This window comes from Ictalurus punctatus, chromosome 16 (assembly GCF_001660625.3).
Source record: "Ictalurus punctatus breed USDA103 chromosome 16, Coco_2.0, whole genome shotgun sequence".
NCBI lineage: Eukaryota > Metazoa > Chordata > Actinopteri > Siluriformes > Ictaluridae > Ictalurus > Ictalurus punctatus.
Genome location: NC_030431.2, coordinates 10,732,295 through 10,876,473, shown reverse-complemented (window position 1 = coordinate 10,876,473; position 144,179 = coordinate 10,732,295). Strand labels below are relative to the sequence as shown.

At 39.9% G+C, this 144,179-nt stretch overlaps 6 protein-coding genes across 13 annotated transcripts; 3 read left to right on the top strand and 3 right to left on the bottom strand.

The window, feature by feature from the left end:
* Positions 1–33,793: 33,793 nt before the first annotated feature.
* Positions 33,794–53,469, bottom strand: LOC108277368 (solute carrier family 46 member 3). Of its 2 annotated transcripts, none has more exons than XM_053686926.1 (6): positions 53,372–53,469; positions 51,301–51,506; positions 48,491–49,358; positions 46,046–46,129; positions 44,882–45,038; positions 33,794–36,573 (listed from the first exon to the last, which is right to left on the bottom strand). In XM_053686926.1, the coding sequence occupies exons 2-6, from the start codon at positions 51,487–51,489 to the stop codon at positions 36,477–36,479; spliced, it is 1,395 nt and encodes a 464-aa protein (XP_053542901.1). In that variant the 5' UTR covers positions 51,490–51,506; positions 53,372–53,469; the 3' UTR covers positions 33,794–36,476. The 2 variants fall into 2 exon arrangements, with proteins under 2 accessions (XP_053542901.1, XP_017345535.1); XM_017490046.3 differs by lacking the exon at positions 53,372–53,469 and adding an exon at positions 51,679–51,820.
* A 1,856-nt stretch (positions 53,470–55,325) lies between these two features.
* synj1 (synaptojanin 1) lies at positions 55,326–90,228 on the top strand. Of its 5 annotated transcripts, XM_047160623.2 has the most exons (31): positions 55,326–55,433; positions 59,127–59,280; positions 59,542–59,628; positions 59,859–60,126; positions 62,218–62,443; positions 62,562–62,645; positions 70,257–70,318; positions 70,983–71,079; positions 71,480–71,655; positions 71,826–71,907; positions 72,132–72,284; positions 73,538–73,703; positions 74,393–74,416; positions 75,718–75,909; positions 76,032–76,116; positions 76,632–76,772; positions 77,097–77,289; positions 77,429–77,587; positions 78,397–78,553; positions 78,661–78,778; positions 79,224–79,436; positions 79,667–79,745; positions 80,148–80,310; positions 80,411–80,596; positions 81,019–81,150; positions 82,566–82,604; positions 83,116–83,156; positions 83,285–83,474; positions 84,127–84,434; positions 86,095–86,115; positions 86,921–87,053. In XM_047160623.2, the coding sequence occupies exons 2-30, from the start codon at positions 59,157–59,159 to the stop codon at positions 86,110–86,112; spliced, it is 3,963 nt and encodes a 1,320-aa protein (XP_047016579.1). In that variant the 5' UTR covers positions 55,326–55,433; positions 59,127–59,156; the 3' UTR covers positions 86,113–86,115; positions 86,921–87,053. The 5 variants fall into 5 exon arrangements, with proteins under 5 accessions (XP_047016579.1, XP_053542897.1, XP_047016577.1 ...); XM_053686922.1 differs by lacking the exon at positions 86,095–86,115 and having other exon boundaries at positions 86,921–90,228; XM_047160621.2 differs by lacking the exons at positions 86,095–86,115; positions 86,921–87,053 and adding an exon at positions 85,129–85,909.
* Positions 90,229–90,846: 618 nt separating this feature from the next.
* On the top strand, positions 90,847–94,370 carry cfap298 (cilia and flagella associated protein 298). 2 transcript variants are annotated; one of them, XM_017489477.3, is made up of 8 exons: positions 90,847–90,892; positions 91,205–91,369; positions 91,713–91,880; positions 92,137–92,204; positions 92,292–92,450; positions 93,552–93,683; positions 93,852–93,947; positions 94,135–94,370. In XM_017489477.3, the coding sequence occupies exons 2-8, from the start codon at positions 91,231–91,233 to the stop codon at positions 94,243–94,245; spliced, it is 873 nt and encodes a 290-aa protein (XP_017344966.1). In that variant the 5' UTR covers positions 90,847–90,892; positions 91,205–91,230; the 3' UTR covers positions 94,246–94,370. The 2 variants fall into 2 exon arrangements, with proteins under 2 accessions (XP_017344966.1, XP_017344967.1); XM_017489478.3 differs by having other exon boundaries at positions 90,854–90,896.
* A 432-nt stretch (positions 94,371–94,802) lies between these two features.
* eva1c (eva-1 homolog C (C. elegans)) lies at positions 94,803–106,833 on the bottom strand. Its single transcript, XM_017489476.3, has 9 exons — positions 106,511–106,833; positions 106,238–106,409; positions 101,358–101,515; positions 100,694–100,817; positions 96,979–97,131; positions 96,467–96,610; positions 95,691–95,768; positions 95,515–95,604; positions 94,803–95,386 (listed from the first exon to the last, which is right to left on the bottom strand). The coding sequence occupies exons 2-9, from the start codon at positions 106,368–106,370 to the stop codon at positions 95,016–95,018; spliced, it is 1,251 nt and encodes a 416-aa protein (XP_017344965.1). The 5' UTR covers positions 106,371–106,409; positions 106,511–106,833; the 3' UTR covers positions 94,803–95,015.
* A 4,824-nt stretch (positions 106,834–111,657) lies between these two features.
* Positions 111,658–118,170, top strand: mis18a (MIS18 kinetochore protein A). Of its 2 annotated transcripts, XR_001814928.3 has the most exons (6): positions 111,658–111,970; positions 113,002–113,068; positions 113,238–113,360; positions 114,066–114,168; positions 115,914–116,066; positions 116,301–118,170. XR_001814928.3 is itself a non-coding variant. In XM_017488350.3 (5 exons), exons 1-5 carry the CDS (start codon positions 111,754–111,756, stop codon positions 115,992–115,994), a joined length of 591 nt encoding a protein of 196 aa, XP_017343839.1. In that variant the 5' UTR covers positions 111,658–111,753; the 3' UTR covers positions 115,995–116,265. The 2 variants fall into 2 exon arrangements, 1 of the variants encoding a protein (XP_017343839.1); XM_017488350.3 differs by lacking the exon at positions 116,301–118,170 and having other exon boundaries at positions 115,914–116,265.
* Positions 118,171–120,050: 1,880 nt separating this feature from the next.
* hunk (hormonally up-regulated Neu-associated kinase) lies at positions 120,051–129,867 on the bottom strand. Its single transcript, XM_017488384.3, has 9 exons — positions 129,179–129,867; positions 126,480–126,772; positions 126,068–126,123; positions 125,482–125,617; positions 124,827–124,954; positions 123,488–123,614; positions 123,206–123,374; positions 122,787–122,940; positions 120,051–122,496 (listed from the first exon to the last, which is right to left on the bottom strand). Exons 1-9 carry the CDS (start codon positions 129,410–129,412, stop codon positions 121,742–121,744), a joined length of 2,052 nt encoding a protein of 683 aa, XP_017343873.1. The 5' UTR covers positions 129,413–129,867; the 3' UTR covers positions 120,051–121,741.
* Between the last annotated feature and the right edge of the window lie 14,312 nt (positions 129,868–144,179).

The window sequence follows — 144,179 nt, the reverse complement described above, 5'->3', positions numbered from 1 at the left end:
GGAACAGTGGCGAGGTAAAAACCACTGCTAACCCAGAACAACATTAAGGCTCATCTGAATTTTGCCAAAACACACATTGATGCTCCTCCTTTTGGAAGAATGTTCTGTGGATTGATGAGTCGAAACTGGAACTGTTTCGAAGACAGCACAATGTACTAAATTCTAAACTATTACAGTATAACAGAGCAGAATTCTAAATTCTAAAATATTAAAATAGAGCAACAATCAGTTCTAAATTCTAGACTATTACAATGTAACTGGGTGGAGATCTAAATTCTAAACTATTACAATAGAGCAGAATGGAGTTCTAAATTCTTAACTCTTACAATGTAACAGTGTAGAGTTTTAAATTCTAAACTTTTACAATGGAGCGGTACAGACTTCTAAATTCTATATTATTACAATGTAACAGGGGAGCATTCTAAATTCTAAACTTACAGTGTGACATTGTGAAGTTCTAAATTCTGAACTATTACAATGTGACAGTGTGAAGTTCAAATTTTAATATGGAAGTATTTTGCAGACAATATTCCAAAGCAATTGCAAACTGTCTTTGCAATTGCATTTCCTATTTGTGGATGTATCAATTGTGACATAATGCAAATGAAAATGCAAATCATGTATTACCGTTTGCTTTTTCATTTACACGAACGTACAGTGTCTGCCAAATTTCAAATGGAAACGCAAAGTCCATTTGCAACTGCATTTCCTGTGTGTTACGCTTTATGACCCTGTCATATTGAAATAGCAATAGCAATTACTCTGTTTGCTATTTCATTTCCTCAGTGTGGTGTATAGAGCCTGACAAAATTCAAACGGAATGCCAAAACCATTTGCATTTGCATTTCCCATGCATTGAACAGAAACCTGCCAATCAGTGTTGGGGGTGGGAGTATACTATGAGGTGTGTTTGTAATTGGAAGTGACGTCATTCACAGTCAAGCACATTTTAGACTGGCTGGCGATCACCAGAGATTCACTGCACATTCAAGATTCTCTCTTCTATTTGTCAAACAATAAACACACAGAAAGGACAAAATGTGTATTGTCTTACTCTGGAGTGAAATAAGAACCAAGTACAATTGAATATATTTGAAATTTTTTCTCCCATTAAATGCCCCTGAAGCTAATCTCTCAGAAATGCAGCTCACCAGCTCTTAATTGTAATGAAGTCAGTAAGGGACCGTCTAAAAAATTTTATGACCTGGGCAACTGTGTATGATTCTACCAAGATTATAGTCTTCTACTTCACTGGATATTATAATACAGTATGGAAGCATTTATTTATTATTTATTTTTATAACATATTTTATACCTTATATTTAATGATATACATATATAAATGTGATTACACATATAAACAATTATTATTATATAAACAGTATTTTGCCACATAAAAGCCAGGGTTAGTCTTAGCAACTACAGCAAAATGCTGTATGTGTAATATTCAGAGTGATGAATACTCTTGTGATTTTATGAAGCTATTTAAACAGCATAGAAGATGGAGATATGGGTAAAGGAGTAGAATGGAAAAACAGATTTTGTGTGTTGTGTCAGTGTGACTGTGTGGCCTCATGTGTAAGATTGGGGGAATTCGGTTCTGCCCAAGGAGGGGCTTGAAAGACTGAAAAAAAACCCTCTATAATGGAGCCAGAAATTTTCAGGGTAATCTCTTTGGCACTGCTAAAAAGTGTCTGTGGTTTAAATCCTTAATTTCAAAATTGTTTTGGATATACAAATAATATTGGCCTAAAAGTGCTGGATGTGGTGAGGGGGAGTGAGGGTAATCAATCCCAGGTTGCGTGTGTGTGCAGTTAGCGGTGCCACTATAGCAAAGCACAGTTGGTTCTAGTTTAGTGTCTGTATAGTTTGTTTTGCCTCCTTGCAGTCATTCCTTCCTTATCCTTCCCTCCATTCCTTCCTGCTCGATCAGTTTCTGACATTCCTTCCTCTACATTATATCACACTCTACTTTTTTTTTTTTCTAGCGCACAGCTAAAGCAACTGTTCTCAAATTAAGCTCTATGTTTAATTAGGGTTAACTGGTATTTCAGAAATGCTAAATTGCAGGCAATAAATAGTTTTTAAATAATAATAATAATAATAATAATAATGATAAGAAGAAGAAGAAGAAGAAGAAGAAGAAGAAGAAGAAGAAGAATAACATGGCTGTCAACACCAATCGTACCATCAGGGCGAACTGACCGGACATCATTCTCCATGATAGAAGCAAGAGATGTTTGCTCATCAGTATTTTTTTTTAAGCATTCAGAGGTGGACTTGGATCATTGTCTTGCTGCATAATTGAGTTGCGCTTGAGTTTCAACTTATGGACTGATGACCGGACATTCTTCTTTAAGATTTTCTGGTAGAGAGCAGAATACATTTTTCCCTCAATTATTGCAAGTTGCCCAGGCCCTGAAGCAGCAAAGCATCCCCACACCATCACACCGCCACCACCATGCTGTATGATGTTCTTTTTGTGGAATTTAGTGTTTGGTTTACACCAGATGTATTGAGACCCCTGTCTTCCAAACAGTTCCACTTTTGACTCATCAATCCCCAGAACATTCTCCCAAAAGTTTTAAGGATCATCAAGGTATGTTATGGCAAAATTCAGAGGAGCCTTAATGTTCTTCTTGGTTAGCAGTGGTTTTCACCTCGCCACACTTCCATGGGTGCTATTTTTGCCAAGTGTCTTTCTGCTAGTGGAGTCATGAATCTTTATTGATTCAGGTTGAAAAAAAAAATCAATTTGGAGATAATGGCTCTCACTTTGGTTCTTTGGAGTCCCAGAGCCTTTGAAATAGCTTTGTAACTTTTCCCAGACTGATGTATTTCGATCAACTTTTTCCTCATCATTTTTGGAATTTCTTTCAATTTTGGCATAGTGTGTTACTTGGTAAGACCTTTTAACCAACTTCATGCTGTTGAAAAACTTCTATTTAAGTGTTGATTTGATTGAAAAGGGTTTGCAGTAATCAGGCCTAGTTGTGTCTAGTCCAGCTGAACCACATTATAAATGCAGTCTCATAGATTTGAGGAATTAGTAACTACAGGGGCAAATACATTTTCACACAGGCCCAATTGTTACTGGATTTTTTTTTTTTTTTTTGCTTCAATAAGAAACATTATCATTTAAAAACTGTATTTTGTGTCTGCTCAGGTTCTCGTTGTTTTAAATATTGTTTTAATTTCTGAAACAATTTAGCATGAGATATACCCAAAAACAGAAAAAATACTTTTTCACAGCACCGTATCCTGAGCCTTATATCCACTCAAGATGCAGTCAACAAATTTAAATTTGATGAGTCATGCCACAAGGATGACTGTGTACATTTTAACCACATTATGCAAGCGTAAATGTATGTATCCCTCACAAACCAAACCCCTTCCAATGCATTAAAACAAAACACATGTAGTCCATGTAATTGGCGTCTTTAAAGAATTCAAAAATCCATATTTTTATGTGACTCTTTTATGTCTCTTTTTCACAAAACAAATTACAACCCAGGAAGTTGGGTATTAGGCTGATTTGGATTTAATGCTTAAATTATACACCAAAAAGCCAAAAATCCCAAGCAATGTATGAAGCTAAGATATTTTTTACTAGACTGTCAGCATGATCTTGCAAAAAGGCTCGCCACATATAAATTAAAGCAATGAACTGGACTGATGGTTTTACTGTGTGTCCACAGTGAAAGCATTTACAGCAAAGTTGTTAAATAATGGCAGTACAACTGACACTGAAACTGACAGGTGTCAGCTCTTTAAAAAGAAAAACAGACTCCATGAAAAATATAAACTGATACAAACCTGTGTTCCTACTATTTTCAAGGCCTTAATTTATGCAAGAGATCAGTGCAATAGCTCCTCTTGGCACATAACAATTTGTATCAAAGATTCATATACAACCTATAATCACTATGATAGTAAGAGACATATAATCTATATTTTTGGATGCTAAAAAATCATTCTGAGCACCAGAGATTTACTCAAGTAATTTTATTTGTGTGGTGCTTTTAACAGAACACATTGCCAAAAAACAGATTTACCGAAATATGGATGTGGATCCATCCATCCACACCACACTTCTTCAGGGTCGCAGGGGGACCTGGAGCCTATCCCAAGGAACATCGGGCACAGGGCAGGGTACACCCTGCCAGTCCAGCGCAGGGCACAATCACATACACACTGAGGCGTGAGGTGAACACGCTAACCACTAAGCCACTTTATGTTTTATGTTTTATTGATGGCAAAAATAAAACAAAACACCAACATGACCAGGCCTGATCTGTCTTTCTATCTGCAAGATCTATACAGTAGACGGAGGTACGATTGATGCCTGCCTATGTTTTGGCTAAGAAGTTTGGTGAACAAGTGTATAGTGTGATGTTTGAAGGGATTTGAGGATTTTTACACTGTGTACTTTAATGTTAGTGTCACGAAATGGAGGCAGAGATGGAAGCAAGTGCAGGTAGGCAGATACATAATAATTCCAAGGGTAAGACAAAATCCGTGGTCAATAAACAGGCAGAGGTCAGGCGATCAGGCAAGCAGGCAAAACTATGCAAGGCAGAGAATCGAGGTGAAGAACGTAAACAATGGTCAAATATCACTAAGCCAAAACGCGAGCATAAGGCTTGAATAACAACAGAGACAAGTCAGCTGAATGTTTACTTCGCAAAATCTGAGTGTTCACAAAGTCCTTTAAATGCTGTGTATGTGCTGTGTGTGAGATTGGGTGCAGGTGTGTGTAGTTAGTACTCCGGCGAAGGCAAGTGTGTGCGTGTGTGGGAAGTGTAGTCCTCAGCGGCAATATTTTTAGTTAATGGTGCCTCCTGGTAAATGGAATTGCTGGTTTGCTGTGATATTACAGAGCCCTACATAGCTGTGGGTCCAAGATGTCTTGCGCAGGCACGTAGTACTGTTCCTCTGGCCCATATCCCTCCCATTAGAGTATTCGAGCCTACCCCTCCTGTGCTGCGAGTTTAGGATGTTCTTTATGAGGTAGGCAGGTTGACCATCGATCTCCAGTGGGACAGGAGGGGCGTCAAGGGACACATCCGTGGCTAGAGGTCCAGGGATAACAGGCTTGAGTCGTGAAACGTGAAATGATGGTGCTATGTGGCTGTGACGAGGTAACTCCAATTTGTAGGTGACTTCATTAATTTACTTGATGATCTTGAAAGGTCCGGTGTACCTTGGGGTGAGTTTTCTGCAAGCATGTTTTTGCTTAAGGTCCCTTGTGGAAAGCCAGACTCTATCACCTGGCTGGTACTGCGGGTGCTCACTGCGACAACGATCAGCCTTACGCTTGTAGGTGCGTGAGGTCTGCACAAGACGTTGATGTGTACTTGCCAAAACCTATTTGCTCCTCTAGAACCATTGGTCAACGGCCGGTGATTCGGTGGGGTTGGTATTCCATGGGAACAGCGGAGGCTGGTAGCCTAAAACACCTGTGGCTAAGTGACATAGAGAATTCTGGGCGTATTTGGCCCAGGGGAGGAATCTTCACCAGTCCTCGGGGTTGGACGCACAGAATATCTGGAGGAACCGTCCAATCTCCTGGTTAGCTGGTTCCACTTGACCATTTGCTTGTCGGTGGTAGCCAGAGGTGAGATTGATGGTGGTCCACATCTTCTCCATGAAACTAGACCAGATCTGTGACATGAACTGTGGTCCCCGATCACTGACTATCTCTTCTGGGATTCCGAAGTACCTGAGCACGTGCTGAAAAAGCAATTTGGCTGTCGTGAAGGCTGTTGGGATAGCAAGTAGTGGAATGAGGTGCAGTGACTTGGAAAATTGGTCCACGGCCACTAAGATAGCTGTGTTGCCTTGGGATTCTGGTAGGTCAGTGATGAAGTCAATAGACACGTTGGACCAGGAATGCTTGGCGGCCAGTAGTGTCCGTAGAACCTTACATTAGGCACACGTAGAGCAGGAAGACACTATGCGGTGCACCTCCCTTAACAGGTTAGGCCACCAGTACTTCTCCCGCAACAATGGTAAGTGCGATGTGCACCTGGGTGACCTGTGGCGACCGCAGTATGGGCCCAGGAAATGAGCTTTTGTCGGTGCTGTTCTGGCATGAAGTCTCTTCCGGGGGGCATGCTGCTGGAACTTGTGATCTTGGTATGTGTGCTAGTGTTTGGTCCAAATCCCACTCCAGGGAGCTGAAGATACAAGAAGGTGGGAGAATGAATTCCTCGTGGCTCTCTCAAACCTCACTGCTGTCTAGATGGGAGAGAGCATTGGCCTTAGTATTTGAGCCTGGCCTGTAAGATGAAGTGAACTGGAAATGTGAGAAGAATAATGATCAGTGGGCATGGCAACGTGACAGACGTTTGGCAGTCCGTAGGTACTCTAGGTTCTTGTGGTCAGTGAATATGATGAAGGGGTGTGTTGCTCCCTCCAGCCAATGCCGCCATTCTTTCAGGGCTAATTTCACTGCCAAGGGTTCTCTGTTTCCCACATCATAGTTACATTCTGCTGGTGACAACTTCCAGGAAAAGAAGGCCACGGGGTGAAGCTTGGGCTTATCTATGAACTGTGGAGAGGATAGCTCCTACACTGGTCTCAGATGCATCAACCTCTTCCACGAAGGGCTTGGACAGGTCTGGGTACTTAATGATTGGAGTTGGGGTGAAGGCTTCCTTGAGTTGCTTTAGTGTTGTTTGGGCGGCTGTATACCAGGACAATCAGCAGGGACATTAAAGGGTGTGCGATGGAGCTGAAACCCCTGATGAAACATCGGTAGAAATTGGCAAAGCCCAGGAATCATTGTAACTCTTTGACTGTTCCTGGAGTGGGCCACTCCACAACTGCCTGCACCTTACCTTGGTACATGGTGACCAGCTCAGGGCTGATGATGTAGCCTAGGAACGAGATAGTGTGCTGGTGAAATTCACACTTCTCTGTTTTGACGTAGAGCTGGTACTTGAGGAGTTTTTGCAGGACTTGCGGGACATGGCAAACATGTTATTCCGGGGAACTGGAATATATCAAGATGTCATCAATGTATGTGATTACGTTGCGACCCAGCATGTCCCTTAGGATGTCATTAATCAAGCACTGAAATACTGAGGGGGTGCTAGAGAGCCCATACAGCATAACCAAGTATTCATAGTGTCCTGAGGTTGTACTGAAACCCGTCTTCCACTCATCTCCCTCTCGGATACGGACCAGGTTGTATGCACTGCGAAGGTCCAGTTTTGTGAAGATGGTGGCTGCTCGGAGTTGTTCTAGGGCTACTGGGACCAGAGGAAGAGGGTAGTGATACTTCATGCAATATTGATTGAGACCCAATGCATGGCCTGAGACCACCTCCCATTTTCTTCACAAAGAAGAAACCTGCTGACGCAGGGGATGTAGAGGGTAGGATGTAACCCTGCTGGAGTGCCTCTCGAATGTATTCCTCCATATCTCGTTGTTCTGTCTGTGATAAGGGATACACCTGCCCTTGAGGTGGCATGGATCCAGGGAGCAGCTTGATAGCACAATCATATGGTCAAAGTGGAGGTAGTCCTCTGGCCTTTTCCTTGCTGAAAACTTCCAAGCGGTCCTGATATTCCAGTGGAACGTGAACTGGAGCGGGTTGATCAAGCTTACAATGGCCGCCAGCGCAACTACTGATGTTGGTAGACAGTGTGTAAGGGTAGACCAGTGTGTGATTTGTTTGTTCGTCCATGAAATGCATGGGTTGTGCTGTTCCAACCAAGGGAGACCTAGGATAATGGGATGTCTGCTGGATACTGTGACATAGAAAACAATGGATTCTCTGTGGAGTGTGCTGATTTGAAGCGGTTCTGTGCCATGGGATATGTGCCCCTTCCCAATAGGGGCGCCATCAGTGGCTTGGATTTTATGTGGCTGTATTAGTGGACAGACGGGGATGTTGTACCGGTGAACAGGGTTCTGATCGATGAAATTCCCCGCCACTCCAGAGTCAATCAATTAATTTTGTAAATTGAGGAAATTGAGAATGAGTATTTGTAGCGACCAGCATTGACTGAGCAAGGTGATTGACCTGCTCAGTCAAGTAGGCTAGCTGCTGGTGGTGTTCGCTCATCAGCTATCCGTGGCCGTCGACGGCTTGACGCCACTCCAGGTTACCTGCTGCTTCCATAAGAAGGCGAAGTAATCTGTCATGAAATGGAGGCAGTCCAGAGCACATTATTCCAAAAGGCCTGGTCTTTGCCTATATGCTCATTGGCGAACTGTAGTTGCCAATGACCTGCATGACATACCTCCCTTGCAGGTCAAATTTGTGCAATTTCTTTCTGATTGTTGAAGCATGCATTTTGACACCAACCACTGCAAGACTTACTAGTGGATCCTGTGATTAAATTTTGGGGTCCTTGGAGACTTCTTTTTGCATCTGACGATCTGCCCTTTGGCTGAACTTGCCAGTCCTGGACAAATTGGCAGTCATGTGAAATCTGTGCCATTTGTATATGATACAGTGAGGGAAAGAAGTATTTGATCCCCTGCTGATTTCGTACGTTTGCCCACTGACAAAGAAATTATCATTCTATAATTTTAATGGTAGATTTATTGGAACAGTGAGAGACAGAATAACAACAAAAAAATCCAGAAAAATGCATGTCAAAAATGTTATAAATTGATTTGCATTTTAATGAGGGAAATAAGTATTTGACCCCTCTGCAAAACATGACTTAGTACTTTTTAGGCAAAACCCTTGTTGGCAATCACAGAGGTCAGACGTTTCTTGTAGTTGGCCACCAGGTTTGCACACATTTCAGGAGGGATTTTGTCCCACCCCTCTTTGCAGATCTTCTCCAAGTCATTAAGGTTTTGAGGCTGATGTTTGGCAACTCGAATCTTCAGCTCCCTCCACAGATTTTCTATGGGATTAAGGTCTGGAGTGGCCTATCCAGTCTCCAGGACCTTAATGTGCTTCTTCTTGAGCCACTCCTTTGTTCCCTTGGCCGTGTGTTTTGGGTCATTGTCATGCTGGAATACCCATCCACAACCCATTTTCAATGCCCTGGCTGAGGGAAGGAGGTTCTCACCCAAGATTTGACGGTACATGGCCCCGTCCATCGTCCCTTTGATGCGGTGAAGTTGTCCTGTCCCCTTAGCAGAAAAACACCCCCAAAGCATAATGTTTCCACCTCCATGTTTGACGGTGGGGATGGTGTTCTTGGGGTCATAGGCAGCATTCCTCCTCCTCCAAACACGGCGAGTTGAGTTGATTCCAAAGAGCTCCATTTTGGTCTCATCTGACCACAACACTTTCACCCAGTTGTCCTCTGAATCATTCAGATGTTCACTTCAGACGGGCATATATATGTGCTTTCTTGAGCAGGGGGACCTTGCAGGCACTGCAGGATTTCAGTCCTTCATGGCGTAGTGTGTTACCAATTGTTTTCTTGGTGACTATGGTCCCAGCTGCCTTGAGATCATTCAAAAGATCCTCCTGTGTAGTTCTGGGCTGATTCCTCACTGTTCTTATGATCATTGCAGCTCCACGAGGTGAGATCTTGCATGGAGCCCCAGGCCGAGGGTGATTGACAGTTCTTTTGTGTTTCTTCCATTTGCGAATAATCGCACCGAATGTTGTCACCTTCTCACCAAGCTGCTTGGCAATGGTCTTGTAGCCCATTCCAGACTTGTGTAGGTCTACAATCTTGTCCCTGACATCCTTGGAGAGCTCTTTGGTCTTGGCCATGGTGGAAAGTTTGGAATCTGATTGATTGATTGCTTCTGTAGACAGGTGTCTTTTATACAGGTAACAAACTGAGATTAGGAGCACTCCCTTTAAGAGTGTGCTCCTAATCTCAGCTCGTTACCTGTATAAAAGACACCTGGGAGCCAGAAATCTTTCTGACTGAGAGGGGGTCAAATACTTATTTCCCTCATTAAAATGCAAATCAATTTATAACATTTTTGACATGCGTTTTTCTGGATTTTCTTGTTGTTATTCTGTCTCTCACTGTTCAAATAAATCTACCATTAAAATTATAGACTGATCATTTCTTTGTCAGTGGGCAAACGTACAAAATCAGCAGGGGATCAAATACTTCTTTCCCTCACTGTATACCTTAAAGTGGAAATATGTATTTCAAATAATTTTGAGATCTTGTTAAATCCCTTGCCAGATTCATAGGCATCCACAAGTTTTTTCTAAAGGCCTTATAGAACTCTTTAGATCTTGGCATGATGACACCACACACCTCAGTAGCAAAGGGAACACCAGGCAATACATGTCAGAGGTTTAAATAAGACAGGTTCCACCTGCACTCCCTAAGCAGCTTCTAATCACTGGCACCCAATCTTGAACACTTGGTTCTCATTTTATGGATTTGAAAATGTAATAAATGTAGGCGTGTATTTACTTTTTATTTAAATTGTGAAAATTACTACAAAATGTCAATTTTATTTGTCATTTGATAGAATGTATCACCTTTACTAATAGTCACTGTTTCAAAGAGAATCAAAGTTTTGCTTGTCCAAAAATGTTTAAAAAATAAATAAATAAAAAAATTCCATCAGGTGTACTTATTTTTTCATGTTATCACCTACATCAACAATATTCTGATCTATTCCCCTGATTAAACCACCCACATCCAGCACATCAAGAGAGTCCTGTCATAGTTGTTCAAACACAAGTTCTATGTAAAGGGGGAAAATGTGAATTCCATGTGCATAATGTGGCTATATAATAGGACCAGAGGGGGTGCTCATGGACCAGAATAAAGTTTCAGCTGTGACCAACTGACTTTTACCCACCAACATCAAGGAACTACAACAGTTCATGGGATTCGCCAACTGCTACTGGCATTTCTTATGGGGCTTTAGCAGCATTGCAGCTCCCCTCACTGCTTTATTAAAGAAGGGGACCAGAAAGCTGCAATTGGACATCTCAGCAAACCAAGCTTTTGAGCAACTGAAGAAAGCTTTCACCACCGCACACATTCTCAGACATCCTGACCCTACCAAGCCCATCATAGTCAAGGTTGATGCTCTAGAGTTCGCAGTAGGGGCTGTTCTTTCACAGCGGTCAGGAGTAAAACTCAAGCACCACCCGACTCTTCTGTCGGAAGTTATCCCCTACCGAGAGGAATTATGACACTTTCAATTTGGAGTTCAAATAGTAATAGTCCCCATTCAGTGCCCAGCAGGAAAGAAGTTCATGCCCTTGTCACTGCAGGACAAATCACTTGGGCTCATACCTCCCCAGTCACGGGACACCCCAGCACTCATAAGATGCTCCAACCACTTCAGGGCAAATACTGGTGGCAACAGATGACACGAGACATCCACTGATTTGTCTCCTCATGCTTAGTCTGTGCTAAGGCCAAGGTATCACAAATACTACCTGCATGCAAACTCCTCCTGCTACCAACACCCCAAAGACCGTGGTCATGCATAGCATAGATTTCATAACCAACCTTCCTCAATCTCAGAACAAAACTGTCATAGTAGTCATTGTGGACCAGTTTTCCAAGCCCCTATGTCTGATTCCCCCGCTGGGCCTGTCATCAGCCATTGAATTGGCTGAAATGGTGTTTGAGCATGTGTTCCAGTACTATGGCATCCATGAAGACATAGTGAGTGACCGGATGGTTCAGTTCACGTCCTGCTTCTGGAAAGGCTTCATGGAGAAGCTGGGTGTCTTGGTGAGCTTGACTTCCAGCTAAGACCCTCGAGCTAACGGGCAAGTGGAATTTCCTATGGGCTTCCTGTGCAGGCAATAAAGAGGACTGGGCATGATTTCTCCCTTGGGCTGAGTATGCCCAAAACTCCCTAAAGCAACAAACTATGCAACAAACCTCACTCCATTCCAACCACCTATGTTTTTATGGTAACCTCTTGTGTTGAGATTCAAGTAGCTGCCTAGCTAGTTTGTGGAGATGGCAAAGTGAAATAATTCGGAGGAGCATCGAAAATTTCTAAGTGACTGGACTGAAACATTTGCTTTAATTGAAAGCTCTGGTGCTCTGCTCAGTCTGATTTGCACAGAACGTATCGCCTCATTAAAAAAAAATAAATGTTAAGGGACATTTCAAAACCCACCAGCAGCAAAGTACCTGGTGGGTGATAACCAAAGGAAGGCTTGCGCAGAAGAGCTCCAATGTAAACTGCAAGCCAGACAGCAGCACCTGCATGTGTGGACAGGGGTAACTAGAAGCCTGAATCTTGCCAGATTTGCTGGCTCATTGGAGATTGTAAGACAGGGAAAACCCTTTACTGATGGAGGATGTAAAGTCATGCATGTTGAGTATGGCAACTGAACTGTTTGCAGATTTCCAGAGCAAGGAAAAAATCATTCAGAAAATATAACATGTGCCACTGTCAACCCGAACAGCCGCATGAGATGGGATGGGAGAGGGTACAGATCAAGGATATAACTTTTTTTAATAACAGATATAACAGATCAAGAATAAATAGATATTTTTTCTGTTGCACTTGATGAGTCTACAGACACTTATTGCACAGTTAAGCATTGTTGGGCACTATGTGTCTGGTGACATAAGTGAAGAAGGTCTGGTCATTCTGCCTATGAAGCATACAACTAAAGGATAACAGGAGAGAGTTTGAAAACCTGCATGAAATTGAACTTTACCACATATGAACCAGACTACAAAGCTATTAGCAAGATCAGGAAAAGGCAGAAGTCACATTAATTCTGAGTATCCCTAATATAGGGAAGTGCAGGTTTTCATGGAAATATATGTAATGAAGTTTAATTTTAAGGAGGCATGATGTAAGCCTGTAAGTAGTTTTTAAGCAATGGAAGTAATTTTTTGGAGGCCCCAGTGTAAGCACTGTGCTTTGTTCTTCACTCACTCTCTCTCACTCACTCACTCTCTCTCTCTCTCTCTCTCTCTCTCTCTCTCTCTCTCTCTCTCTCTCTCTCTCTCTCTCTCTCTCTCTCTCTCTCTCTCTCTCACACTCACTCACTCACTCACTCACTCACTCACACACACACACACACACACACACACACACACACACACACACACACACACACACACACAGACACACACAGAGAGAGAGAGAGAGAGAGAGAGAGAGAGAGAACACAGAACACTGAAGTGGTTTTATGCTGTTCAGGTGGTAACTCAACCTCAAAGTGAAAGCCCTGCACAATTAATTCCATATTGCAACATGTAACCTATTGTTTGTTGCATATTTGTTTGGTTTTTAACTTGTCTATAAACCTAAATAAATTTATTGTTAAGTAAATGTTAACGAAAAACTTTGTGTTTATAATAATAGTAAAATATTAGTTTTTGTAATGGCTCTTTTGAATGCATTAAGCAAAAATGAAAAAATGCCTCTTTGGTGTAAAAAGTTTCATAACCTCTAACCTAGAGCATACATCCCAAACAAACAAGAAATTTGTGGATAAATGGCATGGAGAGACACTCAGCTATGAACCAGGTGACAGGGTAAGTATTAAGTACAAAATTCAGGGGGCACAGTGGCTTAGCGTTTAGCATGTTTGCCTTGCACCTCCGGGGTTGGGCAGTTGATTCCCACTTCTGCTCTGCGTGCACAAAGCTTGCATGTTCTCGCAGTGTTTTGGGGGTTTCCTCTGGGTAGTCCAGTTTCCTCCCCCAGTCTGAAGATATGCATTGTAGGCTGACTAGCATCTGAAAGTTGTCTGTACTGTCCAGGGTGTCCCCTGCCTTGTGCCCTGAGTCCCCTGGAATAGGCTCCAGTCTCCCCACGACCCTGTGTAGGATAAGTGGTAAAGAAAATGGATGGATGGATTAAGTATAAAATTACAAAAGTACAAAATAATCCAAAGCATTAAGTATAAAGTATTTTAATTTATACAATGCACAATTACTGTACTAGCTCACTGTACAAGCTCAATTTATACAATTCACAATTACTGTACTAGCTTACTGTACAAGCTCACAGCTTTTCCTTTCCTTACTGAATAACAATAATAAAACAGCACAGTATATCATCTTAAAGTCATTATTACTGGAAGAATGTATATGCTGCAGATTCTGATGTTATTTTTTATCCAGAAAAAGTCACACGGGAACAGGGCTTCATTCAGTTATTCCCAGTCCTTTAACACTGTACATCCTGTTCTGTTTAAAAGATTTCGTATAGCTCTTTATTCAAACTACTAATCTTGCATTCTGTGTTTATCACAGTGGTTTTGTCCAAGCTTCAGCATCTTGTCTTTATCATGCTATGTTTTGTTTTGTGAAATGGTGACAGGCCTAAAATTGCATGAAAGCTTACTACAAATAAGGGAAAGCAATGAACTGAGGTCATACTTTTCCCTTTATAGTATCCAAAGTGAAGGATTTTGCAGGGAAGCTATTAACTAAAAGGAGTACAACTTATGAAACTTTCAGGTCTTGTCTTTCTTTAAGTCAAGGTTCTTTCTATCTATAGGCATTTTTTATGCTTCCTCAGTTCATGTGAGCACCAGCTCTGTTTCATATCTATGCTTCTAGATTGTGAGATATTCTGTTAAATTTCAAAAGATCAATGAATATTGGGAAGTGTGTCCTAGTGGCTTGGGAATACATTAAATAGCTATTAGAAAGCAACACTAATTTTGAGCATGTACATTTAATCCACTGAGGACAAATCCCCATGTATTCCAAGGGGCAAAAAAGGGTCTGGCTGCAATTTGGTGGTCTCCTGACTTGAAGACTTTGGGATCAGGAACTGAATGTTTCATTGAAGCATGGAAATGGAATTTGTCATGAATAGAAACTTGTATGTTGATATGTTGAAATATTACATATTACTCTTTTTGATATGAGAACATTTATGAATTATACCACAGAATTATACCAGAGACGTCAGCATTTAGGTGACCACTACAAGCCATATTCAGAGTTGAGTTAAACATGCACAGTGAGGATTTAATACCAAAATTGCATAAATCGATATTCAACCCTCAGGTATAACTCTGGACTTAAGTGCTATTCAGAGAGCTGCATGCATGAGGTGAAGTTTGTTGAAAACAGACACCCATTTACACTTGATTCTGAACTTGAACTTAAGCACATGATATTTTGCAGTATATCAGCTTGGCTAATAAAAACATGAATAATAAGTAATAAATTTAAGTATTAAGTCCAGTTCAATTTTAAGTATTAAATCCAGAATCAATGTACGGCAATTTGTTGCAACCACTATATGTTGAACTGAAATTCATGTTTTTGGCTGTAAATACACTCTATGAAATGCCATTTGAGGTCAATATTAAATACATAAATGTAAAACCATTAATTAGTTTCAATAATACCAACAACAAAAAGGTTTTTTCAACACGGAGGACATTGGAGGAGACATCATATTAATTAGAGACATTGTTTATTTTGAGGAAAGAATTTTTTGCAAATAAAATTATTACTTATTTCACTAGATGTTTATTAATGTGATAATTATATATTATGACTATTCATCAGCAATTCATACTCTATATTGACAATATACTAGACACCTGTTAGATGTGTAGTTCAATCCTTCCCATTCACATAACATTCTCTTAGTCTTATTTGATTTTGATTTTTAAGTTGTCTCTTGTTTTTTATGTTACATTTTATTTCATTTAACAGTAATGACAAAAAAATCCTATTTTATTCCACAGTCCATATTTTCTATCCCTGATTTATTTCATGCATAAAAGCAGGTGGTTGTGTTTAAAGGCAGTGGTCCAGGCTCTGTTGAAAAACCCTGTCACAGACACTTCTACTCGTAGAAAAGTCTGATAACTCCAGAGGTGTGAACTGCACACTGGAAATTTGCACATAAATGTGCACACAGAAAATTGACTTAAGCGAGTGCTTAACCCATCTCTGAGTACACACAACTTTCCCCACAAATATTGAGGTAGGTTTCATTTACCAAATCTGAATAAGGCCCTATGAAAGTGTGCAAATGAAAAATAAGTATGTTGTGTTTCTAGCAAGTTACCATATTTGACAGGTTGATATCTACTGTGACAATCAAAACACATTTCTTTGAAGATATTTAGCTATTTAGAATAACTTCTCTAGAGACTTTTATACACAAAAGACACAGAGTGTTTTCACTGCTGAGCATTTAATCAAGGAAAGTGGACACGATTTAGGACTGAGTTTCGTTCTTTCTTTGCCTCAAAAACTCCTCATTACAGTTTGATGCTCTGGCATGAGCCCCTTTGTTTACATTGCATTTATTTGCTGCATGCCTTGTTAAAAGCTTCTGACATTCTCCATGTTTGCTGAGACCAGCTATCCATCAGGAAGCTATCAGTGCTCTCAGATGAAATGTCTCTACTGATAAACATCTCATCACACACTGTTCTTGTGCAGTGTTGATAGAAAAAGGGGGAGATTATGGAGGTGTAATAGCCTGCTAGAGAACAGGAGCACATCGCACCATTGTTCTGAAGGAGAGCTTGGACATATTGCAGATGGATGCAGTGAAAATCAATAAGGTAGATTAGAAACAGTCTGATTAGTGCTGCATTGTTCCAAATTCTCCCTGTCAGGAGCCAGCATGTGGATAATAAAACAGCAGGTTACATGGCTTTGCTATTGATTCAAAGGTCTTGACATGTGAATCATTTCAGAAATACTGGGGGGGGGGAGGGGGGGGGGGGTGCAGAACAAAGCAAAACAAAGAAAAACTCCTTGGAGATTAAACTTTTGTTGATGCTTGATTGTTAGTATTGCAGCAATCAGACAAACCACTTTGACTGGGTCTGTTTGTGGAACACGCTGCCTCAGGATCGGCTGGGTAAACATGGGAAGATCTGACGGAGGTGGGTGTATGATGGGGTGTGGCGGGATTTCCAGATCCATCCGAGAGCCGGCTGATGAACATGAGTAAAAGAACAATAGAGAAGTGATAACAAAGCTTCTTCATGAAATCTCTAATGGCATTTACTGCTTGATTTAGTGGTTAATGCTTGTCTACATTATAAATACACTCAAGGTCCAATAAATCTTTCAAAAACTAATTGTTCCAGTCATGAGGGATCCTGGATATGGGAATGGGGTTCAAACTTCCTGGCACTGCACTTGCTGGTAGCTGCATAGCACAGAATTAGCAACACAAGAGATCAGAGGAAGCACTGAACCGAGATCAGTTTTTTATTATTACACTACTAGAAGGAAACCACAGACCAAAAAAAGAACAGGCAGGACAGATATATTGAAACAAGATCAGAGAGAGGATTTGCAGTCTTTCAGAAGAGGAAATGTGTCAGTGCCTCATCTCTGACACCACGAAAAGAGGATGCAGGTTATTATTACTATCAGAGTGAGTGAACTGTGGTGGTTCTGGGGTGGTTTCCATGATGACTTGCTGTGCATTTGGGGTTACAGGAGGGTGTGTCGGCTGTTTTTCTACTCTGGACACAGCACAGGTCAGAGAGGGAGGAAGGCCACAACACTCTGACTTCCTATTGAACTAGGCATGTTTAGTTATACCCTCAGAGCAGCTGCAGCAGATCATGTGGGCACAGAATCGTGAATGGAAATAGCCTGGTCCGTTGCGGTGTGGGGATTTCTAAGCAGGGTGTATTGTTTGGTTTGCCTGTCAGCTGAGGTCATCATCTTTAGTGGACCAATTGTCAGGCCATGAAAAAACATCAAAGTTAATGAGAGTGCATTGGAGAAGATCAGGAGAACATACGAATCTGATGTGACTGTTTGTTAGTATGTGCACGTGTGAGTGTATGCTAACCACACTATGTTTATCTGTAATTAGATGTGTGTGTTGTTAGAGTAGGATAAGTGATTTTTCTATTGTGTTGATCTATGTTCTACAATCACTGAAAATCAAAGTAAGGTTATTATGTGACATGGTCTATCAAAGGCCTAATGTTCAATACTATAAATATGGCACACAAAAGTGCTAGAATAGGGGAATTTAAAGCATTAAGGAATTCTCAATACAAAAAAAATAATGCCTGTGATTTTTAGTTAATTTTTCAGTGAATCATCATGCTTGTATTGAATGTCTGCAGGTAATGTAGGAATTGCCTCACTTTTGTTGTAAACAAAAAGGGTTAAAATATGAAATCTAGGGTGGTACAGACAGTCTATCTCACCAATTGTTTGTGAAGGTTAAAGCTCTACAGAAGGCCTTAAGCATCCAATTAAACATAATTAAGATGTGACAGTAGAATTAACCCATCAAATTTTGATTTTTAGTAGGTGGGACTGTTTCATGTCACTCCAGACCTTTTGAATGGCCAAGTGTAACAATGTCAGCGGTAGGGCACTCAGAAACGCTGCAGACCCACAACAATATTGCATGTGAGCTCTTTATTCAGGCTCATGCCTGTGGAATGGTAGACAGTAACAGAAAACTTTTCAAAACAATTGACTTGCCAGCTTTCCTGCTCGCTCACCGTTCTCTGCTTTACTCATAGCCACACACATGCATAAGGCTCAGTGCTTTAGGAGAGAGAAAAAGGTAGATAAATGACATTAATATAAGCTGAAAACATGGCTCAGGTGCACCACATCAGTCTTTACCTCTGTAGCTCATCCCCTAAACACAACCCTTCCACTGTAGACTTCTGTTAAACCACACAGTGACCCAAGCATTACACATATTTTATGCATATCTTGATTTGAAAATTGGTAGAAAACATTTTACTGCATTATCTGAACTTGGTATGTCTGAAAACAAACATGGCACTGCTACAAACATGAGGACTGCAGGACATTAAACAGCTCACATTCTTAAAAGCAAACCACTGAAAAAAGCCTACTAGAGGGATCCAAACAACAAAACCAATAAACACATACAAAATGTCTATAACTACAGAAGCAGTGTAACAGAGGATAAATATTGGGTGTTGATGACTTTACAAAGACATATATATATATATATATATATATATATATATATATATATATATATATATATATATATATATATATATATATATATATACACACACACACACACACACACACACACACACACACCGTGCTATTTCTTCTGTTTTTGTGTACATCTAATACTAAATTTTTTACAAATTAAAAACAAAATCACAACCAGAGTAAACAAAAATACAGTTTTTAAATGATAATATTATTTATTGAAAAAGCAAAAAAGTTATCCAACACCAACTGGGCCTGTGGGAAAATGTATTTGCCCTCGTAGTTACTAATAACTTCAGCTTTACAAGACGCAACCAGGCCTGATTACTGCAAACCCTGTTCAATCAAATCAACACTTAAATAGAACTTTTTCAACAGCATGAAGTTTTTTAAAAGGTCTTACCCAGTAACACATTATGCCAAAGTTTAAAGAAATTCCAGAAATGATCAGTATATCAGAATATCAGTCTGGGAAGGGTTACAAAGCTATTTCAAATACTCTGGGACTCCAAAGAACCACAGTGAGAGCCATTATCTCCAAATGGAAAAACTCGACATAGTAGTGAACCTTCCCAGAAGTGGCCGACCTTCCAAAATTCCTCTAAGACACAGCAACGTCTCATCCAGCAAGCCACACAAGTGCCAAGGACAACATCAAAGGACCTACAGGCCTCTCTTGCAACAATAAAAGTCATTGTTCATGACTCCACTATCAGAAAGATACTAGTAACCACTGTTAACCTAGAAGAACATTAAGGCTCATCTGAATGTTGCCAAAACACACCTTGATGATCCTCAAACCTTTTGGGAGAATGTTCTGTCAATTGATGAGTCAAAAGTGGAACTATTTGGAAGACAGGGGTCCCATTACATATGGCATAACTAAACACTGAATTTCATAAAAAGAAGATTATACCTTGGAGTACAGCTTGATAACAAACTGGAGTGGTCCAACCATATGGAGGCAGTATATAAAAAGGGTCAAATCAGGCTGTATTTTTTTTAAGAAGACTGTGATCATTTAATATCTTCCAACCTCTGCTGTGCACCTTCTATAAGACTGTTGTGGCCAGTGCTCTGTTCTTTGGTGAGGTGTGCTGGGGGGTGGGTGCTCACACATCTGAGAGGAACAGACTCAATAAACTGATTAAAAAGGACTGGGTTGAGCAGGTGGCGAAGGTGAGGATGCTGAGGAAAATGAATGCTATCATGAGCAATGGCATGCACCCACTTCATGCCTTAGAGGTATTTCAGCAGAGCACTTTCAGTGGCAAGGTGATCCCACCTAAATGTAAGACTGAACAGCATCGTAACTCTTTCCTGCCTGCTGCCATCAGGCTCTTTAATGTGTAATAACTGATATTTATTTATTTATTATTTGTAACTGTTTTATTATTTGTACTGTTGTATTTTAGACATTTGTCACCCCCTATATGTGCAATTGTCCCTTGTTGTGCAATAACATTCTTTGTAGTTTTTGAGATTTTTTATTGGATATTTTAAATATCTTTTTAATACTATCATAAGGTATAGTATATTTTAGCATAATGTTTTGTTTTACTAACTTAGTTATGTAGATAGATCACTGTTTGCCTGTATGTGAGGATTGATTGTGGTTGCTGCTTGTAACAAACCTAAATTCCTGTGAAGGATCAATCAATCTATCCATCCATCCATCCATCCCTACGGTGAAGCATGATGGTGGAAGTGTGATTGTGTGGGGATTCTTTGCTGCTTCAGAGCCTGGGGCAACCTGCAATAATTGAGGGAATAATGAATTCTGCTCTCTACCAGAAAATCCTAAAGGAGAATGTCCGGTCTTCAGTCCGTAAACTGAAACTCAAGCACAATTGGATTATGCAGCAAGACAATGATCCAAAGCCTAGAAGTAAATCCAAAGAATAGCAGTAGATCCAGGTATTACTCCATAGGAGTAATAACTGTTTTATTATTTGTACTGTTGTATTTTGTACTGTTGTATTGCAGGTTTGTACTGTTGTATTGCAGGTATTACTCCATAGGAGTAATACCTGCAAATTATTGAGTTACATGTGTTGGTTGTTTAGGCTGATGTTTAATAGGCTGGCAAAGTGGAGTGTTTGTAAATCCAGGAGTAAGTCTGGACTGGGATGTGACGAGACAACAGTGTCATCACTCTCTCTGATTATATTTTTGCAATTTCTTACTTTCTATATTTCTAAAGTCCTGAATTGCTCAATCAGTTTGTACTGTATGCATTTGGATACATTTGGTCTGCCATATACAGGACAAATGATAAACCAAACAAATTATTGCAGAACATATCAATACACCAAGCAGTCCATCTCATCTGCACCCAGATAACATAATGACTGTATTGAATCATGGTAGATGCTACTTGTTTAAAAGGGCAATATGAATATCATTAGAACTGGAGGTAAACTGTCTCGCTGGACTATCAGACATTAAAGCAAGTGATTTGCATTTGCCTGCAATCTTTTTTTACTACTACTGACACATCCTTGACCCACTTCTAGAGCAGGAAGAAAATCAGACAGCTGCTTAAGATGTTGCACTGAGGTTAACTGCTCTCACACACGAAAAGGCACGAAGGCTTCTCTGAAATACTGTAACAAGTGGAAATAAGCGATTTGAAACAGAATCTGACTTCTGAAGAGCTTATGTCCATTTGGTAATGTTATCACTGCTGACACCTGCTCTCACTCTCTTGTGCTCTTATGAATTGGCCATCGTTGTTCTAAACATTACAGCTTTGTTTCATCGTAAGTTCTGGTAGGAGACAGGAAGAGGCCGTGAGACAGAAGAGTCTGGCTACATCTCAAGGCCACACAAAATGTGCACCTTATAAGCAGGTTGCTAATCTGAGATCATTTTCAGTGGGGAAGAGGGAAAACATATGCACACTCTTTAAACATAAACACATTTCTTGAAAAATAAAAATAAAAAAAGACAGGAATTTGTCCTGTTCATATTTTGGGTCAAGATCACCAAAATCATTTCAGGGCACATGTTTTAGTGACTTTGAATCTGTATTCTGATATAAATAGAAGAAATAAAGTACAAATCCAATTCTGAAAAAGTTGGGACAGTATGGAAAATGCTAATATAAACAAAAAGGAGTGATTTGTAAATGTACTTTGACTTGTATTTAAACAAAAAAAAAAATACATATAAAAACAAGGTATTTGAGGTTTTACCTAATCAACTGTATAGTTTTTTTAAAGTAAAAGTTTATTTTGTAATTGGTGCATGCAACACATTCCAAAAAAGTTGGGACAGGGGCAATTTAAGACTAATAGTGATGTGACAAGTTGAAATAAGAAGGTAATGTGAAACAGGTGAGGCAATCATCTAATCATAATGTAAGCACAATATAATTAAAGATTCAAGGAATCCGGTCAAATCTCGGTGCATAAAGGGCAAGGCCGAAAACCACTTTTGAATGCTTGTGATCTCCGATCCCTCAGACGTCAGTGTTTTAAAAACCATCATGAGTCTTTAGTGGATATCCTGACATGGGCTCGGGAATACTTTGGTAAACCTGTCAGCCAACACCATTCACCGCTGCATCCACAGATGCAGGTTAAGGCTTTACTATGCAAAGCTGAAGCCATACATCAACACTGTCCAGAAGTGCCAGTGCCACTGTCCAGAAGTGCCATTTCTCTGGGCTCTGACTCATCTGAGATGGACAGCAGCACAGTGGAATTATGTTTTGTGGTCTGATGAGTCAACATTTCAAATAGTTTTTGGACAAAACAGCCGTCATGTTCTCCAAAGAGGAAAAGGACCATCCAAGCTGTTATCAGCGTCAGATCCAAAAACCAGCATCTGTCATTGTATGGGGGTATGTCAGTGTCCATGGCATGGGTAACTTGCACATCTGTGAGGACATCATTAATGCAGAAAAATATGTACACATTTTGGAGCAACATATGCTGCCATCCAGGGCAGGACAACACCAAACCACATTCTGCCCGGATTACAAGCGCATGGTTGTGTAAGCAGAGACTGCGGGTGCTAACATGGCCTGCCTGCAGTCCTGACCTGTCTCCGACTGAGAATGTGTGATGCATTATGAAGTGCAAAATAAGGCAATGACAGCCCCGTACAGTTGCGCTGAAGAAATGCATAAAGGATGAAAAAGTGATGTTACGCAGCGGTAAACAGTCGACTTTTGGAGTGTGCTGCAGTCATCAGATTTGAAATGATTGTATATTTTCGAAAAATAAATAAAATTCACAAAGTAAAACATCAAATAATATTAATAATGTGTTTTCAATATATTACAGGGTGAATAAAATTTTGATTTTTTTTTTTTTTTTGCATTTTCCATACTGTCCCAAATTTGTCGGAATTGGGGCTGCATAAGTAATTAATACAGTATTCACTTTGCAACATTAGCAGCTTATTAGTGCTTTATTAAGTTCCCTATTATTGATAATGAATGATTAGTATAATTATGGTAACAATCTAATTGTGCTTTTAATTAATTGTCTTACACAAGATATATAAAAACATGATAAGAGAGAACCTTATAATTTCAGGGTACTCATAGGGTAAGAATATGTGAACACTAAATAAACAACTAATTAGTAAAATTATAATTACAAATGAATGGTTAATCATTGACAGCTCATAGCTCCAGGGTCCCCGGTTTGATCCTGACCTCGGGTTACTGTCACTGTGGAGTTTCATATATTCTCCTTGTGTCAACATGGATTTCCTCTAGGGTCTCTGGTTTCTTCCAACTACACAAAAACGTGACAGTAAGTGGATTGGCTATGCTAAATTGTGCCTAGGTGTGAAAGAGTGTGTGAATGTTTGTGTGAATGGTGTTTTTTGTACATTTTACATAGTGTCCCAACTTTTTTGGAATTGGGGTTGTAAAGAAACTGAGCAGAGTGAGCAGACATATGGAACTGACACAGTTCTGTTGGATCTAAGTAACACTGAAAATTGGATTATCCATGTTGGTATTAAAATAAGTCATGTACATAAAAACACAAAACAGGAAGTTAATTTCTTAGTTCTTGGAAAAGAAAGTCTATCTGCTTTCAGATAACCTGGATGTCTAGGATTTTCACTAAGCCAACAGATGAATGAGTCCACACGTACACTACATCCGCTTCCCTCTTTAGCAGGAACTGCATGACTTGAAGGAAAGCAGGAAGGATATACCCAGGGAGAGTCTGTTAAACAAATATGATTAGTAATCTTATAATTTAAGCCAGCGAGGCTTCTTAAAAGACTCATAGGAAGAGCAAGTGTGCCTCTGCTCCTGTAGTTAAAAAAAAAAAATCCATACTAGATGTGGTTTGAGTAGAGACAACCCACTGCCTAAAATATGAATAGGGCAGCACATAACGCTCAGAATGGTGGCTATGTTACGTAAGTCCCTCCATTAAGTAGAACCAGTCACCTTGTTGGTTGAAGCATTACCAGGAAACACCTAGCCTTTCTTACATTCTTACAGTGATGCATATGCAGATATAGGGGGCACTTTGCTTTGTCCACTAGAAAGAAATGTGCATGTGCAGTAGATTGGGCAACCTGATTTATTTTCCATGTTATTTGAGCTAAAGACTACACATTATGATGTCATTTGTCAGATTTGAAGAGCCATTGAAAATTTGTGTTTAAAATATCTTTGTGTTGATCTGTTTCTGGTCTCTCCATTCAAGTAGATAAGAGCCTGACTGAAAATAATTGCCTGGGCTCATTGCAAACATGGCTTCCGAGTAGACAGCCTTAACTTTGAAGATTTTGTCGATGCGCAATAAGTCAGCATGATATACAGCAAGAGTAAAATAATGTAATTTGTGGCTGATGCGAACCAAAGCTTGGGCTGATGTGAAATATTTATTGATTGACTCACTGACCTTTCTGTGACTGCTGTCTCACAAGACACAGTGTTCAATTTAAACATGACTTAGAAACCTGTAATTAGGATTGGGACAGTGTGAAGCGCTTCAAAGAGAGAGGCCAATGGTCAGAATCAAATTAGGCATGAGTAGTAAAAAGTGTTATTGTGTGTGTGAATAGAGCATGAATAGAGTTCACGTCCCTTGCTTTTTCAGTAATAATTTGAACATACTTCACAGTTATTTAAAAAATGCTCTCCTTTTGGACAAAATATCACAGTTATAGGCTAGTAACCTATTCTGATTCAGTTTTCAAAGGAAGTTAAAGTGAGTGCATATGAACCTTTCCAGATGACCATGGAAATTGAATCTAACCTCTATCCTAACAAATGCGGGCCTCTCTGATAACTAAAAAAAGCAAGATCTGCAACACGATATCACCTTGTCAGAAAGGATGACACGTCAAGAGCTGAAATCCTAGGGAGCTCCACTCGTTCCAGCCTTCCCGAGCCTTGGATATAGTGGAGTCCGACAAATCTCAATTAGACTGAGCCTGTGGTTTGAAACGCCACACACTGATCTATATTTGAGATTGAAAATAAAAAGCTTGTCAATTTGCCACAGAGATGTGGTTGAGGAGGAAGGAGGCTAAGAGAGAGAGAGAGAGAGAGAGAGAGAGAGAGAGAGAGAGAGAGAGAGAGAGAGAGAGAGAGAGAGAGAGAGAGAGAGAGAGAGAGAGAGAGAGAGAGAGAGAGAGAGAGAGAGAGAGAGAGAGAGAGAGAGAGAGAGAGAGTGTGTAGTAGTATGATATAATTACAGAGCATGCTGACCTCTAAATGGTAAATGCTAAGAGTTTTGATGGGAACATTATTAAAAAAGAGGTATAAGAATGGAGTTAGCAACACAATAAGAGAGTTTCTGAATGATGAATTACCCATTTTATCTATTCAAATGTTGAATTTTTTGTACAAATTCTGTCAAGTAGCATAACTCTTATGTACTGGGTAATTACGTGTGTTAGAAGACAACATAGAAATGTGTTTTTAAAGTGAGGCTGTTTTGTTTAGATGCCTTTCTCCATCTCTCTCTCTCTCTCTCTCTCTCTACTGTATGTACACAGGGTAATGGTGTATTCAGTAGTCCAGTATGCATTTAGAAATGTTTTCCCTCTGTATCCAGACCACGGCAACCCTATAATTATGACTGTGGCACAAAGTGCTTTCACACTGCTCCTGCATCTCCTATATACAAACACGTCTGCAAGAAGTTGGGAGGAGAAAATATACAAGGCAAAGATATAACCTCATTCACAGAAAAGGTAATGGATGAATGAGTACTATTGAGGTTGAAACTTGAGTGAATTAGAAGTAAGATCCTTTCATGTTTCCATCCTTGCATGGCTTCACTCTAGAGGTCAACACCAGCACCAATTTGCTTTTTAACTCATTCAAAAGGGCCTGTGTCAGTTGAAGAAGCGTGCTGTTGCTGGAACAGATGTAGAACATGTTTTGTTAGCTTACATTAGCAGTATGAGTGAAACTGTCATGTAATATCAGAGAAGTTCTGATATTTTCCCAGCAGCCACAGCACCTCACTGCTTCACGGTTACATGACCACCTGCACCTGAATCACATTCACTTAACAAGCACCTATGTGTATATAACCACAGTTTGCACTGCGCTCCTAGTCTTGCGTTTGTCTGTCGTTGCTGTCGGTTCTGTCTTTGTGTTCATGGTTTTTGTTAATGTTTGATTCTTGCCTTACTGTTTTGCTGCCTGTTCATAGTTCTTGTTTTGTGTTTTGTTTTAGGTATTCATTAAAACTGAAAATCTAATATCATGAGGGGCACACAGTGGCTTAGTGGTTAGCACGTTCGCCTCACACCGCCAGGGTTGGGGTTCGATTCCCACGGCTCTGTGTGTGCGGAGTTTGCATGTTCTCCCCGTGCTGCAGGGGTTTCCTCCCCCAAAGACATGCATGGTAGGCTGATTGGCGTGTCTAAAGAGTGTGAATGTGTGTGTGATTGTGTGTCCTCTGATGGACTGGCACCCTGTCCAGGGTGTACCCCGCCTTGTGCCCAATGCTCCCTGGGATAGGCTCCAGGTTTCCCTGTGACCCTGAACAGGAGTAAGCGGTTAAAGATGGATGGAATCTAATATCATGGTAAAATTTATTTGGTAAATATTTTTAAATAATACATAATCTCCAGTGTGCCTCTCCGGGAACCGTCACCTTATCGTGGTAGAGAGGTTTGTGTGTGAACTGAGGGCTGTGTTGTCTGGAGCCTTGTGCTCCTGGTAGGGTCTCCCAAAGTAAAGTGGTTGCAGGGGAGGGGCCAGACTAAGAATGGTTCAAAGAAACCCTCATGAATAAAGCAAAGAGAGGAGGAGTTACCCTGCCCGGAAGAAGCCAGGGGCCCCCATCTGGAGCCGGGCCCAGAAGGAGGGCCCAACTGTGAGCGCCTGGTGGCTGGGTTTGCCACGGAGCCCAGCCGGGCAAAGCCCGAAAAAGCGACGTGGCACCCCCCTCTCCATCCTATGGGCCCACCACTCGTGGGGTGAACCGTGGGGGTCGGGTGCGCTGCTACACGGGTGGCAGTGAAGGTCAGGGGCCTCGACGGAGCAGACTCGGGCGGCAGACGCTGGCTCTGGGGACGTGGAACGTCACCTCTCTGTGGGGGAAGGAACTGGAACTTGTGAGGGAGGTGGAGCGCTACCAGTTAGATCTGGTGGGGCTTACCTCTACGCACAGTCTCGGTTCTGGAACCATACTTCTGGATAGGGGATGGACTCTATTCTACTTTGGAGTTGACCAGGGTGTGAGGCGCCGGGCAGGTGTGGGGATACTCACAAGTCCCCGGTTGAGCGCCGTTACATTGGAGTTCACCCCGGTGGACGAGAGGGTCGCCTCCTTACGCCTACGGGTTGTAGGGGGGAAACTCTGACTGTTGTCAGTGCATATGCACCGAACACCAGGTCAGAGTATTTGGCCTTCTTGGAGACCCTGAACGGAGTCCTGTATGGGGCACCAGTAGGAGACTCCATAGTTCTGCTGGGAGACTTTAACGCACACGTGGGTAATGATGGAGATACCTGGAAAGGCGTGATTGGGAGGAACGGCCACCCTGATCGAAACCCGAGTGGGTGTTTGTTGTTGGACTTCTGTGCTAGTCATGGACTGTCTATAACGAATACCATGGTCGAACATAAGGAGGCTCATAATTGTACGTGTTACCAAGCACCCTAGGCCGAAGATCGATGATCGATTTTGTAATTGTATCATCTCAACTGAGGCCACATGTTCTGGATACTCAGGTGAAGAGAGGGGCAGAGCTGTCAACTGATCACCATCTGGTGGTAAGTTGGGTCAAGGGGTGGGGGAAGACTCTGGACAGACCTGGAAAGCCCAAACGGGTAGTGCAGGTGAACTGGGAACATCTGGAGGAGGCCCCTGTCCGTGAGATCTTCAACTCACACCTGCAGAGATTTTCTGGCAACCCTGTGGAGGTTGGGGGCACTGAGCCTGAGTGGGCAATGTTCAAAGCCTCCATTGCTGAAGCTGTGGCGGAGAGCTGTGGTCTCAAGGTCTTAGGTGCCTCAAGGGGCGGTAACCCTCGAACATCGTGGTGGTCAGGGAAGCCGTCCGACTGAAGAAGGAGGCCTTCCGGGATGTTATATCGCGGAGGACTCCAGAGGCAGTTGCAAGGTACCGACAGGCCCGAAGGGCTGCAGCCTCTGCCGTGAAAGAGGCAAAGCAGTGGGTATGGGAGAAGTTCGGAGAGGGCATGGAGAAGGACTTTCGGTCGGCACAAAGGTGTTTCTGGGAAACCATCCGCCAACTCAGGAAGGGGAAACGGGGAACCATCCAAGCTGTGTACAGTAAGGATGGGACGCTGTTGACCTCAACTGAGGAAGTAATTGCACGGTGGAAGGAACACTTTGAGGAACTCCTGAATCCGACTAACATGCCCTCTATGGTAGAGGCAGAGGTAGAGGCTGATGGGGGATCATCATCAATTTCCCTGGTGGAGGTCACTGAGGTAGTCAAACAACTACACAGTGGCAAGGCCCTGGGGATTGATGAGATCCTTCCAGAAATGCTGAAAGTTCTGGGTGTGGAGGGGATGTCTTGGATGACATGCCTCTTTAACATTGTGTGGAAGTCGGGGACAGTGCCAAAGGAGTGTCAGACCCGGGTGGTGGTTCTCCTGTTCAAAAAGGGGGACCAGAAGTGTGTGCCAAATATAGGGGTATCACACTTCTCAGCTTCCCTGATAAAGTCTACTCCAAGGTGCTGGAATGGAGGGTTCGGCCAATAGTCGAACCTCGGATTGAAGAGGAACAATGCGGATTCCGTCCTGGTCATGGAACAACTGGTCTACATGTGTTTTGTGGATCTGGAGAATGCGTATGACCGGGTCCCCAGAGGTTTACTGTGGGAGGTGCTGAGGGAGTATGGGGTGATGGGTTCCCTTCTTAGGGGTATTCAATTGCTGGACGCCTACAGCGAGAGCTGTGTCCGGATTCTCTGCAAAAAGTCGGACTTGTTCCAGGTGGGGGTTGGTCTCTGCCAGGGCTGCGCTTTGTCACCAATCCTGTTTGTGATATTCATGGACAGGATATCGAGGTGTAGTCATGGTGGGCAGGGGTTGTGGTTTGGTGGCCTGATGATCTCATCACTGCTTTTTGCAGATGATGTGGTCCTGATGACATCATCGGTCCGTGACCTTCAGCACTCACTGGATTGGTTCGCAGCTGAGCGTGAAGCGGCTGGGAACAGGATTAGCACCTCTAAATCTGAGGCCATGGTTCACAGCAGGAAACCGATGGAGTGCCTACTCCAGGTAGGGAATGAGTACTTAACCCAAGTGAAGGAGTTCAAGTACCTCACGGTCTTGTTCACGAGTGAGGGGAAGCTCGGTCATCCGAGAGGAACTCAGAGTAGAGCCGCTGCTCCTATGCATTGAAAGGAGCCAGTTGAGGTGGTTCGGGCACCTGGTAAGGATGCCCCAGGGACGCCTCCCTAGGGAGGTGTTCCAGGCACGTCCAGCTTGGAGGAGACCTCGGGGAAGACCCAGGACTAGGTGGAGAGATTATATCTCCACACTGGCCTGGGAACACCTGGGGATCCCCCAGTCAGAGCTGGTTAATGTGGCTCAGGAAAAGGAAGTTCGGGGTCCCCTGCTGGAGCTGCTGCCCTCGCAACCCGATTACAGATAAGCGGTTGAGGATGTATTGATGGAATCTCCAGTTTTTTAAACAAATGACAGGTACATTTGTCTGTTAACTATTCATAATAAACAAATGCCATTATATAAAATTAACCCAAGTGATCAAAATATTACAACCAACCTGGGTAGGGTCAGTTGCAATATTGCCATTTTCCATAACGCTTATCCTACACACGGTCATGGGGGAGCCTGTGGCCTATCCCGTGGAACTCAGGGCACAAGGCGGGGGACACGCTGGGCAGGGTGCCAGGCCATCGCAGGACACAATTCTACACACATTCACACACTATGGACAATTTGGAAAGACCAATCAGCCTATAGCGCAGTGGTTCTCAACCAGGGGGGCCCGGAGAGATGGGAAGGGGGGCCACAAATTGTTTTCAAGAATAAAAAAAACTCAGACAGGGCATCATACTCTGTGTATTTTATTGCTTTTCAAATAGAATGTGCATAAATGAAAAACCCCGCATTCCCTCTCCCCCTGTATTTTTTTTGCTGGGGAGAGGCGGAGCTTAGCCTGTCTTTTATCTAGCTGTCAGTGCAGACCAGTGTTGCCAACTTAGTGATTTTTCAGACCCCTTTAGTGGCTTTTTTGGAACAAAAAAATGCACCTAGCAAATTTTTGGACAAACCTTAGCAACTTTCCAAATATTGCTAATACTGTCCTGCATGGGCAAGGTCTTGCTTTCCCGCTGCACTCTCACCTCTCTCTGCGTCTGCTCTGTTCAGTGAGTGTCTGAGAGTCAAAGATTTAACAATGTCATGGCTAACGAGACGTGCCCTTAGTCCCAATTTACATAATTCGTATACGAATGTTTTTAGAACGCAAGACGAATGGAATGCATCATGTTTTACATGTAAAATAGTCCACGTTATTTCAGCCTAGTTCTCTTGTTCAAAGTAGTTAAAGTGTTCAGAAACATTTTTGATCATTCATGTTCCACACCTGTCCATTATATAGTTTTATAAAAGTCATAAAAGTTATTTAAAAAATCATAAAAGTTATGAAAAGTAATTTAAAAAGTACAAAAGCAGAAAATATCTATCTATCTATCTATCTATCTATCTATCTATCTATCTGTCAAAAACAGATCATAGATTAGGTTATATATAAACAGATTTTATATAGAATCATTATACCTGGTCTCCTCCAATACAGGGGTGGGGGGCGTGCCACATGATAGGGGAGGCTTTAGTTTAAAAAGTTGAGAACCTCTTTTATAGCACATGTCTTTGGACTGGGGAGGAAACTGGAGTATGTGGAAGAGACCCTCAAGGCACAGGGAGGCCATGGAAACTCCACGCACACAGAGCGATTCAATCCCGCAACCTCGGAGGTGTGAGGCAAACATGCTAATCACTAAGCATTCTTATACAGTTGTACAATGCTTGCTTCAAATAAAGCACTTTCTTTACTAACTGTATTCTTAATTAATCTCATAAATGTTGGGCACCACATGAATAACAGTAATATGCTCGTCTTTGTGCTTTAACATTTTCCAAGAAGGAAACTATTTTTCAGGTAAGTAGAATCTTTTTTGTGTTTTGTAAATATCTTAAATACTGTTGTCATTAATCCCACACTGTCAATCTTCTGAAATCTGATATGCTAGCTACCAAGCTTAGCATTGGAAACTAATCATGCTAACAAAGTCAAATATAAAAAGAACTAGCATATTTTGGTTTAATTTGCACATAAAATTAACACTTAATTCAAAATGTTCTCCAGATGAGATAAAGTACTTTTGTCAAAATATGACATTGATGATTAATTCAGAGCTGTGATTTTGAAGGCAGGCAGAGGATACTACTGAGCAAATGAGTGTCACATAATGACATATATATTACAGTATTTGTGGACATATAAATTATAAGTACAAAGTGTAAAAATAAAAAGTGAAGTCAAAATGTCTCTGAGGACCCCTAGTGCCTGGCTGTAGTAGAATTTTTAAGCCCACCCATTCCCATGTTAGTGAATGAAACAGAAGCCAAACTTACATCCATCCATCCATCCATCTTCTATACCGCTTATCCTTCATTCAGGGTCACAGGGTAACCTGGAGCCTATCCCAGGGAGCATAGAGCACAAGGCGGGGTACATCCTGGACAGGGTGCCAGTCCATCACAGGGCACACTCACATACATATTCACACACTCATTCATACACAATGGACACTTTGGACATGCCAATCAACCTACCATGCATGTCTTTGGACTGGGGGAGGAAACCCGTCAATTTCAATTACATTCTAGCTATATACAATTTTTGTTGTATACTGTAGTATATTTATTTGTATAGCTTATATACAGAAATCCAGATATAAAAAAATTATTTTAATTTATCCCTAATGAGCAAGCCAGAGACATCAGTAGGAAGAACCCTTGAGAGGACCCTGAGTCAGATAGTGTGATTATGAATAATTTACCTTCTATAACTGTATACTATAAAGTCAAACAGTGTTAAGTGTGTTAAAAAGAACTTGAGCAACATTAGAGTTTTAAGTTTCAGTTTCTGGTATTCAACAGAAGTTATGAACAGTTCAATGATGGACACTTGAGTGCAAACTGTTTTTAGCCATTCCTGAAAGAACATAAACATCAACCATCTTAAGGGTGTCTGTGTGGTACCTTCCACAGTAAACCCATGGTGATGTGTAGGCTATCCATACAGGGCTTCAGCAGGAGTGGGTGATTTTCAGGTGAGTGAGGCTCCAAGCAGAAGTGGGTTCACTAGGTCTGGAGGGCAGAAGGAGTCAGGATCACTGGTGTCTCAGGAGTAATGTGCAGAGAGAGAGGGGGGGAGAGAGAGGGAGAGAGAGAGAACACCACAACCCTGAACAACACCATAACCCTGACCAATATAAGGCAGTTACTAAAAAGGAATTAACTAATGAAACATCTTGAACTGCATAAACCCAATGTAGGCATCAAGCATGGCACAACTACCCCCTACCATACTAAACTAGTATTAATGTGTAGTGTGTGGGCACTCACTAACAGCTGTGCCCTGTTTAATGACGTGCCCCTCCACTCTGGGCCCGCCTGCTATTAATGCTGCTGGGGTAGTGTGTGTGTGGGTGTGAAACCTATATGGCAGATGAGAGAGCAAACCACAAGCAAAGAGTGTGTGTGAGCGAGCTAGTAAATGAGAATATTAGAGTTAGAGTGTACTTGAAAGAGAGAGCATGAAAGAACAAAGCAGTCCCCCACAGCGCTGTGGTGCCGAGTCAGCTGCGAGGTGGAACACAAAGAAGCCCACCATCCTCGGAGTTTAGATCCTGTATACTCCACACACTCAGATGGCTCTATGCATTCATGCATTACTGCTTCTGAACTTTCTCATCAAGCCCAGGGGAGGCTGGGAGTGACACAACAGAGGGCTTTGGTTTCATGTAGTAATCATGCATCACACCAAATCATCTTAATACAGCTGATCTTATCTCCACAGACAGAACGATCCAAGTTACTCTTAACTCCAATCTCACATTGTGCATTCTCTCTGAAGGCATAACAGCTATTATACACATTCAGAGTCTGATGCAGTACTTTGGTAAACATTAAGGGCAGTAAATCAGACATAGATCTTGTGTGTTGTTTTGTCAGGTGCAGCAGGAGTGTTTAAATGTCATCATGGTGGTGATGGTGAAGAAGCCTTTTGTTCTGATACACCAAAGATCTGGAACACATTACCAATAACATTCGTCTTACTCCATCTCTCAGTGATTTTAAACAGCTAAAGCATGTTTTTTAACTTTAGCTTGTAATTAACTTTTATTATTTGCCTTACTCTCGGTGGCGTCACTTTACTTTTATGCTATGGTAATGTGATTTGATTTTTTGTGTTTTTTTTTTTACAAATATTTTGTTGTTTTCCTCTTTCCGTCACTATTACAATTTTTTGTTCAAAAAAGTTCAAACAAGTGACTAATGATGACAGCTCTATGCAGCAAGTTGTGAACCATAAAAGCCAGTTGAATTTCAAAATCAAGTTCTGTAAGCTTCAAATATAAAAGTTCAACTTTTTAATGTGGCACACCCATAACCCACTTTTATTTTTCAGGTCACAATCTACCAGTTGAGAAATGTGTTTTTTTTTTTTTTTTTTTTTTTTTTAAAAAGACAAATCATTAATAAAAACAAGTAATTATAGATGTCTTTTAGGGAACAGTGGTGAAGATGCTTCACCAGGCCACAAGGTTCATGATGTGCTAGTTTACTCACACACTGGCATCTAGTGGCCATTAAGAAAAGAGTATATTTTGAATAAAGCACAATTGACAGTCAGTGGCAAACACCCTTTATTCATATATGGCTGGAAAAAAATCATTATCCACCTTTTCTCACAGTGAAATTCCTTACTTACAAACCAACTGTAAACACACAACACATAACAGTGGTGATACCCAGTCACACTGCAGTGTGTAAAATTAAGACTGGGCAATATGACAACATAATCATTATCATGGTAACGTATGGCAGAGTACACTTTTCTGAGATATCTAATTTATCACAATCTTTTATCTTTTACTATATTTAAAATAGCAAACACAAACTCTGATCGGAAGCAGAAGATTTGATGTTAAAACATGCTGATACTGAACCTTTGAAATGGTAAACATTTTTTGCTTTACATTTATTAGAATTCTTTTGGCCCTTTTCAATTTAAAGTAATTAACATCGTTGTGTCTCCAGTTGTTTTCCTATAAATCATGATACATATCGTGTATTGTAGAAATGTCTTCTACAGTGAGTATCATGATATGATGTTTTTGTCATATCAATTGCCCATTTGTAAAATGCAGGTAACATAAGCCCATTAGAAGAGTATCAATGCAATATGTGCTTAACAGAAGACCACTGGAAAAAAAAACATTCTCTGAGCTGGATAATGAAAGAACAGCACCTGTAAATGAGTGTTGACAATTTCAACCTTCAGACTAACAAGAATAATTTTTTTTTATTATGATAAAAATGACTGCAATTTAATGCAGGGGTGTCAAATTCATTTTAAGTAACAGACCACTTAACACTAGGGGTCCAGTGAGCCAGACCACAAAAATCAGTTCAGTGGACCAACAACACCTCAACAACTCCTCTTAAACGTGTTCACTTATCAGCATTTACCTGAAACCTATCTTTAAAATGCGCTAAAACTATTTCACCTACAAAAAAAAATAATTTTTTTTTAAATTACAAATTTTGGTTTTACCATATATACATATAGTTCCTTGTATAAGTATTTACCCTCTTTGATATCGACTTAATTTGAATCTCATGTCATGAATCTACACAAAATACAATAAAATAAAATAAAATAAAAAATATAGCTAGCAAAATTGTTTACAAATAAAAAAAACTTAAGTTGTAATTGCATAAGTATCCAGGTATTCAGAGCCATAGGTACCATGTCTAGCTTTTTAGCTAATACAGAATTACAGATCATTAGCACATTTGATCCATTGCTGTGTTTATTGTCCGGAGTATATTCCTCTTTTGCCCCCTAGTGGAATAACAGAGACTAGCACTTTTTTCTCAAATCTTTCAATTCAATTTATTAAAGAATTTAACATTGAATCTTTTATTTTAATACAGAATATTAATTCTAAATTTATTTGGTGGGCTTGAATAGCATCTTTATAGTGCTGGCCCAGGCCTGTATGTTTGACACCTCTGCTCTAATGTCTATTTTTGACCTATTGAAACACAGCCAAGCCATCTGTGGGGGAGAAAAACCAAACAAAACAAGACACACCGACAGAGCCAGATTGTAGGTAGTAAAATCGGAAACGTGCAGGTTGAAATCAAGACGAAAGATCCTGAAATGACTTGTAACAGAATGAGAAATACTTCAACTTCACGTCTTAGAAAAACAGTATTAAAACGTCCATTAGCAAAGCAGTCTTAAAAGCTTCTTCCTTTCAGACAGAAGAAAAAGTAGAAAGGTTTGACAATACCAGGACACTTAATCCCATACCTTTGCACTGTATTGGAATGGCCTACTTCTGATATCGCCTTACTGAAAATGTCAATCATATAAAGGCAGTTCATAACACGCGGAATCTAATAATCTAATGATAATCAGCTTATTTCTAATGTTTTTATTCTCTTGTAGAATGCTGCTACAATATAATATATTTAATATTAATTTAAAGAAAATCTTATTGTATTTTTGAAAAGAAAAAAAAGAACCCATACAGAAATTATTTTAAATACATGTTTCACTAATAAATCCTTCTGCAAACATAGTTTGCAAAGAACTAAAAATACATTTCCTCAGAAATGTAAAGTATAACATGACCTTGAGTACCCTTACTAAGCATATTTATATCTTCCCTTCTCAGCATTTTTTTTTTTTTTTTTGTAAATACCCTTCCTAAGCATTTTCACGTATAATCCTTAAAGCATTACTTTTGTAATATTTAAAGTGCCAAAGTAAAATTGGTTTAAAATACACTGCTCACAACTCCAAATACACACAGTTGCCCCAAGGCACACAGTTGCAGACAGAGTGGTGAGAAGCATCTTCCCTTTTTTTTTTTTTTTTTAGACTACAGGTGTGTAGTCCGTTTCTGGAGTTTCCTCTTCTGGCAAGAGACTCTCACTTTCGTTGGTATTTTCTAGTCCAAAGAATCGAAGTATGCTGAAATAAAAGGTGAAGTAAAACATTAGTGAAACTTACATATGTAAGTAATTCAACTAACATGTTGCTCATCAGGCTGGAAAAGGTTACAAAACCATCTCTAAAGAATTTGAACTCCACCAATCCACAGTCAGACAGATTGTGTACAAATGGAGGAAATTCAAGACCATTGTTATGCTCCCCAGGAGTGCTCAACCAACAAAGATGACTCCAAGACCAAGATGTGCAATAGTCCACAAGGCCACAAAGGAACCCAGGGTAACTTCTAAGCAACTAAAGGCCTCTCTCACATTGGCTAATGTTAATGTTCATGAGTCCACCATCAGGAGAACATGTGCTCGTCCAAAAGGAACATTGTTGCCCGTCTGCAGTTTGCTAAAGATCATGTGGACAAGCCAGAAGATTAATGGAAAAAATGTTTTGTGGACGGATGAGATCAAAATAAAACTTTTTTTTATTTAAATGAGAAGTGTTATATTTGGAGAAATTTAAACACTGCATTCCAGCATAAGAATCGTATCCCATCTGTAAAACATGGTGGTGGTAGTATAATGGTTTGAGTCGGTTTTGCTGTATCTAGGTCAGGATGGCTTGCTATCAATGATGGAAGAATGAATTAGAAATTATACCAGTGAATTCTAAAGGAAAATGTCAGGACATCTGTCCATGAACTGAATTTTCAAGATAAGTAAATGACCAAGAATAAAATTCGCTCATTTGTTTGATAATGTTTGATGCAGAAGTATAGAAAATTCAAAAGGGTTCACAAACTTTCAAGCAGCACTATAAATCTAAACACTGTAAATGATACACACTGTCACTAATTAGTACTTTTATTTGGGGAGGGAAGCCACCAAGGGTTTGTAAATCTCTATTGCAGAAATGTAGACTTAGTGGAGGACTTGCATTACCCAATTTTCAATTCTATTACTGGGCTGTGCACATTCATAAACTTTGCTATTGGGTTAAGTCTCCTGGATCTTCTTGGTCTAAATTGGAACTATCTTCTTGTAGGGAATCCTCTTTACCTGCTTCACTCTATTCCTCTCTACCTACAAAACTCTCCCTATATACTGATAATCTAGTTGTTCTCAACACACTTAAGACTTGGTATCAATTTAGACGGCACTTTAAATTTTTAGGTGCATCCTCTTTGGGTCCTTTAGTCAACAACCATCTATTTCCTCCATCGTGTTTTGACTCCACATTCTCAGTGTGGTATGACAAGGGTATTAAACAAGTTAGAAATCTGTATGCCGATGGTGTCTTTGATAGCTTTGCCAATCTGTCATCTACTTATGACCTCCCTGTGAAACATTTCTTTCGGCATTTTCAAATTCGGAATTTTATTTCTAGATGTTTTTCTGATTTCCCCCCTGCGCCTCCTGAACAGGCGTGGGAAAGCTCATTTCCAAACAATCCACATCAGAGAGGAATGATTTCTAGGATATATGATTTTATTCTGGCGTTAGGTAGTGAGTCGAGTACCAAAATTAGGAATGCGTGGGAAACGGAGTTAGGAGTACAGATAAGTGAGGAGTGTTGGGAACATGCAATAGGGAGGGTACAGTCTACCACTTCTTGTGCTCGTCTTGGACTTATCCAGTTCAAAGTTTTACACACAGAGTCCATCTGTCCAAATCGAGACTTTCTGCGATATATCCGGACGTAGAGGACAAGTGTGATAAATATCATGGCTCTCCCTGCCATCTTGGCAGTTTTTCTTTTGCCCTGATCTCCATGGTTTTTGGCCTGTTTTTTTTTACCCTCATGTCCACTATTCTTAGGGTAGATTTAAAGCCTTGCCCATTGATTGCTGTATTTGGGATTCCTGACGCCTCAGTTCCACTGAACTCGATAGAAAAGGATGTTTTCGCTTTCACATCCCTTATAGCAAGACGTTCCCTACTGTTGCATTGGAAGTCTGCTAAATAACCATCTATCTCCCAGTGGCTAAAGGACGTGATGTTTTTTCTAAAACTCAAGAAAATAAGGTATACGATGAGGGGTTGTACGGTCAAGTTTTTTTTATAAATGGCATCCCTTTACTGTACACTTTATGGAGTTACAGACACTTCCCACTTAAATTTTTGTGCCTGTTGTTGGGTTTTACAATATCTATATAACCAGCGACAGTTATTGGGTAGCCATGATGAGCCGGGGGCGGATTTGTTTTTGATGTTTGTACTTTTAATTTCGTTTTCCTTTGTTAGTATAAAAAGAAAAAAAAAAGAAAGAAAAAAACCTATGAACGATTTCTGCTGTGTGTTGCTTGGTTTGTTTTTTCTTCTCAATGAAATATTTGGGAAAGGGAAGGGAGAAAAAAGAAATGTTCAGCAGGAATGTTCAGCAGGAATGAAACTGGAGATTGTTTGTTTGAGCTGAAATAAAAATATAAGTGGAAAAAAAAAGATACACACTGTCTAAACATCATTTCTTGTTTCCGATTGAAAATGTATAGTTTTTCAAATAATTTATCATTATCACTGCTAAATGACCAATAACATCTTCAATGCAGTATAAATCCAATGCGAACAGACCAATTACATCAGAACCCCCCCCAACACACATAAACCATACATCTGACTGAGAACCACAAAAGGGGTGAACCTAGTGACCTTTACAATAAAACTTAATCTTACAAAACATTTCATAATACAATAGCCCTAGGCTTTAATGCCAACAAAAAAAAGGAAATCAATAATGGTCAAAATGTAATCAGTTTAAAGTTCCGCAAACCCGTATACAAATCAAGTTCAAAAGCTTTTGTACGGTGTAAACAGCATTTATTTCAACTCAGCGTGCCTGTATTCATTTCAACTGGATGCGATTCATTTAATTTCAACTTCGTCACTAAACATATATAAAGGAAACAGAATGTGTGCAGCGCCACAGCAAGCTCAAGATCCTCGTCTGGTCGGCATGTGTTTATTTGCACATGTATGAGAGTCCAATCGGTTCAAGTAAACAGGACTTGTTTTTTTCCTTGTTTTGTGAGCACTTACCAAATTATAGTGATTTAATCCAAAACAAAAAAAACCTAAAATACACTTTGGGTTTTAGCCATATATTTACATGAATTAATTTAGTAATCTTAAAGCAATTCTAATCATTTCCTTTTTTGTGTAAAAATCTGATTGGTTTGTGTTATACTTACTGAACCACTGAATATTTTTCCCCCCCAGACTAAAAAAGGAAATTGTAAATGATAGTGTTGAAAGTTTCAAAAGAATTGGCAAAATATTCCATTAATGTGCAGTGATGTATTCTTGTTCGAACATATGGTCTTGTACCCAAGAACTGCTGCTATAATCACAAAGACTGTCCTGTGCTTATTCAAAGACTCCTATTCCCAATATCCAATATACTGAATATCCTTTCAACACATTGAGTATTTTTAACTTTACAGAATACAGTTGAGAAGAGTTATCAACCAGAAGAGGATGGGTTCACTTTTGAGTATGGTACCTCTCCGCCATTCTTCCTCATGGTGTTTCAGGGAGATTTTCTTTGCCACTTGGCTTAACATCTGTATTTCTGTAAAGCTGCTTGGTGACAATGTCTATTGTTAAAAAGTGGTATATAAATAACACTGAACTGAAGGTCTTCTCCAGCTATTAGTTTCATAGTTAACCATAATAATCTGTCACACAGGGTGATTGTGTGACTAAAATGGCTGTGCTTCATGTCCCAGCAGAACTCACTGACTTATAATATAATAGCCTTGTGTAAAACTAGGTGGAAATAATCCCATTTGTCACTTTTTTTTATTATGGTGATAGAAACCTGCATCATAACAATGACATAACCATAATGTATCATGGTCATATGCAGTCATGAGTACAGGGACATATGCACGACAAGTTACCATGGAAACAGCTGTTGTAATATTATAATTGAGGTGGCAGGGGGATCTAGAATATAATAGAATGCTATTTTAGCTATGAGGAAGTAAAATATGTAGAAAGCCCCTGGGCTGTTTGCATTCTTCCCTGCACCTCAACCACTGTTTCCTTGTTTTTAGGACACTTTGTTGGCCGTTATGCTACAGATCACATACTAGAAATCACAACTTGAATGACAAGCATTTTAGGATGCTGACATAGACCTAACAATAACATGTCATGATCGAACTGCTATACAACTGTCCATGACCACACATGACAGTATATGGCATCTGTAATAACAAGACTGACACAACCGTGTCATAACTATTTTATTGTGAGTCTGATAACATAAATCATCGGTAAGTAGCTCTGGATAAGGGTGTCTACTAAACCCTGTCAATGTGAACATAAAATCAGTGTAGTACTACTACAGTACTACTGATTATGCCTCATAGAAACCAGTATTATTTTTGGACTTTGACATTTTGGATACAAGATATTACAAATATATAAATATGACGCACTAGATAGTTGCTTTTACACTCAATGTACTTCAAAAAGATCATCACTAATAATATTTTTTGATAATATTTACAGAGCGTTGTTTTAATGAGGAAGTATATTTCTAGCAAACTCATTGCAGATCAAAACAGTAGTGTTTAACTGTGACTCAGTCCATTTTTTTTACTCAGCATGTTAACAATAAATGCATGAATGAATGAATGAATGAATAAATAAATAAATAAATAAATACTACCAAGTTCTGAACAAAACAAGCCTTTTCAAAAAGAAGATAGATTATCATGCATACCACAGCGCTGTTAAATTCTCTAATTTGACTGGTCTGAAAGTGTTGATTAATTGGTCTGGCAATAGTCGGCTTTAATTTACATTACATGTTTAAATTAATACATGACATGTAATACAGTATCTCACAAAAGTGAGTACACCCCTGACATTTTTGTAAATATTTGATTATACCTTTTCATGTGACAACACTGAAGAAATGACACTTTGCTACAATGTAAAGTAGTGAGTGTACAGCTTGTGTAACAGTATAATTTGCTGTCCCCGCAAAATAACTCAATACACAGCCATTAATGTCTAAACTGCTGGCAACAAAAGTGAGTACACCCTAAATGAAAATGTTCAAACTGGGCCCAATTAGCCATTTTCCCTCCCCGGTGTCATGTGACTTGTTCGTGTTACAAGGTCTCAGGTGTGAATGGGGAGCAGGTGTGTTAAATTTGGCGTCATCGCTCTCACACTCCCTCATACTGGTCACTGGAAGTTCAACATGGCGCCTCATGGCAAAGAACTCTCTGAGGATCTGAAAAAAAAGAATTGTTGCTCTACATAAAGATGGCCTAGGCCCTGACACTGAGCTGCAGCACGGTGGCCAAGACCATACAGCGGTTTAACAGGACAGGTTCCACTCAGAACAGGCCTCGCCATGGTCGACCAAAGTAGTTGAGTGCACGTCCTCAGCCTCACATCCAGAGGTTGTCTTTGGAATATAGAAGTACGAGTGCTGCCAGAATTGCTGCAGAAGTTGAAGGGGTGGGGGGGTCAGCCTGTCAGGGTTCAGACCATATGCCGCACACTGCATCAAATTGGTCTGCATGGCTGTACCAGAAGGAAGCCTCTTCTAAAGATGATGCACAAGAAAGCCTGTGGTCTGATGAGAACAAGATAAACTTATTTGGTTCAGATGGTGTCAAGTGTATGTGGCAGCAACCAGGTGAGGAGTACAAAGACAAGTGTGTCTTGCCTGCATTCAGGCATGGTGGTGGGAGTGTCGTGGTCTGGGGCTGCATGAGTGCTGCCGGCACTGGGGAGCTACAGCTCATTGAGGGAACCATGAATGCCAACATGTACTGTGACATAGTGAGGCAGAGCAGGGCCACAGGGCAGTATTCCAGCATGATAATGACCCCAAACACACCTCCAAGATGACCACTGCTTTGCTAAAGAAGCTGAGGGTGAAGGTGATGGACTGGCCAAGCATGTCTCCAGACCTAAACCCTATTGAGCATCCGTGGGGCATCCTCAAATGGAAGGTGGAGGAGCACAAGGTCTCTAACATCCACCAGCTCCATGATGTCGTCATGGATGAGTGGAAGAGGACTCCAGTGGCAACCTGTGAAGTTCTGGTGAACTCCATGCCCAAGAGGGTTTAGGCAGTGCTGGAAAATAATGGTGGCCACACAAAATATTGACACTTTGGGCCCAATTTGGATATTTTCACTTAGGGTTGTACTCACTTTTGTTGCCAGCGGTTTAGACATTAATGGCTGTGTTGAGTTATTTTGAGGGGACAGCAAATTTACACTGTTACACAAGCTGTACACTCACTACTTTACATTGTAGCAAAGTGTCATTTCTCCAGTGTTGTCACATGAAAAGATATAATCAAATATTTACAAAAATGTGAGGGGTGTACTCACTTTTGTGAGATATTGTACATTGGAGTATGTATTATACTATTTGGACTACATGTACATTATACTATACATTTCTATAGTGACAACTCATTCACAGGGACTCTGGCAGATGATCTGCATAATCTAACGCCAATAACCAAATTTTAAAAACCTGTTTTCAAAGAAAAACATAATCTTTCATACAGTAAAGCGTTCTGTAAGGAGGTGTTTATGAAACGAGTCTTCAGTGTCAATATTCTGTAACAGTCATTCCTTTTTCTGCCATGGGAAAATCTTCAGCACAGAGGACTTTGTACTTTCTGGCTTCTTGGTAACATGACATGATACTGGAAAGTGTGAAGTCCTCTGTCCTAAAGCTACAGTAATTTTGACCTATTAATTTCAAGAGAGAGAAAAAAAGAGGGGGAACAACAGCTTATAATCTACAGTCCCTTCCAAACCTAATGGAACAGGAAAGCCAATTCAATTGTTTTTGCTGTAAACTGAAGACATTTGGGTTTGAGATCAAAAGATGAATATGAGAAGAGAGTTTAGAATTTCTAATTTTATTTCCTGGTATTTATATATTGATACACAACATTGGCATAGCACATTTTGTATCAGACCACCCAATTTGTAGGCAAGCAAAAATATTGGGACATGTGACTGACAGGTTTTCTTGTTACCCAATTGTGTCCTGTTAGATTGTTTAAACAATAATCTGCATGGCTGCTTCTGGAACAGTCACACTAATCTTTACTGATGATGTAATGAATTCAGAAGTTTACAGGAACATTTGATCTTCCAATTTACAGAGAAATGCATCCAAATTCATTGGCAGGAACTTCATCATGTAGCAAGACAATCATCCAAAACATGCTGCCAACACAACAAAGGACTTTATCAAGGGGACACATGGAAGGTTTTAGACTGCCCAAGTCAATGACCAGACCTTAACGAAACTAAGCAAACATTTCACCTCCTGAAGAGGAGACTGTAGGGAGAAACCCCCCGAAACAAACAACTGAAAGAGGCTGTGGTAAAAGACTGGAAATCACAATCACAAAAGAAGAAACCAACAATTTGGCGAGGTCAGTAAGTCACCAGCATGATGCAGTTATTGCAAGCAAGGGATATGCAATCAAATATTAAGTGTTATTTACTTCAAGACTTATCTGCTATACTTTTTCCTCAACTAAATATTGGGTGGTCTGATACAAAAGGTTCTGTGTTTTATGTTGTTTAACACATCTAGATAAATAAAAAAGTTGAAATAAAAGCTGAAATCCTAAACTCTCGTCTCATATCCATCTTTTTATCTCAAACCCAAATGAATTGGCCTTGCCATTCCAATAGTTTCAGAGGGGACTGTAAGTGAGAATTGGAACTGCTCATGGAAATTCCATATTAAAATGTATAAAACTATATCAAAATAAAATTTTAAAAAATCTTATTTATAAAAATCATGTTCATTAATAAATTTAAATTTAATCTTTCAAATTGTCATGGTGTAAGAGGAATATTTTCAGGCAGAAATGTCCCGTGAATCCAATTTTATGTACATATATGGGCTGTTTCACTTGGCTTTCATGGTCTGCAAATGAAATTTATAAATGAACAGCAGATGAGACGACAAAAGAAGCCTTGAAAAGCGACTGTTTTTGTTTCTGCTGTTTTAACCCTGGTTGCACATTAGAAGTCCAGTGGAGAGTTATCATTTCAACGCGATTTCCCAGTACTGGAATGAGCAATTGATTAGCTGGTCCTAGAGACATATTCATGTTGACACTACAAATGTGATGTGGCCATATGTGTCCCAGACCACCTCTGAATGTGGTTCGAGTGATCAGAACACAATGCATCTTCGAGTTGCATTTGACCCCATTCACACCTGTACTTAGTGCTGACCCCTTGATCTGATCACCCAGGACACATGTTAATGCCAGGTGTGAACAAGGCCTCTCTGTCCTATAGAAAATCATATGTCCACATGCTTACCCCAGCAGAATAATGGGAATGAGGCACAATCCACCAGCCAGGAGGAAGGCAAAACCAGGGAACCAGGTTACTGTGGCAGCATAGATGCTGTTGAATGCTGCATTTGCCATGGTAGTTGTTAGATTATCAATGGCAGTCACACAGGCAAAGAGTGCACCTTAAACAAGCAAAGAAAAAGAAATATCAACACTGTATTGCTCTTAATGCTCATATTATTTAAGAGATAATGCAATAATTGTGCCAATACCAGTCATGCATAATGGATCCAGTCCTGAGGATACTGACTACTAACACAAACTAACACAAATCATAAAATGTGTGACAGAGGTTTAATAAGGTGTACTAATCACAGAACATGGGCCTCCAAGACTGGGATTAGAAACCTCTGCAAAATAGTATTAATTAGCTCTTTACAAAACCACAAACAGTCCCATATTTGCTTTATCTGTCTTTTTCCCCATTCTGTCAAAATTAAGAGGCAAACTTCTTAAAATCACTAATGGATATTTTTTTGGCCTGAAGTTTAAAGTCCCCATGAAGTGCCTTGAAACATGCAATGATATTCAATGTGTTGACGTAATTGCCACTGAAACAGAAAGTCTGGGCGGAACTTATTGGTAGCTCCTCCCCCTTGTTACATAGCCAATAGCGTTTAGCTGAGCCGTACTTGACAATTTGTACCATGGATTTTTAGAATGCTGTGGGGCGGGACACTTCAGATTCCAGAGAGCATTTGATTTTAGGGAAAATCTGATGAGAAGCTGAAGTACAGAATAATTATGATTATAATGATAAATTATAAATGTTGATCTGTATTGGTGGGAGAGGGAGAGAGAGAGAGAGAGGTGGGGAGGGAGAGGGACTGTAAATTTTGAATGTACATATCTTCTAAATGTGGATTTTTGTCATTGTTTTAGAGCACACTAGTTTGTAGATAACTTTAAGGCTAACATTCATACTAAATGCCACAAAACTTTTTTGATTTTCATGGGGATTTCATGGGGACTTTAAGCAGTGAGACTGGGAGTTTAATGGCTATTTACGGCTGAGTGAATGTACATTCCTATGAAACAGCAGAAACGAAAGGAGAGCACTTATGACATAGAAACTTGGCTGAGTAAGAGCTTTTAGATTCAAAAGAGTGGTTTAGGTGTTTAAACATACCCTGCTCAGTCTTTGAGACCACCTTTGACATCATGGCACGCATGACAGGAAACGGCATGATAGCCAGGAGCATAGGAATCCTCACTAAAGAAAATCAAATTAACACACTTTAGTTTAATGTAAGCAAACATATCAAATTTGCAATCTACAAATTTGCACAGATCACTTAACCACAATTAAATCACATATAGAGATAAAAGGTAGTCATTTGGAGTTTTGTGAGAAAGTTACATAAGAAACATTTACTTTGCTAGGTTTAGGTGGGTTTTAACTGAAACACTATCAATCATTTCTCACAGTTGGTAGCGATTCAACTGATTCCAGCGTAGAATTTTTTTTGTAGTTATGCCATTATATGCTGCTTGTATGAACACGTAAACTTCCAGAATAAAAATAAAGCTTAAATAGAAATATGAGTGCATGTTCTAATTAACTACTTTTACTTCCTGTAATGCTACTAAGTGCCACATGTGCATCACTCACAGCAAAATGCAAGTGAACCTTAAGAATACTGGCCTTTTTAATATGGCGCTTTAGTTCATTTTCACTGATTTGTTTCATTAATTGTCCATTTAAGCATATTCTCAGATCTGGTTCCAGTAGTCTTTGTGAGCTGTTATTTTGTCAATCATCAAACCTACTTTGGAGGTAATGGAGGAATGTGTGTAAAGTAATGTACTCTAAGCATCGGGAGATTAAAAGGAATTGAAAAAAGGAAGCCTGCACAGTAATCGGACACTCTGGTGTTTAACTGTGGTTGCAGAGGGCTGGAAAAGTGTCACCAAAATGCACCAGAAAATAAGGACACAGTGCTGATGGAAATACAATCTATTTTTCGTTAAAATCATCAAACAACTACACTATATGTCCAAAAGTTGGTGGACACCTGACTATCACATCTATATGTGGGTCTTCCCCAAACTGTTGCCAGAAAGTTTAAAGCACACAATTGTATAGGATGTTTCTATATGCTGTAGCATTTTGATTTCCCTTCACTGGAACTACAGGGCACAAACATGTTCCAGCATGACAATGCCCCTGTGCACAAAATGAGGGCCATAAATACATGATTTGCCAAGGTTGTAATGGAAAAACCTGAGTAGTCTGCACAAAGCCCCACTGAACATCTTTTGGATAAATTGGAACACCAACAGCACCCCTCCTTGTGAGACATCAGTGCCTGACCTCACTAACTCTCTTGTAGCTGAACGGACAAATCCATTGCAGCCATGCTGCAAAATCTAGTGGAAAGCCTTCCCAGAACAGTAGAGGTTATAATAACAGCAAAGCTGGGACCAACTCCATGTTAATGCCCATGGTTTTGGAATGAGCACATGTGGGTGTGACGGTCAGGTGCCGACATAATTTTGGCCATATGGTGTACTTTGTGGCTTATACCAAGCTGAAATACAGTAAAACATGCAGGGACAGTGCCTCACTGGTATCAACTTGCAATGTCACATTTAGGAGAAAAAGTACATTTGAATCGTTGAGAGATAAGATATTGGTAAATCGATATGAGCGATTGATTGCTGATCAGCATTACACTCCTGCTGTTTTTAACAACCATCTGCATGAGTGGTGGTGAAAGTTACCAAACTGACCTGTTTTGCATCATTTATATCCAAAGAGCAGAAGTATATTATTTGAATTTTCACAAGGATAGAGGTATACTGCTTTTGAGGGATTTTAAAAAAAAAATGCAAAGAAATGCAGAGACGTCACTTTGTGTTTGAAGCAGCTCAGTATATGTTGACGTGTTGATATGTTGAACACAACACATATATATATATATATATATATATATATATATATATATATATATATATATATATATATATATATATATATATATATATATATATATATATATATATATATTACATAATACATTAAGGTATAAAAGACAACAGGGCATGCTGTTATGGGGAAAATAATCAATGATGAGGTGGTGTGATGCAGCCTGTCTCACAGCAGAGTTATTCTTACCATTATTAATGTGTTACTACTATTTACCCTTACCACCCCAAAGATATATTAATGCTTACTGTTATCACCCAAAGATTTGTTATTATTATTATTGGTAGTAGTAGTAGTATCAAAATAGCTGCATGTCTTGAAGTGTTTTATTCCTCTAATATCACAACAATTCGACAAGGATTAAAAATGACGTTGCTGTTCTTTAACATTCATGTTACCAAGAAACCACAAAGCCCTCCGTCCTGAAAACTTTCCTGTTTTGGAAAACTTAGTTACATTTTTACCTCTGATTCGTACAAAGCGCTGACACAGATTTGCATTAAATTCAGATTAGGTATTCTTACTTGTTTGGATAAATACACCTGCCAAATTAATAAATATACAGAAATGGCTTTTATAAAGTCACCCTGTTTGAATATGTGCAGTCATAAGCAGATACTGTGATGAGTTCATTGGAATGTTTACCAAGAAACATCAGAAGTGTGGTCTTGATGAAGGTCATCATCACGAAGCCTATGAAAACAGACAATATCCCAATGAAGATGATGGTCGTGTCAGAGAGGCAGCGTGACAGCACATACACGCCGACGAAGCTGACAGCAAACACAGCTGTGGAGAGAGCCGAGCCATAGCCAATGAGGATCTCGTTCCAGCACAGTGGTTCGTTCAGCTCGTAAAGCATGAACAAATTCAGGCCTCCAAAGTTCACAAAGCTGAATGAGCAGAAGATGATAATCAAGAGTACAAGCAGGTAGTTCCTCCTCCTGCTTCCCTGCACAAAGAGGCTGTAGATCCCAAGTGTAAGCTTCTTTAATGTATGAGTGTTAGTTTCACCATAAGCCACACTGTCAATCACCCTGCTTTCCTCCAGAATAAACACTGCATAAACTAGATTGAGCAGATGAAACATGGCAGCGGTGAAAAAGGGCCAGTTAAATCCCGCTGAATTTATAAAGTAGCCTGTGGAGATCAAGGCTACGCCAGAGAGAAGCCCGAGCATCATGTCCAGCCCAGCCATGCGTAGCATCTTCTGCTTTCCATCCTCGAACAAGTCGGCCACGTAGGAGAAGCAGCCACCCAGGATCGTGCCTATACCACCGAAGAGGGAGCTGAGTATGGATGCTGCAACTAGTAGGTAGAGGTTAAGCTCAAAGATGGACACTACTAGGAAGCAGGTGCAGTAGACCAGAGAGCCTATGAGAGGGAGAATGATGGTGACTTTACGTCCACGCTGGTCGCTATAAGTCACCAGGACAAGGGTCACCAGGAGACTGGGGATCATGGAGAAAAGTTCTGAGTACATGGAGAACAGCGAGGTTGCTTTTTGCACTTCCTGAGAAAATATAAAAAAAAAAGTACAGCAACTGAAAAACAAATAATCACAAAGAGGAACGGTGCAAATCAGCCTAGAGGGCAAATACATGAGGCAGAAAGCAATGCTGCTGCAAGCTGACCACAAGGGTGTCCCTCATAGTGCATGAAAAAACAGAAAGTGGAAAGAGGAAGCAGAATGCAGAAGTTAGTAGAAGAATTAATAATATTGTGGCATACGCACTGTCCCTTAGCACACAGGACTTTTTAAAGGAAAAATCTACCGTGAACGACTTTATAATTAACACATTGATTTTCTTCAGTGTTCAAGATTTACTTTGTAACAAAATTCCAAGTTAATAAATTTTCATCGAAAAATTGGTTAATTTTTTTTTTTTTTTTTTTTACTTCAGTTAATGGTTTCCTACATTACACACAGTGCTGTTTGACTGCCTGCTAGTGGCACCAGAGACCTTACTTCATCAGTACCTAAAGAGACTGATGCAGCAGCACTTTGGTATTTGAGTCTGTCTATACTCTGCTCAAACAATTAAGGTTCCAAAGCTTCAACTCTAACAATAGTACCACTGGCAATGCCATCACGTTCGTCATCTTTTAGATCACTAAACAAGTCGAGTCTCTAACATAAAGCGGCTGTCACAATAGACTTTCAAGCATGCGAAATTTCTTCAGAGTCCACTGAGAATAATGTATGGATGGCAACCAGATATGACATCACACGCCAATGTTAAAATATACTATCTGTTCCTGTATGCTGAGACACCGCAATCCAGGCAACTTCTCTCTTGAAGGTGATTTTATTATTTTAAAGCGGTGTTGTATACAACGGGATGGTGCAACCCAGCTATAATTCCTAAATCTTGGATTATTTTGATCTTCTATTGGCCACACGTCTTCACATGATACGAATTCCCAGGTCAGAGTTCATTTTGGAACTTTAGAACGCAGCTTTGGGCTTCCTGTCTCCAGCATTCACATGCGTGGAGGCATGAATGGAGGACAATGGAACGAAAAGTTTAGTGTGACCACCCCTTAACTCAGCTACTTAGTGTCCTGAGAACTCTACCTTGGATTACTCATCAACGTGACATTGAACGTGATTAGAAAAGTGAGAAAATAAGTGCTTGCAATTTTGTTTGTGGGAGTTAACAGCCAAATCTGCTCATTGACCCTTATATTTAAAAATTGTCGGAAATTTTTCTCCTATTAAACACAATTGGCGCTGCACTAGCGATGTCCCCCAGTGATGTCAGCACAGCACACAACCTAACTTCTTACGGGAATAACAAGATTACCGCCTCAACCAACACATTAACTCAAGAATCACATCACAAATATTTCAATCTAAACCTATCATGCATTTTCAAATACTACCTTTCATGTAGTGTGTTATAGAGCTGTTTGTGAACATAAAAAGTCTGTAAGTTTCAAAAATCACTGACTCCCAAAAGAAGGAACCAATTCTGAACAGCTATAAGGAGTCATCAGTAATTCCAGGTTTACTTCCTACACAAGCCTACTTAGGTTTGTAACAAAAAGACCGGGTCTTGATTGGCTGCTCACTGACAGTAGTAGACCAATCACAACAGACTGGGACATCTGACCAATCAGAGCAGAGGATGCGCTCTGAAAGGAGGAGTTTAGAATTAACCCTTTAGAACGGATTATTTAATGAGTCGTTTGTGACACTGAGGGGGAAAAAAAGTAATGCTGAAATTTAAGTTATGAGCACATTAAAGTGTTTTTTGACCTTGGACGCATGTAAATCTATTGTATGAGACCTCTAAAACAAAATGAGGCATGTTTCAAAACCATAATAGGTGCGCATTAAAGTGTTTCAGGGAGGACTTTTTAAGTTCAATGAGTTAACCAATACAAAAATTGACAATCACACACCCTGCGTTATGACAATGAATTTATTCAGTGTATGACTAAAGACTCACTTCATGTTGGCTGGAATGGTTGCTGCTGTTCGTGTCGCACTGGGATGAAGTTCCGAGTTCAGGGTAAGAGGTGTTGGTGATCTGCTGCCACAGACGGCGGTAAACATACTGCTGCACCAGAGGATACACCATAAAACTGGCAAACGCGTACACAGCGACCACCGGCTCTACCAAATACAAACCCTTCATTCCGCCAGACAACGTGGCTGGAACATAAAAACAACAAGAAGTCACTTGCACATAACATTACGCTTCATCCGAAACCACAGAAGTATAGTCAATCCCGTGCTGGTGTATTATTAACAAACTAAACTTAATCACATAACTCCCTATTTGTACCATAAACCCCCCTTTCAAGCACACTAGGACAAAGTTTACCTCAGACGTACGATGAAGCAAACACAGTCAGTATAGCGCATGTGTGATAAAGACCGACGGCAGATGAAATTATATTCGTGTGTGCATGTCGATATGAACTGTTCCTGTTTCCAGCGCGTCCTGGTATCTGATTGGTCAATTCTCCAGAACACGATTGGTTATATTAATGGGCGGAGCGAAGGGCTCCTCTGCTCCTGCTTTGCACGAGTCTGTTCAAAATCTGTCGGTTCCCAATCACCAAATTACAACTATCTAACCCAGTCTTATCTGGGCTGCATGAGGTATGGAAGCATAGTGGAGCCAAAATTAAAAGTGAAATTGTAGTTTAATTAATTGATTAAGTAATTAATTAAACTGTTTAATGTAATTAAATTTCTACCTGATATATAAATAATAATTTAGCATAACAATAATAATGATGATATCTATGTATGTATGTCTCTGTGTGTGTATTTGAGTGTGTGTATGTGTGTATATATAGAGAGAGAGAGAGCGAGCGAGAGAGAGAGATTTTATCTATCTATCTATCTATCTATCTATCTATCTATCGAGCTTTATTATGTGGTTGTGTAATCAGCCCATCTGGGCGGGGCCATCTGTCAGTTAGACCATGGGGCGGGGTTATCTGTCAGTCATTTTTTCTGTGTTTTTTTTTTTTCAAACATTTTTAGTGATCTATCATATAGACATGACCAAGGATCAGGTTTTCCCATCTTTTGTAACAAAAAAACAAAACAAAAACACAGGCAGTGGATCCACAAAACCTTTTAAATATTGATTAAACATAGGGCTCTGATCAGCTTCTCTGCTGCTTATACCATTTTTATATGCTGTTTCTAATTTTCTATTGTTCTGGTTCATAATAATAATATTAATAGTAATAATTACTATTAAATAAAAAAAATACAAAAAAATTAATAAGTCAGTGACATAAAAAAAAAGATACATAAATGTTTTTGTCAAATCACAAGAATATGTATACATTGTTTGTTGTGGCCCCGCGACCCTGAATGATAAACAGTATAGAAAATGGATGGATGGATATGTCTTGTGGTGTATGTCTGTATTAACTTCTTTTCGTTTTCCTTATTTCTTTGTGTGACGTGCATATTATGATGAATGGTCGTGTCGATTTCAGAGACACCTGTCGAGAGAAACATGAGCTAAAGCGGGTGCTGCCCCCTAGTGTACCGTGATGGTACTGCAGGAGGCTCTTGACAGCTCAAGCATTCAGGTTTGTGTTTACATTTTGTAATGAAATCAGTTATTCGTCATTTATATCTAGTCGCAGTTACAGTAAACAAACAAATTCTGTTAGAACGTTTACACTAAAGATAGTATTTTCAACATCTGACTGTACAATGTTGTCTATTTGTAGCCTTCAGTATCTCTGCATTCAAAACAACCGGAGACGGAGGAAGATATGTCCTACAGTCTGATACCACTAATAGGAATAAGAAGATAATGGTACGATAAAGAAATAAATAAACAGGCTAATATGAAAATAAACAACTAGTAGCCTACAAGTTGTGATTAGTGAAGAATATGCACGCATCTCTGCTTGCCTGTTGGACATCTCGGTCTGGATGAGGGAACACCATCTTAAGCTTAACCTGGCAAAATCTGAGCTTCTCGTCATCCCAGCCTGTCCCTCAATCAACCACAACCTCACTGTACAGCTCAGCTCACTCACATTCATGCCAACCATGATGGCCAGGAACCTTGGGGTGATTCTTGATGACAGCTTGACCTTTACAGACCACATCTCAACAACTGCAAGGTCCTGTAGGTTCATCCTGTACAACATAAAGAAAATTAGACCCTACCTCACCAAACAGGCTACACAGATACTGGTCTAGGCTCTTGCTATCTCTAAACTGGACTACTGCAACTCACTGCTTTCAGGCCTCCCAGCCAGCTCTATGAAACCCCTTCAGATGATTCAGAATGCTGCAGCACGCCTCGTCTTCAACCAGCCCAAGAGAACCCATGGCACACACCTCTTCATCTCCCTCCACTGGCTTCCTGTAGCTGCCCGCATCAAATTCAAGGCCTTGATGCTCACCTACAAGACCTTGTCAGGAACAGCACCCTAATACCTCAATTCTCTCCTGAAGGCCTACGTTCCGTCACGGAATCTGCGATCGATTAGCGACTGACGCTTAGTAGGTCCCACACAGCGTGGTGCAAGGTCCCTTTCCAGAACCTTCACAATAACTGTTCCTCAGTGGTGGAATGAACTTCCAATCTCAATCCGGACTGCAGAATCTCTCACCATCTTCAAAAAACAGCTAAAGACCCACCTCTTCCGTGAACACCTAACCAACTCATAATAAATAAATAAATTAAATAAATTAAAATAAAATAAAATAAACCCTTAAATATATTTGCACTTTCCACCTCTACTCTGTGCACTTTGCTTCTTCTAGAACTCAATTAATGGATTTTGTATGGTAGCACTACTTGTATTGTTCTCTGCTGGATATATCGCTTTGCTTGTACTTTTCTCACTTTGGATAAAAGTGTCTGCTAAGTGAATACATGTAAATGAAATGTAATATCAGTAAAGAATCTCAGGGCTGAGTCTGCAATGTCTCCCTGCTGTCACTATGCCACCTAGAAAGAGTAGCCAGAAAAAAACAAACAAAATATACAATAAAGTTTGATAACTCGATAAATACAGGCAAATAAGTATAAAATCACATTTGCATGTATTTACCAATTTATTGATCTGTGAATTATTGTATATTGAAGACTGTGTGTTTGTTTTAGCCTATGTCAATTTTTGAACAGCAAATGTCCCTTCACACAGCAACAGTGAAGTTAATGTTAAGAAAACAGAAAAAACAGAGAAAAAAGGAAAGAACGCATATAACAACAACAATAATAATAATAATAATACAGATTTTGCATGTTGAAATAATATTTTCCCACGATTATTTGCATTTCAATCTAGAGTTATGTACATTATGTACAGTATGTCTTGAGGATTTCTCCTGTCGTTTTTTCACGCTGCTGTTTGGAAATACTTGGTAGCCCTACTACACAATAAAAACAGGATAAATGGTTCTGTTATTATTATTATTATTATTATTATTATTATTATTATTATTGTTGTTGTTGTTGTTGTTGTTGTTATAAGACTCGACAGCTAACCTTCTGTGGGCGGAAATGACGCAATTTTACGGTCTTTTTTTTTTTAAAAAGGGGGGAAGTGGGAGGAGTTTATTTAGTTAGATACCCCTCCCAGACCATGGTGTTGGGAATTCGGGCTCTTGTGGTTTAGTTCATGAACGAGTCTATAGGCTGAAACCGGACACACTCTTGACTAATTCCTGCCTAGGATGTTTCATGAAATCTTACTCTACCTTCCAAATAACAAACTGACTTTTCAAGAAGAAGATTAATTTCCATTTATGTTGATAATCACCTCCTCTAATACACTTAAATGCGTACAGTACATACATACACCAATAAGCAGCAGATCTTCTGTGTCACGCTGCCTCATACACACAGTTCAGATGTTGAAAAGGGGTTTCCGCGGAAGTAATTCGATCAAATTACACTTCTAGAGTAACAGCATTGTCTACGTCTATTAAAAAAACTAAACACCAAGCAGCTCATATATGCGATTCGGTTCTCAAGGTATACCTAAAAGAATCGATTCATAGAACCGACTCGTTCATGAACGACACCTCGTTAGTTGTCACTAACCGGACACGATTTTGCACCGGCTGGTGACACAACATTGACAGGTAGAAGATGATCATTATATATATATTTTTAAATATATGTTTTAAATGCAATAACTATGAATGTTGTGAATCGCGAATGTGTTATGAAATGTGTCAGTGAGGATAATCGGGGCTGACATTTTGAGAAAAAAAGCGTGATCTGATGGTGAAAACCTTGGGTAATCGTTCGAGCTGATGGCTTCAGGACAGATTGGCCTTATTCTCAGCTAGTTAACGCTGCTGAGCCATTTCTCTATAACGTCAGCTAGTTTTGTAGCAGCTGACTTCTCTAGCTAACCTGATTCCTTTGGTCAACAGTGGTCTAACCGGAAGATAATATTAGCTAGCAAACTAAGCTCAGCTTTTTATTTTATTTTATTTTGCTCCATTTCAATGGCTGAGATAAATAATGACAATAGAAAGCTAGCTACAGTTGGTGTGCAGTGTCACTCAATTAAAATGAACATGCAAAACCTCACCGTTTATATGCCTCAAAGTGGCTATGCTAAACTAATCTCACTTCCTAGCCCGCTGCTTTTTGTAATGCTAGCCAATAGGTTATTCCGCTAGCTGTGTACGGGACTTGCTAGCTTGCTACTGTACTACTAGCACAGACTTCATTTATGCTTAATCAGGGTTCACTGGTTTGATTCGAACTGTCTTTCTCGTCCCCTGCTGTAAAATGTGAACGTTTAGCAGATTAGCTTGCTAGCAAAAGCAGCACTCGTTCTGGACCGTATAAATATTTAATTCAAGCTGTAATCAGTAATGCTGTGGATCACAGCACAGGAATGTTAATGGCGATGTTTATTTGGTTGACTTGATCAAATAAACGCGCTAAAGTTCAGTGTTTCTGTTCTGTCACCTGTCGGTTTTTAGTAATCTGATGATAGATTGATTTAAGGACATGTCCTTTATATCTGGATGTTTAAAATGAAAGCTGTCTGATTGTGTTTGTGCACCTGCTGAGTCTCTGGGTGTAGAGCTGCAGTGGACATTAGGCCCGGTATATAAGGGATACTGGGTTAGATTCAGCTTTACTGTGATTGCACAGAGTACCAGTACAGCAAAATATAGTTTAGCATCTAAGTGCAAAAGAAGTGAAGTGTAAGTAGATTAATAGAATGGCAAGGTATGTTTAGTACACTTAGTCCCTTTCCCTGTTGCTGAGATGCTAGCCTCAAGTACACATTTGTACCTTTAGTGTGTATCGTTTGCGTAGAAAAGTGCCTGTGTGGTAAATGTACATTTAAAGCTTTGAACTAATTATATACAATACTGTGCAAAAGTTTTAGGTACTCTATTTTTTTTTAGTACAAACCTTGTTATAGATTTTTAATTGTACTTTATGACTTGTACATTATCAAGTCAGTACAAAAAAACATTTTACATTCCCAAACATTAGTTTTCTAGCACAGAATTGAATGTTACAGAAAAATGTAATTAAAGAAAGCAGCATATTAAGTAAGAGACACTTTTCAGACAAAATAACACAATGAAAGCTGCTGCAAAAATAAGAAGCAAGTGTGACAGTCCAAGTCTTCAGAATAACCGTATCTGGTTCTGCAAAATGCTCAATAAAACTTACAGCTCTTTTTTTTTTTTTTTTTTATATAAAACTGTTGTACTAATTGTACCAGAGGCTACTATTTTTATTTTTTGTCACACCAAATATTGACTTTTTTTCATTTACTGCTCTTTACTGTATTTTATTAAAATGTAGAAACATTTCATTTCAATATTTTGAAGGCATCTTTTCTTTCCATGTGCTTAAAACTTTTGCATAGTACTGTACATTAAATATTTTTGTTTTTATTTGAACATGCACTATATCCACATTTCCAGGTGAAAGATGCATATTAATGTTACAAAAAATAACCTACCACTCCAGTGCCAAGGGAAGGTGCAGTTTAGTACTTGTATTTACTGAGAGGGGGCATGTACAGTGTAAACATGAACAGTATATTGATAAAATCACAAGATATATATGTACAGATCGAGTGATTAATATGTGCATTATCAGTATGGAAAATGGACAAAGAAAAATGTGCAAATAGATTGCGTGCAAAAAATGTGCAAAGATGGCTATGTGAAAGGAGTAATGTGTGGGAAAAGTATGTACATAATGATTCATTTGGTGTACTGTATGAAAAAGTATGTATATGTTGTAATATGTTCAGTCAAAGGAAAAAGAAAGTACACCCTCTTTCAATTCTGTTTTTATTCATCAGGGGCTAAATAACAATTGTATGGTCCTCGCCAACTTCTAGTCGACAAAAAAAAACTCTCACACAACAGATTTCAATATGTAGTCATTTTGTCCCAAAAAGGAAATCAACATTCAAAAATGGGATGAGGGGAAAAAGTAAGTATAATTGAGTAACATGTAGGACCTTTAGCAGCAATAGCCTGAATTAAAAATTTTCTGTGGGAGTTTATCAGTGTCTCACATTGTTTGGGGGAAATTTTGGCCCACTCTTCTTTATAGCAATCCTTTTTGGCCATTCCAGCACCTTGATGTTTTTCTTCTTTAGCCATTCAGATGTCAATCTGCGGGTGTGCTTAGGATTATTGTGCTGTTGCACGACCCAGTTTCGACCCAGCTTAAGCTTTTGGACAGATGGCCTCACATTTGTCTCAAGAATATTCTGGTATGAATTGGAGTTCATTGTTGATTCAATTACTGCAAGTTTCCCAGGTCCTGTGGCTGCAAAACAAGCCCAAATCATCACCCCTCCACCACCATGCTTGACAGTTAATATGAGGTGTTGATATGAGGTGTTGATATGCTGCGTTTAGTTTTCACCAAACAGGGTGCTGTGCGTGATGACCAAGCATCTCTACCTTCGACTCATCAATCCAAATGATATTGTTCCAGAACTTTTTTCTGTTTTGTTCAGATGCAATTTTGCATATCCTAGGTTGTGCTGCTATAATCCTTTTGGAGAGAATTGTCTTTTTCCTAGCTACCCATCCATGAAAGCCATACTTGTTCAGTCTTTTTCTGATTGTGCTCATGAACATTTAATGTGCTTACAGAGGCCTGTAATTCACACGGTGTAGCAATTGGGTTTTTCTTTATATCTCTGAGCATTAAATGGTCTAGCCTTGGACTGAATTTGCTGGGATGCCCACTCTTGGGAAGACTGACTACTGTCTTGAAGGCTTTCCATTTGTAAGCAGTTCTTCTCACTGTAGAATGGTGAGTTTCAAATTGTTTGGAGATGGCCTCCCAGATTGATGTGCAGCAACAGTCTGTGGTCATGGCTGATGTCCTTTTGTCTTGGCATAATGTAGACACACACCTGAATGCTCAAGAACACCAAACTGCCAAAGGTTCTGCTGTTATAGAGGTAGTCACCATTGATGGTTAACTAATATTGTGCATTTCATTAGGAATACCTGGCTACTAATTCCTCTTTTAATGATTCTGGTTTCTGAATGTTGGTTTACTTTTTGGGGAAAAATGACTACAAATTGAAATTTGGTGTGTGCGTTTTTTTGTTTGTTTGTTTGTTTGTTTTTTTTGGATGGGTCACCTGAGGTTATTTGTTTGTTATAGAAGTTAGTGAGGGCTATGCTATTGTCATTTAGCCCCTGATAAATGAAAACATAGAATTGAAGGAGGGTGTACTTTCTTTGAAAAGATGTCAGTCATTATTTTGATAAGATCTCATGCATTCCATCCCTAATGTCACTGTCTCTGATTAACAGGTTTGAATCCAGTTGTGTGGACCATCAGCCATGGCTTTCAGTAAAGGATATCGCGTTTATCACAAGCTGGACCCTCCACCATACAGCGTGATTGTAGAAACAAGAAATCGTGAAGAATGCTTGATGTTTGAGTCTGGAGCTGTGGCAGTTCTGTGTAAGAAAATGTTTAAGCACAGACTCTGCATGCTGCTGTGGGAGATACAGTTTGTTTTTACTATAATGCAATTCTTGCATTACAAACTGAGATGAATTGAAAAATTTTCACATCAGATATAATCCCTAGATGAGTAATATTAACACTGATATGGACATTGTTGTAGTGATGATTTGAAACATGTAGGTTTGCGTTTGTCAATGAAGATTTGCTGTGACTTGTAATTGTAAAATTGTCTGTCATATTGCTGTTTGTTTTCAGCGGCAGCAGAGAAGGAAGCTGTCAAGAACACATACACCAAGATGCTGGATGCGTATGGTATTCTTGGGGTTCTTCGTCTTAACCTTGGTGAGTGAGGAGAGTCTCCTGGATTCACTGGAGGAGGCAGCAGCTATTATCCATAAGAAAGTTTCCCCATAGTGTATTATTACTTTACTGAATTTATTACACTTTCTAATCAGTGATACTTAATGCCGGACTTGACAGGGCTTATTTTCTTGATGTTGGTTGGCAACAAATATGTTTCATTTCTGTGTTTTTTTTTTGTTTGTTTGTTTGTTTGTTTAAAATATCATTAGGAGACTCCATGCTGCACAGTTTGGTCTTAGTGACAGGGTGCAGTTCGGTGGGGAAAGTGCAGGATTCAGAAGTGTTCAGGGTCACGGCCACAGACTTCATCTCCCTGAAGAACGATCCGTCAGACGAGGACAAGATTGCAGAGGTGCGAAAGGTTCTAAACTCGGGCAACTTTTATTTCGCCTGGTCGTCCACTGGAGTGAGTATGGACTTGAGTCTAAATGCACATCGCAGGATCCGAGAAGACATTTCAGACAATCGTTTCTTCTGGTAAGTTCAGCAACTTTCAGGACTGGAAATAAAGCTTTGCGTAAAAGTTTAGCTGTGGTAAAAGTAGCCCATGTGCATTAGCTTGAATTATACAGAGAATGCTTTGACAATGTTGATATGGTGTCCTGGGTGTGGTTTGTATTTGCATGTTCTAACAGATAAAGTCCCGTGTCTCCTTTGAATGTGTCAGAGTCACTAAAAACACCCTAGAATCACTCAGAAATAGGCATTTAGAAATGCTGCATTGTTATTTTCCTGTTCATGGTCCAGCTTGCCTAAGTACTGCCTGCACACAAAGTTCTCTATAATTGTTTCCCTTTTTTACACTAACCTAAAGTGAATTTGCTGATGTTAGTGCATCACTTCCTGACTTACAGGCCATTGCATGAGAGAATTTTTTCAAAGTCAAATACACAACGCCTCTTCACTGAACACAGTGCCGTTCACTAACTTAATCTTAGTGATTCATTGAAAGCTTTCATCAAATCAGAAGATATATGCTGTTTAACATTTATTTACATTAAACTGAATCTTTATACAATCCCCCCATAAAGTATTAGAGCACCAAGGTAAATTGTATTGTTTTTGCTACACACTGAAGTCATTTGGGTTTGAAATCAAAAGATGACTATAAGACAATAGATCAGAAGTTCAGCTTTCATTTCCTGATGATTTACCTTTAGATGTTTGAAACAACTTGGAACATGGCACCTTTTATTCTTTAACCCACTCATTTTTCAAGTAATCAAAAATATTGCAACATGTGACTGACAGGTGTTCCTTGTTACCCAGGTGTATCCTGTTTGATTGATTGTTTAAACAGTTAATAGTTTTAAATGTCTACTCTCGGTTTGATCACTGTATTTCACCTGTGAAGACTGCACTTGTTGTTAAAAAAGATAATCCAACATGAAGACAGGAAAGCTGTCTATAGGAGAAAAGCAAGCAATTTTGAAGCTGAGAAAAAAGGAAAACCATTGCCCAATCATTGGGCATAGAAAATACAATAATTTTGAATGTCATGAAAAAGAAAGAAACCACTGGTGTACTAACAATCAGACACCGAACAGATTGGCCAAAGAAAACAACAGCAGTTGGTGGCCAAAACATTGTGAGAACTGTAAAGAAAAACCCCAAAACAGTCAGTGACATCACCAACAAGCTCCACAGGGCAGGGGTGAAGGTATCACAATCCACTGTTCGACAAAGTGGAGCAGAAATATTGAGGCCATACCACTTTGGGAGCAGAAATATAGAGGCCATACCACCAAGATGCAAACCGTTTATCAGCAGTAAGAATCAGAAGGTCAAATTTTCAAAGAAATACAGAGATGAGCCACAAAAGATTCGGAACCAGATTAACCAAAGTGATGGAAAGGCCAAAGTGTGGAGATGGAAAGGCCAAAGTGTGGAGATGGAAAGGATCTGTTCATAATCCAAAACATACAAGCTCATTGGTCAAGCATGGTGGAGGTAGTGTCATGGCTTGGGCTAACATGGTTGTTGGAATGGGCTCATTAATCTTAATTGATGCTGTAACTCATGATGGTAGCAACAGAATGAATTCTGACATCATCAGAAACATTCTGTCTGCCAATTTACAGAGAAATGTATCCAATCTAATTGGAGGAACTTCATCATGCAGTAAGACAAGCACCCATAACACACTGCCTACACAACAAAGGACTTGGAAAATGTGGAAGGATTTAGGTTGGCCAAGTCAATCACCAAACCTTAACCCAAAAGAATAATGTAACAGTTTGGTGATGTCATTATCTCCCCAGCTTGATGCAGTTTTTGCGAGCAAGGGATATGCAACCAAAATGCTACGTGTGTTTAATTTACTTTAAGACTTTCTGCTCCAGACCCTTTGCTCACATAAAAATTGGGTAGTCTGCCACCAAACGTGCCATGTTGTGAGTTGTTAAACACATCTAGATGGAAATATCGGGAAATGGATCTATTCAGGTCTCATGTTCATGTCTTCAGTGTATAGCAAAACAAAAGAATTAGCTTTGCTGTTCCTGTACTTTTAGAGGTTATTTGCATTTGTGTGTGTAAGTCATTACATTTTTTGTTGGGCTGAATCAGGAATCAATCCCTGCATCTGCACCTAAAGCATTATGGTGTGAACTGTGATGACTGGCTGTTGAGGCTGATGTGTGGTGGAGTGGAGATCCGCACCATCTACGCTGGTCACAAGCAGGCCAAAGCCTGTGTCATCTCTCGCCTCAGCTCTGAGAGGGCGGGCACACGCTTCAATGTGCGTGGCACCAACGATGACGGCCAAGTGGCCAATTTTGTGGAGACCGAGCAGGTGGGCTGTTTTGATTTTGTAGTAGATTTTTACATCTTAAAAATAAATAAAGCCAGTCATTAGTGTGAGTGTATATATTCATTTATAATTATATGCAAATTGTTTGTGCTGCCCACAGGTTATTTTCCTAGACGACAAAGTCTCTTCTTTTATTCAAATCCGTGGATCTATACCTTTGTTCTGGGAGCAGCCAGGTATACAGGTAAACGCATGGACAGTTTGGTGTGTCACATTCCACTAGAAATGGCATTTCAGGGTTATCATCTTCTACTGAATGGATTCTGTAAAGGTCAATGAGTCAGCACATCTACACTAGCAGCTGCTGAACACCATGTTGTTGGAATAATTCTGTCCAGGGAATTTTGTCACATCTGAATCAAAGCCGCCATTCGGGCACAAACAGGAAGGACATAAAACCTGTATTTGCATGGCTCAATTCCACATCCGATTTGGTGTATGGTCTTTTTTAAGCCGTCACTTTGTGCAATGTCAGTGGTAAAAAAAAAAATATATATATATATATATATATATATATATATATATATATATATATATATATATATATATATATATAAATTTATTTGATATAAATATATATAAATATTTTTTATAAAGCTCTATAATTAGACCAAGCATTACTGTGAGCGCATCCAGATAGGGTTAAATTTTTAAAATGTTATGCAACACAAAGCAGGTCACAAAATTCCTTCCCACTGACATTGAACAGAGGTCATGGCTTTACATCTGCCATTTCACTGGGGATTTGGGGAAGGAATCTTTTGCTTCTGCTTTTCCTTTGTTCCCTGCTGATCCTGCGCTGTACCATTCTTAATAATAGCAAACCTATAGAAGCAAGGTTCTGATGTGTTTTTCCAAGCATATGAGAGTAACCTGAGATGCTTTGGATGTGGCTGCTAAGATAGTATTAAATATTTATGGCCGAGATCTGCACAGAGAAGCTTACCAATAGGTTGGGCAGTCCTGCTAAATGACAGTGGTAAACTAACACCCAGTCCATACCAGTCACTGTATTCACCGAACACAAAGCATGCTCGGTAACAGTATTCCTGTTTGATTATCTCACTGTAATTTAACACAGCCATGTACAGAATTATTGGCACCTACAATAAAAATGATTGACATCACACACCACTTTCAATGAGTGATGTTTTGAGATTTAACATATGGGGATGTTGTACAATTTAGTTCTTTATCTTAGTACTGTATTGTTTTTTGGGTTTTGAAATGATTGGCACACCTGCAATTAATATTTGATAAAGCCTCCTCTGATGAAAATAAAAGCATTGAGTCTCTTCATGTAATGTCTAACAAGGTGGCAGACACTTGTAGAAAGGAATCTTGGACCTTTATGCTGAACATTTCACTCTTTAAATGTTTTGTGAATTTTGCTTAATGCAATTTTTAACTGCTTATTTATTTGTATCCATTACCTGGATTGTATAGACCAACAATTTGTGTATTGTGTTTTCGCCTGGAGATGGATTACTTTTTATTTGGATAGAAGGAAATTAAATCCCGAGGATTAAGAGCAATCTTTTTTCCCCCCTGGAATGACTATTTATTTGCATTTTTATGCAACTGTAGGAAGTACAGTTCCATGCCTCCTGGGTCCTGTCTCGCTGCTACTACAGCATGTTCATCACGGCCCCCCACCGGGAAGACCGCGATCACCAACACCGCCCCCCTTCACCTTCACCCCTCCACTTGATCCTAAATAAAAGAGCACCTTATTTTCCACTGCCACTGCCTCCAGTGTGTCTGTGGTCAGCCTGTCGCAGCCTAGAGTGGCCACACTGGTGGAGAATGTGGGCATGCTAGAACATACTCACCCACGCCCACCATAGATCCCATGTTCCAGCACCTGCTGGAGACAAACCTCCAGCAGCAGACGGTGACCCAGGAGCTAGCCCAAAGTGGGTGGTCAAGAGGATCATCATAGACCACTTTCTGAGGCGTCTGCTGCCAGAAGAATGCAAAGCGGTGGGGATGAGGAGTGCTCAGACACCTAGGAAGATGGTGGAAGCCCTCATGTGTGCCCCAGCCACCCTGAGCACCGGCAGGGGCAAGCAGAGAGACAACCTGCCGGGACTCCTCCAAGGCCAAGCCCCACAGCGGTTGAAGCCCGGGCTACACTGGAAGAGGAGACATCTGGAAAGCCTCCCCACCTATGAGACACCCCGGGATGAGCCCATGCCTACTGGGCCGGGCCTGGGCCCCGACCCAGTGATTCAACAAGCCCTGGTTGGCTGGCTGTGCCCTTCATTCCACTGCGCCACCCAGCGCCCCAAACCTGGACGTCAAGGTAAATGGCAAGCCAGTCACTAACTTCGTGGATTCGGGAAGTGCAGTCACCCTGGCCAGCCCGACCATCCTCGATCAGCTGCCTAAACCAGCAGGGGTCAACCCAGTCTCCTGTGTCCATGGAGATGTCCGAGAGGTACCCGCCACTGAGGTCCTGGTCTCTTCCTTGGCTGGCAAATGGCCGCTGCTCGTCTGACTAATCCCCGAGCTCCCAGTACCACTGCTGCTCAATTGGGACTGGCCTGGGTTCCTCACATCGCCAGTGCCCACCGTCGCCGGCACAAGAAGAAGAGGCCAGCCACCACCACAGCCCATTTCAGGCCGGCCTACATTGCCCAGGATGAATAGGACACCGCCGGATGAATCTCCACAGGTGAGACACCCACACCTTTTAACCTCATCTCCTCTGTGTTCCACAAGGTTGCTCGGGAAGGGAACCTCGGGCACAAGTAAAAGGAGGATGCACGACTGAGGAACTGCTGGGGTTGGATGTGGCTGATTGATGGCGTCGACCAGCATCACTGCAGCCTACTTCCTAGTGTCCAACGGCCTTCTGTATTTCAGGACCGAATACCGAGGTCAACCCTGTGATCTCCTGGTCGTGCTGAGCCCCAGAACCTAACCTCTGATCCACCTGGCCCACAGCCAACCGCAACACACTGGCGAAACCGTGTGACCGGTTCCTCAGGCCCGGCCTTCTGCCAGCAGTGTCCCCAGTGCCAGAGGACGGAGCCCTGAAAGCCACCGCCCGCACCCCTTATCCCACCCCCTATTATCAGCATCCCCTTCGAGCGGATAGGCATGGATTTGGTAGGGCTGCTCCCAAAGTCTGCCTGGGGTCATGAGTACATCTTGGTAATCCTTGATTATACCACTAGATACACCGAGGCAGTCCCGCTGCGGAATTCCACTTCCCAGAACATTATTGGAGAACTGGTGCTCCTGTTCAGCCGCGTAGAGATCCCCAAGGACCTCTTAACAGACTGAGGTACGCCTTTCATCTCTAAATTAATGGGTGATCTGTGTCAGCTGTCGCAGGTGAAACACCTTCGGACCTCCGTCTATCACCCCCAGACAGATGGCCTGGTGGAGTGTTTCAATCAATCCCTCAACAGATGCTCCAATGAGTGGTGGATGAAGAAGGCAGTAACTGTGACCTCCTCCTTCCCTACATCCTCTTCACCATCTGGATGATGCCCCAAGCTTCTATGGGTTCACCCCCTTTGAGCTCCTCTTCAGACGGCGACCTCAAGGACCATTAGACCTATCCCACGAATCTTGGGAGGAGCAACCCTCTCCATTCTGCTCCTTGGTGCAATATGTACAGGAGATACGTTCCTGATGTACAAGAACAGCCTGACCTGGTCACGCCAATCGTCCGCAAGCACATGGAGGCGACATAGTGAGAACAACAGCTGAGCTATAATTGACCAGCCCAGCCCCAGGAATCCCAGGCAGGTGACCAGGTGCTCCTGTTACTCCCGAATGCCTCCTGCAAGTTCCTGGCCTGCTGTCCCCTTATGTGGTCTGTGAGAGGGTTGACCCAGTGAACGCCTGCAGCAGCCGTGTAAAAAAGACGGGTCCAGCCTGCCCCAGCGCTGTCTGACATCTCTACTGTTCCTACAGGGTCCAACGAATGTACCTTCGTCCAGTGGGGGGAGGACCTCACCCCCATGCGGCACCAAGAGCAACGAAGCTGGTGGACCAGTTCGTGGACGTTTTCTCGTCCACCCCAGGCCTAACCCACTTAGTCCAATATGACATTAAAACCGCTCCGGGAGTTGTGATTAGACAGCGGCCCTACCGTTTCCCAGAGGTTCACCATCAGGCTCTTGAGGGGGAAGTAAGCTAGATGTTATATGACTGGATCTTTGAGGAGTCCGCCAGCCCCTGGTCTAGCCCCATGATGTTGGTACAGAAGCCCGACGGTAGCATCCACCTTTGTTATGATTTCTGGAGGCTGAACCAAGTTTCAGAGTTTGACAGTTACCCCCTTCCCTGAGTCAACGACCTGGTAGAGTGCCTGAGGAAGGCCCGGTACATCTCCACCTTGGATCTCACAAAGAGCTACTGGCAAGTCACCCTGGCCGCAGAAGCAAGACCCAAGACCGTCTTCAGTACTGCCAGCGGCCCTCCGGCCTACATGGGGTACCGGCATCATTCCACCGCCAGTTTGCAGGTGCCTACTTGGACGATGTTTTAATCCACTCCTCCACCTGGGACGACCACCTCGAACACCTCAGGGAGGTACTCAGAAGCCTCCGGAAAGCCAGGCTGATGGCCAACCCAAAGAAGTGCCATCTGGGGCTGACAAAGAGGTACCACATCCACCAGGGCCTGCTAAAAACCACAGGAGAAGTTGATAGCGGTGAAAGGGTATCCCCGACCCACGTAAAAAAAAAAAAAAAAAAAAACAGGTACGTGCCTTTTTGGGGCTGGCGGGATACTACAGGAAATTTGTCCCTATCTTCTCTCTAGCTTCTCCCCTCTCAGACCTCACCAAGAAGGGCCAACCGGACCGGGTACGATGGACCAAAGATGCAGAGCGAGCATTTCAGGCTCTCAAGCAGGCCCTCAACAGCTCGCCCATTCTCTGGAACCCCGACTTCTTCCTTCCATTCGTTATCCCATACGGATGCATCCGATACAGGTCTGGGAGCCATCCTGTCCCAAACCTTTCACGGGGAAGAGCACCTCGTCCATTACATCAGCAGAAAGCTCACCCCTGATGAGCAGTGGGCTATCGAGGAGCTCGGATATTACCTGGCCGGATGCCACTTCACTCTGGTCACTATGGCCTGGGAAAAAGACATGAATGCCAGGTTAACGCGATGGTTCCTCTCTCTACAGGACTTCTCGTTCCAGGTCCAGCACTGAGCGGGAACCTCCACACCTTCACTCCTCCACTTGATTCTAAATAAAAGAGCACCTTATTTTCCCCCACCACCGCCTTCAGTGTGTGTGTTGAGCCTGTTGCAGCCTACAGTGGCCACAGCAACTTATATTTTTTCTTATGGTATTTATTTTGCTTTTGCTGTGTCTCTTATTGTTTGAATGAAAAGTGAATCATTGTTTACAGTCATTCTCTTGAAGGCTGCCAATAATTCCAAAGCTGACTGTAAGTCAGCCTGATAGTGGACATAACCATGTTCTGTGTTATTATTTGAGTGTTAAGTCTGTTACATTATGCCAAAATATGTTTGGACTATGGCATGTCACTCAGGACTGTGTGGCAGTGTATATTGTGTGGAACAGTGCTTTATGTCAGGAAAAAAAACCCAACCCCTAAACTCAAATGGTGTTAGGAATTTTTGTCCTGGAGGTAATTTCTGTGGCCAGAGTTTAGTTGTTAGGATTGTTTAGGGAATGTGTAATGTGGTATCATTAGGTTGTTTACAGTAGCAGAGAGGAACCAGTGAGGACAGTGTGCAGCAGGATGTGAACTGTGTCGTGATCAATCTCTCCCTCTCATGCATTCACTCGTACACACACACACAGAGAAACAGTTCCTCCTCCACAGTGAGGACAAGTACAAGACTCAATTTCAGCTATTGGTTGTTGAAACCTGTGTGATGTTTACACCATATTTCACAGCTATTCATCATCTTAGAACTTGACATGGTCTCAGGACCATGTCCTAAAATAAATTCCACAGAGCCTATCACTGTTTATTTAGTAGACATTATTTAAATATTTTATCTATTGTTTTGCTTATTATCTACATTTTGTCTATTTATTAAAACTATAGTTTTTTTTGTTCCTGAACTTTCCACTGACGGAACACGTTAGATTCACATTAACATTATTTATACGCCTACTTGTTTGAGTTATTGAGGGACAAGTCAAATAGGGTAATAACTATAAGAACTCATACACTAACTTTGATTACGGTGGGTTATGATTTCCACCACTGTAACTAAATTTACAAAAATCAGATACTACTTTGAGAACCACTAGTTTTATCCACTTGTAGAGTTTAATTTCTGAGGGGAAACAAATAAACAACACACTTTTTCAACCTGCAAATTATTACTTGTCAGTCCGTACAGGATCTCACTACTTTTTTTGTGGGAAAAATACTTGAATTGGCGAAATTGCAATTGCACAAAATTGTTTTGCACGGTCACGGTTGTTTGCACGGTTTGTTGGTAAATGAGACCTTTCAGCTGTACTCATGTGCAATGCACATGACTCAAAGAGGGCTTTGGCTGAATGAGGCTTGCAATTACGTCAAATGATCTTGGCCCAAATCTGCGGAAAATTTTGTCTAGATTAAGAATTATTATTTGCAACTTTACACTGTATACAGTCCCCTCTGGAACTATTGGAATGGCAAGACTGATTTATTTATTTATTTATTGCTTCATTCGATTCATTTGGGTTTGAGATCAAAAGATGAACATGACGAGAGTTTAGAATTTCAGCTCCTGGTATTTTATATGTAGATGTGTTAAACAACATTGGCAAAAATTTTGGAACATATAACTGACAGGTGTGTCCTTGTTATATTTATTGCTTAATCAATAAATAGCTCTGAACATCTCCTTTTGGTTTTAGCCTCCAGTTTCACCTGTGAAGAGTGAATTTGTTGTTTAAAAAGGATGAGCCAACATGAAGATCAGAGAGCTATCTGTGGGAGAAAAGCATGCCTTTTTGAAGCTGAGAAAAGAGGGAAATATAAATCATTTATTCTCGCGTAGCTTTAGATAGGAAAGTATTAATCTCATAATGAGTGCTGGCCTGTTGTGATGTATTTCATGTTGTGAATGTTGATTGAGCAATGAATGATTGGGTTATTTTGATCGACATGAGACAGATTTTACATTGAACTTGGGACAAATCGTCGAGAAGAAAATTGGTCACTGAGAGGGTGTCACCAATGTTCAGCCCTCTAAATCTGATACTATATCTAAAGGCCGGGTTTACAGTGATGTATTTGTTTATTAGTTATGCTGTTATGCAGTCAATGTTAGGCTGTTCACCGGCCATAGTAACAGTAGCAGAGTTGGTGTTTCATGAAGGTTCTCAGGTAGCTTTTACCATGTGACCAAATGTCACAATGGTTTAGTTTACGAAATGCAGTAGATTTAAGACTCAAAACAGTCATTAGATGCAGGGATCTGTTTTTAAAGAAAATGTTTTGTTTTGGTTGTGGGATCATTATTTCACTGAAGCATTTTTGGGAAGAGAAGCAGTTCTGACTGTTCTAAATGGGAAATCAAATTAAGGGTTGCTGTGTGTATAGTGGTGTACATTATATGTGCTTTGTCTCTTTTGGCATTTTAAGGCTGACACACAGCAAGCTGGTGAAATGGTGAATGCGTGTCTTTTCCACAGAGGCAAATATGGCCAGCCGACACTGGCTTTGTATAATTTTGAATCAACTTTCTTTTGTTCATGTCTTTCTACTCTTCTTTTACTGTCTTTTCATCTTCCTTATTAATATGTTATATGTGATATGTCGCTGTCTTTGCTTCCTCCATATATAAAGGTTGGTTCCCACCGCGTCAAGCTGTCCCGTGGTTTTGAGGCCAACGCACCGGCTTTTGAGAGGTAATTAACACATGCTGCGGCTCCTGCTGGAACACTGCAGCAGTCATGCGATGACATCATTGTGCTATCAGTGTCAAATGAGGAAAAACGTCCTTCAGGATTTTCCACCAATAAGGGGAAACATAATTTTGGACCGTTACTTGTGTTTAGTGAATTGAGTAATGTTGAGAAATATTTTATTCAGACAGTCTAGATCTAATCTATTTAGAGAAGACCAAAATCTATATTTCTCTAATTTTAGCACACTGCATATGTATGTTTTACCTATATGCTTATAGTCTTATCTATATGCTTCATTCCTTTATAAGTTCCATAATCATGTAAGTTTTCTTATTTAATTGCTATTCTGAATCATTTTGGTTTGGAAAAGAATACTCTTCATTTTCTTTTCTTTCCTTATCCTTCCTAACTTATCTGCGATATCACTGAGTTTTATTACCTCATCTATTTTTGGAGTGTTGAACAAGATACTCATCATTCCCACTATTTCGTAATTATATAATTTCATTGAAATAAATGTTTCTTCATCATGCCCCATATAACAAAGTTTTAGAGTGTTAATTTGTCATTATATGTTCTGCTTATGCTGTTTTTATTACTAGACTGTCCCTAATTCTACATGATGTAAATGTTGAATTGTTTCTTGTCATCTCCATCGTTGCAGGCATTTTACAGCTCTGAGGAGGCTCTATGGTAAGCAGTTGATCATTAACCTGTTGGGTACGAAAGAGGGGGAGCACATGCTCAGCAAAGCATTCCAGGTTAGTTATTGCTTTTCCTGAATTACTCTCCTGATATTGTTATTAAATTCTTTTTTCACTTTATTTACATAGCACTTTTAGCAATGGACATTATCAAATGCAGCTTTATCTGGATGTAGAATCTACTGTGTGTGAAATGTGGAAATCTGGATGTAGAATCTACTAATTATATTAGAATTATTCATATTTTCTTTTATTGTTTATGTATTTACATTTAATCTAGTCCAATCTGTAAAATAAACTAGCATTCAATCATGTATGTTCTATTTGTAGTTAAGGTTCTTGATGTTGCTTTTTTGGTTTGTTTTTGTTTTTTTCTCTCTGAACTTGTTTTAGTTTGGGGTTTTGAGTCTTATTTGTGTATGTTTTGGATCACACATGTCCATTTGGTTTCATACAGAGTCACCTGAAAGCATCAGAGCATACAAACTCTGTGAAGATGGTCAACTTTGACTACCACCAAATGGTGAAGGGAGGGAAGACAGAGAAACTCTCGACTGTGCTGAAACCACAGATCAGCAAGTTCCTGGACGATTGTGGCTTCTTCTGTTACTCTGCTGAGACTGGAATTGAAAAGTAGGTTTCTATGCTTTAAAGGGTTTTCATACACTGTTTAATCAGCTTTTATACAAGAATTCTCTGATTTTTATGTTTTCTCTCAGATGCGCTTTGGAATTACAGTTTGGCAAAAAATATCTTCAGCTGTGCAAAATATTTAAAAACAAATTTGTCACTTTTCTCTCTAGATGTCAGACTGGGACTCTTCGGGTCAACTGTTTGGACTGCCTGGACAGGACAAATAGTGTCCAGGCCTTCTTTGCACTTGAGGTTTGTTAATATAGCAACGAATCTACACCACCACTCCTTGCCTTAAATTAAGAATATCCCTGGCTTATCTGTGATGTGGAAATGTCAAAGCTGTGAACTTGCTGGTTAGTCTTAATATGAACGTAACAGACTTATTATTATTTTAAAAATATATATTTATTTACATTTTTTTATTATTATTATTTTTTTTTTTACATTTAAATTTTTTCCTCTCTTTTGCTTAGATGTTGCGCAAGCAGTTGGAAGCTATGGGTCTTACAGAGAAGCCCCAGCTGGTGGCACGCTTTCAGGAGGTCTTCCGCACCATGTGGTCAGTCAATGGAGACTCAGTCAGCAAAATCTATGCTGGCACAGGTGCTCTAGATGGCAAGGCTAAGGTACACACCTTTCAGAGGAATACATTAAACTGGGACATTTGTGAAAGCAAAATACTGGGCAATATAAAATTTTCTTCGAATTAAAAGACACGGACTTTCCACTCACGTTCGTTGTACAGGCAAATTGGACGCACCAATAAGTTTTACTGAAAGGCTCTGATATAAGCTTCAAACATGTCCTCTTTTACACCACTGTGGACCTTTTGTCTGTCTCTTAACTCTTGTATGTGTGCTATTGTTCTCTGCTTCCCTCTGGAAACTTATCTACCTGCCTGGTAAGTTTACAAGCCAGCCATGCAGGCCTATGTCCTTCTACTGTGTCTTTGTGTCTGTATTTTTGAGTGTCTAGACTTGTATTTACAAAGACTCTTACCTTAATACTAAGACATTTTGTGTGTCCCTTCGGTATGTTTTATGAATGAATGTTGACAGGGATTTTCCTGAGATGGTAGCAGTGCTACTAACTGTGCTGTAAACTAAAAACCAAAAGAAAACCCTCTATTTGACATGATAATTTTTTATTATGACATTGTGCAATAGTTTTTTTTTCTTCCATTTTTGAGTTTGTGACGTTCGTGCCAATCACTGTCCACATTCAGTTATCAAAAATGCCGTCATTAGTAGCAATGATCGCATTGTTAATGGCAGTGATGAGGGCATTTATTGTTTAATGTAAAATGCATTGCATAACTGCAATTTTCAGTACATGTGGCAGGGAGTTGTCTAAACTTTGATCTCTAGCTGTACTGCATTATTTTGTAGCTGAGGTGATCACCCATACAACTCCATAATCATTAAAATACTCCTGTAATCCACACAATAACTTTTTAGAGCTTGCTGTCGTTAAATATAACAAATACGTAAACTTTTTTTTCACAGGTTTTTTGCTTTTATTGCTTAATGACTCCTAGACTGTAAAAGTCTTAATTTTAGGATTAACATGCCCGTATTTGTAATAATTTCCTTGGACGGTTAGGAGCTACTTTTTGCAGTATTACTCGTGATGGTGTGTAGAAAAGAGAAGAGGATCAAGTCAGAGACAGATAAAACACTTCTAGTCAGACTGTCTGATGACGTTTTCACCTCAGTAAAGAGTCAGTTGTTCTTGTGTATTTCACCCGTGCACTCAGTTTACTGCTTTAAATTTCTGCCTTCATAATATTTTACATGGATCTATGCTATATGTCTTTTTCACATGAGCCAATTGCTTATGAAGGGGTTTTCTGTGTGTCTGTCGTTGTGGTGGTGTGCAGGCTGGAAAGCTGAAAGATGGAGCACGCTCAGTCACCAGGACCATCCAGAACAACTTCTTTGACAGTTCAAAGCAAGAAGCTATTGATATTCTGAGGTTGGGCAGTACTCTAAACAGTGACCTGGCTGATAAAGCTAGAGCTCTCCTCACCACCAGCAGCCTGTATGGTATGTAAACGGCACTTTAACAGTGATGCAGTTGATAATTTTTTTTTTTCCTTCCATTTTAATTAACCAGTAGGGCATGGCAGTGTCATGTGTATTTTATTTTCTTTCAACAAGGTTTCCTGACAACTACTATGTGGTGTAAATATTAAAACCACACCTTTCTCAGTTCTGCTTTCTCAGTAACTTGACAATCTGAGTTTTTCTTATTGTTAATGTATTAATACTGTTTATAACTGATATAATCTAAGTGATAACAGGAACTAACTTGTCTCCTAGACTGCTGATTGCTGTGGTATAAGAGGAATAAAACATTTCAGGACGTGCTGCTATTAAAAAATAATCAACTGCAAGTTGGTATTATATCATACCTCTATGGCGTTGGTTACTTTTCATACTGCAACACGTCATGCCGTGTCCATATTGTAAATGATATGTAGCTCTAGCTTAAGTGGTTAATAACAATAACCTGTTTAGGGAAGTACTGCTTCATGATGTCTTGCTAATCTTTCTCCTTCAGCTGCCCAGGGTGTGTTTAAGATTAGAACTGAAGCACTGTGCTAATATTGTTATCTACCTTGCTGGCTAACTGCTAACTGTGCTGCTTATGTCCCTTTCTCTCTCTCTCTCTCTCTCTCTCTCTCTCTCTCTCTCTCTCTCTCTCTCTCTCTCCTTACTGCTTACATGGTTAGTCTCTGAGCCCATTTTACAATCAGGTATGGTATGCATAGCTATAACTGTCAGTGATTACTCATTTTATGAGTTTCATTGCTTTTGTGTTTGTTTTGGCATGCCAGATTAACTGCTTGCCTTATTTAAGTTAGTGGCGCTTTTATTTTGAACATCTTTTCAGTGCTGCTGTTTGGCATTGTCTCATGATACCTTATGCAGGATATGTGCAAAATGTCTGGTGAAGTGTAAAGAAGCAGTATAATTAATGAAACATAAAAATTACAGCAATTTGGGACATGCAAAAACAGTGTTAGTTAGGAGACCTTGTCTTATCCTACCCTATATCTGGGAAAATGGCTGAGAGTATTCAGGTTATTTGAATTAGGATAGCTAAAATAACCCGAATACTCTCAGCCATTTAGGATAGCTAAAATAACCCAAATATTCTCAGCCATCCTAATGCTACTGTTTATTTATATATATAAAGCAATTTCACATGAGCAAGAGTGCAGTCATACTAACTATATTTAGTATATTTATTTAGTATAACCAATATTCAGTATAACCGCATGATTGCAAATGCGATATTGCTTTTATAAAAGAGTTCTAGAAACAAGAAATTACTCAAGTAACTGACATTTCGGACACAATATAGCTAAACATTCTGTTTATTTTTGCTTGGCTAGTGGAAATACAGTGCCCTCCACTAAACTTTTGTTTAAAAAAAAAAAAAATACTCTGCTCTCATGGATTTCGAACAATTACAAAAACAACACAGGTTTATCCGTCTGTCCGTTCGTCCGTCTATCTATCTATCTATCTATCTATCTATCTATCTATCTATTTGTTAAATATAGGTGTGCACCAAACTATTGTCACCCCTATGAATTCATAAATATATTTGAATTATATTCCCAGTCATATTTTATTAAATTAAGAATTAAACCCTGATTAGACAACTCCTCCTAGACCATGACACGTGTGTTATAATAGTACAGAGACACTGATATTCTTCAGACATTTAATAGATAGCAAAACAGTTAGTTAGCAGATTAACGCAAACCTACATTATAAACAGTTGCATTTCTGTTTCCCAGACTGTTGCACATATCTGCAAATATACAAATCATATAAAAACAATGTGAAACATTATTCCATTTTTTGCAGCCATTCGAAAACTTTCTCATATCCTCCCCTTTTTTTTTCCACTTAGAAGTGTATGTTTACTAACCATATTTTACCCATTAATTTCATGTAATTTGTCTGATGTTTGAGATTCAGTGGCTGCCATAAGAGGCTTATTAGAGTTTATTTACTGACTTTGCTGATCTTTTTTGGCTTTTAGCATCTCCCAGAGTGTTGCTGGGCATGTGTCAGAACCACCACAAATACACACGGCCTAAAAAGATCCGTGTGTGTGTGGGGACGTGGAATGTCAATGGGGGAAAGCAGTTTCGTAGCATTGCGTTTCGGAATCAGACCCTCAGTGACTGGCTGCTAGACGCACCAAAAAAAGCAGGCCACCCTGAGTTTCAAGGTGAGTAGCTACTTGAAAGATGCTTATTTCTTTATTATTAACTAATAATTTATGAATACTAATCGTACATGTTGACACTGTGTACTGTGATGAATATAAAGAGTGATTGCTTTATATTTCAGACAGCAGACCCCAGCCTGCAGACATCTTTGCCATTGGCTTTGAGGAAATGGTGGAACTGAATGCTGGTAACATAGTCAGTGCAAGGTGCAAAAACCCACAATCTCTTCATTTTAAAAACTGGGCATTTTAAAAATTGTGGAAAGTACCTCAACAGCTATTACATTAAGATGAATCTGTCATGCTTAATAATTCATAATACAAAAAAAAAAAAAAAAAACTTTTAAAAACAGGCACCATTTTGCCTTTTGCCAATTATCACCTTCATCTTCCTACTCATTCCATCAACATCTTTGGCAAGACACCAATTTAAAGAGATACTCTACCTTAAAATAATTCAGTCAATAGTTAGAAAATTGTTGTTTTCTTGACTGTGCCCTGTGCATTTTAATAAAATTGTTGTACTTCATGTTTGCAATTCTGGGGTTGCTTCACATCAAATACTCCTGGAGTGCAGAGACATCAGTTTTACTAAAACGGATCTGAGAAATCACCACAGTCTTTACCATTGTATAAAGGTCTAGTAATATTTCTAAAGTAAAGGTCAAGTATGCTGACATTTTGCTACAAATATTGCTACATATGATTCTTTTTCTGTACAGCACCACCAATCAGAAGCTGTGGGCAGCAGAGCTGCAAAAGAGCATCTCACGGGATCATAAGTATGTGCTGCTGGCCTCAGAGCAACTGGTGGGAGTCTGCCTCTTCATTTTCATTCGGCCCCAGCATGCTGCGTTCATCAGGTATACTCAGTCGGGCATTACTTAGGTTCGTTATTTTATTATAGACTGCAACTTTCTGGAAGGTCATGTTGCCAGAATTTTCAAATCTATGCCAAAGGCACTGAACACTGGCTTATTTTGGCCTAAAACCATACTCCTTTAATTTGTCAGCTGCGCACTGTATATCACCATTATATAGAGATATTTAAAGGGTTGTCAGTCTTTTCTTGGTTCTAGATTCTCTCAGTGGTCGCCATCTTAGCATGAGTTGTTGATTGTTGATGGGCAGCACAGAAGAAACGATGCAATTCTCTATTAATAGGAATTCTTCTCCATTTTGAACAGAGATGTTGCTGTAGATACAGTCAAGACTGGAATGGGTGGTGCCACGGGTAACAAAGGAGGTGTGGCTATCCGCATGCTCTTCCACACCACCAGTATCTGCTTTGTGTGCTCGCATTTCGCCGCAGGCCAGTCACAGGTCAAGGAGCGAAATGACGACTACAATGAGATCACTCGCAGGCTATCATTCCCTATGGTAACTATTACTTTATTGTGCTAATAGCATAAAGGCAAGAAGATAAACCACATTTCGATGAAAAACATTGAACATTAGATTGCCACAGTTTATCCAAAACACACACATACTTTTCTTATTTTTTTGTCTTTGTGCGCAGGGCCGTCTGCTCTACTCCCACGATTATGTGTTCTGGTGTGGGGACTTCAACTATCGCATCAACCTGCCAAATGAGGAGGTAAAAGAGCTGATCAGGCAGCAGAACTGGGATGCACTCATAACTGGGGACCAGCTTGTTGAACAGAAGAATGCAGGCCAGGTAACAAAGAATGCATGTATTACAGTACATCATATGGTACATTCGCAATAAAATATACTGTTTATAAACATATATGTGTGTGTGTGTGTGTGTGTGTGTGTGTGTGTGTGTGTGTGTGTGTGTGTGTGTGTACACGTACAGTTGTGCTAATAAATTTACATACCCCTTGCAGAATCTGCAAAATGTTAATAATTTTAAAAAAAAATAAGAGATCATTAAAATTGCATTTTGTTTTTTTTATTTAGTTCTGCCCTGAATAAACTAGTTCACATAACAGATGTTTACATATAGTTTAAAAGACACAATAATAACTGAATTTACACAAATGAAACAGTTAATAAGTTTACCCTTGATTCTTAATACTGTGTTGTTACCTGGATGATCAACAACTGTTGTTATGTTGTTATGATAGTTGTTTTTGTTTGTCCTGAGCAGTTAAACTGCCCACTGTTCTTCAGAAAAATCCTCCAGGTCCTACACATTCTTTTTCTGAAGAACAGTGGGCAGTTTAACTGCTCAAGACAAACAAGGGACTCATGAACAACTATCACAAAACAAAAAAACAGTCGTGGATCATCCAGGCAATACCACACAGTATTAAGAATCAAGGGTGTGTGTGTGTGTGTGTGTGTGTGTGTGTGTGTGTGTGATATATATGTATGGGCCCTGAAGCTGCCGCAACCCTGACCAGCATAAATTGGTTTCTGTTTACTGAAGATGAATCTTTTAAAACTGTATGAACAAATGATGAATGACGAATAAATCAACTAGACAAAGATCTCTAAAGTCCATTTTCTTCTTTATTACAGGTATTCAGGGGCTTTATTGAAGGAAAGTTGGATTTTGCTCCTACCTACAAATATGACCTCTTTTCTGATGACTATGACACGAGTGAGAAATGCCGCACACCCGCATGGACCGACCGTGTGCTCTGGAAGAGGAGAAAGTGGGACTTTCAGAAAACTGGTAGGATGGGATGCCGTTTATATTTTAGCTTCTTGCCCTTGTATTTTCAGGTTGAAGCAGTCCAAACTCATATGTGTGTGTGTGTGTGTGTGTGTGTGTGTGTGTAGCTGAGGAGTTGGATCTGAATGTAGTAGGAGCTCCAGTAGTTGAGGAAGATCAGCACCCGTGGAGCCCTGGTGAGCTAAAGTACTACAGCAGAGCTGAGCTCAAGACCTCAGACCACAGGTACAGAAAACACCAAACCCCTTATATTTATGTGTAAAACTGTATGAGGCACCAAATGCCTTATGTCAAGGATTCTAAATGTTATTTAAAGCATTAACAATGTTTTGGGGGGTTTTGTGCATGTGTGTATTAAAAATATATCCATGCGTATTCTTAGCATATGCTACACTGGTGCTTTTTATTCTGTGGATATATAATGTAATTTAATATGCTTTTTTCATTCATTGTTTACTATTTACCTAAACGTCTGTTAAAACCATTTAGAAAGATTCAATCCTTACATGTTTTTGAGTGTGGAAAAGAATAAATGACAGTGGGTACATTTTGCTGAATCTGTTCTCTGATACTGTCGAAAATGGTTTCCAAGATTAAGTTTAATCTGTGTCTAGAAAAGCATTCGTAAGTGATTTTTAGTGTTGGTCTATATTGTGTCCGTCTCTTCCAGGCCGGTGGTGGCCATCATCGATGTGGATATTCTCGAAGTGGATCCAGAAGCGCGTCATCAGGTGTACAAAGACGTGATCGCCCTGCAAGGTCCACCTGACGGCACTGTCTTAGTCTCTCTGTGCACTTCAGGGCCTGATGACTACTTCGATGATGCTCTGATAGATGAACTGCTGGACAAGTTTGCTAACTTTGGCGAGGTCATTCTGATCAGGTAAAGGTTTTGTTAAGGTGTGATTCTAGCTAATAATATTATGGTACTTGTGATATGCTTCTGAGCAAGGTATTTACTGCCAGTTTTTTTGTTTTGTTTTGTTTTTTAAGAAACTTGTTAATCTATAATAAGTATTTTGGCGATTATTATAAAGTGGAATTCTTACTTAGTAAATGGAGCCATAATCCTCTTTTTCATGAAGCCTTATTTTCTTTCATTTCTAAAAACAGGTTTGTAGAGGAAAAGATGTGGGTGACATTTTTGGAAGGGTACTCTGCACTGGCTGCACTTTCACTGAGTGCCTCCACTGTAAGTAACAGGATTTTAATTGTGTAGTTGAATCTACAGTTGCTATTTGGGAAATTGTAATTGCAATGACACTCAACGTTTCTGAGTTTAATACCTTAAAAACAAAATGTGAAACTGGGGGAAGTAGAACCACAAAGCACTGAACGATATAGACAGATTATCATACAGTAAGAACCATCAACTCGCTGCAGAGCAATTAAAATGAAATGTGATTTGTTATGCTACTGTGATTGCAGTCTTCATTGAAAATAATTTTCTGATTTAAAAAAACAAAATTTTTTTTTATATTATATGCACTGCACATTTCAGCATTGTAGGTATTCGGTGCAACAGTATCACAGACTAGGAATTGTTTACCAAGACAGATTTACTTATATATAACCTTTCTCACTGTTTATTGAGGTTTTGGGGAAAACCATAGACATCCGTCTGAAGAGCAGCGGCTGGATCAAGAGTCTGGAAGAGGAGATGAGTGTGGAGAGGATCTGTGGCAGCATCCCCACTTCCGCCAGCTCCACACTGCTCGCCGAGGACAACGACATGGGAGACGAGTTTGACATGGAGGGTATGTCGGGTTATGATCACGGCTTTTTATAAAACCATAAAGCCAGAAGCAGTGGGTTTAAGTAATCCGAAATCATCTTTGACCCTGATGTGTTTTGAAGGCGATGTGGATGAGGAGGTGGAGAATATTCTTCCTCAGCACCTGCAGCCTGGGGCTGGTGTGGATGTGGGTATTTCCCCAGCACCCTCTCCCCGCTCCAGCCCGTGCCCCTCGCCAACTCACGGAGAGCCCGCAGCCCCCTGCAGGCCAAGCAGAGCTCCACCACGCACAGCCGGACCCCCACAAGGTAGAAACCCTGTGCTGAATTGCTGCTCACATTTTCCCTATACATTTACTTTGTTTATATTTTATGATGAAATATGCAGAACTAAAAGGGTAATGAATTTAAGATGTTTTTTTTTTTTAAATTGCATTTAATTATTGCATTTCCACTGACATAATTGATTTATTTTCTTCGAAATCTTGTGATCAGTGTTTTTTTATTTGATTTTTTCACTGTGGCTGAAAGGTGGTCTCAGTCTGATCACATGTAGGAGGGAACAGGCAGGTAAAGAGTGAAGCTGTTAGAGGTGCCACAGATATGTTGAATATGTGTTTATTGTGTCTATTTCGTGCTGCGTGTTACGCCAAAGCTGATGAATGTATGTATGTAATATATTAATTATGATCCCAATATTGATGGTGGTTATGATTAACTTTTTCTTTTAGTTACTCCTTTGGATTATCAGGTGCTAGGAGCTTCTGCATCACAGGGACTGGAACCAAAACGCCCACCTCCCCCACGACCCAATGCTCCCCCTGCCAGACCGGCACCTCCACAGCGCCCACCACCTCCCTCAGGTAAAGCAAGCTGACCTAACTTATTTTTTTAAGAATATAAATATTACATCTTTCATTCTCTAGCACAATCTTTGGTCTAATGTAAGTAGCTTGTGTTTGTGGAGTGTTACTACAAAGGAATTATCAGATAATATGGATTGTTTTTTGTATTAACTGGGTAAATGTGCACTTGTTGGTCTCTGTTATCAAATTCCCTTTGTATTATTACCATTTTGGAACTATTCAGTTTCTGGCTGTTTTTTTTTTCTTCTTTGTTTGTTTGAAGAGAATCTAAACCTACTTGATTTGAGTGATAACGAAGGTAATTACAAGAAAAAAAATTTAGTTATCTTTTATATAGCTCCTCTCTATTCATTGACTTTTGTGTGTTATTAACACACTAGAAATGAAGAGTTCATGCACTCTTGGCTAGAATTAGCCTAGGTTTTATACAACAAATGTTATCTTTTTGTATTTCGAGATCAGTTATGTTTGTGCATGACCTCTCAGTTCTGTTGTGAGTGCTTAGATCTTAGATGAGGTGTGATGTAGCAATAGATATCTGCTTCAGACAAAAAAAAATTCAATCAGACATACATGGATACTAACATTGTAATCCATCTGTAGCACTATCTATGTAGTGCTAAAAAGATCCATATCTGTATTTAAACCCAAAGTGGTCTAAACGGGAAGCATTTTTCCCCCACTTAATTACTAATTAATTAAGTATGAACCCTACCACTATTGTCCTGTGAACAGTGGAAGACACTTTCAGCATTGTGTGAGATCTGGCTCTGACAGTTCCTCAACATCAGCGACATCACTGGAGTTCACAACTGGTTTCAAGTAGAAATGTGCATACAGTAGGGCTTTTGTTTTTTTGTTTTTTTTTAAATCCTGCTCATGCAGTTAGTTTGCACCTGCCTGTGATATTGTCTAATTCATTTAATTGTTTCTAGTTCCTAAACGATTAACAAACTCAATTTAAACCGCTACAACCCTGACCAGGCAGTTACTAAAGATGCTGTAATTGCATCGAGCAGCACCACACTTTCATGTTCTATGTGGTCTTTGTCTAGGAGCTTCATATATGACCACTCGCTTGCACTCACATGAAAAGTATACGTTTTGACTTTTTTTCTGTGTACAGTACTATCCTCGTCTCAACCAGATACCCTGTGAACCTTAAAAAAAAAAAAAAAAAACACGAATAGTGCACCTCCTATGTCTACCTGTGTTTGTTTGTATCTGTTTATTCCAAATAATGTATTCATATATAGGGTAGTTTCTCAGGAAGAGCCATTATATAGATTTTAATTATTGTAAATATGTGCAGTTTGTATACATAGTATTATAAATGTATAACATTTAAGAATTTGATGGATACACTGAAAATGAGACTAATAGTAGATCACTTACTCCTCCATGCTGCGAAGGACAAAAAAGCCCTGCTTTACCCAGATCAGATGTTGCTGGTAAGTACGCACACAGAGATTAAATGTATAAATTTGACTACATTCAGTGAAAGCATTCAGATCTCAATGCCATGATCAATGACTAGTCCTCCAAGGCACTGGAATGGAGAGAGTTTTTGGGAAGTTAGCCAGTCTTCACCTGTTGGTCATTTAAGTTGCGTGGGAAAGGGAGTATGCTCTTGCATGTGAGAATAGTACAGGGATTTGGCCAGAGAGCTGGGCCTGGCAGCACTGTTTGACCCCCTGTTGACCAGGAAGAGGTGAGTCAGGGAGGAAAGGTGGAGGGTGGAGGAGATTGCTGTGGGATGAGAGCACTGCAGCAATTTCTGCATACAAAAAAAACTTTCAAACAGGTCAGAATTTTTTTTTTTTGAAGGAACAGGGTTAGATAGCAGGAGGGTGCTGAAGCTAAATCCGCAGATGGTATTAGCAGTGTAATGAAAAAAATGTTTTGTTTTGAGGATGACCGACGGCACTTTTAAGTGTAAGAATGATTCCTGCTGTTTTTCAGGACGAGGCCAGTCTACTGGAGCCCCAAGCGGTTCAAGACCGGTGGGTAGACATTGAAGAAGACTATATAAAAGAACTTACTGATGATCTAGAAATTGAGAAGTTTTAGCCAGACCAGATGTATCCACCTCAATAAAATCAGTCTAAAGTCATGAAAAATATTATTTCAGAACATCCCTGCTAGGGCAGGTGTTATCAGTGTGCCACCACAAGCCAGACCCCCACCTCCTGCCCACCCCGGAGCTCCAAGACCCATAGCTGAGGTTCACCCAGGAGCCCCCCGAACTACTCCAGATAACCACCCTGGAGCCCCGAGACCTGTCCCAGATGCACCAAAAAAACCAGCAGAACTCCCTCTGGGTAAGTGAACAATCGCAGCACACAAAAAAAGGCTACTAAACTGCAAAATATTGCAGATTTGAGATAAAAAATATTGCTATCTTTTTATTCAGATTAATATTCTGACCACTCTGTTGTTAAACCTGCTGCTTCTAGCTATAAACTGCTTCTAAATTAAAATATCACCTCTCGTTTAAGGATCTAGAGTTCCCTCATGCCTGTCTTGCCTATAGTTAGTTATAAATAATGCTTCTAGATTGGCACTCAAAAAAGAAAGAAAGAAAGACAATATTTCTCTTTACTTGATTCCAGTTTACTTTATATTTTCAGATTTTTATTGGCACTGCTTAATATTTATAGTGTTTTTAGTCCTCATTGCATCACTTAGCTCATTACGTTTTAGGTTCTACAACTACCTGTCCATTTTGCAGTCCAGTTAAAGTTTAAGGGTGATTGGTACGTTCTCTGTTGCTGGCAAAAGAACTTTTTAATTAGGTCTTTCCCTGTTATTGAAGCTTTGTATTCCTGTCTTAAGACCCATCTTTGTCTTTAGCCTACAAGTCTTTACTTTATAAGTGTATCACTTGTTCATGAAAATGAAGGGGGGGGGACCTTCCTTCAGGATATCCATTGTAGTGAGACTGACGGGCCTGTTTTCTTTTATGTCCTACAGCACCTCCTCCCTCATTGCCTGGCCCTATGAGGCCTCAGATGGTGTCTCCAATGCAGCCTCAGTCCACGTCCCCCATTCGGCCACCTATACAGTCCCAGCTGCCCCCGCCCATGGTACCTACGCTTCCCGCACCTATGGTGCCAACAATGGCAACCCCTCTCCAGCCTCAGTCCACTGCGACAAGCACCGGAGCAGCTATGCCACCTCAGCCTGGCCTGGCATCACCCAAACCACCGCCCCGTAGCCGCTCCTCACATGCCCTGCCACCAGAGGCTTCTCCTGCTCCTGCTCCTGCTCCTGAGGCTCAGGTCAGTCTTGTCCTTTATATAATGCAATTCACATGGCTGTCATATGTCATAATAAAAGACTAGTAGTCGCAGGGGTGCAAATCTCTATACAACATCTAAGCTGTTTGTTAGCGTAAATGGTGTGATGTGTGTTTGACTCTCAGCTGTGTGTGTGAGGTAAACAGTGAGGATCCACCGAACTGCAGTTTGTCAAGAATGTGCTATATCTATTATTAGAGGTGATTATCAGTATAAATGAAAATTCATCTTCTTAATGAAGCATGAACATGAACAAGCAATGTTATGAAAACATAACATGAACGCACAGATGCTTATATGCACATTTGTAGTGTCTTGTTGATTTTATAATGAATAAAAAATAGATTTTATAAAGTCCAATTAAATGTACTATTAATTAGTTAATTAGATGGTAGAGTAAGATTACCCGAGAGAAGTTCAGCCATAGTTAGTCAAATCTGACTCACGGAAAAGAGACGGAATTCCCACCATCACTGGTGGGAGTTTTCAAGTGTTTCCATTTGTGCATCATCAGCTGGCTGCTATGAAATAGCATGCACTGCGTTGTACAGACCTTTTACATTTCTAAATGAAACCGCCACAGTCTTTTATATTTTGCTGTTTTTGTTTTGTTTTTTGGACTCCTCTCTCTCAAAGTTCATACATTCATCTTCACTAACTACATTATCCTGGTTAGGGTTGCAGTGAATCTGGAGCCTATCCTGGGAACACACTCCAGGTGGGAATAAACCCTGGAGGGTTCTTCAGTCCATCGCAGGACAACATGCGCACAACACATTCACACACTCATTCACAACTAGCATAGTCAGTCCAGTTTATTGGACTGGGAATGGGAGGAAACTGAGAATCCTGAGGATACACAGATACACAGATACAGGTGTGCAGGCAACCAATCAGAAATCTAGATCACAGAAGAAAGATGAAAAAGCACACAGCTTTTTCTAAAAAAGAAAAGAGCATGGTTTGCTCACATTTTTAAGGGTCGCAAATTCATGTTAAATTTAACAGACATTTAAAAGACTTTTTTACTTTTCTTTTTTTTTTTTGCCTTGCTATTATCTAATCAAGGACCCTATATGTTACAAGTGAAATCAGCTGGTGTGTTTTTTTTTCCATTAAAAAGAAAAAGGACTGTATTAACAGTGTTTAAGTGAATCACTTATGTGAGAACTGCCAGAAAACAGTTTTGGGCACAGCCCTATATGTTACAAAAGAAGCAGCGATGGCTGTGTTTTAGTGCATTACTTCCTGCAAGAGGTTTATGCATTCTTTCATTAAAACGCAGTAATGTCGTCGGTTAAGTGAACATGTCATCTGTAAATTCATGTTGATCATGCTGCTCTTTGCTTATGTTGACAGTAAACTTGTAGCTTCATGTCATTTTTATATGAATGAAACTAATGCATTTTTACATGTTTAATCAAATAGAATAAAAACACAAATTATTCAACACCTTATGATACTGATAGGCCTTCAGTACTGAGGCTGTTTTGGGCACTGGGACATTTTTATCCAAATATTCTGTTGTTCCCCAGCTTTTCTTATCTCTTACCCTTACTGTTTCTGTGATTCTCTGATTTCCTGCTTTTGTTGATGGGTGTGTGTGTGTGTGTGTGTCTTTATCTTTCTCTCCCTCAAGCAGGAGCAATCCTCAGGTTGAAAGGTATTTAATACTAGTTCTGGCCTCACAGCATTGCACATTGTGCTCACAGAACCATAGTCCTCTCTCCCAGTGTATACTCATATGTTGTAGTGACCTCCATGTTGTAGTTGTTTCTCCCCATTTTTTCATGTTTCAGTTTTTGTCAATTCCATTTCTAGGTGGTTTATTATTTTTGGTAGTATGTATGTGTTTGGGGAAAAAAACTTAACTTGAACCTTTTTGCAATGTGCAACTACAAAATTGTTATTAGTATTACCAGTTCAATAGGTAAACAATGAGTTTTACAAATGGTTCTACTGTTGGTCTACTGATCAGAAGGTTGCGAGTTCAAATCCCAGCACTGCCAAGCTGCCACTGTTGGGCCCTTGAGCATGGCCCTTAACTGTGAACTGCTCAGTTGTATAAAATTAGAAATGTAAGTCGCTCGGATAAGGGCTTCTGCCAAATACCATAAATGTAAATGGTTCAAGGAAAGTTTTAGTCTTTTGTCACCAGATTTTGTCTGTCAATGGTTTCAGTTGTCATTCTGAGCATCTTCTCAGTGAAACTTATTTATCTATTACACCAACGTAATCCATAAATCATAGTGTATATGAAGCTCTACTTTTTATTAAACAAAAGGAAAGTCTCGCAGACTAATCACATTCATGTGTTTAATGTAACTGTAATATAGGTGTATTGCTTATATTTACATCAATACTTTAGTCAGGTATGTTCATTTTGAGGCTTTTGCATTAACTAAGCCTATATTTTCCTGCTGAAAGTCAGTCTTGATTGGTTCTGTTGGTGTGTGTTTTCTCTCCAGATGAATGGAACAAATGGAATCCAAAGAGAAGCACAATTTACAATCGGCCCCTTTGACCCACTCACCTCTGACGTGTTCTCCTCCACTTCCTGGTTAAACAGCCAATCCCTGTCTAGTAGTTCTTCACTTTACAGCTCCTTCCACTCATCCACCAGTTCACGGTCTCTGAATTCCACTCCAGTTCCTCGGTTTCCCCAGTCTAACCCAAAGCTGACCCTCGACCCCACGCCAGCTTTGCTGGCCCCGCCCCCTCCTTTCCGCAGCCGCTCACAGGAAACCCTCCCAGTCTCCTCAAACCCCTTTTTGACTGGTATCCTATCTAGACCCAACAGCACCAACCCATTTACTGGCACCATGCCAGCATCACAGCATCGCTCACTCACACCCGACTTTGACGCCAAGCCAAGCCTCTACAGAGCCACATCCGACCTCAGTCACAGCTCAACTCTGCCTTCCTCCTTCTCCAGACCAACTCCAGCAGCTTTAGCTCCACCTCCACCTAAAGTCCAGCAGTGGGTGACCTTTGATGATGATTCAGACTTTCAAAGGTCAGGAAAAGCTCCAGCATCAACTGCAATGACGAAACCTCCACTGCTTCCTTTGTCCGCTAGCACTACATTCCAGCAGCCGCAAAGCAGCTCCTCCACCTCTGGGTTTGACTTTAACAGTAACTGGGCCTCCCTTTCCACACCCGTTTTGCCAACACTGCCTCCTCCTGTGCCAGGCAGGACTAACGCTAACGCAACCCCAAGAAACCCCCTGATCCCAGAGTTCATGGAAAGATAATATATATTGTAATGTTCTACTGATGTTGAGGTGTGTGGGGGGGACTGGAGAAATTCTTTATTTATGTTTGTGGTTAGTATACAAGTGTGCTGTTCAAGTCATGTCTCTCTGAAACTGATAAATCAGTCACTCAACCCAGAACCGGCCTAGATTAAATATGACGGTTCTGGTGTTTCTATCTGTACACGTATTTAGAAATCCATGTACACACACAACTGTGTGATAAATTCTGTGCAATACTTAATTTTTCTTCAGTGACATGCTTATCAAATATAATTGCTTTTATGCATTTTTTTTTTTTTTTTTTTTTTTTTACCGCTGTTTGGTTGTGCAGCATTTAAAGTGATTGTAAACTGCAAACCAATGTCTCTCTTGAATGCACAGTGTGTCATGTAGATTCTTGGATGGAGAGAGCTATTAGACCTTCTAATATGGCCTCTGGAATTTTAGTTTTAAAAAAACTAGCCACAGCACATAGTGACTCTGTAACCGCTTGCTATGATTTCTTTCTCATTATGAATGTATGTTCAGTCTGTTTAATGTTTAATGTCTGTATTTTTCCCCAAAATGGTGGAAAAGTCTGGCATATCTTTCATTACTGTGTAATCATTCCTCTAATTACACAGAGTCAATTTTCCTGTATTCTTATATCTCTAGACCATCATGCTCAAGTATATAAGTTGTGGATATGTGTATTAAGTAGCCTTCAGCGTGGTTTAAACAATGTACAGTAGTCTAAAATCTGTGTATATATATTATATATTCGCTTGTAATATGTACCTGCCATACTGGTATTGCACTGAAATGCTCTTATCCTTTAGGTCTTTAAATGTACTTTGAGTTATGTGTTTTCAGGTTTGAGAAAGCATATCTGTTTCCTGGCATGAGTGCTGTTTCCCCTCCCGACTGCCCTCAACCAAGTGTGTGTACCCTTGCTTCTGTTTCACATAATCCAAAGCGTTCAACAAAACCGCTGTGCATTTAACGAATGTGCTTATTTTAGTGAGTTCTGGTGTTAGTCTATGATGCCAAGATGTGCGACCCTGACCATAACAGAAAGCTGTGTGTACTTAATCTCACAGTTTTTGGTTCACAGTGAGTTGGTACTTCACTTTAATTTCACTGGGAATGTGGTTCTTTCTGTTCTTTGTGTGAGGAAATAATTTGCTGTGTCTTGGTGAGTGCTCTCTGTCTGCATATATGCACTGTGTACGTCTGTGCTGATGGGGTGAGGTTTTTTGTTGTTACCTAGCAGTTTGACTTTGTGTGCATCCACTCTCCTGGTTCAGAATGAATCAAACAGAGCCTTTAAGCATGTTAAAACACGCACAGTAGGAAAATATCAGTTACATGTTCTTTTTCTGATTACCTTATTGATACCCAGTTTTTTCAGGTACCTCCACTGTGCAAATCGTGTCATTGCCAGTTCTGAAGTCATATTACTTTCTGTGCATTCCATACTGTATTGCTGTTTTGATCTGGTGATTTGCTCTTGATATTTTCTTGTCATTTTGGGGATTCATATCTTTTGCTTGTGCAGTGTTTTGTTACATCGCATTAGTAGTGTTAGTACTGCTCTATTGCAGTATTCACATTTGAGTCGTTCTTGAGTTACACAGCTGCATATCTGAATACTTTTAATTTGTGGTTTTTAAACACATTTAAATCCTCTTAAGAGGGCATTCTGTGGAGGAAAAAACAGTGGCAGTCTGGCAGGGGACAAAGGGTACGGAAGACAAGTGAGCCACCTCATTTTGTAGGGAGTGTCTTTTTTTTCTCTCTCTCTTCTTTTTTTTTTTTTTTTATTTTTTTATTTATTTTATTTTTTTTTTGACAGTTTCAGTTTTGTGTGAAAAAACTGAGCGTGTGTGTGAAATGTCATGACATGCCATTTCCTTTCAGTATGATCCTGTACACATGTTGTCCATTGCATATGGGCATATGGAGGGCTTGCTTATTGACCAGACATAAAGTCATGTAGGTACAGCAGGTAGGTTACAGAAACTGTACCTTTAAAGCAGATGTTGTTTGCACACTTTACTCCCTACACTATTTTTTTTTTAAAGAAAAAAAGGATGTAGCAATTGTAAAATTTGAAAATTTCCCTTGAGGCTACTTAAGAAAAAGGGGATGCCCATCCTAAATCCTAACCTGCTCTAAAATATGACTGAATGGGAAATTTTTCGTTTTGTTTTATTTCAGCTGTTGGAAATAATATAACCACTGGAAAATAATAGCATTACATGTACTGTTCAGTTGTATTCAGCTAATAATCAAATCAAATCAAGTCATGCAAATATTTAACTAACTCATTTTGTGATGTTGACGTTTGTAACTTTAGCTCAGTGGTAGAGATCCTTGTGTTGTTAACCGTAACTATAGGTATACACAAACCATGACTGCAGTTTAGTATTCTTAGTATTCAACCTGTGATTTAAGTTCATATCAAATTGCACAATTGTATGGAGTAATTGATGTTGTACGTATGCAATAATAAATGTAAATGTATTAATGTAAATGCATTAATAGTCTTTGAGATTTTATTCAGTACAAAATGGTATTGTGTGTGACGTCTGGAAGAGATTCTCACAGTTTCTAGATCTACGGTTCTCAAAGTGGGGTTCGGAGACCCCCAGGGTTGATGATGAAAGGCCAATGGGTTATTGATTTCTAAAAATTTACTCATTCATCTAAAATTACAGAGATGGAAATCACAACCCACAATTATCAAACTGGTTATATTTATGATTGATTTACTTCATAGTTTTTAGCCTGTTTGACTGGTCACTTGAATTGAATGTGAGTTTAATCCAAACCTCCAAAACTTAGAAGCAAGTAGGCCTTGATCTTAAATCTTTTTTTTTTTAATAAAATGTAAAAATCGTGTTATATAAGTGGGGAAATTCAGGAATAAAAACTCCATGACTGCAATAAATAAAATAATATTGTACACAATTCAACAATGAGACTAATATTTGAATATAAATGTTCTTTAAATAAATAAGTGAGGTCCGTGAAATAGTTTTACCCTTAAAGGTGGTAAACAGTTTGAGAACGCATGCTCTAAATGCTCTGTATATACGGTATATGATTTTCTGAGCGCGTATATACCACAACATACGGCCGTCGACGTTACTATGGCGTCGCACTAACCGAAAGCAGTGTGTGTGGAGACTAGAAGAATTTGTAAGTATGTTAGTGTGCGTGTTGTATATTTATTTATTTATTTATTTATTTTTAATGTAGCAATTTCTTAAAATACAAATAAAAGTTTATATAGGTTATATTCATACATATTTTCACATCTTCATGAATTGTGTCATGCTCTTGTTAGCAGTGCTAAACTAGCATAGTTAAAGAACTTTCTAGCACCAGGACCCAAGTGTTGTAGGTACCATGGCAACGAAATCAAACAGACGTCGCGCACTGCAATACTAGCTAGTTTTGTTCCACTTCTTGACTATTTAGAGAGTCCACAGTAAATCTGCCGATTTGCAGTCTTTTCCAGATTCAAATTAGCAGCTATGGTCCAGCTTCACGTTAAACGCGGAGATGAGAGCCAGTTTCTTTTCAACACCACGGTGGATATTTCCATTGAGACGCTCATTCAGCAGGTCACTCAGGTCTACAATGGCAGGCTGAAGGTGGACCGGATTTGCTCTGGTAAGTCTACACTGTTCCATGCAATTATATTGATTATATGTGATTACAATAAAGAATTATATGTAAATGTGTATACATTTCTCTTACTGTTGACTACTCTTGACCAGTGATTTTCAGTCCTGGTCCTATCGCCCCCGTGTATCTTGTTGTTGTCATTGCTCTAACACACACTATACTACTTCTTTGCTAGTGAACAGACCCTTCCTAGCTGACGCTAAAATGTGTAGTGCACAGGGACTCTGTGACCAGGATTGGAAATAACCGATTTCGAGCATTACAAAAATCTAGCCATATAGGGGTGAGATAAACGTGGTGAATCTATACTCCGTGTGTGTCTCTCCAGAGATTCCTGAACTTGCAGATCACGGTATCACACTTCCTCCCAACATGCAAGGCCTGACGGACGACCAGATCACAGACCTGATGTTAAGGGATGAATGGGAAGACAAGTGCATCCCCAGCGGTGGGGCAGACTTCAAAAAAGATGAAATTGGATGCAGGAACGGGCACGGTAAACACTCTGTGCTCCTTTGATAAGTCTTTTTTGCATTCAAATTTATTGCATTTGGCAGACGCCCTTATCCAGAGCAATTTACATTTATCTCATTTACACAATTGAGTGTCAAGGGCACAGCAGTGGCAGATTGGTGGGGCTGGGATTTGAACCCATGACCTTCTGATCAGAAGTCCAACATCTTAACCCCTTAAGCTACCCCTGCACCTTAAATCCAACAGCTGAAATGAATTTCTCTTTTCTCTCGCTCCAGCACCCAATGAAAAAATGAAGAATATTTTGAAGAAGACTATGGAAGAAGCCAAAGCGTTGATCTCGAAAGTAAGTTTCGGTCTAAACTTAATGCTTTCAAAGCTTGCAAAGGTTATATGCTGGGTCTGTACTATTTTGATTTTATTTTACTTCAAGAAACAAGTGCAGGCGAACGTGTGCGTTACCATGGATATGGTAAACGAAGCTCTGGACCAGTTGCGAGGAGCAGTGATGATCGTTTACCCAATGGGCCTGCCGCCTCATGAGCCCATCAGAATGGAGTTGGAAAATCAAGAAGATATTGCAGGAACACAGGTTGTTTGACACATGTTTGAATTTGGATTTTTTTTAAGCCACCCCAGTGTTTGCTTACCAATCCTGAATTGATCTTATTTTTATTTTTAATTAGGTGGCAGAAAACATGCAACATTTTTACACAAAATTTTACAGCTCTTTTGACAGGATCCATTTTCTTTGTCATGTGCAAAGTCAATATTTACAGTGCTGTGAAAAAGTATTCACCCTGATTTCTTCTGTTTTTGTGTATTTCTCATACTAATTTTTTTCAGAAATTAAAACAAAATCCAAGATAAAACAAAGGCAACCTGAGTAAACACAAAATTCATTTTACACATATACAGTTATTTATTGAAGCAAAAAAGTTATCCAATAACAACTGGACCTGTGTAAAAATATAGGTATTTGACCCTGTAGTTACTAATTCCCCAAATCTATCAAACTGCATTCATAATGGGGTTCAGCTGGACTAGATGCAACCAGGCCAGGTCTGAATTTTGCCAAAACGCACCTTGATGATCCACTGACCTTTTGGGAGAATGTTCTGTAGATTGAGGAGTCGAAAGCGGGGAATTGTTTGGATGACAGGGGTCCCGTTACATCCCATTACAAACACAGAATTCCACAAAAAGAACATCATACCTATGGACAAGCATGGTGGTGGAAGTGTGATGATGTGGGGATGCTTTGCTGCTTAAGGGCCTGGGCAACTTGAATTAATTGAGGGAAACATGAATTCTGCTCTCTACCAGAAAATCCTAAAGGAGAACGTTTTTATACTTAAAAAATAACTGTATCGTGTGTACTCAGGTTGCCTTTGTCTTTTGCTGTCTTTTGTTTGAAAATCTAAACCTATATAGGATGAGACAAAAACAGAAGAAATCAGTAGTTTTTCACCGTAACTGTAGTAATGTGTAATGTATTTCCTTCATTCATGTGTGAAACATTACATTAGTAATGTGCAGTTTGTAACTATATGCAGTTTGGAGTTTTGATTACAGTGACTGTGCTTATGAACAAAATAATTTGGTGATTGTTTGACTTGATTATATGTGGAATTTCCCTGATCTAATAAAAATGAATGAAAAACTCAACTGTAACATGATGTGTGTCCTGTAGGCTTCTCTACAGGTGATACCAGAGAAAGAAGCTCAGCTGTGGTGGGCAGTGAAAGAGTTGCATCGGGACAAAAAACTACAAGATTACATTGGAAAAAATGACAAAACAAAGATTATTGTGAAGATCCAGAAGGTGAGCACTTACCGTATGTCTGCGTAGGCCAGGTCACTCTGTATGTTAACTTCTCCTTCTGGCTGTTGATTTTATTTCATGTAGTAATTTCACATATAATTGCGTTTACTACGTGAATGTGTACATTTGACCAGAAAGCCTCATAATTAATGTTGCCCTTTACTTCAGAGAGGCCAGGGGGCGCCAGCACGGGAGCCTCTGGTCAGTGAGGAGGCGCACAAGCAGATGATGATGCACTGTTACAGGAGGCAGGAGGAACTCAAGGTAAGGCTCTTGTATCATTTTGTTCTGTTTTCTGTTGTTGTGGGAACAGTGTGCTGGAAATGGTTTATGTTCAGTCTGATTGGGATTTTTTTTTTAAATCACACCTCCATAATCCCATTCTGACATAAAGGTGTCATCTTCTTTCTTATTTGATTGAGCACTGTTCTGATTTTTTCTTTCTTTGCAGAAGCTGGATGAAGCAGATGATGATACTTATTTGCAGTCAGAGTGGTCAGACCGGCAGGCTTTAAAGAGACAACTTCAAGGACTTACAAATATCAAATGGGGCCCAAGATAAATGGATCTTACTGACTTTATCTTAGAGACGGTTTTTGCGCAAATTGATGCCTTTTCGGCCTACCTGTAGCGGATAAAATATAGAATCTTCCAAATCTTTTAAATAAATTAATGAGTTTGTAAACACAGCTTGTGATGACTAACGGTCATTAAATGTAAATTGCCAAGTACTGATACTAATTGAACATCTCTGAGCTCCTCAATCAAGAACACAGAGAAAGAGGATGCTACACCTTTCCTGTCTTTGTCTGTGATCCTTCCACTGACTTCACTGAAAGCTGGTGCTGTTTACAGGCAGGAAGTTGCATCATAGGCTTCGGGGATACAGAGGTCATCCAAGGAGTGTAAGAAAAAGATAACGACTTCAGCCCCTTTCAGCTAAAGGGTTATAATAAAGGGCTATCGTACCTTTTATTGTAACTCCCTTTTAGTTGAAATCAAATGATTATTTGTCTTTGAGTAGAAGTTTTGAAGATGATAACTATTAAATTATTTTGTTTAAAGGTGTGAAATAAAGGGTCATTAGTATTAAAGTATGGCTCTTCTGGAGACTTAATATTTATTAAAGTTATGTCTTTTATTCAGTATTAAATAACTCATTTTAATAATAAAGGCATACAATGAATTGTGGAAGATGCACAAGCCATACATCATTTATTTAATGACCACACAGTGATCAGGCAAGCCAAGGACTCCTTCAACCTTCTACATTGTGATTTCGAGATGTTCACATGTATTCATTCTTTTATCCAGCAAAACAGCCAGCGTGTATCAGTGCAGAGTACAGGAAGTGCCATTGTGGTATGCATTCATCCCGATCTCCTGGATGATCATCTCTCGTCGTTCCAGCCTCTCTATCAGTTCAGCTGCCTCAGTCGTGTATATTGCCTCTTCCCAACAATACACTTTCCTGCACACCTCTGACATCATTGAGCTGTCCACCAATGGCTCTGACTCTTCATCACTGTCTTCTTCTTCATCATCTTTGTCTTTTGGTTCCACAGTGACTGTCTTCTTGTTTAGACAGCTCAATCCTTTAAGATGCCTGGTGCAGGTTATCCTCAGAGAGATGGCCAGCAAGACAAGGATCAGTCCCAGACACACACTCGAGACAAAGAGCAGTCCAGCTTTATCAGGATGTTCTACAATGTAAAATGCAGTCAATTTTACCAGTACTCAGGACTGCTTAATGGTTTTGGATTAAACTGTCTCCTAAAAGTATAAATGTAACTGTAATAGTTTTGAACTAGGAAACCCAGACTTGCTCTACCTTTAATGTATCCATATGCCATAAGAGAGTTGCTCACCAGGATGCCTTTTTTACCTGGCAATCTGGACTCTCTGACATCTGGAAGCTTCCCTGTGAATACAAAGCAAAAATCACACAGATACGTTTACATGATCACATGAATCAGATCCACAAATGATGTAATGACATGTCCTTACTAGCTTTGGTGGTCTCCTGGGGAATTGTGGTAGTTTGGAAAAAGTTGGGGTCAGCCTCTTTGAGTAAACTCTGTGGAACTGTCAGTAATATGGGGGAAAAGGGAAATGTAAAGTGTTATTCATCAACAGATGAACCATATGGCCATACATGGTGTATTTGAACTTCTCAAACAGTTTTCTTCTTTTTTCTTTTTAAAGTAAAATGAGCTTACATTTTCTTCAGTAAAATATGCAAAACACTAAATAAGTTACTCTATTACTGTGGGGGAAAAACAAGGCAAGGTTATCACTTTTTTTTTAAACATGAAATTAAATATCCACTGTTCAAAGAGCACAGGGTGAACTTTTACCAACTCGCACAGTTCCGCCTGAGGAATCACTGGCAAGGAAATACTGTATCTCCAGAGGCCGATGAGTAATCCTATTCTCCATTTAACATTCCCAATGCCAATCAGAAACAAAAGCTTGGTATTTTAACCAATTGCCGGAAGTCCTACAGGAAGCACATTAAGTCTCCTGATGGTATGTGCTTTCTCTGCCTCTATTCCTGAACATGCATTTTTATTTTTTGTCATTGTGCTTCAGGAAGAAAATGTATATATAAGCAAAAAAAAAAAGAGAGAGAGAAAGAGACATGGGGTTCATGTAACTTCACTTTCCCACACTCGCAAACAATGCACACATAGAGGAATTCCAAAACTAAATCAAGGTATGTATAGGCTTTACATATGATTATTTCTTTTCTCTTTTTTTCTATGTATAGTTTATACCCATACCGCATGAGTAGACAACAGTGAGGTACTTCTTTGTTTCAGGTGTGCAGGGATTTCTGAATTGCTGATCATTAATTATGATAAGACACCGCTGCTTTCCATAGCACAAGTTTTTTACTGTGTCTAGGGCGCCATGATACAAGCACTCTGTTAAACACAAATCAACATGAACACAGTTAAAACGGAACATGAGAGGATAGAAAGTATTATTAGTCTTTACGTTTTGTTTAGTTTGTCAGTTTTGACCTGAAGATGAATTCAAAGTGATTTTGCAGTCACGAGGATCATCAACAATTTGTGTGTCTATTTCCATACATATTGTTCTTACTACCAATTACGATTAATATAAGTTTAGGATAATTTTAACATAAAAGTAAAATGATGTGGGTCAATCCTGACATCTACAAGGGTTATGTCTAATATCTGGTTAAATGAGCCTGTATGTTAAAAATAAATAAATAAATATAAATAAAAGCATCTTATTAAGCAGTTTGGATTTAGACTGATAAACTCACCAAAGGGAGGTGGTTGCTCTTCCTCTGTAAGACAAGCTGCTTTCTCTCCCAGTTCCCGCCCATACACGGCCGAATAGATGTTGAGCAACTTTGGGTACTTACAGTGAAGAAGCATTTGATCTCCCTCACATCTGGTTCTGTTTTTATTTTCCGCTGAAAGAAAAAGAACACAGTTCGATTAATAAGAAAAAAAATTACACTCACCAGCCACTTTACTAAGAACATCTGTACACCTGTTCATTAACGCAATTATCCAATCAGCGGCAGATTGGATAAGTAGTAGGAGCGAGGCATCGCCATCTTAGACATGATGGAGCTTTGCGGTCCATGATGGCCTGGATACCTTGCCGTACACTGCTCAACCATAACATTAAAACCACCTGCTTAATGTTGTGTAGATCCCCCTGTGCCACTAATGCAGCTCTGTCCTGTCAAGGCATGGACTCCACAAGACTTCTGAAGGTGAGGTGTGGTATTTGGGATTAAGATGTTAGCAGCAGACCCTTTAAGTCCTGTAAACTGCGAGTTGGGGATCAGATTAGTTTGTCCAGCACATCCCACAGATGTTCAATCAGATCGAGATCAGGGGAATCTGGAGGCCATATCAACACCTTGAACTGTTTGTCATGTTCCTCAAACCATTCCTGAACAATTTTTGTAGTGTGGCAGGGTACGTTATCCTGCTGAGAGAGATCTGAGATCTTAGCTGTTACCATTAACGAGTGTTCTTGGTCTGCAACAATGTTTACGTGCCAATGTAATGTTCATGCCAATGCTAGGACCCAAGGTTTCCCAGCGGAACATTGCCCAGAGCATCACACTGCCTCTTCTGGCTTGCCTTCTTCATTGTGCCATCTCTTCCCCATGTAAGCGATGCACACACACCATGATGTAAAAGAAAACATGATTCATCAGACTAGGTGACCTTCCATTGCTCTATAGTCCAATTCTGATGCTCACGTGCCCATCGTAGGTGCTTTCGGCAGTGTACAGGGGTCAGCACAGGCACTCTGATCGGTCCATGGCTACGCAGCCCCATATGCAGCAAGCTGCAATGTACTGTGTGTTCTGACACCTTTCTATCATAGTCATCATTAACTTTTTCAGTAATTTGTGCTACATTAGCTCTTCTGTGGGATCAGACCAGACTGGCTAGCCTTCGTTCCCCACTCGCACCTATGACCCTGTCACCGGATGTCCTTCCTTGGACCACTTTTGGTAGGTACTAACCACTGCATACCAGGAACACCCCACAGGACCTGCTGTTTTACAGATGCTCTGATCCAATTGTCTAGCCATCACAATTTGTCCCTTTTCTCAAAGTTGCTCAGATGTTTACACTTGCCCATTTTTCCTGCTTCCAACACATCAACTTCAAGAAGTGACTGATCCTTTGCTGCCTAATATATCCCACCCTTGACAAGTGCCACTGTAACGAGATAATCAATGTTATTCACTTCACCTTTCAGTGGTTTTAAAGTTATGGCAGATTAAAACCATACAGTGCGTCTGGAAAGTATTCACAGTAAGGATGTCTCTGTACATTGCTGCATTCATCTTTCCATCGATCCTGACTAGTCTCCCAGTTCCTGCCACTGAAAAACATCCCCACAGCATGATGATGCCACCACCATGCTTCGCTGTAGGGATGGTATTGGCCAGGTGATGAGTGGTGCCTGGTTTCCTCCAGACATGACGCTTGCCATTCAGGCCAAAGAGTTCAACCTTTGTTTCAACATGGTCTGAGAGTCCTTCTCCAGGCGGGCTGTCATGTGCCTTTTACTGAGGAGTGGCTTCCATCTGGCCACTCTACCATACAGGCCTGATTGGTGGAGTGCTGCAGAGATGGTTGTTCTTCTGGACGGTTCTCCTCTCTCCACAGAGATATGCTGGAGCTCTGTCAGAGTGACCATCAGGTTTTTGGTCACCTCCCTGACAAAGGCCCTTCTCCCCCGATCGCTCAGTTTGGCCAGGCGGCCAGCTCTAGGAAGAGTCCTGGTGGTTCCAAACTCCTTCCATTTACGGATGATGGAGGCCACTGTGCTCATTGGGACCTTCAGTGCTGCAGAAATGTTTCTGTACCCTTCCCCAGATCAGTGCCTCGATACAATCCTGTCTCGGAGGTCTACAGACAATTCCTTGGACTTCATGGCTTGGTTTGTGCTCTCATATGCATTGTTAACTGTGGGACCTTATATAGACAGGTGTGTGCCTTTCCAAATCATGTCCAATCAACTGAATTTACCACACGTGGACTCCAATCAAGTTGTAGAAACATCTCAAGGATGATCAGTGGAAATAGGATGCACCTGAGCTCAATTTTGAGTGTCACTGCAAAGGCTGTGAATACTTATGTACATGTGCTTTTTTTGGTTTTTATTTTTAATAAATTTGCAAAGATTACAAACAAACTTCTTTCATGGTGTCATTATGGGGTATTGTTTGTAGAATTTTGAGGAAAATAATGAATTTAATCAATTTTGGAATAAGGCTGTAACATAACAATTGTGGAAAAAGTGAAGCACTGTGAATACTTTCCGGATGAACTGTAGTTGCACTTTGCCTCTCTGATAGCCTGGGCCAGATTGGCCCTTGCTACCTTGTGATCAGATCTGAAGGTAGGGTCTCAGGTCATCAGAAGCAAGCACACTTCAGCAGTTGTCCACAGTTTCTGGTTTACAAGTATGGTGATGGTCTTGAGGGAAGTCACATCATCTATGCACTTGATGATGTAGCCAGTCACTGGTGTTGTGTATTCCTCCAAACCGATGATCTCCTGTGATTTTCATGCACATCACTCTACAGAGTTTACACAGAATGGTGCAAGAAACAAAAAACATTCAATGAGCACCACATCTTCAGGCAGAAACACCTTGTTGATGAGAGAGGTCAGAGGAGAATGGCCAGACTGATTCGGGCTGACAAGAAGGCTACAGTAACCTTAAATGATCTCTCTGTACACCCATGGCGAGTAGAAAAGTATTGCAGAAGACACATGTTGAACCTTGAGCTCTTGAGGGCTACAACAGCAGAAGACTACATTGGTTTATACTCCTGTCAGCCAAGAATATAAATCTGAGTCTACAGTGGGCACAGGTTCACCAAAACTGCACAGCTGAAGATTGGAAAAAAATACCAAGAGCCTTTTTTTTTTTCCAAATCTTCAACTGTCCAGTATTGGTGAACCTAATGTAGTCTTCTACTGTTGTAATCCATCTGCCTCAACGTTTGACATGTTGTGCATTGTGAGATGCTTTTCTACTCACCATGGTTGTAACAAGTGGTTCTTTTAGTTGTGGGAGCTTCCTGTCAGCACAAACTAGCTTTTCTCATCCAACCTCTCCAATCAACAAGGTATGTCTGAACCTAACTGGATATTTTTCTGCCATAAATGGGTTTTTGTTTTTTGCACCATTCTGTGAAAATTTTAGAGACCATTGTATATGAAAATCCCAGGAGATCAGCAGTTTCTTAAATACTCAAATCACCTTCTCTGGCACCAACAATCATGCCACAGTCAAAGTGATTGAGATCACATTTTCCCAATTCTGATGTCTGGTGTGAACATTAACTGAAGGTGTTGACCTGTGCCTGCATGATTTTATACACTATGCTGCGGAGTAGCTGACTGGTTAATTGCAGGAATACGCAGGTCTGTAAGTGTTCCTATTAAAGGAGTTGGTGAGTGTATATAAAGCTCATGGGTTGTACTCACTAGGTTTGCAGCTGTATGATACATGAAGGTGTTTGGTGGTTCCAGGACAGGGGTCACTGCCAAACAGACGGTAATTAACCAAGACTTGACAGTTTCTCCGGCCTTGGCATTCTGATAACATCTTCTGTTTGGGGAAGAAAAATTTTAAACTGTAGTATTTTAGTGCTAGTTTTAGTTGCAGTACTTCAGTGTTTAGCCAGTCCTCATTTTTGCTCTATCCAGGCATGCTACATGAGTAAAAGCCTTTTGGTGCTCTATACTAACGCTTCTCACAGTGGGATCCAGGGGCTACTGTGCGTCCATGATGCATAGGTAGAGAGTCTGTGAATTTCTTGTTTTTAATGATGTGTAAAAGGAAACCACTATTACCTTATCTTGCTCCATTTATACAGTGGCACGTATGCCCAAAAAAATTAATTACTGTACTACACTCATAACCCCTCTCACTTTTTTAAAGGTGTGTTTTTCTTCCAGGCTATACGGATATATGGACAAACCTAAATTGGGTGTTTGCTCCTCAAACACAATAACAAGGTTTGAAAGATATAAACAAATTAATACCATGATAAATGAGATGACCGTGGGATGCAGTGATTTTTGTTATTAACACCACAGAATAAATTCAACCCTGCAGATGTTGATGTGCATGATTGAAAGCTCTCACCTGCAGTGCTGTAGGTGCATTGCAGTATGTGAGAGGTGTGTGAGGCCTGTAAAAGGCAGACTGCACAGAGATGGTGGAGTGGCGTGGGCAAGAAAGCAGCAGAAGCTCACCATCACAGGCATGTGCTGAGTGACTGATGATGATCCTGAATAAATAATCTGGGCAACAGAGACAAATCAAAAGTGTAGATTGTATGTTATTTTGCACATAGAATGAGGCTTTACAGTTGTATTTCACCACTCTTAATCGGCACTGAATATCACCTGGATACCTTGTACGTATGTGTCCACACATGCCAAGATCTTCCAGTTAAGTCATGAGATTAATATATGACCCAGTATTTGCTATAAATACCAGACTCCTATCATCTTCTATTATCTCCACAGCTAAGGTGAGTGGAATTTTCCATACTTTTGATGTCCATGTAGAACTCCATAGCTGGTCAAGGTGGATTCCTTCATTAGTTTTCTATCCTTGTTAGCGATAATTCACTATACTGTGTACAAGTAACTACAAACTGTTCTTGTTGGCACTCAAGAAGCACAATAACAGTTATGGCACTTATTTCTCAGTCCTTTGCCGAATGAGGTCTCCCTCAGCACTCTGAATTTTTCACACCACCTACAATCTGGTTACCTGCAAGCCTATGAGTATGTGCCACTAATGTGGTTGAGTACCCCCCCGTGCCAAAGGACCCAGAGTGGGTTCACCTCAATCCCTCACCAGCGGATTGGCCTTTCTAAGCACAGCTAACATGGTCAAGTAGGTTTCCCTATCTATACCGCCATTGCTAGTTAGCTTGACCATTAACACACAGCATTGGGGCTGGAGTATGGATGCCAGATTTTAGCCGTGACAAAATCCTAAAGGACGGGAACACACAACAGCCCATAAGTCATACTACTACAATACAACAGAAAAAACGGCACTTATTGAAGACACCCATAACTTAATACATCAGCCTCCACAGAATTTTGAGGAGTTTTTTTATTTATTTTTTTATTGTTGCAGCCAAAAATGCTTCATTTTGCGGCGGAGTTTTTTTAAAATTTGTTTTTTTCAGTTTTTTGGGGTTTTTTGCGGAAAACCACTCAAATTGGAGAAATTGCAATTGCACTAAATTATTTTGCACAGTCTTTTGCAATGATGTTTGTTGGTAAATGAGACCTTTTAGTTGTACTCAAGGTCGACACGTGCATCGAAGAGGGTTTTGACCAAATGCACGTTGTGATGACATAATATGATTCAGCCCAAATCTGCGGTAATTTTGGAAAATTCCAAGCTCCTCATAATATTGCAGAGTTTCCTTGTTTTTGTGTTAATTTCTGCACAAAATCGCTAAATCCTGGAGGGACTGATATATGCTTTAGAACACAGGCTCCCAACCCTGGTCCTGGAGTACCCCCCTGTGCTGCACATTTTAGTGTTTTCCCAGTTCTATTACGCCCACTTCTACTTAACTTGCAAATGGTTGAATATATTCCAGAACAAAGTCAAATGCCTTGCCCAGCTTCCACATCCCCGGATATTCAAAGACTTGTGGACCTGTGGCTACATACAGCTATTGTGTGAGAGGTTTTCTTTCCGTGCTATAACACCCTCTTTGCTCGGTTAGCTACTATGTTAGCTCGGCTCCATTATACACAGCTTTGGATTTAAGTGACTAACAAGCCATACTTCAAGACTGTTCAACCACTATCAGAGGATGAGCACCAACTTGGCACTGACCCTGGCATTGTCATTGCACCAGTCGCTTCAAAATGTTTGCCATAACACTTGTATTGTGTCAACAGATGACGTAATGGATCCAAAATGTACACTGCTTAAGCAAGAAATGCAGACACCTATATATACACTGTAGTTGTGGTAGTTGGAGTCTGATACAAAATCAGTGAAGCGGACATTAAAGAAATGCGGGTAGACGTTACAGTAAGCAAACTAAATTGATAACATTGTATGAAGTGCAATTGTTGTTCTCACACAATCAAATTTATATAAAAATATTGTACTGTGGTGTAGTGAATTCTATAGTGACCAGCATTGTGCGAAAGAGTGCATTTAGTGCTGCTGGTTGCATGTCACTATCCAATCACAGTCAGCTAGTTTGAGCCTGCCTGGTAAGAGGCCACACTAGACTCATAACAATTAATAGTCATGCAACCCCTAGCACATACAGTCAGTGAATCTGAGCAATGCATGACCATTTCCAATTAAAACTCCTACCGTTTGGCCTCTCTCTAGTACCATTAGTGTTCTCAACAGTAATCACACAATGCTTTTGCCTTTTATGGGCCCCCAACCAGGGAGCAGTCCATCTCGGACAGGCCACTATGTGTGTTACCAAATCCCGTTGAGGATGACATGATTTATGGGAAGTGGAAGCTCAGTGATTAAGATGTTGGACTGTTGATCAGAAGGTTGAGAGTTCAAATCCTGGCACTGCCAAGCTTAAGCAAGGCCCTTAACCCTCAACTGCACAGTTGTATAAATGAGATAAATGTAAGTCACTCTGGTTAAAGGTGTCTGTCAAATGCTGTAAATGTGCAGAATAATATTCATGCAACCATCTGCTTTCTTAGCATACACCTGGACCGCATGTTAAATGACATTATTACAGTAGCAGTGCACAAAGGCTATTAAATTATTTGTTTAGTTAAGCACATAGAATATTAGGGAGCCAATTAATTATTATGTGGCTATTTTCACCTGAATTGTTTGTTCTTAAAAATCTTCAGTTCATGTGGGGTCATCAGGTGAACTTCAAGGAATTTAATATTTTCTCCCACTGTGCTATTAAATCATTCATTTTTAAAAATCCTGAATTAAACCAACTTTATAGATCAAAATCTCTACTGGCCAGGTGTGATTACTGTGGGTGTGGTGGCCATCAAAATTTATTCTTAGGGATTACACTTTTAAACTGTGACCTATTCATCATAACTTGGGTAGGTATTGAAATGTGGTATCTCCTGCTTACACAACAAAATAATTTCACGTTTATGTTTCATGCAATGCTATTAGAAAGGGTCTAGCCACTTCATGCTACTACACTCACCGTCCACTTTATTATGAACACATGTACACCTGCACATTCAGCCAATCATGCAATGATGAAAAAGTGTGATCTCTGTGACTTTATCCATGGAATGGATATTCATACCAGATGGGCTGGTTTGAGTTAGTTTCAGAAACTGCTGATCTCCTGGGAATTTCACACACAACAGTCTCTAGAGTTTACACAGAATGGTGCGAAAAACAAAAAACATTGAGTGAGCGACAGTTCTGTGCGTGGAAACACCTTGTTGATAAGAGAGGTCAGAGGAGAATGGCCAGATTGGTTCGAGCTGCCAGGAAGGATATAATAACTCATATAATCACTCTTTACAGCCATGGTGAGGAGAAAAACATCTCCATGTGCACAAAACATCACACCTTGAGGTGGATGAGCTACAACAGCGGAAGACCACATCAGGTTCCACTCCTGTCAGCCAAGAACAAGAATCTGAGGCTATCATGAGCACAGACTCATCCAAGTTGAACAGTTGAAGATTAGAAATCAAATCATCTGTGTAAACTCTAGAGATTGTGTGTGTGAAAATCCAAGGAGATCAGCAGTTTCTGAAATACTCAAACCAACATTCTGGCACCAACAATGCCACAGTTAAAGTAGCCTAACAGAGATCACATTTTTTCTTCATTTTGATGTTTGATGTGAACATTAACTGACGCTCTTGATTTGTATCTGTATGATTTTATGCACGGCACTGCTGCCACATGATTGGCTGATTAGTCCTAATAAAGTAGATGGTGATTGTACACTGTATGCATGATCATGTGGGCCACCTATTACACTTATCATTTAATAAAAAACTTAATGGCCTGAAATAAGTAAATAAAAATAAAGTGAATTTGAGTCAACTGCTTATTTTAGTTAAACTATTAAATGTCCCACATTACCTACCAGGTTTGAAGCACCCAAGCTCTAGAGGGTTTTGATAAAGTCATTAGGCTACCCAATTCTTCATCATATCATGACATTAACAATAAGTATTTCATACAACATTATCAGGTGTAATGATAAACCCTGTTGGTCCAAAATAGGCATTGTAAGAGTTAAAGTGCACCTATTATGGTTTTTCAAATATTACCTTTCATGTAGTGTGTAATAGAGCTGTTTGTGAATGTTAATAACATCTGCAAAGTTTTAAAAAATCTAAGTTCACGACAAACTGAGTTATTGACTCCCAAAAGAAGGAACCGATTCTGAACAGCTGGATCGAGTCGTCGAGTGATTCCAGACTTCCGTTACAAACCTACATAAGTTTGTAACAAAAAGCCCAGCCTCTGGTCCTCATCAGCTGCTTGCAAACGGATGGAGCTGAAACTGGTTATTTTAGTAGGCCTTTCTTTTTCCTATACATGCTGACAGTGGTAGACCAATCACAACACTGGGACACCTGACCAATCAGAGCAGAGTATGCTCTCTGAAAGGAGGAGTTTAGAATGAATCCTTTAAGGAGTCGTTTATGACAGGGGGGCTAAAGCTGCGATTTTAATTATGAGAAAATTAAAATGTTTTATGACCTTGGATGCATGTAAATCTATTGTATGAGACCTCTAAAACAAAATTAGGCACGTTTCAAAACCATAATAGGGCTTGATTTCCATGATGAAAGGGTTAACTCACCAGCAGGGATTTTGCTGGGTGGGATTCTTAACCTAACTCATGACTCATCCCCTTTAATCACTTTATCTCGGCTAGTTCTTTTCCTTTCATCATACATAACTTGATTATATTATAAACAGCTAGCCGCCATGTCAGTCTCTTACCGCGTGGAGTGTGAGTATCATGGTTTCAGTGAGAAGTAGACTGTACTCACTGGAGAAGTCGGAGAGTCCGTGCATTTCGTCGCTCCACAGGAGGAGGACACTGTAGAGAATGTGAAAGCTCCAGCCGCCGGTGGCTCTGTGGGACCCGCAGCCGCTCACAGACTCCGCAGAGATCATGTTCATCTTGATCAGCTTGGTCGTCTATTAAAGCTCAATCACAGCCTTTCAGGAGGTATGCCAATAATAATTAAAAATAAAGAAATAAAGAAATAAACCCACATACGCCTACGCTGAACTCTGGAGTTTATTCTGTCTGATAATACCTTTCACAGCTGTTTATTTCAGACGCGCTGCATTCAGAAATCCAGACAAACCGTGAGCTCAGAGGCAGAACATCGGCGGATGACAGACAGACAGACGCATGTTTTAAAGTAACTCGGTCCCAGTGGGAGAAAATAACAAGTGCGCAACAAGTGAAACGTGTCTCGTAAAGGTCGTTTCGCAGCGAGTCAGGTGGTCTTCCTGCCTTTTCTGTCAGACTTGGGTTCCGCTGTGAGCTTACATCGACTCTACAGTAACTCCTGTCACGCTTTAACGTTTAAAAGAATAACATAACTCTCGGTTGAGTACTGGAGGGGGCGTGGCACCGAGTGCCTCCCCTGATTACAGGCTAAAGCGGAGTAGGATCATTTGCATAAAGCAACCTAGTGGCTTAGAAAACCCCGCCCCCATATATTCTACAAGTCCACAGTACAAAGGCGTGAATGAATTGCGTTGGTTGACATTTTGATATTTTCTTTGGCTTCACAGAAAGGACGTACTGATACCATTTTGACATTTATTCATTTTCAGTTACTGATTTCGCAGTTGATCCTGGGCATGGTACAGGAATACACCCTGGATGGGATGAAAAGCATCCTCATTTGCAATTTAACTGGTTTTACACTGGTTCTTATTCACCCATTCACACACACACTCACACACCAATGGTAGCAGAGCTGCCATGTAATACGCTTGCCATCTGGAGCAACTTGGGGTTCAGTGTCTTGCCCAAGGACACTTCGGCATGTGGGGTCATGTGGGCCAGCAATCGAACCGCCAACCCTACGATTAGTGGACAACCCGTGCCACAGCCGTTCATCTACCTGTACATTTTTGGGAGGTAGGAGGAAACCTGAGGACTCAGAGGAAAGTCATGTACAGAAACTTCTCACACACACACACACACAATCAGTAACCGGAGTTCAAGAGTGAACCAGGGAGCACAGTCATGCCGCCCCGTTCCGTTTTCCATATGATGTCAATATCAGTTTTGATTATCAGTTCATAAGCAATGCTGACACCCACCTAGTGCACAGTTAGGACTACAGATCAGAATGTCATGAGTCCAAATCGTAGCACTGCCAAGCTGCCACTGCTGGGCCCTTGAGCAAGGCCCTTAACCCTCAACTGTATAAATGAGATAAATGAAAGTCCCTCTGGATAAGGGCATCTTCCAAATGCCCATCATATAAATGTAAATGCACAATTCCAGCATGCATTAAACAAGTTGTGTCCTGTGTTCATGTGCTTTAACTGTGTTGTGTCAGTCAACATAATACACTAATAGTATAAAATACACCAGGTCTAATGCAGCACCTATTCAGCATTTCAGGCCAATATTGACACAATAGATACTAATACAATGTGTCTGATCAATGCATCCCTGTTATATAGGCTATATTATATCAATTTTTAATGATTTGCATATTATTTAAAATAATGTGATTTATCTTTAGAACATATTTATTTTCAGAATAAAAAATAGCTACAGGCCTAATTGAAGAGCAACTCCAATGATCTACAGTACATTACAAATATTATACACAATAATCCAAACTTTCCACTCAGACAACAGAAAAATAAACAACCAGTTTCATAAAAACACCTCTTTTAAAAAATAGTATTTTTCTTTAAAATATGTTCAAAATTAATGACAATCATAAGGAATGCTTTAAATAAATGCAACAAACTGTCATCCTTATAGAATGATTTTTCTTCACAAAGTCTGTTGTTGCCTTTGTCCATGCCCTGTTACAATGGGGTATAAATATGATGTCCATCCATCCATCCATCTTCTACCGCTTTATCCTTTTCAGGGTCAAGGTCCTTTTCAGGGTCCTATCCCAGGAAGCATTGGGCACAAGGCAGGGTACACCCTGGACAGGGTGCCAATCCATCCACACAATCACATACGTATTCACACACCCACTCATACACTACGGACACTGTTGACACTTTGGACATGCCACTCAGCCTACCATGCATGTCTTTGGATGGGGGAGGAAACCAGAGTACCCGGAGGAAACCCCCACGGCAAGGGGAGAACATGCAAACTCCGCACACACAGGGCCACGGTGGGAATCAAATCCCCGACCCTGGAGGTGTGAGGCGAACGTGCTAACCACTAAGCCACTGTGTGCCTAATATTATGTTAAATCATGGGGAAAACCAAATAACTTTCTTAATAATAATAATAATAATAATAATAATAATAATAATAATAATAATCAGACTGTACTAGCCATACCATTCAAGAACCGGAATGGCAGATTGGTTTTATCCTAGCCTTAGAGTCCCACTGCCAGAAGTGTGGTTTCAATCAGTTCCATCACAGATGGTTCAACTGTTGCTGATTGGACTGACCAATTCAGTGGGAGCATGTACCATTAGCTCTCTTGAGAATACACTTCATGGACCTGCACTCAGCACTTGGGCAGTCTGCTTTTTATTTTACTTATCATCCATCACTGTCCATAAATATTTTCAATTAGCAGACGATCTAGGTTGTGGCACTTGGTTTAGAGTTGTCGCAAAATCTGGGATGAACTATGTGAATCAAACATGCCTTGTCAGTATCAGCATCACTACAATTGCGTACAACCCCTGGCAAAAATTATGGAATCAAAACACTTAATAGGATGGCTTTTTTATTTCGTAGCAAATAAACAAATCACGGATATGACACAAAACAATTTTTGTTTAATATCTGAATAGTCTGGCTTTGTGAAACATACCTCAAACAAGTTAAATGAAATTATTTTTACTTAATGGTATATTTTTTTCCATATCAACTAGAGGAAAAAATTATGGAATCACCTTGTAATTTGCATTTCTAAAACAAATACCAGCACAAGTCTAAAAATGCTAATTTGTCTACAGTTAAAAGAGAGTGCTTACAGACATTAACCTTGGACTTTGTGAAAGGAAACATGGCCCCAACAAGAGAGTTGTCAATTGAAACAATGGAAAGGATTATAAAACTCCTTCAAGAAGGAAATCCAACACAGAGTGTGGCAAAAGATGAGCTTAAAATTCGGTGCAAGTATAAACAAAATGAGAAGGTTAAAAAAGGAAAACCTAAAGGTAGACCAAGGAAGATGGCAAAGGTCAGGATAGAAAACTCAAAGCAATATGCCTTGAAAATATCAAATGCACAACAAAACAAACTAAAAACAAATGGGTGGAAACAGGAGTCAATGTTCAATCACTGTGACAGAACTGTAATAAATCGGCTGAATGAAATGGGATTTAAGCATATAAAAGCCAAAGGAAAACCAAAACTAACACCTAAACAGAAGAAAACAAGGTTACAGCAGGCTAAATAAAAGCAATCATGGGGTGTGGATGATTGGATGAAAGTGATATTCAATGATGAATCACAAATCTGCATTGGCCAAGGAGATGATGCTGGAACTTTTGTCTAGTGCCGCTCTAAAGAAACATATAAAGATGACTGCCTGAAGAAAACAATCAAATTTCCTACACATTTATGATATGGGGTTACATGGAAGGTAAAGGACCAAGGGAGACCTCAACAGTCAATGCACAGGTGTACGCTGAAATGTATACATTCTTTTCATTAAATTGGTAGAAAATAGGTTTAGTGATGATGCATCTTGCCACAGAGAAAAATGTGTTAAAGCTTTTCTTCAAGAAAGGCTTGATGACATGACATGGCCAGCAAACACTCTGGATCTCGAATCTGATTGAAAATTTATGGTGAAAATTTAAACAAAATTGGTCCATGACAAGGCTCCATCCTGCAAAGCTGATCTGTCAACCATTATTCAAGAAAGTTGGAACCAGCTTGATGGAGAACATTGTTTTTCATTAATAAAGTCCATGCCTCAAAGAATTCAGGCCGTCATAAAAGCCTGAGGAGGAGCAACAAAGTACTAATTGTGATTTCTTTTGGTTGATGATTCCATAAATTTTTTCCTTTACTTGATCTGGAAAAAATTATGCCATTAATGAAAACAATTTAATTTATCTTGTTTGAGGTATGTTTCACAAAGCCAGAATGTTCAGCTATTCTACAAAAATAGTTTTGTCATGTCTGTGATTTGTTTATTTGCTACAAAGTGAAAAACCTGGCTGTGCATCCTCTAAGTGTGGTGATTCCATAATTTTTGCCAGGGGTTGTAGAATATAGAGCTGGTGCCTGTCCTCAGGCATACATGACTACATGAACATGCCTCGCACCACCAGGTTTGGGGGCTCAATTCCAGCCTCCACCCTATGTGTGCGGAGCTTTCATGTTCTCTCTGTGCTTCTGGGGTTTCCCCAGGTTCACCAGTTTCCTCCTCCAGCCCAAAGGCATGCGTTTTAGGCTGATTGGCATATCCAAATTATCTGTAGTGTGTGAGAGTGTGTGTGTGTTTGTGCCCCGCGATGGGCTGGTCCCAGGTCCAGGGTGTCCCCCACCTTGTGCCCCGAGTCTCCTGGGATAGGTTCCAGGCTCCTTGAGACCCTGTGTTGGATAAGAGATGATGTACAGAAGGTGGATAGACAGAAGATGTAGCCACAATCCTAATCTATGATGTAGGCACAAGCTAATCTAGACGTTGCGGCCTGTAGTGCTGAGCCAAAGCAGGCCAAACTTGGTGTCAATACAGGAACTTATGGAGGGCGACCCCCTCCTACTTGTGAGTGCATGCTAGCAGTGTCCACTAAGTTTGCAAGCACAGCAGTGTAAGCATGGTATGATGAGGAAGAGCCCCTCAACCTGCCAGTGGATATCACAGGTCCACAATCAGGTCTGACCATGTCCATGATGCAAGAAGAATAAAAGCACAGATAGCTGAGTTTTATATATATATATATATATATATATATATATATATATATATATATATATACTACGTCAGATGATCAACAAGTGACTTTGTGGTAATGTCTCAGCATGTGAAGAAGGTATACAGGTATTAAAACACCACCCCTGGAGAATAGGAGGGGGTGAAACAGAACTTTATATTTGTCTAGATTTACACAGTATCAGGATAAGTGATAATAAATGGTTCCGAATGTTTTTGGTGTTTTCTGTCATTCAATGTTATGTTTTGTTCAATTTTCACTCATTTCGCTGGTGTTGCCTGAATGAGCTCCAGAGCGCTAGGTGGCGCTGAGCGGATCTGACTCTCATCACTGAGGTCAAGGGGAAGAAAAATAAATACAAAAATCCGCGCGCGCAGAATCAAGTCATTTCGGACCCGTTTTGTAAACAAATCACACTTGCATTTATACAATGGCGCAGCAGATCGACTACGTCGGCCATAAAGATGACACGTACGTGATTTCAGAGGGTTTATCTGTCGCAGACAGCAGCAGTAAAGTGGAAGATGATGGAGAAGGAGACAGCGACGCGCCTGCTATTTTTCTGTGTGGAAAATGCAGGTTGCCTTTCGGCGATTCGCTCTCATGGGCCGGGAGCGACGACCAGCAGAATCAGATCCTGTTAAAGTGTATTATAATTATCTACCTTTTGCACTCGTTTACTCATATGACCTCTGTACAGATTCACATTCGCCACTAGATAGTTTGATGGCTGTTTAATTAGCTAATTTCACTTGACTTTATTTTGCTGTCCGCATAATTATGACTGGAAAAGCAACACGGTCTCTGAGAGGAGTTATGTTCCTACTGACTTTGGAAATTTAGCTAAGGCTGAATGTCCCCTACATCTCTGCAAAAAACACTGCACTGGACAAACTGGTAGGCCATCCCTGCTGAAAAAACAACAAAATATAAACAATAGAAACTCTAATAGAATCTATAATGGTATCAGTGATTATAATGGGAATTGTATTGGTTTAAACTCTAATGGTCCCTGTGGGACTCTACTGGTAATTTGTTGCCTTTTGGTGGTGGCATGTCATGTCTAGTGATACCATTAAGGAGCAATAATGGTAATGATTTTAATAGTTAGTTAATGATTTGTAATGGTATTTGTAGTGGAAACCACTGGAATTTCTATGATTGTTCTATTGTTTTTAATGTTTTGTTTTTTCCCAGCAGGGATCTTTGCTAGCTTGCAGAAAGGAAACAATTTCTCAAAGACGACTACTAATGAAACAGTAGACAAGTTGTTTTTAAGAAAACAACACAACAGTAAGGCAATTAGATTAAGTCTATAAGATTTATTAATCAGTCTATTCAAATAATAAGGAAAATGGAAAACCTGCCAGCTGGAACAAAAGGTCTACCCTGTGTTTTGGCAGATGATCAGTCCAAGCTGGAGTTTTCAGCACTGGAATAGCCTACATCCACCACTTACCTTGTATCTCCACTTATAGGTCAAAGAGTTCAACCTAATCTACCTAATGGAACAGATGGAAATCACTTTTACACTACAGATGTGGTGGACTGGGATTAGGCTAAAATCATCTGAACAATTGTTAAAAAGCCGGAGCTTATTAATTCTCGCTCAAAATACCGGTTTGTTTACCCATTCGAAGTGTATTAGGCTTAACCTGCCATTTTTTTCTCTTTTCAGGTGTTAATGACAACATCGTGATTGGCAAAGAACCTTTTGTCTCTGGTACAAGTGAAGAACAACGATGGTACGGTGTCTGATTATGTTTTCAGTCCTCCATCTTATTGAACTGTCAAGCCGGTCTCGAGACAACTTGTGGCATCAAGTTATGTTGCTCAATCTGCTAAACCTGGTAATTGTAGACTGTAGAATGGTTCAAATTTTTCATTTCCACTGTCATTTTCCTTTTCTTTTAGCCTTGCTGTGCATCTCACGTGTCGTGGTTGCAGCTTCAAACTTGGACATATGTACATGTCCACTCCAAAGTCACTGGACTACAAAAGGTCCATTTTCTGCCTCATGGTTGAAAATATTGAGAGGTAAATGGGAGCATTCCAGCTTGGTACAACTTCTGCAGACATTTCCATCTGGCTAATGGTAGAATCATATTTCCTGTAAAAGGAAAATGCATTACAACACAGGTTTCTGGACCTGGAGTACCACCTGTCCTGCATATTTTATTGTTTTCCCTGCTTCAACACACATGCATGCATTTAAACTCAGGAATGGATTTTAATTAACTGATTAGTTGAATTTGGTGAGTTAGATCAGAGAAAACACTAATTATGTGCAGGAGAAGGGCTGCTCCTGGACCAGGATTTGGAGTCTGTGCATTACAACATCACACTTTTCAGATTTCACAAAGTTGCAGCTTGTAGATGCAGTAACAGTGTGTATTTTTAAAAGGAAAGCACAAATGTCGTTTGCAGTGTCTTTTATTTATTATTTATTTATTTATTTTTCTCTCGGAAAGATCTGACATTTAGAAAGCAATTACTCTTAACCTAGACCAGTGGTCACCAACCCTTTTCCTGGAGATCTCCCTTCCTGCAGGTTTCATCTCCAAACAAAATCTATCACAACTCTTTTAGTTGGTCAATAACTTCTTAAGGCAACAGTTAGATGGTCAGGTGGGCAGGATTATGGTTACAGCTAAGGTCTTCGGGAAGGTAGCTCTCCATGAACAGGGTTGGTGACCTCTGACCTCCTGTAGACTAAACTTAAACTGTGATTATTTTGTGTAGTTATGTTTTAGGCTCTCCTGACCAGCAGGTGGCAGCAGTGGACAGAGAAGAAAGGCCTGTGACATTGGAATACATGGACAATGTTGAGCAACAGATGACCAAGGTAAACCTATAAAATTAACACTTATATTAATAATAAAATAATTTGTGTGTGTGTGCTGGGCTGGATTATCCAATGGGCATTATGGGCAGGGGAAGAAAATAATAATAATAATAATTTTTTTTTACATTGCTGAGTGTGGGAGTGTGGCGCCTGAAAGTAGCTTTTGACGCGTTCAACCTGGGTTGGAATCCGCCTTTTGCCGAACTCGCTCTTCTCCCTTATCCATCACATATCAGATCGGAAAGGCATTTATTCTCAATAAAAATAAAGAAAATATTTGATAAGTGGAATAAAGTGACACTTTTAATAATACAGTGTTTATTGGTTAGGGGTAGGTGTATTTAGGGCTTTATTGTCCCAATAAGGTAGCATCCATTTCATATATTTTTTTTTATAAATAGTCTCATTTACACTGTTATTACTGCATCCTGTTAGTGTACAACAATACTGAGGTGCAACTAGTATCTGCCACTATTTATAAGTATAAATAGCATCTAACAATTATTTGCACTTACTGCAAAGAAATGCTACTTTTATATAGTGTAAATAGAATATATCACTGTATGTATGTAATCAATTAAAAAAAATCTGATCTGCAGATGTAAACAACAATTGTAGAAATTATTCCGTCAAACATCACGGCTCTGTTTTACTTGATAAGTTCTGGTTCTAAAATGAAAAGCTCTTGCAGAAGTAATTCTTTTTCATTTCTCCTTACTGAATAAAGTGTATCACTACTGTTCTTGTCATGGTGAATTTTTTCTTCTATCATTTAGTCTGTGTGCTTGTGTACAAGGATTTAGGCTACTGATTTCTATGTACCTATCTATCTGTCTATATATATATATATATATATATATATATATATATATATATATATATATATATATATATATATATAATAACATAAACCCAGTTAGTGAGTTCAGAATGTTAGGGAATACAAAGATGGCAGTGAGCTATCCAGTTTGATATATTTTCTAAATGAGAGACCAATAGAAATAAAACTCACACCAGAGCCGAAACTGAGCTTTGAGTGTAGTAGAGTTTGTAAGAAAATTTGTTTTAATTTCCAAGTTGTTGGTGCAGATATGAGAGATGTAAATAACATTACTCACGCAAGAGAGAAGTAAGCATGGGTCAGTTTCATTTTATTTTAAAATAATCGTTTTACTGCTTTACTGATCTGCTTAAAAATAATTCCAGCATTTACTGCACACACACTCTGTAAATATCTGAATGCAAATGTGCTGTTTTTCTGTTGTTGGGCTCGGACAGTAGATGGTGCTCTTTCTGGCCTGAGAAAAGTTCTTTGTTAGAGGCCAAACAAAGAGCTGTTAGGACCTGTTCAAGAATTTCATCCTCAAGGAAGCAGGCACGGTGATGGCACCTGATCACAAATACCACGTTGATTCATATTACCATTTAATCTGTTTAAAAACCAAGTGCAAATAAGTGTCCTATTTGAATTCACAATATTATAAATGTGCAATTAAGCATGTCTGACTTAATGGCAAATTCTAGATTAATTGTGAACTTACTCTCAGGAACAATGGATGCAAAAATACCTTTAGCTATTTACTTTGTGTGTGTGTTTTTAATTGGGTTTAGTAAGATCTTTTATTAATTATGAACAGCTTCCATTTTATGCTTTTTACTCCCTCATTAAGCTAAAGTGTAGAGTGGGGAGCAGCAAAGCATTAGAATGTTATTCACTGTTCTGATCTATTTATTTTGTCTTGCAGATAAAATCTCTAGCAGTGACGATAGGACAGCGGCTCTTGGAGATCGAGGTTGACCTCCAGTGCAAGTCTGGGACAACTTAACGTGAGCTGCACTTCGCCTAGAGATGTTCTTCAGCTGTTTGTTTTCTGTTCCTGCCACATGACTTTGCTACAGTATGCCATGTTGTTGTTTCCGCTCAGAAAATCTGTTGTTTGCTAAAAATCTTGAAAGTCATATATCACTGTCAAACCAATAACACACGCCAAATTGTTATTAATATGCTTTGTTTTCTGTTGTTTACATGAGGATGTTCCACATAAGCTCATATTTTGTAATCCTGTGTATTAAGTAAAAAAAATTGTTGTTACTGAATTGTTTTTGTTTATTCACTTCTTTCTGTTTGCCAGATTTTCTGGATTAAAACAGAAGACCCCAACCCCAACTTCTCCTCCCATCACAGTTTTCATAATTTCAATCTAATGTGCCTAGCAACACTTTATGCCAGAAAGGCAGACAGATCCTCCCGAACCCTCCCAATCTCAAGAGCTGGAGCAGCATAACAACAGCGGCACGCATGTTGAAATCAATCTGCACAGACCAACCAGTGGCCTGTATCCAAGGCCTGGCTGCCATGGAAACAGGCTACTATGCTGCATGCCTGTTACCACGGTGCTGACCGTTTCCTGGATTCAGAGCCAGCCAGCCAGCTCGCTCGATTGCCTGTCTGTCATCCAGAGGGGTGGAGTCACTGCTTCTCTAATCCCCAAGGGTGTTTTTCTGTCTCCTCTTCAACTGTTCCCTCTTTTCTCTTCCCCCTCCTTTCCTCAGTCTCTCTCATGCTCTCTCTCCCATCCCTAAATAGGAAAAAAAAGACTTGCCAGTTTAGGAAAGGTAAAACAAAAGAGAAAATAATCAGACAGAATGTCTTGGATGGCAATACGAGCCCTTTTTCCCATCAGGCATCGTTCCTCCAGCAGCTACAATGTGTGTTTTTGAGACCACTGTCCAGATGTTGGGGTGCAGCCTTTTGTCCTGGGATTTTTCTTCCAGTCTCATTATTCTGCCCAGCACGCCACACAGTCATTTTGATTAATGTGCTTGGCCCTACATCTGGGCGTTGTGTCCCGCTGAAGGTGAACTGCTGATGCTTGCCGCTTTTTAGTGCGATCGATGCAGACTGATCACCTCCCCGTTCACATACGTCCTCTCGCTCCTTCACCTCAAGAACCAAATGCACTCAGGCATGGACATGTTGCATGGTGATAAATAATGTAGACAGGCCGGTGGAGGAAGGTTACCTCTCTTCTGAAGCAATCAGAGAGTAACTGCAGCTGTTGCACATAGGAATAGGACCTGTAACTGAAACAAGATGTCCAGTCATCATTCCAGTTCATCCCAAAGGTGTTCAGGGGGGTTGAGGTCAGGGCTCTGTGCAGGCCACCTGAATTTTTTCACTCAAATCTTGGCAAACCATATCTTTATGGAGCTCACTTTGTGCACAGGGGCATTGTCGTACTGGAACAGGTTTGCTCCTCTGAGTTCCGGTGAAGGGAAACTGTAATGCTACAGTATAAACTAACAAGCGAAGCTTCCAACTTTGTGGCAACAATTTGGTGAAGGCCCACATATGGCTGTGATGATTAGGTATCCATAAACTTTTGTCCATATAGTGTATCTCAAAATATTATGTCATCTGCTGTAGAATCTCATTCCACAATCAAATCCTTTGTCAAAGAAACTTACTTCCCTCAACTGGAAAAGCCCTTCATAAACAGGATTAGTGGCAGTCGATTTCTGAGCCTGAACAGATTGAGTAGGAAGAGCGGACACTACACAGTGAGGGGCCAATGGCCTGATGTTGACTAATGAAGATTGTAGTCATGCCGACAGGCAGGAAAAGCTTACAAGCTTACACCTAGACTGCAGAGTTTAAGCCAGGAAAGTCACAAAACCATCATCTTGCCAGTGCTTGGTGTTCTTTACTCCCCCTTTCTGCTGCTGTGCATTAGTCAATGACTTTTTTCAAGATGCGTGATGCGTGTGTTTGGGGAGGCATCCAATTTTAGTGGTTCGGTGTGTGTATAGAGACTGATTAGATTAACTGTGTTACTGGCGTAGTAGTTTGTGAAATATCAGTTAAAGTTTTTTTTTTAGTTTTTTTTATTTTTTTTTTTTATCTTTCTTAGTCCAACTCCAACCCACTCCACCAATTTATTTGATTGCAATACATTTAAATTAACATAATGGGCCAGTTTTTTTTTTTTTTTTTTAAATAAAGACATATAAAATGTTAATAATAGTAATTCGATTGAACACAATAAACAGACTGGCTGATTTCCTTTGCAACATTTATTCTAATAGCTCACTTTAACAAACCAAGTGCAGCCAAATTGACTCAAATGTGCCTGCCTATTGACATTAGATAGGGAAGATGATATGATCACAAATGGGAAAAAATGTATAACTTTGCTTTGTGCTGAGTTCTTTTATAGGTGCATTTTAATACAAATGTGTGTAATAAAAGCATTACAAAGACAATAAAAGAACAATGGCATATTTTGCTCACCGCTGAGTATATAGACTGATCACTCAGATTCAGTGTGTCTTCACTTGAGCAGTAATGAAACCGCTGCATTCATATTAAGTTCAATTAAATTTTTTAATGCTCAAATAATTTGCCCTCTGCATGTTGTGATATGTTGTGATTAAAAAAAAAATCCAAAATAATTGAGTATTTTAGCATCTTCAAAGTAGACACAATTTTTGCCTAGAATTTCCAGAAATGTATTCTTGGCATTTTCTCAACCTATTTCTTGAGGAATCCCCCTGAGATGCTTTTTAAACAGTATTAAAGGAGTTCACACCTATGCTGGACACTTATCGGCTGCTTTTCTGAGTATTCGTCGTCCGGTTAAAAATAATTTTTTGTAAATAAAATTTTAGTTTTCTAATAAAAGAAATGAATATGGTGGCACGATTATATTTTTTTGTCTACAACAGCACCAATTTCAAACATTTAATTATACACTTCACATTTCAGTCAACTGGTACCAAACTTTTGACCGGTAGTGTATCTTAATTCTTAAAAATTAAACTTTATTTTTCTTGGTATTTCCCCAACAAGTTCCCCAAATGTTTGAACCCATCTTAGGTACTTTTTCTTCTTCTTTTTTTTTTTAATTTTTTTTTTTTTAGCATAGAATCCCAATATTAAGGTTGTTCTAATGACTACGTAATATTTTAAGTTAATAATTTACTTTTGATCTATAATTTGGCTAACATGGTTGACATCATGAAAACTTTCTTCGTCCTATGATCTGCGGTAAATTTGTATGTTGCAACTTCTTGTTGATTTGTGGAGTATTCCAAATATTTCATAAGGGGAATGTGTTTGAATGAATGTAGTGGGATTAAAATATAATGGGTGGCTCATAGAAAAGGATGTTTCAGGCATGAGATGTTTGGATCTTAAAATGGATTCACACATTAATGCAAAAATGACTAAGAATACAAAAAAAGTGCTGTAGATAAGTTTAAACTTATTTATCGGGAATATGCACATTGGTTGTTTGAAGGATATTTTATCCATTTTTGAAATGTCTTTTACCTTTCACATATTTGTAACATTAATATCAGTGGCAACCCAATTGTGGACCAATCCTTGCACAACTTAACTCCCATAGTTCCATTTGTGCTATTCCAGAGTTTTGATGACTTTATTATTATTCTAAAACTGGAAAAAAATAAAGAAAGAATTAGTGTTTCTAACATTTTGACCAGTACTGTATATAAGTTCTAACTGGCACCCTAATCGTCGAATCACCCGTAAACCTATGAGATCTTTGTCCACTCACCCACAGCTTGACCACTCTGATTTATCCAGGACTGAGTGTGTGAACACCCATATCTTTTATGAGGGGTGTAGAAAGTATGTACACATACTGTGAGTGCATATGTTGGGCATTTGTGGGGCTGTTGCACAGCTGACTGGATTAAAAGAGGCCTGTGGGGTAGTTCAGCTGTTACTTATTTCACAGGTGTCCCATGAGAAAAGTGCAGTCCACAAAAATGCCCCACTTCAAGTTACAGGCATATGGGAAAAACATTTTCTTAGTATGCGAGATAGTAAAACATGCTATGATAAAGTAATATTCTTAGTCAAATCAGTTTTATTGTGTAAGATATGTCATAAAAGAAGTGTGGATTTAGTGCAAAAGGAAAACGGAGCACAAATACTTGTTTTTAAAATATAAATATTAAAAATCTTTTTTTTTTTTTTACAGAATAAAAATCTTTTCTCACTTAAAGCACAACTTGTTATAAAGTTTACAAAAAGATCCTCAAAATTCAAAAGACTTCAGGTTCATTGCTCACTGTAACAAAACCACATCCAACAGCCTACAAATCATTGGAACAATGTCCTTTCGCATGCAAAGAGGAATTTCATGTTAGAAAAAGTTAGTTAACAAACAGTTCATTGCCTTCTGTTCAAGTAAACACTTTGAAAGCTTTTTACCTCAACTACAGTAATGTGCAATGAGTGAAGGTATCAATGTACTCACAACATGAAAGACACATTGAGTTCATATTTACAAGTGGTTCTCACATCACAGGGACAGAACTGTTCAATGAACAGAGTTAAAGCATGTAGATGATTAACACTGGGTACAAAAAATTGCACAATTGCACGGTCTACTACGTCACTCGACATGATGGGTAACATGATGAAACCCGACTCCCTCCCCAAAAATGCATGTATGTATTTAGACTGATAACACACAGGCTACACAATGTAACAATACTTCTGAATGGCCTTATTTTGACCAGAGGGCTTTAACACATGGTATTTAAGGCTATACAAAGTTCAGCAATCTCTTTCAAGGTAGGCAAAAAGCTAGTGGTGACAGTAATTCACAGCAAGACTAAGGGGAGATATTCTTTTCTGTGAAGTTGACCTGAGTGTCTGTAACTTGTGAGGTGGAAATGCAGCAACAGCTTCACTCATGCCACTAAGTAGGCTCATCTCAGGATGATTTGCTTCCCAGGTGCTCTGAGGTACATAGTGAAATGGCAGTGATTCAGCATCTTCTATTGAAAAAAATCCATCCATCCAGCCATCCATCCATTTTCTATACTGCTTATTCTACAGGGTCGCAGGGAACCTGGAGCCTATCCCAGGGAACATCAGGCACAAGGCGAGGTACCAATCTATCGCAGGGCACAATCACATACACATTCACACACCGATTCATACACTACGGACACTTTGGACATGCCGATCAGCCTACCATGCATGTCTTTGGACTGGGGGGGAAACCCCCGCAGCACAGGGAGAACATGCACACTCTGCACACACAGGGCAGCGGCAGGAATCAAACCCCCAACCCTGGAGGTGTGATTCGAACATGCTAACCACTAAGACATTGTGCGCCCCATTGAAAAAATATGTGGTTTAATGAAAGTCTTTATATGATCCTCAAATGGTGTTTGCAGTAAAATGAAAATATTACAATTAGCATTCTAGTTTGTGACCAGTGTGCCACATTAGAGGTAATTAATAACACAGTGCTCGGAGTTGGGGTGTGCCCAGGCAACAACAGGCATCTATCTGTGCATATCAAGGACAGCTCATTCCCCAGAGGATTCAAGTTCGATTACCCCACCACATTGGAAGCCCTGGTGCTTCGAACGGAATAAAAATAAGTGGTAGCTAATATCAGTTTACTGCATACAGCTTCCTGTTTTAAAAGTGTGTGTACTTCAGAACAGGACAGAAATTAAGATCTAGTGGTGAAACAGCAAACACTGCATTTAAAGTTCATAAGATAGTTCAGATGTGCCTTCGTCATCAGCACAGAGTTTTGAGTGCACCAGAGGCACACAGTAGTGTCTGCATGTGGTATGGAGTCGGAGACTCAACCTCTATGGCTGGCTCAGGCCTGAACAGAGGTGCTGGAAAGGCAAACGGTTGAACTTTCTTCTTCAAAATCTGTCCAATGCCCATGGAGGGAAACTTAGCACGGTGCTGAGGGCTACTGGGCTCCTCATTGCTGCTGCCACTGCTGCCTCCGCTGCTGCTGCCCCCACTGTTGCTGCCACCATTGCTACGCCCACTGCTGCCCCCATTGCTACGCCCACTGCTGCCCCCATTGCTGCCCCCATTGCCGCTCAACTCAGGTTTGCTGTGCCACTCTGTGCTGGGGGGACTATTCTTGGGCTGGGGTTTTACAGTGAACACTGGGACACTAGGGATGGTGGCCTTTTTGAGGTAGGAGCTGTCTGGCTGGTGGAAAGCAGAAACATGCCGTGGTGGTGAGAGAGCTCCATTGGTGAGCTTGTACCAGGGTGATGGTGGATCATCTTTGCTAGGCTCTTTGCTTGCTGATGCCCAGGAATGTGCACCCAGAGACGAGGGAGGCCGCGCAGGCACGTCCATGGCTTTCGGGCCGTCTTTCTTGGGGGGCTGGGCATCAAGGTGCCGTCCTCCTTGAGATGTCTGTGGAAACAGCGGATGGATTTCTAGGTACTCTAAGGAGGAGGAGGCAATGCAGCCACCTTGTCGCGAGTAAGCGTCCTTCAGGCCAGTCATCGCTTTAAGAAGCCCTGAGAAAGAGAGAGACACTCTTAAAACTGACTAAGCCCATAACAACGAGTAAAACATTTTATCCTAGGACAGAGTTATCCAAAATAAAAGAACAGCTGGAATCCAATTTATTTGAATTTTAAGCCAATGTTTAGGAAATGCAAAGGAATTTTTTAAAAAGGTTTTTCTTAATGCTACTTATATTAATAGCACTGCTCAAACCATATGATGTCTCGGGTGCACTGGACTAACAGCATGAGGCAGTTTTTAAGCTATTAAGTCGCCATTGCCACCAGTCTCAGGTGCTCACCTGTTTTCTGTTTCTTTTCTTTGGTGGGGCCTTTGCTCACAGCCAAATAGACTGGTGTCTGCTTTGGGGGAATGGTGATCTTCTCAATGTGTTTCCTCCACTGTGTCTGGAATAGTTCACTCTTTTTCTCCTTTTCCATAGTGTACTGCTTTTCCTGTGGAGAAATAAATGTGGGCTTAGTCACATTCCATTCAGCAGATGGGCCATCTGATCCCCATGCCCATCTATAATGTACATTTGGAGGAAGAGTACAAAGTGAATCTAGATTAAGCCCTTCAATCTGATTAGAGGTGATCCGACATTGTTCCTGATAATGTACAGAAAGTACTGAATAATATTCTTGTGTTCAGCAAAATGGTAAAATTAATGATAAAGATATCTAAACAGCTGATCATTGTGCCACTGAGCATCATACTCACTCTGTACTCTTTGGAGAGTCTTTTCATTTTCTTGTTAAGGAGGAAGTAGACGGCAAGAGTGTGACAGGCCCGGTTAGTAAGCACAGCGCTAAGGACTTCACTGTGCTTGTAGCCCATTCGTTCAGTCATATGCAGAAGAACCGTGTGGTTGATCTCCTCAATATGGATCCTGTGCAAGGCAGCAACATTAGATTATACATAAGAAAACACAGATTGGTCGACCCATTCGTTTCTCGTATAAATCATAAAAAAAACATTGTTGTTTTTTTGTGCTTATTTTACCTGTTTAAGTAAGGGATTCCAGTGTGTGGGTTGCCCAGCTGTAGCCATGAATCACCCATAACTTGATGGATGTTGGGTCTCTTGGCAGGGTCTGGTTCCAAAAGGCTCTTCAGTAAACTAACTGCAGCTGTAGGCAAAAACAATAAAATGTCTGTCTGAGTTTATTAAATTACATTTTGTTCAATGATAAAGAATTTGACAGTCAAGACTACTTCATTAAACCACAGACACTGAAATCAGCAAATCCATAGTTGACCTTCAATGAACCCCTCAGCAGACATCTAGAGAGAACACTTACATAGAACTATAGAGGACAGTGTGTTCCAGTCTCTTTTAGTGCAACGCATTACAGAAACACAACACCTCTATCATAACCGGGATAAAACCATGCTGTCCCAACTCTATGTGGTAAGAGCCAATTAACCCAGTACCTTCCACTTAGTGTGTTACATAAGAAGATTGATGAGAAGACACATACGTGTCCATGGTAATATCATTGTTACATAAAGAGGATTATCTTATTTCAGTACTACATTATAGTGCATAGCCTAATCCTTTAACATGGAAGTGACAAAGAAAAAAAATGGTGACCCTGTTATGCTGTGGGGGGCATTTTGCTGGCATGGTTGGGGTTCACTTATCCCCTTAGAGGGGACTAAAATTACTGAAAATCAACTGAAGCTTATTGTGACCTTTATCCTCTGATGAAACATTTCTATCCCAAGGGAAGTGCTTAAGTGCTCAATAAATGATTTCATGAGTACAAAAATGATGAAAAATTATGCACTGGGGCCTTCAAACAAACAACACTCAACCAGAATCGAACACCTATAGGACATTTTGGACCAGTGTTAGACAGAGCTCTCCACCATCATCATCAAAACAACAACTGAGGGAATATATTTTTGAAGAATTGTGTTTATGCCTCCAGTACAGTTCCAGAGACTTGGAGAATCTTCTACTGGCTTGTTGGAGGTGCAACAGCTTACTAAGATACTATATAGTCTCACACAGTATCTTCATTACTATGATGTTCAATTTGTCTACATATAAAGGTGTGGCTATGGCCATATCTGTGCCATGATCTGTCCCCAACCTGTTCAAACTGTTGAACATATCACATACTGTTTTAGTGAATTTCTCAGGGCATTTCTTATTTGCTGTAGACCAACTCTGCAGTACGATAAACTGTTTTTTACCTCTTCAACCGCAGAAGCCCTTTCCTTACACAGTTGATAAAGGAATTTTGTCCAATATAAAAACTGACAGACTTTGTAATTATATTATGGAAGTGCTGATTTCAGTGTGTCCTACATGGTAAATGTAAGCTTATTCATACCTGACGACAGTGAAGGAGGCAGAGGGTTCATGTCCTTGTCCACCATTCTCTGGTGCAATGCTTTGAGGTTAAAAGGCTCCACCGTGAATGGAAGGGTGCCAGTGAGCATGGCATACATGTTGACGCCACTGCATTAGACCAAAAACACATATGTGCAGGTTAAAAATTGTAAAGATTACCTCTCATGTTCTGTTCAGGTAAAAATAAACACATGTTATGATACTGAAATATCTTCTTATTTCAACAACTGTTCTAATAAACATCATTTTAGTTACCATAATCAAATCTATGTTAGTTTATGTTCGGGCTATTTTTCGGGGGGACAAAATAGAACTGCTAAAATGTAAACATTTTTATGAATATGAAACAAACATTTTAGTTCCTGTCACATTATCTCCATTCCAGTTTTACATATAGCTACACACACAGAATTGTAAATCCTGAGGAGAAATGGGTCTTTCCGCAAGATTGCTATAACTGAGATGAAGATATTGAAACCTGTAAAATGCCTTTTTTAAAATTTATATTTATTATTATTATTATTATTATTATTATTATTATTATTTTTTTTTAAACATTTGCACTGCTGTAAAATCAAAAGAGGTGACTTGGGTCAGTGTGATAAATTGAAATCATGTGGTGCATGTTAACTCACATAGACCAGACGTCTACTTTGGGCCCATACTTCTTCCTTGAGAGCAGCTCAGGGGCGGCATAGGCTGGACTGCCACACTGTGTGCTAAAAGGGTCAGAATATCCCAGGATTCCTGCACAGTTGCTAAGTCCAAAATCTGTGTTAAAATAAAAGTCAAGAGAAGAATTTTGAACAGGCGAAACACTGCTTGAGCTTAAAGACTATGCTGCTTAAGTTAATGCCATAGGAAAAAAAAGCAAATCATGGCTGTCTTTAGCAGCTCTCTCACAGATGAGGGTGGTTCATAGCTGTCTAACACTAAGCCTGTCTGTCACACTCAGCTGTTAACCAGCAACTCTGTATGCTGAGGCAGACTTTCACAGAGGTGAGAGGTTGTTTGGTTTTAATGAGATAATGATTGCTCCATCAGTCCTCACCACATGCCTAAGAGGACCATTTAATTGTGCTATGAGTTTAGATTAGGACTGGGTATTGCATTGTACAAAAGCCCTGTCTCTGGAACCTGTTTTTTGTTAAGAATAATATTATCGCATGTCTTGGAATACAGTGTTTAACAAAAAATTTGAGAGTGCCTTTACTCACTTACCTATGAGCTTTATGTTGTCTTGTTCATCTAGCAAAAGATTTTCAATCTTTAGGTCTCTGTAGGAAAGAAGAACAATAATGCTGTTGCTTTACAGAGTGCTCTTAAGTCAATGCTACTTCCCAAGCTACAGACAAGCCAATATCTTAATTAGCATATAGAGCCTTTACCCCATTTATGCTTTTCACCATATATGTCACACAAGGCCATTTCTAATCCTACTGTGCATTTCTGGTGCCCTCTAAAATCTCATAAATCAGTACATCTATAAAAACCAACTCCTGCAATATTCTAAACATTTATTTCTCCACAATGCCATACAGAAATGTCAGTGAACTTGAGGTGAAGGTGCTCAAGCGAAGATAAAATAAATCACACTCATTTAAAATCACACATTGTGCAGTTAGTGTCTCACCTGTGTACTACCCCAGCCCTGTGCAGGTGCTCCACAGCCATGACTAGCTGGCGGACATATTTCTGTGCCTCCCTCTCATCGAGTCGTTTCTTCTCGTAGATGTGATTCATTAGGTTTCCTCCTGGGCAGAGCTCCATCACAAGATAGTAACTGTTTTCAGTCTCCAGAATGTCTAGCAGTTGCGTGATGTTGGGGTGGCGAATCATCTGCTGGATCTGACCCTCTCTGCGCAGGTTTTTGGTAACATACGAGTCCTTCTTAGCCTTTCTTTTGTCGATTACTTTCACTGCCACCTAGAAAACACACAGAGAAGACTTGATGAACTGAATGTTCATCAGATCCCATTACCACATCATTGACCTTTAAAAAATGTTTATGTTTTAGTATAATGTATGCATCCAGCCAAGAGTATATAATAGGTGATTCTCATTTTATATAAACTATGCGTGACACCCACAGTCACTGAAGCCTGTGGAGAAGGAGGAGGTAGTGGGGGAAGGTTCTGGACAAATGACTAGCTAACAGCTAAATTCCAGAGCCCTTTACACCATGTCCACCCAGAGGCTGGGACCCCAAATGGCTTGTTACTGCCACCCATTTGTCACCACAGACACCACAAACCACTAATGCTGAATAAACACTTAAGCTAGAAGAGTGGTGGCAAATGTATTTATATATACACACATGTATGTATGGGGGTCTGCACTATTAACACTCTCAGGCTCAACATAATAGAAGCACTTGTAACAACAGCTCAACCCTTTGGGGAGGAAGGGGCTTCAAACTGAACATTCAAATTCTTCTACATGACAGGAAACCTATTCGGATTCTTAAACAATAGTATCCAAAATAAACGTTTAAAAAAAGAAAATATTTAGAAATAGTCCATGTGGATATTTTATTACGGCTTTATATGGTACACCTATTTCTGTTAAAGTACTCTATACATAATATTTAGTATAATAAAATTAATATTTAAATAAAATACAGATTTATAGATAATTATGATTAAACATAAATTGATATATAATTGGTTGATAATATAATTGATTTCTGATATTTTAATGACATTAAGTGTTTTTCTTCCGTATCTTAGCCACTTCCTAGGACAAGGTTTAAATTTCGTCTGAAACAGTGAAAAGAGCCTGGTGCTATTTGTTCCACTGCTGATCAAAGTGCTCATCTCTGTATATGCAAATGAAGAGGTTTCACAAGGTGGCCTGCCATGCCATGGCAAATCAGATGACAATAAAGGAGCCTGTGAGCAAACAGGTAATACATGACCAATTGAGCAAATAATTACACCAATTAGACTAACAGAAGGGCTAGAGAGATGTAAAGAAAGACCTTAAAAGCCTTCCCGCAGCAGATCCAAAACAGTCACCTAAATGCAAATGTAACAACACTTGCTCTTGATCTGTCGCCAATGATCTTCTCAGTCTCGCCAAACAGGGCTGTAGGGGGGTTGATGGTAAGAATTGGGGGAGGGGACCCCAGAGTTCAAGGCTAACATGTTTATCTTCTCCACAGACAAAGGATGAAAATGGGTCACACATGATCAAAACACACAGGAGAAGCATGTGCTGTGTTCCCATCGCCCCACCCAAGCCCCCACATGATGTCATCTAAGCAAGGGCGAATGAGGAAAAGGGAGAACCAGGCGCGCTCTCCCCTGGTTGAGATTTCTGGAGCTTGCATCATCAACGGAAAAAACATTTTTTTTTGTCCCCACAGCAACAGTGAAAGGCGTCTGTTGGACGGATGAATTAATCCTTAATGTACTGAGAAGGATTTTGAGGCCACTTTCTCAAATACCAAGCCAATTTTTCCTCAAATATATGTCAATCAACACATAGACCGACTGAACAAAGGCAGACGGTAGGCAATAACCATACATCTTCCTGCCACACCAGAGAGGAGACTGTTATAAAATAATAACAATTGTTTATAATAACTATAATGAAAGAACATAATATGACGAGAATACTATTGCATTACCACATTATGTGCTGTACGCTGTTTAAAAAAAAAAAAAAAAGGGAGCCTTTTCATGCCCATCATAAAAGCCATTATTTCCTTCACAATTCCATAGTGAAAGTTCACTACAACTCGATTCACAGTCAACTTGCTGAAGCACCAAAATATTACTTCAAAGCTATGACTGCTCTCTGGGCTAATCTAAGATTAATTCAGACGCCTACTGTAAGTCTCAATAAACCCAGTGGAGTGCCGTCATTACACAATACCACATACTTAGGTGCTGGAGTGTTAAACTGGAGGTTCCTGAGCACTCCTGAGGTGGATTGTAATTCAAGAGCAACCTGAGAAATCTTTTATTTTTCAGAAAGCGAATCCAAATGTCCATGCCAAGCTTAGTATTTATTATTTACTAAAACACTGATCCATGAACCTGGTGGCTTCCAGAAAAAGAATCATGTGTAGTATAAGAAGATATGAATGACTACACTTTTTACTAAACAGTATTAATGAATTGTTAGTGATTGTGTTAGTTTGTGAGAGGGCCAAAACTTTATAACCTAACAATTTTTTTTTTTTAAACATTAAACTTTAATTTAGACTTCTGATTGTCAGTCTGTGCACAGCTTTTTTTCCCTCTCATTTCAACAGCTACAGTATAGGCTACTATATTCACCGTTCATATTTCAGCTTACAATAAACACGTTACAATAAACACCCACCTTCTCTCCGGTGAGCGCGTGCAGCCCCTCACGCACTTTGGCGAAGGAGCCTTCTCCCAGCTTCCTGCCGATGAGGTAATTTCCAACTCTTTTGGTGTGGTAAAAGTTGCGAAGGATGTCCCCCGACGGGCCACTGGACAAAGATGGAGGTGGGATGTTTTCCGTGCCTATGGAAGCCGAGGTTTTCAGCTCAAAGAGTCGGTCCATGTTCATATCTGTTCCAGCTTCCGGCATCTTGGCGCCTTCGCTTTGAACTCAGTTTGGTGTAACGGATTGATAACTCGAGTTCCTCACGTTATAGAAACGCTTCTCGCTTTAAGTGAGCTAAACCCGGGTCAACCTTGTCTGAACGGGACATCTGAAACCAGGACCCCGTGTCTAATCTAAACCCTGAACCACTCAAACACTTCAGGATTCAGTTTACACCTGCAGCGGATACAGGACACCACCTCCAGACACAACACTGCGGTTTATCTAATGACTGCATCCCAGGAACAAAACATCACAGCAAAACTTAATCATTACTCTCTTTTTGACCTCAGTGATCACAGACGTTACTATAACTCTATCTCTAGTTCACTTCAGCTAAGGCTGAATCCCTGTCTGTGCCGCGTTCAGTCCACAACCCGCTGAATTGTTGAACGTCACACAAGCTGGTTTAAGTGAGTTTCCCGGTACAGGGTGGGGGCGTTTCCTATTTGCTATAGACTGGTTTCTCAGTCGCTGGGTTGAAATCTTATCCAATCAGAAGCGATGTGCATTACGATGTGCATCGATGTATTACGATGTGCATAGACTCCACCTCGTTGTAAATAAGCCCCGCCCCTTGTCGGTGCACGCCTAGACAACAAAGAGCACGTTTCGAGGACAGTCGCTGATAGAGTGTTTATCAGATTTAGGCAATTACAATACAGACATTTAATTCAGGGTTAAAAACCTATTATTAACTTATCACATTAATGGAATTCATGAAAAAATCTCACAATATGCTGTGAATATAGGCTATTAGAGCTGTGATAGTGTTGTCACGACTTTAGCACAACATGCATTTGTCCCTGTCACGGAGCAGACACAAAAAGAAAGCCATGGGGTTTGTTTTGTAGTCTCTATATTTAAAATAATAATAATAATTAATACTGACACTGAAAAAAACATTGCTAGAAATTCTGGGTGTCATATGTATTCGCTTTTCTTTAAAGTATATGCATATAATGTGCATCTGGTTAATATATTATTAACCAGAAAAAACGCTAGATTCATCAGTATAAAAAAGTGTACGATATTATCAAGCTCAAGCTTTCGAAAGTCCTTTACTACTCATAAATCTCACTCAGAAAGTGTTTTGCAGTGAATATAGTAACACCTATATGGAATGAGGTGAGGTCATTGTTAACACAGTAAACATTACCACGTGCTCATAACAATCTGTCATTTCTTACAAAACAGCTGGAAAATAAGACCACTGGGACATCTAGTGGTGCCAGCTGGTAGTGCAGCCATACGCTTCTGGTACGTGTTTCAGGAGCGTGTGGCGTGTGTTTCTGGTACATGAAACGTTTTCTCAAAGCAAATCATAATCATTTCGACTCTGGAAAAAAACTTTTCATTGTTTTTTGCCCTTTTTTGTCATGTTTGTTTTCTTTTTAATATGTGATTTTCATATGTTGTAATTAAGCATTTATAGTGTAAGGTGCCCAGTCAAGCTAGCATCCATCCATCCATCCATTTTCTATACCGCTTATTCTACAGGGTTGTGGGGAACCTGGAGCCTATCCCAGTGAACATCGGGCACAAGGCAGGGAACACCCTGTACAGGGTGCCAATCCATCGCATGGCACAATCACATACACATTCACAGATGCCAATCAGCCTACCAGGCATGTTTTTGGACTGGAGGAGGAAACCGTAGTACCCGGAGGAAAACCCCACAGCAAGGGGGGAACATGCAAATTCCACACACACAGGGCAGTGGCGAGAATCGAACCCCCAACCCTGGAGGTGTGAGGCAAATGCGCTAACCACTCTCATGCTAATCACACTGTGCAACCTCCCAGAGATAGCAAAATAATTATATTTTGGGCAAATCTGTAGATGTGGCCCAGACACTGCAAAGAATCACAGACCAAAATTGGCTCAAAGTGTACTGTGTACTGCCAACATCAGGCCAAACCTCATCCACAACTTAACCTGTATACTCAGGACAGAATCATGCTTTCATTGTGCCAGATCTCGTGTGGGTTTGGCTTATTTCCAATTCAGTTTGATTTAATTCAGTTACATCCAAATTGATCCAGTTTGAATGTTTACCAGCATCAAGGACAGAACTTCCAAAAATGAATATATGAATGAAAATAAATATAACTGGTGGACATAGTGGCTTAGTGGTACATAGTGGCTTAGTGGCACCCCATCCAGGGTGTCCCCTGTATTTACAATGGATGGATGAGAAATAAATAAAAGCATCATAACAGGAAGAGAAAAAAAGAAAGCAAAACAACATGTGAAGAGTAGCCTGTTCAATGTTCAATAACTATTAATTATTTAATTTATTAAATAAAACTATTAAATAATTATTTATTATTTACACTGAAAAAATATTTGTAGTATCTACAAAAAATACTAATATTTTTCATGACCAATTACATTGCCTGATAAAAAAGAGCAAGCTATACAGGAAACCAAAGAAATTTCATAAAAGGGGATTCACAGGAAATAATTGTCATGAAATGAACATATCAAATGTAAATTTTTATGTAAAATAATGAAACATATCAAAACCCAAAGAACTTTTTCATTATTATACATATATAGTAGATGTAAAAAGTCTACAAACCCCTGTTAAAATGGCAGGTTTTTGTGATATAAAAAAAATGAAAACAAGATAAATTATGTCAGAAACTTTTCCTTTATTAGGATTTTTTAACCTATTAATTAAAGTGAAAAATAATAAGAATCATTTTAGGGAAAGAGAAAAAAATTACAATAACCTGGTTGCATAAGTGTGCACACCCCTAAACTAATACTTAGTTGAAGCACCTTTAGATTTTATCACAGCTTTAAATCTTTTTGAGTAAGAGTCCTATCAGTTTGGCACATCTTGACTTAGCAATATTTTGCCATTCTTCTCTGCAAAAGCATTCCAACTCTGTCAAGTTGGTCATTAATCTCCTGTATACAGCCCTCTTCAGGTCACCCCACAGATTTTTGATTGTATTTAGGTCTGGACTCTGGCTGGGCCAGTCCAAAACCTTGATCTTGTTTTGGTGAAGCCATTCCTTTGTTCACCTGGAGGTTTGCTTTGGGTCCTTGTCATGCTGAAAGGCGAAATTTCTCTTCATCTTAAATAATAATAATTCCTTACATTTATAGAATGGCTTTTTCTAGAAACTCAAAGCACTTTACATAATATGGGGGAGGGAATCTCATCAACCACCACTAGTGTGTAGCATCCACCAGATTAAGCTGACAGCAGCCATAGTGCGAACTATGAACGCCCACCACACACCAGCAATAAATGTTTTAGCAGAATCCTTAATGTTTTGCACCACAGTTGTCTGGGATTTAGAGCTATTCATTACCCCCTCCACAATAATTAAAGCCCCAGTTTCAGCTGAAGAAAAACAGCCCCCACGTATGATGCTGAAACTACCATGCTTGCACCCTGTGTTTTTTTTTTTGTGTGTGTGCCAAACATATCTTTTGGTATTATGGTCAAAAGGTTCAACTTTGGTCTCATCAGACCATAACACATTTTTTCTAATGATTTTGGGAGATTGGATGTATTTTTTAGTTTTTATTTGATTAAAAAAGGCTTCCGTCTTGTCATCCTACACCATAGCCCAGAGATATGAAGAATTGGAGTGATGTATTTCAAACAAACTGGAGATTGTTGTCACATGTAGGGAGCAACCAGTACTTGCCAGAAATTACTGCAATTTCTTTTAATGCTGCTGTATGCCTCTTGGCAGCCTCCATGTCCAGTTTTCTCCTGATCTTCTCAATGTTAAGAGGGACGTCGTGTTCTTAGTAGTATCTCTGTTGTACTATATCTCCACTTATTTATTGTTGTATTCACAGTGTTCCATGATATCCAATGCCTTGAAAAATCTTTTGTAACCCTATCCTGATTGATATATTTCAACAATGAGATCCAGTAACTGCTTTAGAAGCTCATTGTGGCCGATGGTTTTTCCAGTTGGATGCTACCAAGAAGATGTCCTATACAAAATCCTATAGGAACAGCTGTACTTTATTTGGGGTTAATCGGTCACTTTAAATGATGGAAGGTGTATACTGATTAATAATTAACATGAGTTTGAGTGTCATTGGTTGATTCTAAACACTGCTACATTCACAATTATAAAAGGGTGTGCACACTTATTCAAGCTGCATGGAAGTTCTTTGTTTTTCTTTTTTTCATAATTTTTTTTTGCGTTTGTCACTTGATATTTATATGTTGCAATTTCACAATAAAGGTGAAAAAGCTTTGGACATGATTTTACTTAGCTTAATTTTTTATTTTCACAAAAACCTCTTGTTTATATATAAATATACCTAAAATATTGTAGCATATGGGAATTAATATTTGAATATTTGGATATCAGAACTCATCTTATTTAGTACTTATTTTGTACTTATTTGTATTAGTATTTGTGTACTTAATCATACAGGGGTAGACTAGTCAAAAACATTACTTAGATTGCTAGCTAAAAAATAAGTTTAAAAATGTTGAATATATATATATATATATATATATATATATATATATATATATATATATATATATATATATATATATATATATATATATATATATATATATGACAACTCATTTCACATTACTAGTTACTTAAATTTCAAAGTTGGTTGATAAAATCAAAAATTATTCTGTATGTACAGTACAGAAAGGTCATTTCAACTTATCTATAAACATGCATTATATCACATAGAAAGTGTGGTATTTTATTTTTTTATTTAGCCATGGAAAACAACCATCTTCAATTTATATTTATGCAGGAATATTATTTCAACCAATGCAATTAGGCTGAATCCTACATGGCTTCCTTTTTTAAATGCTACACAGAGTTTAAAGGCACTCCAGTCTACATGTTGCAGTATTTGACCAATTAAACAGCACCTGAGTCTTCTCCTATAAATTTTAAGGATCTATAGAGATTCTGTGTGGAGGAATCTTCTCAGATCGCTTGCCATGTATTCTCCAACCTCATCAGGCATTATAGGAAAAGACTTAGAGCTGTTCTCCTGGTAAAGGGAGGTAGCACAAAGTATTGACTAAAAGGGTGCCAATCATTGTGGCAAATATGTTTTTTGGATAAACCTGTGTTGTGTTTGCAATTGTTTGTATCCATAAGAGCAGAGTATTTTTTTGTGAATTTTTAAAAAATAAAATAGGTTAAATAATAAAGATAATTTTTTCTCAGCCTTCTTTGCTCATATTTAACAAGGGTGCCAATATTAGTGGCTGTATACTTAACATACACTCATTGTCCACTTTAATAGGAACACATGTACACCTGTTTATTTATTTAGTTATCCAATCAGCCAATCATGTGGCAGCAGCACAATGCATAAAATCATGCAGATACAGGTCAAGAGGTTTTACAGAGAATTGTGCAAAAACAACCACAACAACAAAAATAACAACAACAACAACAATAACAACACTGAGTGAGGGACAGTTCTGTGGGTGGAAATGCCTTGTTGATAAGAGAGGTCAAAGGAAAATAGCCAGATTGGTTTGAGTTGCCAGGAAGAATATAGTAACTCATACTGTATACTCTTTACCACCGTGGTGAGCAGAAAAGCATCAGGTTCCACTCCTGTCAGCCAAGAACAAGAATCTTATGGGTACAGACTCAAAGAAACTGAAGACTTGAAAAGACTAGGTGAATTTCCCCCCCTTATCTTCAGATTAGAGAAGCCTCAGATTCTTCTTGGCTGAAAGAAGTGGAGCCTGATGTGGTCTTCTGCTGTTGTAGCTCATCCACCTCAAGCTTTGATGTGTTGTGCATTCTGAGATGCTTTTCTGCTCACCATGGTTGTAATGAGTTACTATAGACTTTCTGTCAGCTCACACCAGTCTGTTTATTCTACTCTGATATCTCTCATCAATGAATAAATGCTCTTTACGTGTGCTTATCTTCAGTTCCATTTACATCTATATATACACATCTACATATCCACTGTCCTTGCTGTTTATTTAAATTCATGTGAAAAAATAAGTACATCCCATGAAAATTGTTGTCCTTTTTGACATATTTGGCCAAGAAAACATTTGATCATCTTTGAAACAGTGCCAATTAGTAAAGTGGATATACTTGAACAAACCCACAAAGAAAATTAGCTTTTTAAATTATTTATTCAACAGAAATATCAATAGATGTGATATTCTTCTGTGGAAAAAGTAAGTACACCCTTGGCCTTAGAAGCTACTATTGCCCCCTTTAGCAAAAATTATTTCTTGTTGATGTTTTGTATAATTGTCCACCTGAATTTTTAACCATTTTTCCTTGCAATATTCTTTCAGTTGTAAGATGTTTGAGGGTTTTCTTGCATATACTGCCCTTTTCAAATTCCCCCACAATATTTCAATGGGGTTCAAATCCAGGTGTTGACTAGGCCATTCCATAACCCTCTATTTCTTCTTTTTGAGCCATTTCTTACTGGATTTGCTAGTTTGATTAGGATCATTATCCCGTTGAAAGGTTTACTTTCGGTTCAACTTTTGACAGATGGAATCACATTATCTTCAAGCACTCTTTGATATGATGCAGAATTCATAGATGAATCAAGGAATGCAAGCGGTCTGGTCCCTGAGGAAGCGAAGCAAACCCAAACCATAACATTTCCACCACTGTGCTTCACAATTTCTATGAAGTGCTTCTCCTGAAAAGCTGTCAAACATGTCTGTTACTGTGGCCAAACAACTTTGTCTAATATGCTCATTGGCAAACTGTAGTCTTGCAAAGGCTTTTTCCTGGCACACCTCCCATACAGGTCAAATTTGTGCAATCTCTTTCTTATTGTAAAAGCATGCACTTTGACACCAACAGTTGCAAAACTTACTAGCAGATCCTGTGGTGAAACTATCTTGGACTGAATTTGCTGGGACGGCCAGTCCTGGACAAATTGGCAGTTGTTTGAAATCTGATCCATTTGTAGATTATTTTCCTTAGAATGGAATGATGTATTTCAAATAATTTTGGAGATCTTTTTAAATCCATTGCCAGACTCATAGGCATCCACAAAATTTTTCCTGAAGGCCTTACAGAACTCTGTAGATCTTGGCATTATGACACCACTTTTTACAAGGTTAACATATAGAGACTATTATTCTATAATATAGACCTTACAAAATCTACTATATATTGTTAAAGTCGATATATATTTTATATTATATTATATTTTATTAATGCTGATTTAGCATAGCCTGTATATGGGACACTGATGTTGATTCTGAATTGAGTATAGACATTTTAATTTATGTTAGGTATTTTTAGAGCACAATCATTGTTTGTATGGTTCACTTTGACCATGAATAACGATTTTCAATCTTGTGAATCTTACTGGAGCTAACCAGCATACAGTGAGAGCACAATAGTAAAAAATACATCACTCTAGTCCAAAGAGAATGGATATCATTTAGACTAGGAACATTTAAGGTCACAACTGCACCAACATTTCATCACACTGAGTGAAGAAAAGAACGTGCAACATGCATGCTCTTAGAAACTAGACAGCAGTTATAAGCCAGAACCTATTCCAGACTCAAAACCACTTGAACCCACCTCTACACCTCTACATGTGCCATTCACATACAGATAGTGGTATAACAGTTATGAGCTGCATTGGGAAAATAATGTGCTACACAACTCACTAACAAAGTACCATCAAATTGGTATGATCTATCCATATTCTTCTCCCACTATAAGCTATGATAGAAAATTTCACAACTCCATGAAATGGCCAGATAATGTAAGATAGCAGTTAATTTAATTTACCCCAGACTCACCTAAAGCTAGAATTTTATAAATCCAGCACATCAGCTTCAGATTTAGCAAACTACTTAATGTTCCATTAGATAGAAGACTGCCAAACAGATTTAGAGTGATAATACACATGTGGTGCTTCTGCATGGCTAAAATGTTGTGGGAGAGATTGGTTGAAATACTGCTTTAGTTCACCTGAAGTCATAAAACATTATCTACTGAAAAAGGTAGAAAAGATTTCCTAAAACCAGCAATAAAATTAATACAAAATTAGAGCTGGGGTATTTTCTGAAGCAAAAACAAATGAATACTTATCTGGCCTAGCATACATGACCACTTCACATGGAGTAAACCCTATTATCCAGAAAATCCCATACTCCCTATAAGAGAAGTGGATCTACAGCGAAGAACACAGAGTTCAATATCCACCATTCTTCATCTTCATGATGATGACTCAAACTTCACCAGACTGACTATAAGGAACCTAAGTAACATAAACCATGTGATTCTGAAATCATTGCTGCCAAAATTCCACCAGCATGTTGATTTTGCATCCCCTGGTACAAACACTTTGAACCTTGTTTACACCAACATTCACGGTGCTTACAAGATTGCACTCTGCCCTGATCTCGGCAGCTTTGACCATAACATCTCTGTATGCTAATCTCAGATAATCTGAATCAGCTAATCTGTATGCTAATCTGAAATGAAAACCAGTTCTGAAACAAGTGAGACCTTGGTCTGGGGGAGCCATCTCAGCATTTCAGGACTGTTAATGAGCACACAGACTGGAATATGTTCAGAAAGGCTGCTACATACCACAACACCACAGACTTGGAGGAATACACAGCATCAGTGACTGGCTACATCAGCAATGATGTAACTTCCTTCAAGACCATCATCACATGTGCAAACCAGAAACCATTGATGACTGCTGAAGTGTGCTCGCTGTTGAAAACCCAAGACTCTACCTTCAGGTCTGATGACAAGGCAGCCCTCTGCACAGCAAGGGCCAATCTGTCCTGGGCTATCACAGAGGGAAAGCCCCACTGACCAAGTACTTTGTCTGTTTGCAGTAGATGTCAGGAAAACTCTGTCCAGAGTCAACCCACGGAAAGCTGAAGGGATGCAACATACCTGGCTGGGGTGCTCAGGGAATATGCTGATCAGCTTGCAGATGTCCTCACAGACGTCTTCAACATTTCCCCGAGCCAAGCATTTGTCCCCGTGTGCTTCAAGATGACCACCATCATCCCTGTGCCGAAGAAATGATCTGTGTCCTGCCTGAATGACCACCGGCCTGTTGCACTCACACCTATCATCATGAAGCGCTTCGAGTGGCTAGTCGAGAAACACATAAAGAGCAGTCTTCCCACCACACTGAACCCATTTCAGTATGCCTACTGTCCCAATCACTCAACAGAGGATGCCATATCTGCTACCATCCATCTGTCTCTGACCCATCTAGAGAAACAGGACAATTATGTAAAGATGCTGTTCATAGACTTCAGTTCTGCGTTCAACACAATGATCCCACAACAACTGATAACAAAGCTGAGCCTGCTGGGTTTAAACATCTTCCTCTGCAGTGGGATCCTGGACTTTCTGACCAGGAGAGCCCCATCCATCAGGATCGGCAACTCCACCTCCAGCAACAATGGCCCCATCCAGGGCTGTGTGCTCAGTCCACTGCTGTTTACCCTGCTAACACATGACTGTGCTGCTAAGTTCAGTTCTAATCATATCATCAAGTTTGCTGATGACACTGCAATTTTGGGCCTCATCAGCAACAATGATGAATCATTGTACAGTTAGGAGGTGAAACAACTCACAGAATGGTGTAGAGAAAATAATCTATCTCTTAATGTTGATGAGACTAAAGAGATGATTTTTGACTTCAGGAGAATCCAAGTGGACACTCACCACTGCACATCAATGGAGCAACCATGGGGAGAGCCAAAAGCTCCAAGTTTCTTGGTGTGCACATGACTGAGGACCTCTCCTGGACTCTCAACACCACCTGCGAAGTCAAGAAAGCCCAGCAGCATGTCCACTTCCTGTGGAGGCTGAAGAGAGCCAACTCCCCCCTCCCATCCTCACCTCCTTCTACAGAGGAATGATAGAGAGCATCCTGACTAGCTGTCTCACTGTGTGGTATGGGAACTACACAGCCTCCAACCGCAAGACCCTGCAGTGAATTGTGAGGACAGCTGAAAAGATCATCGGGGTGTCTCTACCCACCATTGACACCTCCTTCAACAACCACTGCATCCGCAAAGACACCAGTATTGCGGACAACTCCTTTCACCCTTTTCATGGATTATTCACCCTCCTGCCATCTGGTAAAAGGTACAGGAGCATTGTGCCACTACCAGCAGACAGTTTCTTGCCTGAGGCAGATGGATTATTCAACACCCTGCTGCCTCCCAACACTAGTCAAACACCTAACCCAATAAGACCCATAACACTGCACATGCACTAACCCAGTAAGACTCAGTACTAGTGCACAATGCACTTTAAATAGCTGCATCAGTCACTTTATATTATGGAACTCGTTTTTGTTGCCAGTATTGTTGCTATACTTGTGCTACTACATTACACAATAGTTTACAATTTACATTTCATGTTCTGTGTATCTATTGTCCTGTGTATTTACTGTCCTGTTTATTTATTGTTTTTGCACTCGTCTCACACTGTCGTGTATTTGCACTCTATGTATTCTTGCGTACTGTTCCGTGTTGCATCATGGTCCTGAAGAAATATAATTTGATTCCAATGTATACAAGTTATATAGAGAAATGACAATAAAAACCCACCTGACACTTGACATTTTTAAATAGACACTTGAAATAGGTGGACCAGTGACCTCGACAAAGCCATGCGAAGGATTGGTGTCCTTGACGAAGCCTGGAGGCTGAGCAACATCCTCAGCAGAGGCCTCATGCAAGGCTGAAGAGGCTTCTGAACTGGTCTGACGCATAGCTGGAGAGGTTGTCACTCCTCCGCCTACTTCTGCGGATGATATGCCACTTCCTGACTCCGCAGAGGTTGTCGGTGTCATGTTGCCTGTTCCTGACACCACAGAAGATGTCTGCTTTGCATCGCTACTCCCGGGTAATGTCCACCTCAAGCCCTCCGGCAGCTCAAAGGTGAAGGATCTCGTCTTTTGAAATTATTGTCTTTGGGAGCCACATCTTATCCAGCATGACATCCACTGCTTATGCTCTGATTTTGACATGTTTTGTTTATATTAATGTCTTATCATTATCATTTTTATGGACTGTCCCTTTTTGACATTGCCTGATTATGATTTGACCTATGTCGTGAATTATGACTACAAATATTGGATCTGCCCTAATGTAGAAGCTGCTGAGTTTACGCACTTCTGTCCTACCTCTTCGTTCATGTTACATTTCCTGCAAATCAAATGCCACCTCCCAAATAATCAAGTGCAGAACAACCAAAACAGTGGCATGTGATTAGTACAGAAAACAATCCAGCTGATCATGGAACCCAAATTATTCCTGCAGCACTTTTGATGCAACTGATTCTCTGGACCAACAGTTCTATTTGTTTTTTTTTTTGTTGTTTTTTTTTGTTTTTTAAAAAGAATATGGACCAACATTTCTGTGAGACAAAAGGCAAAAAGCCCATCTTCATCAGAGTGAGACACTGATGCAGAAATTTGACCATGCGTAAACTTGTCCACTGAAATACAGTATCTCACAAAAGTGAGTACACCCCTCACATTTTTGTAAATATTTCATTATATCTTTTCATGTGACAACACTGGAGAAATGACACTTTGCTACAATGTAAAGTAGTGAGTGTACAGCTTGTGTAACAGTGTAAATTTGCTGTCCCCTCAAAATAACAACACACAGCCATTAATGTCTGGAATCAAAAGTGAGTACACCCCTAAGTGAAAATGTCCAAATTGGGCCCAAAGTGTCAATATTTTGTGTGGACACCATTATTTTCCAGCACTGCCTTAACCCTCTTGGGCATGGAGTTCACCAGAGCTTCACAGGTTGCTACTGGAGTCCTCTTCCACTCCTCCATGACAACATCACGGAGCTGGTGGATGTTAGAGACCTTGTGCTCCTCCACTTTTCATTTGAGGATGCCCCACAGATGTTCAATAGGGTTTAGGTCTGGAGACATGCTTGGCCAGTCCAACACCTTCACCCTCAGCTTCTTTAGCAAGGCAGTGGTCATCTTGAAGGTGTGTTTGGATTCGTTATCATGCTTCTCTGAAGGGAGGGGATCATGCTCTGCTTCAGTATGTCACAGTACATGTTGGCATTCATGGTTCCCACAATGAACTGTAGCTCCACAGTGCCGGCAGCACTCATGCAGCCCCAGACCATGACACTCCCACCACCATGCTTGACTGTAGGCAAGACACACTTGTCTTTGTACTCCTCACCTGGTTGCCTCCACACACTCTTGACACCATCTGAACCAAATAAGTTTATCTTGGTCTCATCAGACCACAGGACATGGTCCCATGTCCTTAGTCTGCTTATCTTCAGCAAACTGTTTGCGGGCTTTCTTGTGCATCATCTTTAGAAGAGTCTTCCTTCTGGGACGACAGCCATGCAGACCAATTTGATGCAGTGTGCGGCGTATGGTCTGAGCACTGACAGGCTGACCCCCCACCCCTTCAACCTCTGCAGCAATGCTGGCAGCACTCATACGTCTATTTCCCAAAGACAACCTCTGGATATGACGCTGAGCACTTGCACTCAACTTCTTTGGTCGATCATGGCGAGGCCTGTTCTCAGTGGAACCTGTCCTGTTAAACCTCTGTATGGTCTTGGCCACCGTGCTGCAGCTCAGTGTCAGTGTCTTGACAATTTTCTTATAGCCTAGGCCATCTTTATGTAGAGCAACAATTCTTTTTTTCAGTTGCTCAGAGAGTTCTTTGTCATGAGGTGCCATGTTGAACTTCCAGTGACCAGTACAAGGGAGTGTGAGAGCGATGACACCAAATTTAACACACCTGCTCCCCATTCACACCTGAGACCTTGTAACACTATCAAGTCACATGACACCGGGGAGGGAAAATGGCTAATTGGACCCAATTTGGACATTTTCACTTAGGGGTGTACTCACTTCTGTTGCCAGCGGTTTAGACATTAATGGCTGTGTGTTGAGTTATTTTGACTGAGCAATTTTACACTGTTATACAAGCTGTACACTCACTACTTTACATTGTAGCAAAGTGTCATTTCTTCAGTGTTGTCCCATGAAAAGATATAGTCAAATATTTACAAAAATGTGAGGGGTGTACTCACTTTTGTGAGATACTGTAACTAGAACTAAGCTTGGTTCACATAGATTTGACTGATTCTCCAGTTGGAAGTCACTCACACAAGCCACAATCAAACTTCTACAAATCTTTTTCAGACAACGTATTATACGCTAGAGGTGAATTCACAGAAGCAAAAGTGACAATCATTAAAATAATACAAGTAGAAGTAATAAACAAAGGAATCAGATGCCTTTCCATGGGTGCTGAAATTCCCAAATATAGTTTACTCCAAAAGTTTAACCCTGAAGGTAATCGATGTAGATGGGTTGGTTAGAGTTGGCTGTTGCATTTGTTCAGTGGACATATGCTGGGTAGAGAAACACCTATCATCCCTAAGACTCATCACATCTATGACTGTGGTTTGTAGGAGGCAAAAGGTAGCACCACAGTTTACACATGCTGGCTTGGATGTCTTTGGACCATGGACAGTGTCATTTCACTGGACCATTCATGTCAAGTCGTATCAATTTTCCTTACTCATGGCACATAGTTGGAGCCTGGGAGAGGATGATAGGAGTTCATGTCATATTTTGGATGCCTTGTTGTGCAAAATGGAAACCTTGCAACTCTCACATGAAGTTCTGATAAAATTAATAGCTGTTAAAGTAAAAAAAATTAAAAGTTAAAGCTATAATAAATGCCAGACCTTTTGTCCCTTTTGTCTCATTTTGTAAAACCAAACGAGTCCACACTGAAAGACCACACTGAAATTCATGTAATGTACCAGTGACAGGTAATGGCAGGTAATTACATAGTGAATAGTGAATAGTGAATAGTGAAATCCCCTGAATTTTTCAGACCATGTTTGTGACACAGGTGTATGTGAAATACAGTTGCCGGTGAAATATGAATGTGAATGAGGTGAATTATTTACCCCCCTTAAGAAACTAAAGGTAGAAAGACTAAGCTCACATTACCCAATCAAAGTGCAAATTACATTAAATGACAGATTACAGAACCATAAATTTGGTGTTTTTTGGTTTGAATGAAAGGGTTACAGTGTTTCTGTTTAGCATGTTTGGTATTTGGAGGCCAGTGGGGCATAAGCAACTTGAAACACCTATAAAAATTACAAATCATGAATGCAGCTGCCTATCTACCTTTAAGTGTATGTAATAGTTTGCCTCATTTATTATGCGACTGAAGACACATGATATATGCATTGCACAACTCTAATAGATTCATTGTCAAGCAACTGATTAGCTTTTAACCCTCCCATTTAATTTCATGCCCATCAATCTTCTGCTACTACTACTATATTACTATTTCTACTAAAAAATAACAATAATGTATTATTTTATACATTTTAAATAATCCTAAATGCTTTATAGTATAATAGCTTATAGTAACAAACTCCTGCTGAAAAATAAATCCCAACAGAAACCCTCATAGAATTTATAATGGTTTTAATGGTTAAAATGGGAATTCTATTGTTTTTAATGGGAACTGTAATGGTCCCTGTGGGTCTCTACTGGTAATTTGTTGCCTTCTATTGGTGGCATGTAATGTCTAGTGGATACCATTAAGGACCAAAAATGGTAATGGTTTAATGGTTACCTGATAGGCTATAATGGTATTTGTAATGGAAACCATTAGAATTTCTGTAATGGATTCTATTAGTGTTTTTTTCAGCAGGGACCAAAGAAAACAAACAAAATTACACCCAAGAGCAATG

What these genes read in the sequence shown, in the direction of transcription:
- LOC108277368 (XM_053686926.1), bottom strand. Translation starts at nt 51,489, where the DNA reads ATGAAGGGTTTGTATTTGGTAGAGCCGGTGGTCGCTGTGTACGCGTTT. An exon ending in GGTCTCAAAGACTGAGCAGG is followed by an intron (nt 45,039 to 46,045) that starts GTATGTTTAAAC and finishes TGCTTGTTTAAG; the next exon opens with GTGCACTCTTTGCCTGTGTG. An exon ending in ATTCCCATTATTCTGCTGGG is followed by an intron (nt 36,574 to 44,881) that starts GTAAGCATGTGG and finishes CTTTTATTTCAG; the next exon opens with CATACTTCGATTCTTTGGAC.
- synj1 (XM_053686922.1), top strand. Translation starts at nt 59,157, where the DNA reads ATGGCTTTCAGTAAAGGATATCGCGTTTATCACAAGCTGGACCCTCCA. An exon ending in TGCTCAGCAAAGCATTCCAG is followed by an intron (nt 71,080 to 71,479) that starts GTTAGTTATTGC and finishes GGTTTCATACAG; the next exon opens with AGTCACCTGAAAGCATCAGA. An exon ending in GTGGGACTTTCAGAAAACTG is followed by an intron (nt 78,554 to 78,660) that starts GTAGGATGGGAT and finishes GTGTGTGTGTAG; the next exon opens with CTGAGGAGTTGGATCTGAAT.
- cfap298 (XM_017489477.3), top strand. Translation starts at nt 91,231, where the DNA reads ATGGTCCAGCTTCACGTTAAACGCGGAGATGAGAGCCAGTTTCTTTTC. An exon ending in TGGATGCAGGAACGGGCACG is followed by an intron (nt 91,881 to 92,136) that starts GTAAACACTCTG and finishes CTCTCGCTCCAG; the next exon opens with CACCCAATGAAAAAATGAAG. An exon ending in CCAAAGCGTTGATCTCGAAA is followed by an intron (nt 92,205 to 92,291) that starts GTAAGTTTCGGT and finishes TTTTACTTCAAG; the next exon opens with AAACAAGTGCAGGCGAACGT.
- eva1c (XM_017489476.3), bottom strand. Translation starts at nt 106,370, where the DNA reads ATGAACATGATCTCTGCGGAGTCTGTGAGCGGCTGCGGGTCCCACAGA. An exon ending in ATCATACAGCTGCAAACCTA is followed by an intron (nt 97,132 to 100,693) that starts GTGAGTACAACC and finishes TTTTTCTTTCAG; the next exon opens with CGGAAAATAAAAACAGAACC. An exon ending in CACTGTTGTCTACTCATGCG is followed by an intron (nt 95,769 to 96,466) that starts GTATGGGTATAA and finishes TATTACTGACAG; the next exon opens with TTCCACAGAGTTTACTCAAA.
- mis18a (XM_017488350.3), top strand. Translation starts at nt 111,754, where the DNA reads ATGGCGCAGCAGATCGACTACGTCGGCCATAAAGATGACACGTACGTG. An exon ending in GAATCAGATCCTGTTAAAGT is followed by an intron (nt 111,971 to 113,001) that starts GTATTATAATTA and finishes TTCTCTTTTCAG; the next exon opens with GTGTTAATGACAACATCGTG. An exon ending in ACAAGTGAAGAACAACGATG is followed by an intron (nt 113,069 to 113,237) that starts GTACGGTGTCTG and finishes CTTTTCTTTTAG; the next exon opens with CCTTGCTGTGCATCTCACGT.
- hunk (XM_017488384.3), bottom strand. Translation starts at nt 129,412, where the DNA reads ATGCCGGAAGCTGGAACAGATATGAACATGGACCGACTCTTTGAGCTG. An exon ending in AAAGTAGACGTCTGGTCTAT is followed by an intron (nt 124,955 to 125,481) that starts GTGAGTTAACAT and finishes GGTCTAATGCAG; the next exon opens with TGGCGTCAACATGTATGCCA. An exon ending in GGAATCCCTTACTTAAACAG is followed by an intron (nt 123,375 to 123,487) that starts GTAAAATAAGCA and finishes TGCCTTGCACAG; the next exon opens with GATCCATATTGAGGAGATCA.